Source organism: Larimichthys crocea, chromosome XI (assembly GCF_000972845.2).
Source record: "Larimichthys crocea isolate SSNF chromosome XI, L_crocea_2.0, whole genome shotgun sequence".
NCBI lineage: Eukaryota > Metazoa > Chordata > Actinopteri > Sciaenidae > Larimichthys > Larimichthys crocea.
In genome coordinates, this window is record NC_040021.1 from 20,076,307 (window position 1) to 20,185,346 (window position 109,040).

The window sequence follows — 109,040 nt, forward strand, 5'->3', positions numbered from 1 at the left end:
TCTGTCTGTCTGTCTGTCTGTCTGTCTGTCTGTCTGTCACTCCACCTGTCTTGCAGGGTTCCACCAGCAGTGTCACGTTCCTCCTGTAGAGGGCAGCATCAGTCTCAGTCCCTGGTTCTGTCGACGCTGTGTCTTCGCTTTGGCTGTCAGGGTACGACCCGTCTCTCTCTCTCTGACCACCTGTCTCCTTCTCTGACCACCTGTCTCTCTCTCTCTGACCACCTGTCCCTCTCTCTGACTACCTGTCTCTCTCTCTCTCTCTGACCACCTGTATCTCTGTCCTGCCACAGAAAGGGGGCGCTCTGAAGAAGGGTCCGATAGCCAAAGCTCTGTCTGCGATGAAGCAGGTGTTGCCGTATGACCTGGACTCTCTGGACTGGGACTCGCAGCATCGGACCAATCAGCAACAGTGTTACTGTTACTGCAGTGGCCCTGGAGAGTAAGACGGACCAATGACAGACAGACAGGCTGTGGCGTGTTCCTTTGATGATGGTCTGACACGTGTTCTTGTCGTGTAGGTGGTACCTGAAGATGCTGCAGTGTTTCCGGTGTCAGCAGTGTTCCATGAAGCCTGTACCCAGTGTCTGCCGGAGTCCATGATGTTTGGAGACAGGTGATCAGAACCTCCTCCAGTACCTCCTCTCTCTCTTTGTTCCATGTTCTGAGACATGTTTCTGGTCCTCCTCCAGGTTCTACCTCTTCCTGTGTTCAGCCTGTAATAAAGGATCAGAGTACGTCCGCCGTCTGTCCCTCAGGTGGGTCGACCTGGTTCACCTGGTTCTGTACATCTGTCAGTCAGCAGCAAGAAGAAGTACTTTGAGCTGGATGAGATCCTCGCTTCGTCTCTGCTACTGGGAACTACCGCTCGGAAGGTACTAGACCATTAACCTGAACCAGAACCAGACCATTTACCTGAACCAGAACTAGACCGAGTCAGCCACGATTAATACTGAACTAAACCATCCTGATCCTTCAGCTGGACCCTGGTTGTGGCTTTAACCTTTCTGTCTGTCTGTCTAGCTGTCTAAACACTCCTCCAAAGAGAGGGGGCGACCTGCTGACGCTCTGAACAAATACAAGAGCAGTAGACCTCGTCGTTACATCATCTGTCCTTGTCGGTGTGTTGGTATTGTTCAATGACACTGTGTGTCTTCAGGTTTCTGTGCGGGAAAGAGATCAAGAAGAGGAAGTGCATCTTCGTCTGAGGACCAGAGTCCCTCCAAACCCCCCATCCAAGCTCTTCCTGAGCGCACCCAGAATGACGGAGGCTCGGCCCGGAAGAAAGGCGTGGTCAAGAATAGGTAATTCTCACCATGTTGCTTGTCAGGTCATTTTGTAGTCGATGACGAGCAGGTAGTTTGTAGTCCTAAAAGCTGAAGGTTCTCTCGTCTGTAGTCCTAAAGCTGAAGGTCTCTAGTCTGTAGTCCTAAAAGCTGAAGGTTCTCTAGTCTGTAGTCCTAAAAGCTGAAAGTTCTCTAGTTTTGTAGTCCTAAAACTGAAAGTCTTTCGTATTCTTAGTGTCCTAAAAACTGAGGCTCTGGTTTGTAGTCTTAAAAGCTGAAGGTTCTCTAGTTTGTAGGCCTAAAAGCTGAAGGTTCTCTAGTTTGTAGTCCTACAAGCTGAAGTTCTCTCGTTTTAGTCCTATAAATGAGGTTCTCTAGTATGTAGCCGACTGAAAACCAGCTGAACACTTCCTGGAGAACGGTTGTCATAGAAACCATAAACCACACAGTCTGTTCCTACAGTGTTTCAACTGAGAGGAAGAAGAGGAAGTCCAAGTGGCTGCTTGAAGACGCCATTCCTAATGTAAGGCATCTGTTGTTTTCCCAATCGATCTCCAAATGTTCTTCTCAAGACTAACTGTTGTTATTTGTGTAGAACGGTATCCGCAGAGTGACGCCAACGATCACATGGCCAACATCTTTGACTTCACTCTGGATGAACTGCAGAGCCTGAAGAGTGAGACAACTTTCAGCTCAAGCATGACCAGTTCATTACATAATCAACAGATCCTACCTCGTTCTGCTTTCCCTTTCTCAGTAGTTTTCCAGCAGGACGGTCAGTATGATCAGGACTCCACTGATGCCTCCACCTGCTGGTTCTGCTACGACCAGCGCCTCCTATCACTTCAGGTAAGCGTCCTCTTTGTCACCTTTGTCTTGTCCTCGTCCTCAGCTCTCCCACAGCTCAGTCTCAGCAACGCAGTGTGAGACTTTTGTAAGATGGACATTGTTAGCCTCACAGACAGAACAATCAGACCTTTCAGACCTTTGAACACCAATCAAGGACCGGATAGCTCTAAAACATTGATTGTCCTCTTATTGTCACACGTCGTCTGACTATTGCGTGCAAAGTAAATCTATGTAAAAACTTAGAAGGTTTTCATTCTCCATGACCCAGCTGAGGAAACACTTAACAATGACCTGCCAGATTCCGTGGACGTGATTGTGGTTACCACACAGACAAATATAATCTGATGGACAGAACACAGCTTAACGTTGGTCTGCCAGGTGTCAAGAGTCGCTCTGAGGACTGACTGTCAGAGATGACAGCACCATCACCAAAGGTCAAACTCTCTGATGACTGAAACCAGAGTTTAAACTGAAGGTTTGTCTACTGTCAACAGATGAGCTCGCTCTGCTGGGAACTGTTTGATGAGTCGATCAGAACAACTGTTTATCTGAATGAGTCAGAGACTGAGACTGAAACCAGGGCAGGGACCAAAGGGGGTTAGAGTCTACTGTCATTTTTATGAGGCTTCAACACACGATAGAGGGCACCCCGACCAATCAGACCCCGTCGGTACCACAAAATTTTCGCCCGTACGTGACCCCGTCAGACCCCTCGTCAGCCTTCATGTCAGACCACATTCAGACCTCATCGGACCCCGTCAGACATCGCGGACTCCCACTCAGACCAATTCAGACCTCACGCCTAAGGAATACGTCAGACCTCGTCAGACCATGTCAGACCATGTCGGACCAATTCAGACCTCATCGGACCCCGCAGACCTCGTCGGACCCCGTCAGACCATGTCAACCATTCGAACCTATCGGACACTGTCAGACTCATCAGACACGTCAGACCTTGTCAAACCACGTCGGACCTTGTCAGACCACGTCCCTCCATCAGGTTCAGTGTAGTGACCTCACAACGAGGTGTCCTGGTTCAGAGGCTTTCGTAGGGAGCGAGGTAGGATTGTGCTCATGATGCTGCTGATTGTCTCCACCCCCCTCCTTCTGACCTTTGACACTCTGTTTTCAGGAGGAGGGTGGCAGCACAGGAAGAGGAAGTTGCTAGCAACAGCTACAGCCAGTGGCCAATCGCAGTGAGGCAGGGGAGGAGCTTGGAGGGGAGGAGCCTCTGGGCGTTGGAGGACAAAGATGGCACAGACCACGCCCACTTGACATCCGACTCCTCCCACTTCCTGTCAGACTCCTCCCAGACCCATCGCGACTCCTCCAACTCACCCACCTCTCATCTCTTCGTATTTCGGAGTGGCGGGCAGACTGACCAAGGGGAGAGGTACCAGCGTGTTAGTGCTTCGACTGTCACTTCTCGGGGGACGGTCCAGTACCTGCTGGAGTTCGTTGAGGGCGATCCCCCAACTCCCACCACCCCATATTAGCGGTATACACCAGTGTTCGTGTGTTCCCTTCAAGATTTTCTGTATTTACTATTCCGCCGTTTTTTCGCTTCCTCGCATCCCCCCCCGCTCCTATAATCCCTGTCCTTACAGTGGGTCCTGCGCGTGGTCCATTAATCTCTTGTTTACCAGATCAACTGCTACCCCCCCCCCCTTCCCCTTTTTTTCCCTTTCAGATCACCCTGTACTCTTCCTTTTCTCCCCCTTCCCCCCGTTATTTCCCACCTGACCCAGGACAGTAATACTCCGTTTCTGAAGTTCCATTTTCCCTGTTGTTTTTGTCATTAAAAGAACTTTTTTTCTTCTCACTCCGGAAAATTAGCTGTTAAGAACACGATCAAGATTATCATATCGCTCCTTTTTTGTATCCGGGTGTAACTTCCCCCTGTCTTGCCCCTTTTTTTTTTTTCCGCGGTCAGGTGAGTTTGGAGGTCGCAGGTATGCACAACCGCGGTTATGTCTATTTCTGTCTCATACTGTGCCACCCACATTTCCACCCCCCCTTCCCATTAATTTAGTAAAACAACCTTTAAATACAGCCAAGAGACACACACACACACACACACACAACACCCACACACACACAACACTCTCGTATATGTAGTGTGTATTTCAGATTGACGGTAGACATTTTGTGTTTCTTCTTCTCTGACATGTTAAACAGTCAGGGGCTGTCAACACCTCACCTCACCTGTCCTCCTGCTGCCCCACCTGTACATCATTCACCTAAACACAAAGCACTTATTTAAAGCCACCTGTTGTGACCTCACAGAGTGAGTGTGGCATGAAGTCCTAGTGAGTTAGCATCCTGCAGAGCCCCTCCCCTCACGCCCTATATGCCCCTCCCCTCACGCCGTATATGCCCCTCCCCCACGTTGTATATGCCCCTCCCCTAACGCCGTATATGCCCCTCCCCCACGTTGTATATGCCCCTCCCCTCACGCCGTATATGCCCCTCCCCCACGTCGTCGTCCTGTCAACCAAACTGAACCAATGAGTGTTTAAAAATGTACCATTGTGTTAATGGTTCGTCGTCTGCATCCAGGTCTGAGTATACAGCGCTCTCTAGTGTCCAGGTCCTTTATTTCCAGTTAACTCTTCGTCACATCTTTAAACCAGGACATGACCTCCCGGTCCCGGTCTCGGTCCTGGTCCTGCCATGAGGTTCAGTGGCTTTGAGTGTTTCGATCAGTTCACTTCTTTAAAAAACTACAAATCCCACTGCAGCTGAATACTATCTTTCCCGGAATTCCTTGTTGCTTGTTATTTCCTGTGATCAGCTGTTTCCCGCTCCGTCTCTGTATCTATGCAAACTGATAATCATTGATCCACATTAGCTCCAAGCTAACACAGCCCATTGGTTTGAATGAGGAATGCTAACGGTCTCGGCGACGTTAAACGGTCACTCTGTCACTTTAAACCTGCAGCTCCTCCTGCTGCCATGGTAACCACCCTCCACTCACATTGGCCCGTTGGATGGTTGTTTTGATCATGTGACTGTATGTTTGTCTGTTCAGCTGACCAATCAGCTGCCAGCTTCTGGAATAAAAAAAACTTTTTTGACCTCTGACCCCTGTGACTTTGTGTGTGTGTGTGTGTGTGTGTGTGTGTGTGTGTGTGTGTGTGTGTGTGTGTGTGTGTGTGTGTGTGTGTGTGTGCGCGCGCGCGACAGGTGATAATCCGTTAACTCCATTAAGGTGTTAAACAACACGCGAGAAACAAGCACACGTTAAGAGTCAGTCACTCAGACAGGTCATGATTGTCTGTCTCTGCTTGGGGTCCCTGCAGGTAGACAGGTGGTCAGACAGACAGATAAAGGTGTGAGAAAGACCCGACCTGATGTTCGGCTTCCTGTCTGTGAGTCTCTTTGTCTACCTGTCTCTGTGTTTACCTGTTTGTCTGTCCTGTTTATGTGTACCTGAAGCAACCTGTCGACATCTATATTTGTCTACCTGTCTCTCCCCACTTTGCTTACTTGTCTGTCTGTTCACCTGTCTTTCTGACTGTCCTCATACCTGTGTGTCTCCGTCTCTATCTACCTGTGTGTGTTTGTGTACCTGTCGCTGCTTCAGGTGTGTGTCGTGCTTAAAGACAGACAGGTGAGCGTTGCCAGTCTGTAGATTACTCAGAGGTCCGCTGGGTCCTGTTGCCATGGAAGAGTTGGTCAAACACCTGTCCAGGTGTCAGCACATGGGCTGGATGAATGTGATTGGTGAGTTAATGATTGACAGCCGGAGCACAACGAATCAGATCAGACAGGTGAAGAAGACACGGGTGAGACAGGTGCCATTTTGTCTTCACAGAGGAGTCAATAGATATTCTGATTGGTTCATCAACTTTTCACCTGACGTTTACCTGTTGAGTTTAGTTTAGTCCATCTTTACTTTAGTCCAGCTTTAGTTTAGTTTAGTCCAGCCTTACTTTAGTCCAGCTTTAGTTTAGTCCAGCTTTAGTTTAGTCCAGGTTTTGTTCTGTCGTTTGTACAAAAACACATTTCTGTCAGGTATAATATTAAATTCATATTAATGAATATTCATAATTTGTATTCCTTGATCTCAGTTTGTTAGTAATACTCGCGGTTATACTAATGTTACTAATAATTACTGCCAACACACTGATGTGATGATGTCACACAGAGTTGAAGAGCGCCTCCATTCATTGGCTGTCATGTGGTCGAAAGGCGGAGCCTGACGTCTGGACTAAAATGTTCTGCATCCTGTCTGATTCTCAGTTAGTGATGCTGAAAAACCTGGAGGTCAGAAAACATGAATAATAATAAATTGAATTAAGTTCAACTGAAACAAACAAATATATACATACTCCTCCTCCTCCAGGTTCATCCTCTGCTTCTGGCAGAGAGGGCGGAGATTTGTACTGTCTGGTTGCTAAGATACACTGTCCATGCAACCTCAGCACCGCCTTGCTCCGCTCACAAAGGTAAGAAGGACACGGCATGCAGACAGACAGGTACAGATGATGGAGTTTTATGCAGACTTTGAAGACTCACATGGTGAGAAGAAAAAAAGTTCATTCTGTGTGGATATATGTGTGTGTGTTCATCAGGATCAGCTGATCTCTTGAATCTTCATGTCACAATTATAATCTCATCATCTGATGTCTGAGGTCAGTTACCATGGCAACATGACCAGGAGCTCAGACATATGAAGATGCTGCAGGATCACCTGACCTGCCGACCCACAAGAGGGTCAAAGGTTACGGTCACATTTTCTCTTTTGTCATGCAAACATCACTTCCTCCAAGAGAAGAGCAGCTTTGTTTTTATCGTCTCTTTACGCCTTATCGCACTCGACCGTTGACAACACTTGTTGACGATTCTCAAGTTTATCAATGTTGACTGTTGGCATCGCGTAAAAATAAGAATATTTCTGCTTTTGTTATCTTAGAATGAGACTTCATATCTACAGTCCTCTTCCATGGATCCTCCATGTTACCAAGCCATGATGCGTTTTACAGGTTCTCCTACACGCTTTGACGAGGCAGGTGAGGTGAGGGGTATTCATGTGGTTGCAATCTGCAAACCTCACTGTTAGATGCCACTAAAACCAAAAAACTACATGAATTTAAATAATAGTGCTCAAACTATGACAGTGTGTTAGCACACAAACATGAAGATCAGTTCACCATGAGCTGAAATGAGATGGCTGATAGTAAGTGAAGGGAAACTAAAAGGAAGAGAAGTGTGTTGCAAGAGTAGATGCATAAATAACAGGCAGAGTCAGGCTGTGTCTCAGTTATGTGTATTCACCGGCTGTGCAACAATAACAGAACTGAGGCATGTTACTCGTAGCACGCACGTATACATACATGCCCCCAGGGGGAGCTGTTGGCTGCATAACATCACCCTACAACAAAGTGCGGATCATAAATACATGCGGTGTTCAGCTCTGGATCTTCATCAGCAGTCAGTCAGGATAAACCTTCCTGAACTGGGTCGGCCTGCTGTGTTTAACCTCTGATATACTGGGTGTACGTGGAGAGCTGAATATATTGTGAGGTGGAACATGCTGTAAACAGTTTGATTCAGTTCTGGAGTCAAACATAAAGATCTTTTCTTTTTGTCACCAACAATCTAATAAAGCAGCGAGTCTTTATTTTGGATTCTTCAGTTCCTGCAGGTGAATCTTCAGGGCGATGTTCAGATTCATTCACTCTGCAGTCAGACTGCTGAATACTCTGTACACCTCCATCACTGTTTACTGTAATAACAGCTGTTCTGATCACATGATGTCAGCTGCTGGTCACCACGGCAACCGCTGTGGAGCCAACATGGCCGACTACAAAACACTCCCATGATGCACTCTGTCTGTTCCAGATGTTCCAGAGAGAGGGGTCCGCCATCAGAGCATGCCCAGTAGCTCCACTGTGGAAACGGCCACCAGCAGAGTGACGGTGAAAACACACACACACACACACACAGCCAGCTGGGTTCAGCCTGCTGTTTCCATGGTAACAGGAGCTGAGCTCCTGTCAGCTGATGATCAGCTGAGCGGCTCCATCTACAGGTGATGAAATACACCCAGGTGATCCGCCGGCCTGATGTGGTCTGCAGGATCTGCTCCCCTTCTGTAAGAAGATGGAGGTGGTCTCCTGTGGATGAACACCACAGGCAGAACCAGAACAGGCAGAACCAGAACCCCAAACAGAACCCTGACCTACTGTTTCAGATCTGGGATCAGATCCCGGAAATGACGTAAAACTTGTCAGCTGTCAATCAAACAGCGACCATTAAATCACGATGACAGGTTTTCCTCTGTACAGTGCATTATGGGAAGTTTTTTTGATGACGTCAGCATGAAAGAAGTTTCTAACTGTTTGATAAATGTGTTGATGTGACAAGACCTACAGGAGGAATAAATAACTCAATCACTAATCATCAGATGTGGTCATCAGTTTTCAGAAGCCAGTTCTGTGAAGGTTCTCCTGGACTCACCTGGACTTACCTGGACTCATCAAATAGGCTTCAGTTCTGACTGACAGGTGGGGAGTTCTGTGGGTCCTTAAGGCCCTCTTGTGGTCTATCAGCTGGTTGTTAAAGTGGTTTTAGGACTGTGTTGAATGTGGTGGACAGTCTGTAACCAATCATCAACCTCGACCAACACAGGAAGTGTTCAGCCAACACAGGAAGTGCTAAGATGCTGTCACAGTCCATGACCTCCTGTGTTGAAGGACGGTCTTCCTTTACTCCTCAAACTCTTAGGTGACCCCAGCGACCCACACAGAGGCAAACCTGGGACTCCTCACTAGCCAGCCAGTCTCTTGGATCAGAGTCCAGTTGATCTGAGAACCGTCACAGACTTGCTGATGAAGATTTGTTGATGTCCTACAGTGAAAATTAAATTAATGATTGAAAATGATTAGAAATGAATTAGCCAATCACAGTCCTCCTCTTCTTCTTCAGGGGTTTCTGTCCCGGAGGTTCAAACAGTCTCTTCGAAGAACTCGATCTCAACCAAAGCTTTGCCGTCCGAGCAGCCTGAAGTCAGACCAGAACACCTCCGACAAAAGGTACACCTTCAGTTTCCGTACAGATATGCTTTCATTCACATCCCCTTTGGTGTTCAGTCTTTGTGATGTTGTAACTCTTCAGTTTCTTTTCTTGACAAAAGCGTCAGTGAATTGTTGGGCAGTCTTGTATGAACCGGACTTTTCAGAAAAGTCTTTATTTATATATAGATATATATATATAGGTAAGTTATAAAATCAGATCTAAGGTGTGAAAACAAACCTTTAATAAACATCTAACAAACATTTAAACCTGTTTAAACTTTTGATTGGTTGATTTCATCGCTGGTCATATTCTTGGTTCTCCTAGACCGTCGTACCTCATCCACTGCTTCCATCTGAGCCCCCCAACCACCAGCACAGTGGTCTGGGGTTCAGGTGGGCAGCAGGTCAAAGTGAAGACCTTACTCCATGTCCTTGGGTCAGGGGTCTGGAAACTGACTGGTTTGGGGGTCTCTGTGGTCCTGGTTTGTGGTCTGTGTGGCCCTGGTTTGTGGGTCTGTGTGGTCCTGGTTTGTGGGTCTCTGTGGCTCTGGTTTGTGGGTCTCTGTGGTCCTGGTTTGTGGGTCTGTGTGTCCTGGTTTGTGTGGTTCTGGTTTGTGGGTCTGTGTGTCCTGGTTTGTGTGGTTCTGGTTTGTGGGCCTGTGTGGTCCTGGTTTGTGGGTCTGTATGGTTCTGGTTTGTGGGTCTCTATGGTTCTAGTTTGTGGGTCTCTGTGGTCCAGTATGTGGGTCTGTGTGGTCCTGATTTGTGGTCTGTGTGGTCCTGGTTTGTGGGTCTGTGTGGTCCTGGTTTGTGGGGTCTCTGTGGTCCTGGTTTGTGGGTCTGTGTGGTCCTGGTTTGTGGGTCTGTATGGTTCTGGTTTGTGGGTCTCTATGGTTCTAGTTTGTGGGTCTCTGTGGTGCAGTATGTGGGTCTGTGTGGTCCTGATTTGTGGTCTGTGTGGTCCTGGTTTGTGGGTCTGTGTGGTCATGGTTTGTGGGGTCTCTGTGGTCCTGTATGTGGGTCTGTGTGGTCCTGGTTTGTCGGTCTGTGTGGTCCTGGTTTGTGGGTCTCTGTGGTTCTGGTTTGTGGGTCTCTGTGGTCCTGTATGTGGGTCTCCGTGGTTCTGGTTTGGAGGTTTGTGTGGTCCTGGTTTGTGGGGTCTCTGTAGTCTTGGTTTGTGGGGTCTCGGTGGCTCTGGTTTGTGGGGCCCTCTGTGGTTCTGGTTTGTGGTCTCTGTGGTTCTGGTTTGTGGTCTCTGTGGTCCTGGTTTCTGAGTCTCTGTGGTTGTGGTGTGGGGGTCTCTGTGGTCCTGGTTTATGGTCTCTGTGGTCCTGTATGTGGGTCTCTGTGGTTCTGGTTTGGGGGTCTGTGTGGTCCTGGTTTATGGTCTCTGTGGTCCTGTATGTGGGTCTCTGTGGTTCTGGTTTGGGGGTCTATGTGGTCCTGGTTTATGGTCTCTGTGGTCCTGTATGTGGGTCTCTGTGGTTCTGGTTTGGGGGTCTGTGTGGTCCTGGTTTATGGTCTCTGTGGTAGATTATTTACCAAGTCAGGAGGAGGTGGGGGAGCAGAAACGGGATCACACCACCAGTCGTGGAGGAGACCAGACCGAGGGGGGACAGACAAATTCTCCAGAGGGGAGAGAGGGATGGAGAGGAGGGAGGAGGAGGAGATGATGAAGAAGAGGAGGAGAGGGAGGAGGTGAGGAAGAGGAGGGGGGAGGAAGTAGGGCAGCCTCACTGCAGGGAGGGGCCACAGCTGAGCTGCTGGAGCGGTGTAGCATCAGAAGCTACGCTAACAGACAGACAGAGAGACAGACAGACAGAGAGACAGACGGGTCTTTCAACCAAACAGCATCAGTCGGTCGATTCTCCGTCGTTCTTTCCTCCCTCTGAAGGAGGACATGGATCCATAAACTCCTCCACCTCCTCCTCCTCCTCCTCAGCATTCACACAGGATGCTCGGTGAGTATCTGCACGCATTAACATCCTTTGTCCTCTGAGTCTGAATAGATAAGTGTGCTGCAGTGTGTGTCTGTGTCTGTGTGTGTGTGTCTGTGTCTGTGTGTGTGTGTGTGTGTGTGTGTGTGTGTCTGAGCGCGCTCAGTGGCGTCTTCCACCTGATTTGCATGACCATGCATGCTGTGTGTGTGTGTGTGTTAACCTGGCTCCAGTCTGCACACAGCTAATCTGGTATGTTAGCATGGTGCTATGCTAGTCACATATTGTTAGCCAACATGTTTAGCTAACAAGTCAAAGCTACAGCACACACACACACACACACACACACATACACACACACACATACACACGCACACACACACACACACACCATGCATGGTCATGCAAATCAGGTGGAAGACGCCACTGAGCGCGCTCAGACACACACACACACACAGACACACACACACACACACACACACACACACACACACACACACACTGTATAACAACAGAGCTGCAAGCATTAGCATAGGACAGATAAACAGTGGAAATACGACATGAATGAGATTCGTCTGTCTGCAGTGTCCCTGAACACAACACGAACCTGCTGAGAGCTGTGCTGCATTCAGGGACAACTGTAATGTGAGAAACACGAGTTCACGGGTCAAACTGATCCTCACACAGTGCGACACCCGGCCTGTTCACAATCCCTGAAACGTCCTCACGTGTCCTGACAGACTGTGATCCTGAAAAGTCCGAACCTGTCGGGCCGCGATCTGTTCCTGAACCGAACCGTGACATCACCTGAAACCAGAACAATTTATTTTGAAGTCACCTCGATGATAACTTGTCTGATGAGATACCATGTCATGTTTTAACAGCAATGTTCGATGTTAGTTGGACCCGTTAATTCTCGGGCAGTCTTGAATGAACTGGACCTCTGAGATCTTGCACAGTGATGTTGAGGTCCAAGGTCCAAAATGTCCAACAAAATGGATATTGGATTAAACCGGGTTACTTTGACGTCCAAACGTGCGGACGTCTCTTGACACTGGGACTGCCTCTGAAACCACAACAGTCTGAAAAAGTCTGACACCTTTGGACTGAGACGCCCCCCACTGATGTTGGAGGGTCAGAGGAAGACACATGAGACACTCTTCTATGTAGTACTGTGTAGCAGTCTGTGTACCTCCTGGTGTATTTCTCTGGTTTCAGCAAGGTGGTGTTGTTTGAGTAAGGCCGTTTGAACTTGACAACAGAAACATTTTACTGCTTCTTATTTTCCTCCAACATCTGTCCAGCTTATATTTGTATTTCGAGGTATTCACCTCCACCTCTTCACCTCCAGCAGCTTTATCTGCCGCCATTTTCTCGGTGGTCCCTACCCTTCAGCTACGGTGACAAAATGGCATCCACTGGGGACGAGAAGTGTCCAGAGTTCAACACTCTCCATCACAGTCAGCAGTCGTACATGTAAAAATAAGTAAGAGCACTCAGAGCACTTCTTGCCCACCTGAACAGGTACTGTTCCCGTCCACTGCTCAACATTGACACCTTCAGCATCTCAGGGCAAGTCTCATCCACACCTGGATCCTGACAGAGATATGAGTAAGGCTTCCCTCAACTCTTCAGTCTATGCTTCTTCCACAGAGGAGGTGTTGGACGGGTTCAGGAGCTCCTCAAAGTGCTCTTTCCACCATCCAACAATATCCCGGGTGAGCTGGGGGCTGAACACAGCCTGAGCCAAGCTATGCTTCCCCTTCCCGAGTTGTCGAATGGTTTGTCAGAACTTACTTGAGGCCAACTGAATGTCCAAAGGTGCAGCTCTTCTAAGACAACCAGTCCTGGACTCTTTTGCCCCTCTTAAGTTGCCACTACAACAGGCACAGATGACCCTAATCCCTACTGACCACAGCTTCTTCCAGCTGCCTCAACAATGGGGGTTTTGAAGATTGCCCACTCAGATTCCAGGTCACCAGCCTCCCTAGGAATCTCCTCCAGTTCCTCCAGAGATGTGAGGCAAAGACCTCATGGACAAGAGACATTCCCAGTTCACCCTCACTACACGTTTCGGTTTACAAGGTCCGTTCATCATCCACAGCCTCAGGTCTGTTGGCCTGGACAACACAGCTCCCAGGATCACCCCGGTCTGTCCTGGTCTGTCCTGGTCTGTGTTTCCTGATCCGGTCCGGTCGTCCTCTTCTTCTGATGTTTAATCAAAATAACCTGTCCTGTCTTACCTGTCCTTGCAGGTGTGTGATGCGACAGCTGCACTGTGGTAGCCAGGAGTCATTGCTAAGCACCGGCTGTGTGTCATCTCTGGAGCTCAGGATGGACCAATCAGTGATCATTAAACCGGTTCACTCCTCCCTCCTGGGACAGGACTACTGCTTCGAGGTAACGCACACACAACCTTACACTTGAGACCTATGCTGTTTTCACGGCGATGACCTCTGACCCTGTGTCTCATAGGTAACGACCTCGACGGGAACAAAGTGCTTCTCGTGTCGTTCAGCGGCAGAACGCGATAAATGGATGGAGAACCTGAGGAGAGCCGTTCACCCCAACAAGGACAACAGCCGGAGGCTGGAGAACGTCCTGACGCTGTGGGTGATCGAAGCCAAGGACCTGCCCGCCAAGAAGAGGTACTGCAGTACTACATGTACTCACAGGGGTATCTGTACTCTCTGTATTCACAGAGCTATCTGCACTCTGCGAGATGTGTCTGGACGACTGTATTAACAGTAGTACTTGTACTTCAGGTACTTCTGCGAGCTGTGTCTGGACGACAGTCTCTACGCTCGGACATCGTGTAAGCTGAAGACTGACAACATCTTCTGGGGCGAACGTTTCGACTTCAGCAGTCTGCCATCTGTCAGCGCCGTCACTCTTCATCTCTACAAAGACACCGACAGGAAGAGGAAGAAGGACAAGAGCAGCTACGTCGGATTGGTCAACATTCCTGTTGCCACGGTGACTGGCAGACAGCTGGTGGAGAAGTGGTACACAGTGAGCACGCCCAGCACCAGCAGGGGTAGGTCGACTGAAGTCAGCTGTTTCAAATTATTATCTTAGATATGCTACATGTTAGCTTAGATATGCTATGTGTTAGCGTGTGCTAAATAGAAAACATTTAACATTTAATGACTTGTTGACTCGTGTTTCAGACTTACTGACTCGAGTATCAGACTTGTTGACTCGGTGACTCGTGTGTTTCAGACTTCTTGAGTCATTGACTTGTGTGTTTCAGACTCATTGACTTGTGTGTATCAGACTTGTTGACTCGTGTTTCAGACTCATTGACTTGTGTGTTTCAGACTTGTTGACCCGTGTGTTCCAGGCGTGATGACTTGTTGACTCGTGTGTTTCAGACTTGTTGACTTGTGTGTTTCAGACTTGTTGACTCGTGTGTTTCAGACTTGTTGACTCGTGTATCAGACTTGTTGACTCGTTGACTCGTATGTTTCAGACTTGTTGACTCGTGTATCAGACTTGTTGACTCGTGTATCAGACTTGTTGACTCGTTGACTCGTGTGTATCAGACTTGTTGACTCGTGTTTCAGACTCATTGACTCGTGTGTTTCAGACTCATTGACTCGTGTGTATCAGACTTGTTGACTCGTGTGTTTCAGACTTGTTGACTCGTGTGTTTCAGACTTGTTGACTCGTGTTTCAGACTCATTGACTTGTGTGTTTCAGACTTGTTGACCCATGTGTTCCAGGCATGATGACTTGTTGACTCGTGTGTTTCAGACTTGTTGACTTGTGTGTTTCAGACTTGTTGACTCGTTGACTCGTGTGTTTCAGACTTGTTGACTCGTGTATCAGACTTGTTGACTTGTTGACTCGTATGTTTCAGACTTGTTGACTCGTGTATCAGACTTGTTGACTCGTGTGTTCCAGACTTGTTGACTCGTGTGTTTCTGACTCGTTGACTCGTATGTTTCAGACTTCTTGACTCATGTGTTTCAGACTTCTTGAATCGTGTGTTTCAGACTTCTTGACACATGTGTTTCAGACTTCTTGAATCGTGTGTTTCAGACTTCTTGACTCGTGTGTTTCAGACTTCTTGACTCGTATGTTTCAGACTTCTTGACTCATGTGTTTCAGACTTCTTGAATCGTGTGTTTCAGACTTCTTGACACATGTGTTTCAGACTTCTTGAATCGTGTGTTTCAGACTTCTTGAATCGTGTGTTTCAGACTTCTTGACTTGTGTGTTTCAGACTTCTTGAATCGTGTGTTTCAGACTTGTTGACTCGTGTGTTTCAGACTTGTTGACTCGTTGACTCGTGTGTTTCAGACTCGTTGACTCGTGTGTCTCTGACTCGTTGACTCGTATGTTTCAGACTTCTTGACTCATGTGTTTCAGACTTCTTGAATCGTGTGTTTCAGACTTCTTGACTCGTGTGTTTCTGACTTGTTGACTTGTGTGTTTCTGACTCGTTGACTTGTGTGTTTCAGACTTCTTGAATCGTGTGTTTCAGACTCGTTGACTTGTGTGTTTCAGACTCGTTGACTCGTGTGATTCAGACTCGTTGACTCGTGTGTTTCAGACGTGTTGACTCGTGTGTTTCAGACTCGTTGACTCGTGTGTTTCTGACTCGTTGACTCGTGTGTTTCAGGCTCGTTGACTCGTGTGTTTCAGACTCGTTGACTCGTGTGTTTCAGGCTTGTTGACTCGTGTGTTTCAGACGTGTTGACTTGTGTGTTTCAGACTCGTTGACTCGTGTGTTTCAGACTCGTTGACTTGTGTGATTCAGACTCGTTGACTCGTGTGTTTCAGACTCGTTGACTCGTGTGTTTCAGGCTTGTTGACTCATGTGTTTCAGACGTGTTGACTCGTGTGTTTCAGACTCGTGTGTTTCAGACTTGTTGACTTATTGACTCATCTGTTTCAGGAAAGTCGGCGGTGCCCACGGTGCGGATCAAGGCTCGATATCAGAGTATCGTCATCCTGCCAATGGAGCAGTACAAAGAGTTTGCTGAGTACATCAGCTCAAACTACCTGCTGCTGTGTAACACTTTGGAGGCGTCCATCAGTCTGAGAGCCAAAGAGGAGCTCGCCGCTGCGCTCGTCCACATTCTGCACAGCACCGGCAAGGCCAAGGTAACCACGCCCAAACATGTGGCCACACCCATTAATTTAACCACAACCAATGCATCTGACTCCCCACTATTTTCAAAATAAAAGCCCAAAACTGGACTGCCTGTTACCTTCTGCAGGACTTCCTGACGGACCTGATGATGTCAGAAGTGGACCGTTGCCGGGACAACGACCAGCTGATCTTCAGAGAGAACACGCTGGCGACGAAAAGCATTGAAGAATACCTGAAGCTGATTGGACAGAAGTACCTGCAGGACGCCCTTGGTATGCACAACTACACAACAACTACACAACTACACATTTATTATGATTTATCTGGAAATATTAACACCTCTGTGTGTGTGTGTGTGTGTGTGTGTGTTCAGGTGAATTCATCAAAGCTCTGTATGAGTCTGATGAGAACTGTGAGGTCGACCCGTCTCGCTGTTCGACGTCTGACCTCACAGAACATCAGGCCAACCTGAGGATGTGCTGCGAGCTCGCCTTCTGCAAGATCCTTGACTCCTACAGGTACATAACACGACTTCCCACTGCTACACAACTACAGGTACACAACACGACTTCCCACTGCTACACAACTACAGGTACATAACACAACTACACACTGCTACACAACACGACTACACACATGTAGTATGTTACATGTGTGTAGTGTCCGTCAGTCTATAACCCCCCCTCCCCCAGGGTGTTCCCACGGGAGCTGAAGGAGGTGTTTGCATCATGGCGACAGGAGTGCGGTAACCGGGGGCGACCGGACATCAGTGAGCGTTTGATCAGCGCGTCGTTGTTCCTGCGCTTCCTGTGTCCGGCTGTGATGTCACCATCGCTGTTTGACCTGATGCAGGAATTCCCCGACGAGCGCTCAGCGAGGACACTGACCCTCATCGCCAAGGTCATCCAGACGCTCGCCAACTTCAGCAAGTACGTCTGTGCTTTTTTTCTGAAGGAACTGAGGGCTTTTATTCTGAAAGGATCTCTCACCTCTCCTCACCTGCCCTCACCTGTCCTCAGGTTTGGCACTAAAGAAGAGTACATGTTGTTCATGAATGACTTCGTGGAGCGTCAGTGGAGCAGCATGCAGCGTTTCCTACAGGAGATCTCGAACCCGGACGGACTGAACCACACCGCCGGCTTTGACGGGTACATCGACCTCGGACGAGAGCTGTCCAGTCTGCACACGCTGCTGACCGAGCTCGACCAGGTAACACACCTGAACAGGTGCCAAGTCCATAGTGAGGCTAGCTGTTTTCCTTTGTTTCCACTCTTTATGCTGAGAGAGTACAAATCTTGTCCACTCCATGTCTGTCTCTACCTGTCTATCTCTCCGCAGTCCTGCTTGGCGAAGCTCGGTCCTCTTCCTCGGATCCTCAGAGACGTGTCAATGGCTCTGGCTAATCCGGGGGGCGTGTTTAACCCTGGAGGCGTGGCCGTCTCCTCTCCAGAGCCTCAGCGTGTTGTGTCTCCACCCCCTCTGTCCCCGCCCCCCTTGTCCCCACCCCTGTCACCCCCTCTGGCAGCATGTAATCCCTCCATCGGCCTGCAGGGTGGCGTCGGACTGGACGGAGGGTTAGCACCACATGTCCTGTTAGCATTAGCATCCAGCTCAGTTCTTTCACCCAACAGGAACTGACCAATCACAGCCGGTGTTTGAGGTGGTTGCTATGGGTTTACCTGACAGTTGCTATGGGTTAAAAAGTAAATTCCAGAGGAAATCAGCTACCTGGTGCCGGCCCTCACCTTCTCCTTGGTCCAAGTCGGGTCGGGTTGCTGCTGACACCTTATTATGTTATGTTAGCTAGCTAGCAATGAGCGGCTGAGAGGAGCTAACACTTCTGGAGAGCACCTTTGCCCCAAACTGACATTCTTGCTGATGAGTTCCTCAGGTGTTGGTTAGCTGTTCAGATGGTTCAGGGCTGAAGCGTTCTCTTTGCTGTTCAGGTCAGTTGAACAAGTATCTGGTCCAGATCAGATCATTTTAGCAGGTACAAGTATAATCACCAGCAGACAGCCGTTTGACCCGATCACCTGCTGTGCAGTGATGGTCAGTTCAGGGCCTGTGTCGTCAGCGTACAGGTGGATTTTCAGATGATGGAGCACTCTGAGTTTTTTATCGTGTTCTTGGTGTCTGTAAGTTCCTGAAAGGTGATGAAGCTGTAAAATGGATCAGTTTAGTTGTTGCTTCATGCCAGTGCTTCTCAATTATTTTCTGTTACGCCCCCCCTAGCAAGAAGAAAACAATTCGCGCCCCCCCACTCTCCGCCGCGCCGTGTTCACCTCAGAGCCAGCTGTAAGAGCCGCTTCGCTCGCTCGCGACCCATCACTACTCCATACAATCTGCGGGCCAGTTTTAATAGTAATTAATCATCTCACTGCCCTACACCATAGACCTAATACTCCCTGCCAATGACAATGAGAGCGCCACTGCCAACTACTGTAGTGGATGTGCAATTATACTTTATTCTAGTATGGCAAAAAAAAAAAAAACATTCCCCAGGGTCACACGCCCCCCCCCCACCGGGCACGCCCCACTATTTGAGAAGGACTGCTTCATGCTAACGTAGATCTCAGCTGGGCGAGTGTTAAAGGTTGTTTTCAGGATTTACTCATGCAATGTTTGAGGGAGGTCATAGTGCTCAGTTTATCGCAGAAAGTCATTAAGGTGGTTTAAGGTAGTTTCACGTGGTTTGGGTGGTGTCACGTGGTTTCAGGTGGTTTCGGGTGGTTCCGGTGGTTTCATGTGGTTCAGGTGGTTTCACGTGGTTTGGGTGGTATCACGTGGTTTGGGTGGTGTCACGTGGTTTGGGTGGTATCACGTGGTTCGGGTGGTTTCACGTGGTTTGGGTGGTATCACGTGGTTCGGGTGGTGTCACGTGGTTTGGGTGGTGCAGGTTTTTATAGGTGTGGTGGCTGTAAAATGGATTTTCTTGAAGCTGATGTTAAAACAAAATTTTTTATCAGAATGTTTTTTATTGTTACAGAAAGTTAAATTCAAATTTGACATTCTTTTCTCAAACAACTCGTTCTGGTTCTGGTTCTGGTTTTGACTTTCTACTTTGTTTGTAGTTTGGTAGATTTCACCAGACTTCCGTCTCCGACTCCAGAGAACAAAGACCTGTTCTTCGTCACTAAAGGATCCAGCCTGCAGCCGGCATCAGGTGACCTTTGACCTTTATCATGACCCCCTGACCTCTTTGACCTTTGACCTCTTAATCTGACCTTTGCTGATGTCACTTCCTGTAGGCCTGCAGGGCTCTCCGGCACCGAGCTCCTCCTACTCGGAGCCCAATGAGAACGAGGCGGGCTTTGAAATGACCAATGGGAGCCGGAGGGAGGGTCAAGATCTGACCAATGAGAGCCGCAGTCTGTCCCTGGTCGACCTGCAGGATTCCTCCCCTAGCGACGGCCTTGACGACAGCCAATGGCAGCGCAGGACGGGGCTCCTCCCCCTTTCCTTCCAGAACCCTGTCTATCACATGACCACCACGTCGCCCCGGCAGCAGACGGACGCCACACCTTCGGATGGATCGGCGGGGTCTCAGGGAAACGCTGATGACAGGAACGCCATGGCAACCAAACCGGCGTTTCTTACCCAGATGTCGGTGGGGCTGGGAGGGGGGGAGAGGGGGGAGAGGATGTCGGCCATGTCGAGCAGCAGCAGCGGAGAAGAATACTCGAGACGGGCGCTGTCGCTCACTGAGACAGGTAAGACACGTCCGGACTGAACAGAACCTCTGAACCAGCAGTGTCCAGTCTAACAGTGAACACAGCAACAGAACCTCTGAACCAGCAGTGTCCAGTCTAACAGTGAACACAGCACCCTACTGAGGTGGTTTTCATGCTGGGTTTGGCTCCTGGCATCCTGGGCTGAGTCATCATAAAGTCTGTAGATCTTGGTACTGTCACGTTACTCCTGCTGGTCCTGAAGGTTAAAGCTTTATGTTGCCCCTCCCCCTTCAGGTAACCCCACCCCTCCTCGTCAGAACTCGTCGGGTCCTCAGAGACGGATTGATCAGCCTCCTCCGCCCTCCTCCGCTCCACCTGGACCTCCTCGGGGTCGGACACCTCCCAGCATGCTCAGCGGTGGGGGAGGCCCCGCCTATCCTCCTCGCCCCGCCTCCGGCAGCATGATGTCATCCAGTCCTGATTGGCCGAGCAGTGGCCAGTCACGTCTCAGACAGACGTCATCGTCATCTAAAGGAGACAGCCCTGAGAAACAGCGGCCTGCCGCCAAGGTAACAGCCTGTTATCGTGGCAACAGAGTACAGGGCGGAGCCTAGATTTGGGTTCACATGTTGACCCAGTTGATGTGTGTATGTGTGTTCAGGCTCCGTCACCGTGTGCATTGGATCGGACCGCTGCCTGGCTGCTTAACATGAACTCCGCCTCCTCGTACGGTGAGACGGAGGACGATCGCCATGACGACGCCCTCATAGAGAAGGTAAGGACAGGTGTTGGGTCTGTCCCAGTTCTGGTTCTGACTGTGTGTCCTGCTCTGGTTCTGGTTCTGACTGTGTGTCCTGCTCTGGTTCTGGTCCAGTACCAGCAGGAGATTGCATTGCTGCAAGAGAAGTTGCGGGTTGCTGCGTTGCGTCAGGATGAGTGTGAAGCTCGACTGCTGATCCAGGATCAACAGAACCAGCGCATGCTGCAGGAGTACCAGGTGGGTCACGCACCTGATCACCTGGTGAAAGGCAGATGGTCACATGACTCTGCTGGACCAATAAGAGAGGACTGTGTGTTTCAGGTGCGGTTGGAGGACACAGAGAGCCGACTGAGGAGACTTCAGGACGACAAAGACCTGCAGATGAACAGCATCATCAGCAGGTCAGAACCTGTCTGTCCTCTCACCTGTCTGTCTGTCTGACCTGTCTGTGTGCTCACCTGTCTATCTATCCTCTCACCTGTCTGTCTGCAGGTTGATGGCAGTAGAGGAGGAGTTGAAGAAGGATCACTCTGACATGCAGGCAGTGATCGACTCCAAACAGAAGATCATCGAGGCACAGGTACCTGTCTGTCTGTCTCTCTGACTTCCTGTCTCTCTGACTTCCTGTCTGTCTCTCTGACTTCCTGTCTGTCTGTCTGTCTGTCTGTCTATCTCTCTGACTTCCTGTCTGTCTCTCAGGAGAAGAGGATTTCGAGTCTCGATGCAGCGAACTCTCGCCTGATGGCGGCATTGACGCAGCTGAAGGAGCGGTACGCTGTGACATCACAGAGGAACGGCCTGTCGCCTAGCAACACATCGTCACTGCAGATCACCGAGAACGGCGAGTTCCGTAACTCCGGCAACTGATAAGCTCTGATTGGCTGATGGAAAGAAGGCGATTGCATGAAGTGTGAGAGACAGCAGGAGGGGCTAACTATGCCACGCCCCTCTTCTACAAATCAACCAATCCTCGATCGTTACAGGCCTGTCAGTCACCTCCTGCAAACGGATCTGTTGCTAGGATACCGCTCACTTCCTGTTTTAGTTTTGCATGTTTCCTTTTTCAAGTCTGACATCATATCCTGCTTCCTTTGGCACTTCCTGTCCTGTGAGCAGGAAGTGCCCAATGACCAAACTGCACGTATTCAACTGGACCCGCCTGGTTCTGGTGACATTTTTAAAGGGACAGCCTGTGCTAACAGAGGGTTAGCCTAGCTTAGCACAAAGACTGGAAGCAGGTGGAAAACGTTAGCCGCCTTCATGTGATATTTTGTCCGCTCTGGGCTTCCGTAATTCTGAACATGGACCCGGTCCGGTCCGTTTCAGACTTTAGACGTTTGTGTCGTTTCAGAGAATTTTAACGTAAATTCAGAATTTATCGTAAAAGTTTAAAATGTGATGAGAAGTTTGTGAAAACTGAAAAAACACACACACAACCCAGTTGGACCCGGCTGTGGTTCTGTCTCCGTATTTATGAATCTTTCTGTTATTTATCCGTCAGTATTTATAAAGAGAAGCTCCAATAAACTATTACACCATCAAGCTGTTGCTACTATGTTTCTATAGCGTCTCACTGTTACAGCAACATGTCAAGCCACCACACTCAGAGAGACAGACAGGTGGTCAGACAGCTTTTATTGATCAGAGCAGTGAGACAGATCATTTATGTGTAAACAGGAAGTGATGTCACAGATCCTCCAGCGGGTCGGTGGTCCAGTACTCGTGGTTCCAGCCCAGGAACCAGCCCGTAAAGGTGGGCGGTTCGAATCCCTGTTTGACCATCACGATGGATGTCCCTGAGTCTCGGTCCGCCGGGTCACTCTCAATGTACCTGACAGCTGTACACAAACACACGCTGAACCACATGCACCAGAACCAGGTTCAATCTGAGCCCTGAAGCCCGCACCAGGAGCAGAGAGGTTCTCTGATCACTTCCTGTCTCTCACCTGAAGACACCGCCTCCTTCTTCTCCTCCTCGAGAGCCTCCTTTCCGATCCAAACAAACACCTGCAGGAGGACACAGGAAGAAAGGACACAAAGGGGGGGGTTGGGAAGTGCGTTACCATAGTGATGACAGGAGACTCACCTGGTCCCAGGTATCCAAGACCATGACATCATCAGGAGCGAGGTCAGCCTGCATCATCTCACCTGGAACCTCCTCCATCTGAACAGAGATACAGTTAGCTAGCGTTAGCATCATGTATTACGTTAGCCACCAAGCTAACGTTAGTCTGATACGTTAGCAGGCTAGCATTAGCCAGGTAACCCACAACATGCTAATATGTGACATGCTCTGCAGACTCACCAGGAAGTTCCCGGTCTTGTTGGAGCAGGCGAACAGGCGAGGAGGATGATCCTCCATCGTGGACTTGAGGCGAGGGGACCTCTTGTAGCCATCCTGCCCCCCCAACGTATCCCAGAATGCACCTGTAAGCACACAGAGACTCTCCAGTCAGATTTGATCCAGTTCACCTGGTTCAGACTAAACCTCGCCCCCCTCACCTTCCTCCACCCCCTCCTCCAGCATGGTCGGGGTCACCTGCAGGACTTCAGCCAGCCTCTCGGCCCCAGGGGCCTCAGCTGGACTGCTGCTGGCCCCTCTCCAGGTCCAGGATCCAGAAGGAGACACGAGGAGGAACACGTCGCTGGTGTTCAGGCTGGAGGAGGATGGGTCCACCTGAGGAGAACCAGGGGAGGTCAAACCAGATTAGCCTGATCACAAGGCGACCCGTAAAGGACCTGGTCTTCTGTCTCACCTCCACAGCTCTGCAGTCTCCCGCCGGATTGGCTTGAATCTGGAAGAGGCGCGTGTCCTCTGCCTGTGATTGGCTGCCGTCTCTGGATGTCCCACCCTTGTACACCACCATTGGTTGTCCTCCGAACAGGCTCATGAGGTGGGCGGGCTCTTTTCCCTGAACCACCCGCACCTGCAGACAGGAAGTCATCGGTTACCTGTCAACAAGGTTCAGTTCTGTCTGTCAGAGGAGAAATGAGTCAGCCTGGGTCCAGTACCTGAACAGGACCGCCTCCCAGTTCATCATCCAGCTGGACCGCCAAGATGGCCGACGCTCCGAGCTCATCCTGGCTGGACTCCGCCCCCTGCCTGCAAAGAGAAGAAGACCTCCTGAAGACCAGGGTCAGGCCTCCTGAAGACCAGGACCAGGGCCTCCTGAAGACCGGGTCCCGAACCTCCTGAAGACCAGGACCCGGTGCTCACCATATGTAGATGATGTGCCCATCTCGGTTGTCGTGGTGATACTCGTACAGGATGATGTAACTGTCTCCTCCAAAGAACTGACCGAACACAGATGGATCCACCAGAACCTTATCGGATCCTTCAACACGCCAGATCTATGAACAAACCAGATCTCCCATGAGTCTTAGCTCCATGTGGAGCCAGCAGAGCTGCGATTGGCTGGACAGGCCTGGCCCCACCCTCACCTGTTTGTCTCCGTCTCCCCGGTCGACCATCCCGCTCTGCGCAGCCATGGCTTCTGATTGGTGGAGCTCTGCCATGTCAAACGGGACCTGTCCAATCAGAAGAGCTAGACTTAGTTTACAGGAACCATCTGGACCCGATCCTGAATCTGATTGGTCGGCCGGTTTACCTTCTTGATCTTTGCGATCTGATTGGACACATAGGCCGTTCCCATGCCGATCGTGTCGTCGGGGTCCCTCCAGTCCTTAAAGAATTGTTTGAAGAGCGGCGTCTCCCCGTGCTGAGGAAGGACCTGGACCTAAGGGGGTGGGTTGGACAGGTATACCACATGATCAGTCTGCACAGGTGAGACCATCGACATGTGAGACAGTGACCCGCTAACCTGTGTGTGTGCTGGGTAGTTCATCTTGTCAATGAACTTCTCGGCAGTCTTCATGACGGCGAGCCGCTCGTCGACGCTCGCCTCCTTACCTGCAAACACAAACACGTCTCACTGACCAATCAGGTTAGAGCTGGTCTGAACTGGTCCTGGCCAGGCCAGACTGGTTCTGATCAGTCACAGTTGGGACCTTTCCAGATGTAGAGTTGTCCGTTGGCTCCGTTGTCGAGGATGAAACAGTCGCCGGGCAGCAAAGCATCCTGGCGGAATGGATTCTGCTCTGCTACCATGGTAACCTCTATGTCAGAGCCGGTGTTGGACACCTGACAGACAGACAGGTAAACACTTCCTGTTGCTACTTCACAATAAAAGCCTTCCAGTGGACATTCAGGAAGCACTGACATCATGAGTCGCTGCAGCGAGCTCATTGGACAAAGTCCGTTACCTTATAGAGCCGCGCCTGTTTCCTGTGGGAGGCGTCCCTCTTGGTGTCGTCATGGTGACTGTCAGGCAGGTCCGGCTTCTCCCCGAGAACCTAAGGTCAACAGGAAGAGGTCAGAGGTCAACAGGAAGAGGTCATGTGATCAACTCTGCTCGTGTCATCACCTCCAGCATCTTCTCTGGCTCCTCCCCTTCGTTACAGACCACCAAAGTGGCCCGCCCACACCGCTCGTCATCACGAATACCCTTAGACACCTGTCAATCAATCAGTCAGTCAGTCGTGATGTCAATGAATAGTGATGATGTCATCAGGTGATGTCACCACTCACCGTGGTGGCCTTCAGCTTCTCAAAGTGGTTACTATGGCAACCAGACCACTGGATGATTTCCTGTAACGAGAGAGAGACAGATTCAGAGGGAGACATGTCTCACCTCCCCCCCCTGCCCGTCTCACCTCTCCCAGGTCCAGGATGAAGCTGTCTCCCTGGTTGAAACTCTCCCAGCTGACAGGAACCTCCGTTGCCCTGACGACACGACGACCTTTGACTTGCAGCAGACGCTGAACGTCCACGTCATTGGTCACTACGTGTTGGAACCCTGAGGCCACGCCCCCTTTCTGTGTGAGAGGAAGTGATGTCATTTATGCAATCAGAATGACAGCTCAGGACGATTACATGAGTACTCTGATTACTCGCAGTGCTCACCATGTACTTGAGTCCGGTCTTGAAGTACCCAGTGAAGGTGCTGGACTCGTGGTTCTGGACTTCGCGGTACTGGATCGGCAGCCCTTCCAGGTAGTCATCCATCTTCACCGCAAAGATGGCCGCTGCCCCGCTCTCATCCTGAGAACACTCTGAACCTGCAACGGACCAATCAGAGAGCAGGCCAACGGACCAATCAGAGAGCAGTACTAATGTCACATGACACTGATCTGCTGTGGTTGTATTATTAGCACACGTATTGTACTGCAGTAGCAATATAAGTACACAGAGTCCTGCAGTACCTTTCCAGTAGTGCAGGTCATATAGCAGTATAAGTACACAGAGTACTGCAGTACCTATCCAGTAGTGCAGGTCGTACTGTGTGGGTCCGGTGCGACTCTTGGTGCTGTGGAGAATCAGGTACGCGTCGCCGCTGTAGAACCCTCCGTACAGACTCTCAGGAACAGGAACCAGGTCCATCTTCTCCACCCGCCACACCTGAAGCTCCGCCCCCTGACCTGCACGCTCAAACTCAGGATGGTACACCATGATGTCACCTGTAGGGGGCGGAGTTTAAAGGTCAGCTTGTTCTTTGTCCTCATCCCCACACACAAAACACCTGGGGGGCCTCGTACAAAGGTCGCGTACGCACAAAAAAGTGGCGTACGTCCTTTTCCACGCTCACGTTCAAATGTATCAAACGTGAAACAATCGTAGAAATGTGCGTGCCCCACGCCAACTTCATAGCTGTCGTACGCACGTTTCTACAGCTGTTGTTCCTTTGGCGACACTTAGAGGTGACGCTGGGAAACTGTTAATAATGTGAAAACAAGTAGTCATCAGAGTGATGTGCACATCAGAGACACACTGATGAACATTTAACACACCCATGTGTTTGCAGTTATATGGGTGAATATAAAAGCATGCGTGATGTGATTAAGAAAATGTATTAACAAAGGCAGCGTTAGCGTTGTTAGAGGACCTTGCAAATGGTGCAATCCGACGTGAGTGAGTATTTAAGGAACGCAAGGATTTACTTGCAAACCATGATAATTGGCTCATAAGACGATTTCGGTTACCAAGGCCAGTGTTACTGGAGTTGTGCGCAGATTTGCGGCCGGCCCGAGAGCGCAACGGGGGCCGGCGAGTAGCCCGGGGTTGTGCTGACCACGCTGGGGTTCCTGGCAACAGGGGCATTCCAGCGGGAGCTGGCCGATCGGTCAGGAGTGTGCCAGTCAACCCTGAGCCGAGCCATGCCAGCTGTATGGGACAGAATCATCTGAATGTCATCCTGGTACATCAGATTCCCGTACAGTGCTGTTCAACAGGCCGACATTAAAGCACAGTTTGCAGCGAGAGCCGGTTTCCCTAATGTAATCGGAGCTATTGACTGCACACACATTGCTATAAAACCACAGGATGAATTTGTTTATGTCAGTAGGAAACATTTTAATTCCATCAATGTTCAAATCATATGTGATGCACAAATGAAGCTCACTAACATCGTGGCAAGGTGGCCTGGTTCAACACACGCCTCATTCATTATGACTAACAGCATGGTTGGGAACAGGCTGGAGGCTGCACGGTGCGCGATGGGTGGCTTCTATTCGTTTAATTGTCCCGTAACGCTGGGTTACATGAATTCAGATATCATATTTTTGGTTTTTATTTTCTGCTGCTGAAATTAGAGCTACAGAGCTTTCTAACAAGCCCCTGATCATCTCTGTGTTCAGTAATTGTCAGTAAAAACGGGCGTAAAATGTCAGCCGCGGCGCCACACCTGTCCACACCTGTCCACACCTGTGTGCGCGCTGCTCGGATCCCACGGCATTTACAGCCTCACCCGTAAAATACACAGCATGCGGAACGGCTGCAGGACGGCTCCGCTCCGGAACGGCTGCGTACTCCGCCGTCCACCAACTCACACAGAACGCACGAGATCTCGTGACTTCACGTATAATCACGTGATATTTCCGGCTGTAGTCTCTCTGACTCCTGCGATGATGCATCTTTTTTCTGGTGTCCTTATAAAAAGGATGTGAGGTGTCATCAATGATTACACCTGAACACCCCTCACCTGTTGACTTCAGGTCGGCCCCGCCCATGATGACGTGTTCTTGTAATGAAACTCGATCCGCGGTGAACACGGAGTATTTTATTTTGAAAATCAACCGGAGTTTTATTTTGTATTTTGTAGCTGATTGTCTGCTCCGTGCTGAGTTTATGCTCCGTGAACAACAGAAGCTCTGTGTGTGTTGCGGAGCCGTGACGCAGCGTGGACGGAGACTGTGAGAGCTGACGCACTGACTGACATGGAAACGCATCGTCCCGCATGCAGCGTGTTTCAGCCTCACGTCTTTGGTATTTGTCCCTGTTGACAGAATCCACTTCATTCACTAGAATCTCGAGTTCAGACTCTGTGAAATTCATTTTCGGACAAAGAGGTGAATCTCAGGTCCAGAGAGGCACCTGGCTGCAGACCTCCACTGTCACGCACCTGCCTCCACTGTCACGCACCTGCCTCCACTGTCAGGCCCGGAAGTGATGACGTTTTTTGGGGGGTGGGGACGTGGAGAGGACATTTTGAGGGGGTCATTTTCATTTTCAGATGCCTCACTGAGCGGGTTGGTCTGCTGCTGCGTTACGTTAACGTGTCCGCCATATTGGATGTGGCAGGTCTGCCCGTAAACTAATAACAGGAAATGGACTGAACTTCATAAAGCGCCTTTCTACAAAGTTCTTTAAGTTAATGTCTCTTATACACCCATTCACACACACACTAATATATCTGGGAAACAAACAGGCACCAAAAACAACGTATGTAACTTTTAAAGTGATGATTATAAATGTTTACTCCTTATGTAAGCACCAAACCAACGTATGTATTTTTCTAATGCTGAGTGTTTACAGCTACTAATGTGTGTAACACTGTTACTGTGATGATAAATATTGAAATATTTATATTTAACATTTAATCTGTGTCTATAATAACCAGATCCTGAAATGTAGATGTGACATGAGGGTTTCTGAATAAAGAGCACTAACGTCTACATTTAACTGATTTTGATTAATCATTGATTTACATACATACTAGCTTAAGAGAAAATGTGCACTGACCAAAGAAAAGTTTACTATAAAAACAATATATACAATAGACTGGGAATTAAAACATTTTATGTCATTGTTTAATAATGAATTCATTTGTGAGGAAAACGATCCAACCGGAAGTGCATTCACGAATTCATGATTTTATTTTGAAATGTATCCCTTGCATTTCCGGGCCTGACAGTGGAGGTCTGCAGCCAGCATCTCTTGCAGGTCCAGGGCCTATTTAAATAGATTTGTAAATGAGGGCGTGGACAGGGAGGAGTTGCACGTGCGCTCAATTCCACGTTGACTGGGATGAACAAAAGAAACGTGCTGGGATCCATGCGAACGCACGCGACAGTTTCCGGGTTTTGGCGTACGCCAAGTTTCACGTGGAAATCCACGCAAGTATTCGTACATGAGGCCCCCGAGCTGCAGCTCAGAGGAACAGGAAGTGCCTCGCCCAGGTAGACAGACAGGTAGTTTCCAGTTGGAACAAAGAGGAAACTGAAAAACCCCGTAGTCAGTAAACGCCTCATGATTCTAACAGGTAACGAGAACGTGATGAAGCACTTCCTGTTTTCACCTGTTTCAGCAAACACATGAAGAATGTTTGATTTGTGAAAACTGGTTTCGGGTGTTTTACCTGTTTTCAGGTAGAGCTTAGCCACTCTCAGGTGTGTTTGACCTGTTTTCAGGTAGAGCTTAGCCACTCTCAGGTGTGTTTTTCCTGCTTTAGGTGGATCTAGCAGATAAAATCCTAAAAACAGACACAGACTCTGAGATAATACACACCTGTTTTCAGGTGTGTATTGATAATAAAGAGAGGAACTCACCTTGTCTGGGTTGGACGCTGCTGTCTGATGGATGAAATGAATCCGAGGTTGTCGCTCAGGCTCATGAGCTCCACCTGAGAACAGAGCAGGGCGGGGCCATGGGGGAGAGGCTGCAGGCAGGTAACTCTACCTGTCCACCAGACCACACCCACACCTGAAGCACAGCTGCTGACCATCAATAAATAATCAGCTGTTTGTTTACTGCAATACTATACACTACAAAAAACTCTGGTACACACAGGTACAAGTACTAATACACACTGTAAAATACTCTGACAGAGGTACAAGTACTAATAGACTGTAAAAATACACAGTTATTAGTACTAATAGAATAATTAGACCCCATCCCAACCAGGCTGCTCAAGGATGTTTTACCTGTAGTTAGTCATTCTTTATTGAATATGATTAATCTGTCTTTATTATCAGGATATGTACCACAGTCCTTTAAGGTAGCTGTAATTAAACCTCTTCTTAAAAAGCCCACTCTAGACCCAGAGGTCTTAGCCAACTACAGACCGATATCAAACCTTCCCTTTCTGTCTAAGATACTTGAGAAAGCTGTAGCTAATCAGCTGTGTGACTTTCTCCATAACAATAGTCTATTTGAGGATTTCCAGTCAGGATTTAGAGTGCATCATAGCACAGAGACCGCATTAGTCAAAGTTACAAATGACCTCCTAATGGCATCAGACAAAGGACTCATCTCTGTACTTGTCCTGTTCGATCTTAGTGCTGCATTTGACACCATTGACCATCAAATTCTTTTACAGAGACTGGCACTATAAACTGGCATCAAGGAACCGCCCTAAGCTGGTTTAAGTCGTATTTCTTAGATCGATCTCAGTTTGTTCACGTCAATGATGAATCCTCCATGCAGACCAAGTTTGTCATGGAGTCCCACAAGGTTCTGTACTTGGACCACTTCTATTCAGTTTATATATGCTTCATCAGGAGCATCTGTGTCTCTCTGTCTCTATCACAGTTCACTGCTCCTGTAATCATTTTATCATTCATTGTAATTCATTGTCATTTTATCAGTCATTGTAATTCATTGTCATTTTATCATTCATTGTAATTCATTGTCATTTTATCATTCATTGTAATTCATTGTCATTTTATCAGTCATTGTAATTCATTGTTATTTTATCAGTCATTGTAATTCATTGTCATTTTATCATTCATTGTAATTGTACAATATGTTTGTGTTGATTTGTTCTGTACACTGACATCTATTGCACGTCTGTCCGTCCTGGGAGAGGGATCCCTCCTCTGTGGCTCTTCCTGAGGTTTCTTCCACCTTTTTTCCCTGTTAAAGGTTTTTGTGGGCAAGTTTTTCCTCACTGGAACCGAGGGTCTAAGGACAGAGGGTGTCACTCCCTGTACAGATTGGAAAGCCTCAGAGGAAAATGGACTTTGTGACTTTGGGCTGTACAAATAAAATCTGATTGGATCTTATTTGATTTAATACACACTGTAAAAATACTCTGACACAAATATTAGTACTAATACACACTGTAAAAAGCTTTTATTTTGGAATTTCCCAACCGGATGCACTAAGATTCGTTCGAGTTGTGTTTTATTGTGAAACTCCTCCCCGGAAGTGTCAGCTGTCAGTTTAGGTGACAACATGTCGCAGTAAACCGGCAGATAACCGGGAATAAACCGGGTCGAACCGGGCAAACGGACGGGCCGCACGGCCCAGTTTTGGCGGGAGAATGGAGACGTTTAACAAGCTGACCAACATGCTGCTGCACGCGCTGGAGACGGTGAGGGAGCGCGAGCTCGGCTACCTGCTGCTACCTGCTGTTAGCTCAGAGTTTACAAAGTTACAGACAGACAGACAGGCAGGCTGACAGACAGGCAGGCTGACAGACAGACAGACAGCCAGGCAGACAGACAGGCAGCCAGACAGGCAGGCAGGCAGACAGACAGACAGACAGACAGGCTGACACACAGGCTGACAGACAGACAGACAGACAGACAGCCAGACAGGCAGGCAGGCAGACAGACAGACAGACAGACAGGCTGACACACAGACTGACAGACAGGCTGACAGACAGACAGGCAGACTGACAGACAGGCTGACACACAGATTGACAGACAGGCAGACTGTCTGTGTGTCAGCCTGTCTGTCTGTCTGTGTGTCAGCCTGTCTCACCCTCAGAGAGACAGACAGGTCTGTGAACTTGTTTATCTGAGTTAACAATAGTAACGTGACCGTGAAGCTAACAGCTTTACCTGTCGACGTGGAGGAATGTGGCTCAGGTGACTGCAGACAGGTGAGGACAGAGACAGACAGGTGAGGACAGAGACAGACAGGGGAGGGGTAGGGGCGGGGGTTCTGTTGATGTGATCAGCTGTGAGGAGGTCACGTGAGCCCTGTCGTCATGACAACAGGACACGGTTCCTGTCACATGACTTCACTGATGATGACGTTGAATAATAATGATCTGTTTACCTGTCTGTCTCTCACCTGTCTGTCTCTCAGAGGGAGCCCTCTGTCGACCTGTTGGACTCGTTTATCGATCATTGGAAAGCGATCACTAATTATTACATCCAGACGACAGGTGAGGAGCTGCAGACACTCTGTTACCTGAGAACACCTGATCAGCCAATCACAGTCATCTGTGTGTGTGTGTGTGTATGTGTGTGTGTGTAGATGAAAGTCGTCCTGTCAGACAGACAGACATCCCGTGGCGTCTCAAACAGATGTTGGACATCCTGGTGTATGAGGAGAAGCAACAGGTAACACACCTGAACACACCTGAACACACCTGAACCGTGCATCATGGGAAGCCACAAAGCCTAGGAAGACTCACCTGATCAGGTGTAGTCATGATTTAAGGAGGTCTGGATAGAGAAAGATTCATCATGTTTAAGTTACATTGTAATTAAGTTACATTGTAATTAAGTTACATTATAACATTGTAATTTAGTTACATTGTAATTTAGTTACATTGTATGAACACGTGAAGGCAAACAAAGAAAACGGATTCAACATTATGTTCAGCAGCCCCGGTTCTAGGCAGGCAGATATGAGGGGGCAGTCAGAAATGTTAAGGGGGCATCATGTGTACAGACCATACTCCAGCACTTTTTGTGCTTATAGTAATGGCGTTTTCTTCATTGAATCTCTCCAAACTGAACATGCCTAGGCCAGTCAATTCAAACACTTTGCTAATTATGCAATTAATTATGAAATTTCAGGTTGCTATCACAGATTTTCCTAAGGGGCCTATTCTCCCATCTGCGCGCAATTCTTTTTACGCACAATTACGCGCTTTTACGCGTATTCTGCACTGTGGTCTTCCAACACGCCCCAACGCTTAACTTCAGAATTAAGGCGGACTCTCAAAAGAGGTGCCATTTATTCAAAACACAGGGAAATTTTGATCACGCCCTCATTTGATGTGGTTAATCCTGAGCCCATGATGCTACGAATTTGATGCTAGTAGAAGTCACAATAACTAGACTGTACTCCTATGTGAAATGAGTTCAGATTCGATCAAAATAATATTTATTGATACTGTCGTGTTAACTAGTGCCACGGCGGGCCTATGTTAAAGAAAACCCGCTGTCCTACCTTAAGTTGGTGCAGCTATGATGAAGAAGCGGATGAGAGGGAGGAGGTGAGGAAGAGGAGGGGGGAGCGAAGTAGGGCAGGCCTCACTGCAGGGAGGTGCCACAGCTGAGTGCTGGAGCGGTGTAGCATCAGAGCTCCGCTAACAGACAGACAGAGAGACAGACAGAAAACAGAGAGACAAGACGGGTCTTTCAACCAAACAGCATCCAGTCGGTCGATTCTCCAGTCGTTCTTTCTCCCCTCTGAAGAGGGACTGGATCCATAAACTCCTCCCACCTCCTCCTCCTCCTCCTCAGCATTCACACCCCAAGGATGCTCGGTGAGTATTCTGCACGCATTAACATCCTTTGTCCTCTGAGTCTGAAATAGATAAGTGTGCTTCAGTGTGTGTCGTGTCTGTGTGTGTGTGTGTGTGTCTGAGCGCGCTCCGTGGCGCTCTTCCAACATGATTTGCATGGACCATGCATGCTGTGTGTGTGTGTGTGGTGTGTGTGTGTGGTGTGTTGTGTGTGTTTGTGTGTTAACCTGTCTCCAGTCTGCCACAGCTAATCTGGTATGTTAGCATGGTGCTATGCTAGTCCACATATTGTTCAAGCAACATGTTAGCTAACAAGTCACAAGCGATACAGCACACACACACACCACCCACACAATACACCACACACATTACACACGCCACACCACACACCCACACAGCATGCATGGTCATGCAAATTTCAGGTGGAAGCACGCCCACTGAGCGCGCTCAGACACCACACACACACCACCGACACCGTACACACACACCACACACACACACCACACACACTGTATAACAACGCGCTGCACGGCATAGCATAGGACGGATACACAGTGCGAAATACGACATGAATGAGATTCGTCTGTCTGCAGTGTCCCTGAACACACACGAACCCTGCTGAGAGCTTGTGCCTGCATCAGGGACAACTGTAATGTGAGACAACACGAGTTCACGGGTCAAAACTGATTCCTCCACACCAGTTCGGACACCCGGCCTGTTCACAATCCCTGAACGTCCTCACGTGTCCTGACAGACTGTTGATCCTGAAAAGTCGAAACCTGTCGGGCCGCCGATCTGTCCTGAACCGAACCGTGACATCAACCTGAAACCAGAACAATTTATTTGAAGTCACCTCGATGATAACTTGTCTGATGAGATACCATGTCATGTTTTAACACAATTGTTCGATGTTAGTTTGCCGTTAATCGGGCCGTCTTGAATGAAACTGGACCCTGAGACTCTTGCACAGTGATGTTGAGGTCAAGTCCAAAATGGTCAACAAAATGGATATGGATTAACACCGGGTACTTTGACGTCCAAACGTTGTCGGGACGTCTCTTGACACTGGGACTGCCTCTGAACCACAAACATCTGAAAAAGTCTGACCCCCTTTGGGACTGAGACGCCCCCACTGATGTTGGAGGGTCAGAGGAAGAACATGAGACACTCTTTCTATGTAGTACTGTTGTAGCAGTCTGTGTACCTTTCCTGGTGTATTTCTCTGTTCAGCCAGGTGGTGTTGTTTGAGTAGGCCGTTTGAACTTGACAACAGAAACATTTTACTGCCTTTATTTTCCCCCAAATCTGTCCAGTATATTTGTATTTCTAGTATTCACCTCCACCTCTTCACCCCCAGCAGCTTATCTGCCGCCATTTTCTCGGTGGTCCCTACACTTCAGCTACTGTGAACAAAATGGCATCCATGGGGACGAGAAAGTGTCCAGAGTTCAAACACTCCCCATCACAGTTAGCAGTCGTACATGTAAAAATAAGTAAGAGCCTCAGCGCACTTCTTGCCCACCTGAACAGGTAACTGTCCCGTCCACTGCTCAACTGACACCTTCCAGCCCTCTCAGGGCCAAGCTCACCACACCTGGATCCTGACAGAGATATGAGTAAGGCTTTCCCTCAACTCTCAGTCATGTTCTTCCACAGAGGAGGTGTGGCCGGGTTCAGGACGCTCCTCACAAGTGCTCCTTTCCACCACCAAACAATATCCCGGGTGAGCTGGGGCTTGAACACAGCCTGAAGCCAAGTATGCTCCCCTTCCCGAGTTGTCGACTGGTTTGTCAGAAACTTACTTGAGGCCATATGAATGTCCAAAAGGTGCAGGCTCTTCTAAGGACAACAGGTCCGGAACTCTTTTGCCCCTCTTAAGTTGCCACTACAACAGGCACAGATGACCCTAATCCTACTGCCCACAGCTTCTTCCAAGCTGCCTCAACAATGGGGGTTTTGAGATTGCCCACTCCGATTCCAGGTCACCAGCCCTCCCTAGGGAATTCCTTCCAGTTCCTCCAGAGATGTGAGGCAACGAACTCATCGGGGACAAGAGGACATTCCCAGTTCACCCTCACTTACACGTTTCGGTTACAAGGTCCGTTCATCTTCCACAGCCTCGGTCTGTTGGCATGAGACAAAACAGCTCCCACGGCTCACCCCGGTCTGTCCTGTCTGTCCTGGTCTGTGTTTCCTGATCCGGTCCGGTCGTCCTCTTCTTCTGATGTTTATCCAAAATAACCTGTCCTGTCTTACCTGTCCTTGAGGTGTGTGATGCGACAGCTTGCACTGTGGTAGTCAGGAGTCATTGCTAGCACCGGCTGTGTGTTCCTCTCTGGAGCTCAGGAGGGACCAATCAGTGATCATTAAACCGGTTCACTTCCTCCCTCCTGGGGACAGGACTACTGCCTTCGATGTACGCACCACACAATCTTACACTTGAGACCTATGCTGTTTTCACGGCGATGACCTCTGACCCTGTGTCTCCTAGGTAACGACCTCGACGGGAACAAAGTGCTTCTCGTGTCGTCCGCGGCAGAACGCGATAAATGGATGGAGAACCTGGGAGAGCCGTTCACCCCAACAAGGAAACAGCCGGAGGCCGCGAGAACGTTCCTGACGCTGTGGGTGATCGAAGCCAAGGACCTGCCCGCCCAAGGAAGAGGGTACTGCATGTACTAATGTACTCACCACGGGTATCTGTAACCTCTCTGTATTCACAGAGCTATCTGCACTCTGCGAGATGTGTCTGGACGACTGTATTAAACAGTAGTACTTGTACTTCAGGTACTTCTGCGAGCTGTGTTCTGGACTGACAGTCTCTCCGCTCGGGACATCGTGTAAGCTGAAGACTGACAACATCTTTGGGGCGACTTTCGCCTCAGCAGTCTGCCATTCTGTCATCGCCGTCACTCCTTCATCTCTACAAAGACACCGCAGGAAGAGGAAGAAGGACAAGATGGCCAAGCTACGTCGGATTGGTCCAACACATTCCTGTTGCCACGGTGACTGGGCAGACAAGGGGGTGAGAAGTGCGTACACAGGAGGCACGCCCAGCACCAGCAGGGGTAGGTCGACTTGAGTCAAGCTGTTTCAAATATTATCTTAGATATGCTTCCATGTGGGCTAGCTTAGATCTGATGTGTTAGCGGTGTGCCTAAATAGAAAACATTAACATTTAAGACTTTGTTGATCGTGTTTTCAGATTACTGACTCGAGTCTCAGACTTGTGACTCGGGACTCGTGTGTTTCATGACTTCTTGAGTCATTGACTTGTGTGTTTCAGACTCATTTGAACTTGTGTGTATCGACTTGTTGTCGTGTTTCAGACTCATTGACTGTGTGTTCAGACTCATTGATCGGGGGTCTTCAGACTTGTTTGACTCGTGTGTTTCAGAATTGTTGACTCGTTGTTTCAGGACTCATTGACTCGTGTTTTCAGGACCTCATTGACTCGTGTGTTTTCAGACTTGTTGATCGTGATTGTTCAGACTGTTGCACTCGTGTATCATACTTGTTGACTCGTGTTCAGGAATCATTGAATTGTGTGTTTCAGACTTGTTGACAGTGTGTTCCAGGCGTGATGACTTGTTGACTCGTCGCCACGTTTCAGATGTTGACTTGTGTGTTTCAGACTTGTTGACTCGTTGACTCGTGTTTTTCAGACTTGTTGACTCTGCTATCCGACTTGGTTGACTCGTTGACTCGTATTGTTTTCAGACTTGTTGGACCGTGTATCAGGACTTGTTGACGTGTATCAGACTTGTGACTCGTTTGACTCGTGTTCTCAGACTTGTTGACTCGTGTTCAGAACTCATGACTCGTGTGTTTCAGACTTCATTGACCGCTTGTTGTTTCAGACTCATTGACTGCTTGGGTTAGTCAGACTTGTTGCTCGTGTGTTTTCCAGACTTGTGACTCGGTGTTGTCAGACTCATTGACTCGTGTGTTTCAGACTCATTGACTCGTGTGTATCAGACTTGTTGACTCTGTGTTTCAGACTTGTTGACTCGTGTGGTTCTCAGACTTGTGTTGACTCGTGTTTCAGACTCAATTTGACTTGTGTGTTTCAGGTACTTGTTTGTGACCCATGGTTCCATGCGTGATGACTTGTTGCGAACTCTGTGTTTCAGACTTGTTGATTTGTGTGTTTCAGACTTGTGTGACTCGTTTGACTCGTGGTTTCAGACTGTGTTGACTCGTAGTAGTCAAGATTGTGAACATTGTGAATCGTTGCGTGAAATTTCAGACATTGTTCAACTCGTGTATCAGACTTGTTGACTCGTGTGTTCCGACTTGTTGACTCGTTGTGTTTCTGTCTGCGACTGTGTATCGTGCGTTACTCAGTATTAGCAGCGAATCCTACTATCTTTAAGACTCTCTTGCACTGTGTGTCAGACTTCTTTGAATCTGAGTGTGTGTTTCAGATTCTCTGACAATGTGTTTCCGACTTCTGAATGTTGTGGTTTCAGGACTTCTTGAATCGTTTAGTTCAGACTATTGACTGGTTGTTTCAGACGGTTACAATCGTTGAAATCGTGTGTTTCAGGAGCTTGTGATCTTTTGGACTGTGACTTCATGGACCGTTTGTTCGACTTTTGACTCGTGGGGTATCACTTTTAGCGAGTCAGACTTGTTGACTCGTTGACTCGTGGTTGCAACTCGTTGACCGTGTGATTCTTGACTCGTTGACTCGTTGTTTCAGACTTCTGACTCGTGTGTTTGCAGACTCTTGAATCGTGGTGTTCAGTAACTTATTGAATCGTGTGTTTTCAGACTTCTTGAATCGTGTGTTCAGATTCTTGACTCGTGTGTTTCTGACTTGTTTTGACTGTGTGTTTCTGACTCGTTGATTTGTGTAGTCTTATTTGTTTCAGACTCGTTGACTTGGGTTGTGATTTCGCGCACTTGCGGTGGTTAGACCGTGACGTGTAGATCAGGGACTCGTTGGACGTCGGATGTTCAGACAGGTATGTTGACTTGTGTGTGTTCTAGACTCGTTGATCTTGGGGTATTCTGACTACTACTGTGTGTTCAGCACATGCCTCGTGTGTTTTTCAGCGCGCGTGACTCGTGTGTTTCGGACTACGGCGTTTGGTTTCACTCTGTGTGTTTCAGGTTGTTGACTCAGTGTTGATCAGACGTGTTGGACTCAGTGTGATTCAGACTCGTTGACTAGGCAGTGTGTTTTCAGGACACTGGTTGGAATCGTGGTGTTTCGAGGACTCGTGTTACTAGGAAAGAAAGGGTCACTGGTGTTTCAGACTCGTTGACAGGCGGTGTTTCAGGCTAAGGCGTTGACTGAGCGTTATGTTTACAGACTCGTTGGACATCGGGTGTGTTTCAGCATTGTTTTGAATCGTGTGTGTTCATGCACGTGTGGACTGTGAGTGTATGTTTCAAGATCTATGCGGGGTGACTGCTGTGTGTTCAAACCGATGCACAGACCGGCTAGTGTTCAGACTCGTTGACTCGGTCTGTTGACTCGTGTTGTTCCAGGCTTGTCTGACATCATGTGTTGTCAGGAACGTGTTGGACATCGTGTGTTCAGACTCATGTGTATTCAGACTTGTAAGTGACATTAGGTTGACTCACGTCGCTTGTCAAGGATAAGTTGGCAGGCAGTGAGTGCCCACGGTGCAGGTCAAGGGCTCGATATCAGAGTATCGTCATCCTGCAGCATGGAGCAGTACAAAAGTTTGCTGAGTACATCACTCAAACTACCTGCTGCTGTGTAAGACTTTGGAGGGGCGTCCCATCAGTCTGAGAGCCAACGAGGGAGCCCGCCGCGGCGCCGTCCACATTCTGCACAGCAACGGCAAGGCCAGGTAAACCCACCCCAAACTGTGCACACCCATAATTTCACCACAACCAATGCATCTGACTCCTCCCCACTATTTTCAGAAATAAAAGGACCAAAACTGGACGCCTTTACCTTCTGCGGCCTTCCTGGACGGACCTGATGATGTCAAAGTGGAGGACCGTTGTCCGGGACCGACCACTGATCTTCCGAGAGCAACAACGCTGGCGCGAAAAGCATTGAAGATACCTGAAGCTGATTGGACAGAAGTAACCTGGCAGGCCGCTACCTTGGTATGCAAACTACAACAACTACGACAACTCAAACGCACTTATATGTATGATTAATCTGAAATACTTACACCGGAAATTGTGTGTGTGTCGTGGTTTGTGTAGTGTGTTCAGCGTGAATATGCATCAAAGCTCTGGTATAGTCTTGAGAACTAGTAGGGAACCGTACTCCGCTGTTGCGAAGACGTCATGACCCGCAAGAACAGTCAGCGACCACACCTGAGGGATTGGTGCTGTCGAGCTCAGCCTTCTGGCAGATCCGGGGACTCCTAAAACGGTACAATCAACACGACCGCCCACTGGGCTAGGACACAACTACAGTCACGGGAACAACGGCACTTCCCACTGCTACAACAACACACAGGTACATAACACAACTAACGAACAATGCTACACAACACGACTACACCACTTATATATTACATGTGTGTTAGTGGTCCGTGCAGTCTATACACGAACGAAACAACCCCCGGACTATCCGACCCCCCCGGGTGTTCCACGTGGAGCGAAGACGAGGTATATTGATCATGGGCGACAGGAGTGCGGTAAAGCGGGGGCGACCGCCAGTCAGTGACGTTTGAATCACGCGTGCGTGTTCTGTCCTGAGCGTTCCTGTGTACGGCTGTGATGTCACCATGCGTTTGACCTGATGTCAGGACTTCCCCCCACGAGGACTCAGCGAGGACAACGACCCCTCAATCGCCAAGGTCACCAGAACGCTCGCCAACTTCAGCAGTACGTCTGTGCTTTTTTTCTGAAGAACTGAGGGCTTTTTATGCTGAAAGGATCTCGCTCACCCTCTCCCACTGCGCCCTCACACTGGTCCTCAGTTTCGGCCACTAAAGAAGAGTACAAATGTTGTTCCGGAATGACTTCGTGGAGCGTCGTGGACGAGCCCAAAAAAAAAATTGCCCACGTTTCCTACAGGGATCTCGAACCGGACGGCACTGACCCCCAACCGCCGTGCTTTGACGTACATCGACCTCTGACGGTAGAGCGCTCCGTCGCCACACGCTGCTGACCGAGCTCGACCAGTTAACACCACCTGAACAGGTGCCAAGTCCATAGTGAGGCTACTGTTTTCCTTTGTTTCCACTCTTTATGTCTAGCGAGTACAAATCTTGTCCACCCAATGTCTGTCCCCAACCGTCTATCTTCTCCGCAGTCCTGCTTGGCGAAGCTCGGTCCTCTTCCTCGGCCGATCCTCAGAGACGTGTCAATGGATCGCTGCTAATCCGGGGGCGTGTTAAACCCGGAGGCGTGGGCCGTCTCCTCTCCAGAGCCCAGACGTGTGTGTCTCCACCCCCGTCGTGTCCACCGAAGCACGCACCCCCCTGTCCCCCAACTCGTCACCCCCTCCCTGGCAGCATGTTAATCCCTCATTCGCCTGCGGGTTGCGTCCGATGGACGGATGGTAGCACCCATGGCCTGTTACATTAGCATCCAGCTCATTCTTTCACCCAACAGGAACGACCAATCACAGCCGGTGTTGAGGGGTTTGCTCATGGGTTTACCTGACCAGTTGCTATGGGTTAAAAGTAAATTCCAGAGGAATCACTACCTGGTGTCCGGCCCTACACCGTCTCCTTGGTCCAAGTCGGGTTCGGGTATGCTGCTGACACCTTATTAGTATGTGCTAGCTAGCAGAGCGGCTGAAGGAGCTAACACTTTCTGGATGAGCACCTTTGCCCCAAACTGACATTCTTGCTGATGTGTTTCCTCAGTGTGTTGTTAGTGTTCAGATGGTTCAGGCTGAAGCGTTCTCTTTGTCTGTTTAAAGAAAAAGAGTCATTGAACATATTGCGGTCCAGATTCAGATCATTTTAGCAGTACAAAGTTAATCACCAGCAGACGAGCGTTGACCCGATCCCTGCTGGGTGATGGCAGTTCAGCGGCAGATTACAAAATGGGTTCGTACGTCGGTGGATTTGTCAGATGATGGACCTCTAGGTTTTTGTATCGTGTTCTTTGGTGTCTGTAAGTCTGAAAGGTGGATGAAGCGTAAAGGATCCGTTTAGTGTTTGCTTCATCCAGTGTCTTCTCAATTATTTCTCGTTCGCCCCCCCTGCAAGAAGAAAACAATTCGCGCCCCCCCACTCTCCGCCGCGCCGTGTCACCTCAGAGACCAGCTGTAAGAGCCGCTTCGGCCGCGTCGCGACCCATCACTACCCATAACAACTGCGGGCCAGCTTTTAATATAATTAATCATCTCACTGCCTAACACATAGACTCAATACTCCTGCCAATACAAATGAGGCGCCACTGCCCACTGACTTAGTGGAGGTGCAATTATACTTTATTCTAGTAGGCAAAAAAAAAAAAAACACATTCCCCAGGTCACACGCCCCCCCCCCCACCGGGCGACGCCCCACTATTGAGAAGGACTTGCTTACATGCTAACGTAGTATCTGATGTGCGAGTGTAAAAAGGTTGTTTTCAGGATTTACTCATGCAAGTTTGAGGGAGTCATAGTGTCATTTCCAGAAAGTCCATTAAGGTTGTTTAAGGTTAGTTTGCACGTGGTTTGGGTGTTGCACGTGGTTTCAGGTGTTCGTGTGTTCACGGTGGTTTGCATGTGGTTTCAGGTGGTTTCACGTGGTTTGGGGTATTCCACGTGGTTTGGGTGGTGTCACGTGGTTTGGGTGGTACACTTTGGTGGTTTCGTGGTTGGTGGTTCACTGTTTTTTGTTATTGGGTGTGTGTCACGTGGTTTGGTGGTGCAGGTTTTATAGGTGTGGTGGTGTAAAAGTGATTTGTCCTTTGAAGCTGATTTAAAACAAAATTTTTTCAAATGTTTTTATTGTTACAGCGAAAGTTAAATTCAAAATTTGAATTCTTTTCTCAAACACAACTCTTCTGGTTGGTTCTGGTTTTGACTTTCTATCTTTGTTTGTAGTTTGGTAGATTCACCAGACTTTCCGTCCGACTCAGAGAAACAAAACTGTTCTTCTTCACTAAAGGAATCGCCTGCAGCCGGCATCAGGGTGAACCTTTGACCTTTATCATGACCCCTGACCTCTTTGACTTTGCCCTTTAATCTGACCTTTGCTGAGTCCACTTTGCTGTAGGCCTGCAGGCTCTCCGGGCACCGAGCTCCCCTCTCGGAGCCCAATGAGAACGAGGGGGCTGTTGAAATACCAATGGGAGCCGGAGGGAGGGTCAAGATCTGACCAATGAGAGCCGCAGTCTGTCCCTGGGTCGACCTGCAGGATCCTCCCCCTAGAGCCGGCCTTGACGACAGCCAATGGCCAGCGCAGGAGAGCGGGCTTCCTCCCCCTTCCTCCTTCCAGAACCCCGTCATCACATGACCACCACGTCGCCCCGGCAGCGACGGAGCCACCCTTCGATGGATCGGCGGGGCTCAGGGAAACGCTGATGACAGGAACGCCTGGCACCAAACCGGGCGTTTCTTACCCAGATGTCGGTGGGGCTGGGAGGGGGGGAGGGGGGAGGGATTCGGCCAGTAGAGCAGCAGCAGTCGGAGAAGAAATACTCGAGACGGGCGCTGTCGCTCACTGAGACAGGTAAGACACCGTCTCACTGAACGAACCCTCTGAACCCAGCAGTGTACAAGTCTAACACGTGAACACAGGCAACAGAACCTCTGAACCGGCCATGTCCAGTCTAACAGTGACACACGACAGAACCGCTGAACCGCATGTCCAGTCTAACAGAACCAGTACAGAACCTCTGAACCGGCAGTGTCCAGTCTAACAGTGAACACAGTGACAGAACCTCTGAACCGGCAGTTGTCCGTCTAACAGTGAAACACAGCGACAGAACCTCTGAACCCGGCAGTGTCCAGTCTAACAGTGAACCACAGCGACAGAACCTCTGAACCGGCAGTTTCAGTCTAACGTGAACACAGCGACAGAAACCTCTGAACCGGCAGTGTCCCGTCTAACAGTGAACACAGCGACAGAACCTCTGAACCGGCAGTGTCGTCTAACAGTGAACACGTAGTAACAGAACCTCTGAACCGGCCGTGTCCAGTCTAACAGTGAACACAGTAAACGAACCTCTGAACCAGCAGTGTCCAGTCTAACAGTGAAACCAGTAACAGAACCTCTGAACCAGCAGTGTCCGTCTAACAGTGACACACAGCGACAGAACCCTCTTGAACAGCCGTGTTCAGATCTAACCGTGAACACACGCGACAGAAACCTCTGAACCCAGGGTCCAGTCTAACAGTGACACGCGACAGAACCTCTGAACCAGCAGAGTCCAGTCTAACAGTGAAACCAGCAGCAGAACCTCTGAACCAGCAGTGTCCAGTCTCAACAGTGAACACAGCACCCTACTGAGGTGGTTTTCATGCTGGGTTTTGCTCCCTGGCCATCCTGGGCTGAGTCATCATAAGTCTGTGATCTATGGTACTGTCACGTTATCTTGCTGGTCTGAGGTTAAGCTTTATGTTGCCCCTCCCCCTTCAGGTAACCCACCCCCTCCTCGTCAGAACTCGTCGGGTCCTCAGAGACGGATTGATCAGCCCCTTCCGCCCTCCTCCGCTCCACCTGGACCTCCTCGGGTCGGACAACCTCCCAGCATGCTCAGCGGTGGGGGAGGCCCCGCCTATCCTCCTCGCCCCGGCCTCCGGCAGCCTGATTCATCCAGTCCTGATTGGCCGAGCGTGGCCAGTCACGTCTCAGACAGACGTCATCGTCATCTAAAGGGGACAGCCCCTGAGAAACAGCGGCTCCTGCCGCCAAGGTAACAGCCTGTTATCGTGGCAACAGAGTACAGGGCGGAGCCTGATTTGGGTTCACATTGTTACCCAGTTGAGTGTGTATTGTTGTTCAGCCTCCGTCACCGTGTGCATTGGATCGACGCTGCCTGGCTGCTTAACATGAACTCGCCTCCTCGTACGGTAGACGGAGGACGATCGCCATGACGACGCCCTCATAGAGAAGGTAAGGACAGGTGTTGGGTCTGTCCCAGTCTGGTTCTGACTGTGTGTCCTGCCTGCTCTGGTTCTGTTTCTGACTGTGTGTCCTGCTCTGGTCTGGTCCCATACCAGCAGGAGATGCATTGCTGCAAGAGAAGTGCGGGTTGCTTCGTTGCGTCAGGATGATTTGAAGCACGACTGCTGATCCAGGATCAACAGAACCAGCGCATGCTGCAGGAGTACCAGGTGGGTCACCCACCTGATCACCTGTGGAAGGCAGATGGACATGACTCTGCTGGACCAATAAGAGAGGACTGTGTGTTTCAGGTGCGGTTGGAGGAACAGCGAGCCGACTGAGAGGACTTCAGGACGACAAAGACCTGCAGAGAACAGCATCATCAGCAGGTCAGAACCTGTCTGTCCTCTCACCGTCTGTCTGTCTGACCTTTCTGTGTCTCACCTGTTATCTATCCTCTCACCGTCTGTCTGCAGGTTGATGGCAGTAGAGGAGATTGAAGAAGGATCACTCTGACATGCAGGAGTGATCGACTCCAAACAGAAGATCATCGAGACAGGTACCTGTCTGTCTGTCTCTCTGACTTCTGTCTGCTCTCTGACTTCCTGTCTGTCTGTCTTTCTGTCTGTCTATCTCTCTGACTTCCTGTCTGTCTCTCAGGGAAGAGGGGATTTCGAGTCTCGATGCACGAAACTCTCGCTGATGGCGGCATTGACGCAGCTGAAGGAGCGGTACGCTGTGACATCACAGAGAACGGCCTGTCGCCTAGCAACACATCGTCACTGCAGAATCACCGAGAACGGCGAGTTCCGCTAACTCCGGCAACTGATAAGCTCTGATTGGCTGATGGAAAGAAGGCGATTGCATGAAGTGTGAGAGACAGCAGGGGGGCTAACTTGCCACGCCCCTCTTCTACAAATCAACCAATCCTCGATCGTTACAGGCCTGTCAGTCCACCTCCTGCAAACGGATCTGTTGCTAGGAACCGCTCACTTCTGTTTTGTTTTGCATGTTTCCTTTTCAAAGTCTGACATCTCATATCCTGCTTCCTTTGGTCACTCCTGTCTGTGGAAGAGGAGTGCCCAATGACCAACACTGCACGTATTCACACTGGACCCGCCTGTTCTGGTGACATTTTTAAAGGGACAGCTGTGCTAACAGAGGGTTAGCCTAGCTTAGCACAAACGACTGGAGCAGGTAGGAAAAACGTTAGCCGCCTTATGTGACTATTTTGTCCGGCTCTGGGCTTCCGTCAATTCTGAACATGGACCCGGTCCGGTCCGTTCAGACTTTAGACGTGTGTCGTTTCAGAGCATTTAAGTAAATTCAGAATTATCGTAAAAGTTTAAAAATGTGATGAGAAGTTTGTGAAAACTGAAAAACACACACACAACCAGTTGGACCCGGCTGTGGTTTCTGTCTCCGTATTTATGAATCTTTCTTTATTTATCCGTCAGTATTTATAAAGCGAAGCTCCAATAAACTATTACCCCATCAAGCTGTTGCTACTATGTTTCTATAGGCGTCTCACTGTTACAGCACATGTCAAGCCACCACACTCGAGAGACAGACAGGTGGTCAGACAGCTTTTATTGATCAGAAGTGAGACAGTCATTTATGTGTAAACAGAAGTGATGTCACAGATCCTCCAGCGGGTCGGTGGTCCAGTACTCGTGGTTCCAGCCCAGAACCAGCCCGTAAAGGTGGGCGGTTCGAATCCCTGTTTGACATCCCGATGGATGTCCCTGAGTCTCGGTCCGCCGGGTCACTCTCAATGTTCCCTGACAGCTGTACACAAACACACGCTGAACCACATGACACCAGAACCAGGTTCAATCTGAGCCCTGAAGGCCGCACCAGGAGCAGAGAGGGTTCTCTGATACTTCCTGTCTCTCACCTGAGACAACCGCCTCCTTTTCTCTCCTCCCAAGAGCCTCCTTTCCGATCCAACAAACCCTGCAGGAGGACACAGGAAGAAAGGACACAAAGGGGGGGGTTGGGACGTGCGTTACACCTAGTGATGACAGGAGACTCACCTGGTCCCAGGTACCAAGACCATGACTCATCAGAGCGAGTCAGCCTGCATCATCTCACCTGGAACCTCCTCCATCTGAACAGGATACAGTTAGCTAGCGTTAGCCTCATGTATTACGTTTTGCCCACCAAGGCTACGTTAGTCTGATACGTTAGCAGGCTACATTTGCCAGGTAACCCACCAACATGCTATATGTGACACGCTCTGCAGACTCACCAGGAAGTTCCCGGTCTTGTTGGAGCAGGCGAACAGGCGAGGAGGATGATCCTCCATTGTGGATTGCGGCGAGGGACCTCTTGTAGCCATCCTGCCCCCCAAACGTATCCCAGAAGCACCTGTAAGCAACACAGAACTCTCCAGTCAGATTTGATCAGTTCACTGTTTAGACTAAACCTCGCCCCCCTCACTTCCTCCACCCCCTCCTCCAGCATGGTCGGGGTCACCTGCAGGACTTCAGCCAGCCTCTCGCCCCAGGGGCCTCAGCTGGACTGCTGCTGGCCCCTCTCCAGGTCCAGGATCCAGAAGGAGACACGAGGAGGAACACGGCTGGTGTTCAGGCTGGAGGAGGATGGGTCCCGACGGAGAAACCAGGGAGGTCAAACCAGTTAGCCTGATCACCAGGCGACCCGTAAAGGACCTGTCTTCTGTCTCACCTCCACAGCTCTGCAGTCTCCCGCCGGATTGGCTCGAATCTGAAGGGCGCGTGTCCTCTGCTCTTGATTGGCTGCCGTCTCTGGATGTCCCACCCTTTGACACCACCATGGTTGTCCTCCAACCAGGCTCATGAGGTGGCGGGCTCTTTTCCCTAAACCACCCGCACCTGCAGACAGGAAGTCATCGGTTACCTGTCAACAATGTTCAGTTCGTTTCTGTCTGTCAGGGAGAAATGAGTCAGCCTGGGTCACATACCTGAACCGGACCGCCTCCCAGTTCATCATCCAGCTGGACCGCCAGATGGCCGACGCTCCGAGCTCATCCTGGCTGGACTCCGCCCCCTGCCTGCAAAAGAAGAGACCCCTGAAGACCAGGGTCAGGCCTCCTGAAGACCAGGACCAGGGCCTCTGAAACCGGGTCCCGAACTCCTGAGACCAGGACCCGGTGCTCACCATATGTAGATGATGTGCCCATCTCGGTTGTCGTGGTGATACTCTACAGGATGATGTAACTGTTCCTCCAAAGAACTGACCGAACACAGATGGATCCACCAGAACCTTATCGGATCTTCAACACGCCAGATCTAGAACAAACCAGATCTCCCATGGTCTTAGCTCCATGTGGAGCCAGCAGAGCTGCGATTGGCTGGACGGCCTGGCCCCCCCCTCACCTGTGTTGTCTCCGCTCCCGGTCGACCATCCTGCTCTGCGCAGCCATGGCTTCTGATTGGTGGAGCTCTGCCATGTCAAACGGGACCTGTCCAATCAGAAGGCTAGACTTAGTTTACAGGAACCATCTGGACCCGATCCTGAATCTGATTGGTCGGCGGTTACCTTCTTGATCTTTGCGATCTGATGGACACATAGGCCGTTCCCATGCCGATCGTGTCGTCGGGGGTCCCTCCAGTCCTTAAGATGTTTGAAGAGCGGCGTCTCCCCGTGCTGAGGAAGGCCTGGACCTAAGGGGTGTGGTTGGACAGGTATACCACATGATCAGTTCTGCACAGGTGAGACCATCGACATGTGACAGTGGACCCGCTAACCTTGTGGTGCTGGGTAGTCATCTTGTCAATGAACTTCTGGCAGTCTTCATGACGGCGAGCCGCTCGTCGACGCTCGCCTCCTTACTGTAAACACAAACAGTCTCACTGACCAATCAGGTTGAGGCTGGTCTGAACTGGTCCTGGCCAGGCCAGACTGGTCTGATCCGTCCAATTGGGACCTTTCCAGATGTAGAGTTGTCCGTTGGCTCCGTTGTCGAGGATGAAACAGTCGCGCGGGCAGCAAAGCCTCCTGGCGGAATGGATTGCTCTGCTACCATGGTAACCTCTTATGTCAGAGCCGGTGTTGGACACCTGACAGACAGACAGTGTAAACACTTCCTGTTGCACTCACAATAAAAGCCTCCAGTGGACATTCAGGAAGCACTGACATCTCGAGTCGCTGAGCCCGCGAGTCCATTGGACAAAGTCCGTTACCTATAGAGCCGCGCCTGTTTCCTGTGGGAGGCGTCCCTCTGGTGTCGTCATGGTGACTGTCGGCAGGTCCGGCTTCTCCCCGAGAAAACCTAAGGTCAACAGGAAGAGGTCCGAGGTCAACAGGAAGAGGTCTGTGATCAACTCTGCTCGTGTCATCACCTCCAGCATCTTCTCTGGCTCCTCCCTTCGTTACAGACCCACCAAAGTGGCCCGCCCCACACCGCTCGTCATCACGAATACCCTTTGACACCTGTCAATCAATAGTCAGTCAGTCAGTCGTGATGTCAATGATGTGATGATTCATCAGGTGATGTCACCACTCACCGTGGTGGCCTTCAGCTTCTCAAAGTGGTTACTATGGCACCAGACCACTGGATGATTTCTGTAACGAGAGAGACAGTTCAGAGGGAGACATGTCTCACCCCCCCCTGCCCGTCTCACTCTCCCAGGTCCAGGATGAAGCTGTCTCCCTGGTTGATGAAACTCCCCGCTGACAGGAACCTCCGTTGCCCTGACGACACGACGACCTTTGACTTGCAGCAGACGCTGAACGTCCACGTCATTGGTCACTACGTGTTGGAACCCTGAGGCCACGCCCCTTTCTGTGTGAGAGGAAATGATGTCATTTATGCAATCAGATGACAGCTCAGGACGATTACATGAGTACTCTGATTACTCGCAGTGCTCACCATGTACTTGAGTCCGGTCTTGAATACCCAGTGAAGGTGCTGACTCGTGGTTCTGGAATTCGCGGTACTGGATCGGCAGCCCTTCCAGGTAGTCATCCATCTTCACCGCAAAGATGGCCGCTGCCCCGCTCTCCTCCTGAGAACACTCTTGAACCTGCAACGGACCAATTCAGAAGCAGGCCAACGGACCAATCAGAGAGCAGTACTAATGTCACATGACACTGATTGCTGTGTGGTTTATTTTAGCACACGTATTGTACTGCAGTAGCAATATAAGTACACAGAGTCCTGCAGTACCTTTCCAGTAGTGCAGGTCATATAGCAGTATAGTACAAGAGTACTGCAGTACCTATCCAGTGTGCAGTCTACTGTGTGGGTCCGGTGCGGCTCTTGTGCTGTGGAGAGAATCAGGTACGCGTCGCCGCTGTAGAAACCTCCGTACAGACTCTCAGGAACAGGAACCCGGTCCATCTTCTCCACCCCCACACCTGAAGCTCGCCCCCTGACCTGGACGCTCAAACTCAGGATGGTACACCATGATGTCACCTGTAGGGGGCGGAGTTTTAAAGGTCAGCTTGTTCTTTGTCTCTCATCCCCCACACACAAAAACCCCTGGGGGGCCTCGTACAAAGGTCGCGTACGCACAAAAAGTGGCGTACGTCCTTTTCCACGCTCACGTTCAAATGTATCAAACGTGAAAACAATCGTAGAAATGTGCGTGCCCCACGCCAACTTCATAGCTGTCGTACGCACGTTCTACAGCTGTTGTTCCTTTGGCGACACTTAGAGGTGACGCTGGGGGAAACTGTTAATAATGTGAAAACAAGTAGTCATCAGAGTGATGTGCACATCAGAGACACACTGATGAACATTAACACACCCATGTGTTTGCAGTTATATGGTGGATATAAAAGCATGCGTGATGTGATTAAGAAAATGTATTAACAAAGGCAGCGTTGCGTTGTTAGAGGACCTTGCAAATGGTGCAATCCGACGTGAGTGAGTATTTAAGGAACGCAAGGATTTACTTGCAAACCATGATAATTGCTCATAAGACGATTTCGGTTACCAAGGCCCGTGTTACTGGAGTTGTGCGCAGATTTGCGGCCGGCCCGAGAGCGCAACGGGGGCCGGCGAGTAGCTCGGGGTTGTGCTGACCACGCTGGGGTTCCTGGTAACAGGGGCATTCCAGCGGGAGCTGGCCGATCGGTCAGGAGTGTGCCAGTTAACCCTGGCCGAGCCATGCCAGCTGTGTGGGACGGAATCATCTGAATGTCTTCTGGTACATCAGATTCCCGTACAGTGCTGTGAACAGGCCGACATTAAAGCACAGTTTGCAGCGAGAGCCGTTTCCTGATGTAATCGGAGCTACTGACTGCACACACTTGCTATAAACCACAGGATGAATTTGTTTTTGTCAGTAGGAAACATTTTCATTCCATCATGTTCAAATCATATGTGATGCACAAATGAAGCTCACTAACTCATGGCAAGGTGGCCTGGTTCAACGCACGACTCATTCATTATGACTAACAGCATGGTGGGAACAGGCTGGAGGCTGCACGGTGTGCAGATGGGTGGCTTCTATTCGTTTAATTGTCCCGTAAGCTGGGTTACATGAATTAGATATCATATTTTTGGTTTTCTTTATTTTCTGCTGCTGAAATTAGAGCTACAGAGCTTTCTAACAAGCCCCTGATCATCTCTGTGTTCAGTAATTGTCAGTAAAAACGGGGGTTAAAATGTTCAGCCGCGGCGCCACACTGTCCACACCTGTCCACACCTGTGTGCGCGCTGCTCGATCCCACGGCATTTACGCCTCACCCGTAAAATACACCAGCATGCGGAACGGCTGCAGGACGGCTCCGCTCCGGAACGGCTGCGTACTCCGCCGTCACCAACTCACACAGAACGCACGAGATCTCGTGACTTCACAGTATAATCCGTGATATTTCCGGCTGTAGTCTCTCGACTCCTGCGATGATGCATCTTTTTCTGGTGTCCTATAAAAAGGATGTGAAGTGTCATCAATGATTACACCTGAACACCCCTCACCTGTTGACTTCAGGTCGGCCCCCGCCATGATGACGTGTTCTTGTAATGAAACTCGTCCGCGGTGAACACGGAGTATTTTATTTTGAAAATCAACCGGAGGTTTTATTTTGTATTTTGTGCTGATTGTCTGCTCCGTGCTGAGTTTATGCTCCGTGAACAACAGAAGCTCTGCTGTGTGTGTTGCGGAGCCGTGACGCACGTGGACGGGACTGTGAGAGCTGATGCACTGACTGACATGGAAACGCATCGTCCCGCATGCAGCGTTGTTCAGCCTCACGTCTTTGGTATTTGTCCCTGTTGACAGAATCCACTTCATTCACTAGAATCTCGAGTTCAGACTCTGTGAAATTCATTTTCGGACAAGAGGTGATCTCAGGTCCAGAGGCACCTGGCTGCAGACCTCCATGTCACGCACTGCCTCCACTGTCACGCACCTGCCTCCACTGTCAGGCCCGGAAGTGATGACGTTTTTTTTGGGGGTGGGACGTGGAGAGGACATTTTGAGGGGGTCATTTTCATTTTCAGATGCTCACTGAGCGGGTTGGTCTGCTGCTGCGTTACGCTTAACGTGTCCGCCATATGGATGTGGCAGGTCTGCCCGTAAACTAATAACAGGAAATGGACTGAACTTCATAAACGCCTTTCTACAAAGTTCTTTAAGTTAATGTCTCTTTACACCCATTCACACACACACTAATATATCTGGGAAACAACAGGCACCAGAAACAACGTATGTAACTTCTAAGTGATGATTATAATGTTTACTCCTTATGTAGCACCAACAACGTATGTATTTTTCTAATGCTGAGTGTTTACAGCTACTAATGTGTGTAACACTGTTACTGTGATGATAAATATTGAAATATTTATATTTACATTTAATCTGTGTTCTATAATAACCAGATCCTGAAATGTAGATGTGGACTGAGGGTTTCTGAATAAAGAGCACTAACGTGTACATTTAACTGATTTTGATTAAATCATTGATTACATACATACTAGCTTAAGAGAAAATGTGCACTGACCAAAGAAAAGTTTACTATAAAAACAATATATACAATAGACTGGGAATTAAACATTTTATGTCATTGTTTAATAATGAATTCATTTGTGAGGAAACGATCCAACCGGAAGTGCATTCACGAATTCATGATTTTATTTTGAAATGTATCCCTTGCATTTCCGGGCCTGACAGTGGAGGTCTGCAGCCAGCATATCTTGCAGGTCCAGGGCCTATTTAAATAGATTTGTAAATAGGGCGTGGACAGGGAGGAGTTGCACGTGCGCTCAATTCCACGTTGACTGGGATGAACAAAAGAAACGTGCTGGATCCATGCGAACGCACGCGACAGTTTCCGGGTTTTGGCGTACGCCAAGTTTCACGTGGAATCCACGCAGAATTTCGTACATGAGGCCCCGAGCTGCAGCTCAGAGGAACAGGAAGTGCCTCGCCCAGGTAGACAGACAGGTAGTTTCCAGTTGGAACAAAGAGGAAACTGAAAAACCCCGTAGTCAGTAACGCCTCATGATTCTAACAGGTAAAGAGAACGTGATGAAGCACTTCCTGTTTTCACCTGTTTAGCCAAACACATAGAAGAATGTTTGATTTGTGAAAACTGTTTCGGGTGTTTTACCTGTTTTCAGGTAGAGCTTGCCACTCTCAGGTGTTTTGACTGTTTTCAGGTAGAAGCTTAGCCACTCTCAGGTGTGTTTTTCCTGCTTTAGGTGGATCTAGCAGATAAAATCCTAAAACAGACACAGACTCTGAGATAATACACACCTGTTTTCAGGTGTGTATTGATATAAAGAGAGGAACTCACCTTGTCTGGTTGGACGCTGCTGTCGGATGGATGAAATGAACCCGAGGTTGTCGCTCAGGCTCATGAGCTCCACCTGAGAACAGAGCAGGGCGGGGCCATGGGGGAGAGGCTGCAGGCAGGTAACTCTACCTGTCCACCAGTGTTCCTTATCAGACCACACCCACACCTGAAGCACAGCTGCTGACCATCAATAAATAATCAGCTGTTTGTTTACTGCAATACTTACACTACAAAAAAACTCTGGTACACCACAGGTACAAGTCTAATACACACTGTAAATACTCTGACAGAGGTACAAGTACTAATAGACTGTAAAAATACCAGTTTTAGTACTAATAGAATAATTAGACCCCTCCCCAACCAGGCTGCTCAAGGATGTTTTAACCTGTAGTTAGTCATTCTTTATTGAATATGTTAATCTGTCTTTATTATCAGGATATGTACCACAGTCCTTTAAGGTAGCAGTAATTAAACCTCTTCTTAAAAGCCCACTCTAGACCCAGGAGGTCTTAGCCAACTACAGACCGATATCAAACCTTCCCTTTCTGCTTCTAAGATACTGAGAAAGCTGTAGCTATCAGCTGTGTGACTTTCTCCATAACAATAGTCTTTTGAGGATTTCCAGTCCGGATTTAGAGTGCATCATAGCACAGAGACCGCATTAGTCAAAGTTACAAATGACCTCCTAATGGCATCAGACAAAGGACTCATTCTGTACTTGTCCTGTTCGATCTTAGTGCTGCATTTGACACCATTGACCCATCAATTCTTTTACAGAGACTGGCACATCAAACTGGCATCAAAGAACCGCCCTAAGCTGGTTTAAGTCGTATTTCTTAGATCGATCTCAGTTTGTTCACGTCATGATGAATCCTCCATGCAGACCAAAGTTTGTCATGGAGTCCACAAGGTTCTGTACTTGGACCACTTCTATTCAGTTTATATATGCTTCATCAGGAGCATCTGTGTCTCTCTGTCTCTATCACAGGTTCCACTGCTCCTGTAATCATTTTATCATTCATTGTAATTCATTGTCATTTTATCATTCATTGTAATTCATTGTCATTTTATCATTCATTGTAATTCATTGTCATTTTATCATTTCATTGTAATTCATTGTCATTTTATTCATTGTCATTGTATTCATGTCATTTTATTCATTCATTTGTAATCATTGTCTTTTATCATTCCTTGTAATTCATTGTCTTTTATCAGTTATTGTAATTGTACAAATGTTTGTGTTGATTTGTTCTGTACAATGACATCTATTGCCCGTCTGTCCGTCCTGGGAGAGGGGATCCCTCCTCTGTGGCTCTTCCTGAGGTTTTTCCACCTTTTTTCCCTTTAAGGTTTTTGTGGGCAAGTTTTTCCTCACTGGAACCGAGGGTCTAAGGACAGAGGGTGTCACTCCCTGTACAGATTGGAAAGCCTCAGGGAAAAATGACTGTGTGACTTTGGGCTGTACAATAAAATCTGATTGGATCTTATTTGATTTAATACACACTGTAAAAAATCTCTGACACAATATTAGTACTAATACACACTGTAAAAAGCTTTTATTTTGGAATTTCCAACCGGATGCACTAAGATTCGTTCGAGTTGTGTTTTATGAACTCCTCCCCGGAAGTGTCAGCTGTCAGTTTAGGTGACACAAATGTCGCACTAAACCGGCAGATAACCGGGAATAAACCGGGTCGAACGGGCAAACGGACGGGCCGCCACGGCCCAGTTTTGGCGGGAGAGAATGGAGACGTTTAACAGCTGACCACATGCTGTGCACCGCTGGAGACGGTGAGGGAGCGCGAGCTCGGCTACTGCTGCTCCTGCTGTTAGCTCAGAGTTACAAAGTTACAGCAGACGACAGGCAGGCTGCAGACAGGGCAGACAGACAGGCAGGCTGACAGACAGACAGGACAGGCGGCAGGCAGGCAGACAGACAGACAGACAGCCAGGCAGGCTGACAGACCGGCAGACAGACAGGCCGACTGACAGACAGGCTGACACACAGACTGACAGACAGGCTGACAGACAGACAGGCAGGACTGACAACAGGCTGACACACAGACTGACAGACAGGCTGACAGAAGACAGGCAGACTGACAGACAGGCTGACACACAGATTGACAGACAGGCAGACAGACAGGCTGACACACAGATTGACAGACAGGCAGACTGTCTGTGTTCAGCCTGTCTGTCTGTCTGTGTGTCAGCCTGTCTCACCCTCAGAGAGACAGACAGGTCTGTGAACTTGTTATCTGAGTTACAATGTAACGTGCACGTGAAGCTAACAGCTTTACCTGTACGTGGAGGATAGTGGCTCAGGTGACTGCCAGACAGGGTGAGGACAGAGACAGACAGGTGAGGACAGAGACAGACAGGGGAGGGTAGGGGCGGGGTTCTGTTGATGTGATCAGTCGTGAGGTAGGTCACGTGAGCCCTGTCGTCATGACAAACGACACGGTTCCTGTCACATGACTTCACTGATGATAACGTTGAATAATATGATCTGTTTACCTCGTCTCGTCACTCCGTTCCACCTCGTCTGTCTCTCAGAGGGAGCCCTTGCGACCTGTTGGACTCGTTTATCGATCATTGGAAAGCGATACTAACTATTCACTAACGAGACAGGTGAGGAGCTGCAGACACTCTGTTACCTGAGACACCTGATCAGCCAATCACAGTCATCTGTGTGTGTGTGTGTGTGTGTGTATGGTGTGTGTGTGTAGATGAAAGTGTCCCCGTCGACAGACAGACATCCCGTGGCGTCTCAAACAGATGTGGACATCCTGGTGTATGAGGAGAAGCAACAGGTAACACACCTGAACACACCTGAACACACCTGAACCGTGCATCATGGGAAGCAACAGCCTGGAAGACTCACCTGATAGGTGTAGTCATGATTTAGGAGGTCTGGATAGAGAAAGATTCATCATGTTTAAGTTACATTGTAATTAAGTTACATTGTAATTAGTTACATTATAACATTGTAAATTATGTTACATTGTAATTTAGTACATTGTATGAACACGTGAAGGCAAACAAAGAAACGATTCAACATTATGTTCAGCCGCCCCCGTTCTAGGCAGGAAGTTTGAGGGGGCAGTCAATGTTGGCATCATGTGTACAGACCATACTCCAGCACTTTTTGTGCTTATAGTATGGCGTTTTCTTCATTGAATCTCTCCAAACTGAACTGCCTAGGCCAGTCAATTCCAACACTTTGCTAATTATGCAATTAATTATGAAATTTCAGGTTGCTTATCACAGATATTTCCTAAGGGGCCGTTTCTCCCATCTGCTGGCAATTCTTTTTCGCACCATTACGCGCTTTTACGCGCATTTGCACTGTGGTCTTCCAACACGCCCCAACGCTTAACTTCAGAATTAAGGCGGCTCTCAAGATGCCATCTCTAATCAAATAGTTGACACAGGGATTGTGATATCACTTCTCACAGAATGATTAGAGCCACGCCTCATTGATGATGGTAACCGAGGTCCCATGACGCTACAACACGGATTGATGCTAGTATGGAGTCACCCTACAGACGTAGTACACTGAGATGCATTCGATAACTTACTATGTGAGACTTGATCGTGATCAAATATACTAGTTGCCACGACGGCGGTAACGTGGCCCTCGATGGGGTTGAAGAGAAACCCGCAGTGTCCTACCTTAAGTGGTTGCAGCTTTGATGCATTTTGTGTTCCTGCTAGTCCATACTGACGTGACGTCTTATTATTTCACGATTGCAATTGCACTTTAATTGCTTTAACCTTTTCTTTTCTTTTCTGCCATCAGGAAGGCAAAGCATGTTGGTATTATTCTGGATGCGAGCAGTCCTCGCTATTTGAGTAACCTGGCCTCGGGACTTATCAGTCCTGCATTTTTACTAGTTGCCTGCCATGGAATTCTTGACTGATGTATCATTTTTTTCGTGAGAGTGGGGGAGGGTAGCCACCGAAAGCATACTGTCAATGTTTTTTGTAAAACTCGGTGCTTTTACAAGTCAATTGTGATTGGCCGGACATTGGTGTCAACAAACACAGAACACAGTGGGTCTTAGCAGTTAGTGAAAGACTTGATGCTGCTTACTCCGTTCCCTCTGAAGAGACTGACAGTCCGTACTGCCACGTCTGCCCAGTCTATTTCTTTGGACCCTAACATTCGTCGTTAACCTCTTCTTATGGGCTGTGCATAGAATGGCACAATAGTCAAGGCACGCGTGTCTGTCTTTCGTCAGCTCCGTCAAATACTCATGCTGAAACCTGACAGTACACAGTCAGGCTACGTCTTGCCTCATTTGCATACTGCAACAGTGATTGGGTGTTTACTGGGCCGCTTGAGAGGAGGGGTGTGTGTGCTGCGCAGCCTGTGAATATCCGTACAGTGGAGTGATTAGAGAAAGCTAATACTGTACCGTGTGTCTCTTTTCGGCGTTTTCCGCTACTACAAATAATTTTGTCAACTCGTAGCAGCCAGCGTATAAATTTATGTGAGCATATGAAATTTGCTTTCTCACTTCTAAATTTGATTTGAGGGGGCAAGACATTATTTAAGGGGGCACTGCCCCCTCTTGCCCTGCCTAGAACCGGCCCTGATGTTCAGTTGTAATATATCAAAAGCAGAAGAGCAGACATGCAATGTCTGATATATTGTTGTATTAATCCTTAATACTAATATATTAATATATTAGTATATTAATATATTGATGTATTGTTGCATTAATATATTAGTATATTGATGTATTTTTATATTAATATATTAGTATATTAATATATTGATATATTGTTGTATTAATATATTGTTGTATTAATATATTGTCATCAGGCTGTGGACACCTCTGCATCGTGTCTGGATTATCTGCTGCAGCACAAACTGTTGGAGACGCTGTGCACTCTGGGGAAGGCTCAGGTAACAACAGCCGACCTGGACACAACTTTTAGGGAGCAGTCCAATATCAAGTATATACCTCCTTTGTCCTTTCCTAAAGGATGGTCCAGTGTCTCCTCTGAAGGAGATAATAAAGGAAGCACTGACACTTTAATTTCACTCAGTGAGGAACCTTCATGAGATAAACTGAGTATTCAACCACAGCCTGACTCGGACCTGCACTCACTGCACTTAGGGTTTAATCCTCCTCCTCCTCCTCCTCCTCCTCCTCCTCCTCTCTTTCTTCTTCCTACTCCTCCTCCTCCTTCTTCCTCTTCTTCCTCCTCCTCCTCCTCTTCCTCCTCTTCCTCCTCCTCTTCCTCCTCCTCAGTATCCTCCAGGTATGGTCCAGCAGGTGTTGGTGTTCTTCTCTAAGTTCTTGTCTCAGATGCAGAAGCCTCTCCTCCACCTGGTTAATGTCTACAGACCTGTTGAGGTAAACTCTGATAAATGGGAATGAACGGGTATGAACAGGTATAAACGGGTAGGAATGGTTATAAACAGGTACGAACGGTTATAAACAGGTGTGAACAGGTATGAACTGAACGGGTAGGAATGGTTATAAACAGGTGTGAACAGGTATGAACAGGTATTAACAGGTATGAATGGGTATGAACAGGTATGAATGGGTATGAACAGGTATGAACGGGTATGAACAGGTATGAACGGGTATGAACAGGTATAAATGGGTAGGAATGGTTATAAACAGGTGTAAACAGGTATGAACAGGTATTAACAGGTGTGAACAGGTATGAATGGGTATGAACAGGTATGGACGGGTATGAACAGGTATAATCAGAATCAGAAGTACTTTATTAATCCCTGTAGGGAAATTGTTTGTGTTTGTAAACAGGTATGAATGGGTATGAACGGGTATGAGTGGGTATAAACGGGTATGAGTGGGTATGAACGGGTATGAATGGGTATGAACGGGTATAAACGGGTATGAATGGGTATGAACGGGTATGAATGGGTATGAACGGGTATAAACGGGTATGAATGGGTATGAACGGGTATGAATGGGTATGAACGGGTATAAACGGGTATGAATGGGTATGAACGGGTATGAATGGGTATGAACGGGTATAAACGGGTATGAATGGGTATAAACGGGTATGAATGGGTATAAACGGGTATGAACGGGTATGAACGGGTATAAACGGGTATGAACGGGTATGAACGGGTATGAACAGGTATGAATGGGCACGAACAGGTATGAACATGTATGATGTGTCATATACAGTGTTGTATCGGGTCATGTGACTGTGCTGATGATGTCACTGTCTGACATCACCTCTGCTCACCTCAGAAGCTGATTCGTCTCTGTGCACTTCCTGGTTCTCTCACTGAGAAGGAGGAAGCTCAGTTCTTATTGGTCGTCTGCTCCAGAGTCAAACAGGATCCGCACACGCTCAGACACGTCTTAGAGGTCAGCTGATCATGCTCTGATAACAGGTCAATAAACAGGAAGTGACTGTGTCTGTGACTTCCTGTTGGAAACAACTGCAGCAGTTAATCTCTGTTCATGTTTTTAGATTATGGACCAACCAGCAACCAGGACACCCACCTCTGACCAATCAGAGCTCTGCACACAAGCCTCCAATCATGGGGCAGAGCCACGACTGCCCTCCAGCCAATTAGATTCATCTACCTCCAGCCTCGTCCAATCAGAGCCCGGTCTGCTGTCGGTTCTGCTGCAGCTCACCAAGAGTCAGGTAACTGAGCAGCTTCAGGCCAGACGGATCACGTTTATTCAGGCTGACGTGTTCATGGTCACGCTATCATCACGCTATGGTCATGGTATGATCATGGTATGGTCATGGTATGATCATGTTATCATCATGGTATGGTCATGGTATGATCATGTTATCATCATGGTATCATCATGGTATGGTCATGATATGATCATGTTATCATCATGGTATGGTCATGGTATGGTCATGTTATCATCATGGTATGGTCATGGTTTGGTCATGGTATGGTCATGTTATCATCATGGTATGGTCATGGCTCCTCACGCTCTACGTGTGTCTCCACAGAGACCCTCAGTGTGTCTGAAGGCCTATGAAAGCCTCCTGCTGCTGTCCTCGGTCCAGTCCGGATCTTCAGGGGAGATTCTCTGTGATCACACCCAGCTGGGAGAGCTGCTGGCTGGGAGGCTGCTGGAGCTTCACTCCCTGCTGCCTCTGGAGAGTCTGGATCCTGGAGAGGTTCAGAGCTGGCCTCACACACCATGGAGGTACACACACAGTGAATACACACATGAAGTACTGCAGTACTAACGTGTACTCTGTGTTCTCTGTACTGCAGTACTAACGTGTACTCTGTGTTCTCTGTACTGTAGTACTAACGTGTACTCTGTACTGCAGTACTAACGTGTACTCTGTGTTCTTTGTACTGCAGTATTAACGTGTACTCTGTGTTCTCTGTACTGCAGTACTAACGTGTACTCTGTACTGCAGTACTAACGTGTACTCTGTGTTCTCTGCAGTACTAACGTGTTCTCTGTACTGCAGTACTAACGTGTACTCTGTGTTTTCTGTACTGCAGTACTAACGTGTACTCTGTGTACTCTGTACTGCAGTACTAACGTGTACTCTGTGTACTCCAGCTCACAGTTCTCGCGCTGCAGCTCTGATCTCAGGTCAGCGTCTCCTGCTTCTGATCACATGACTAACTTCTTCTCATGGTTTGACTTCCTGGATCACCTGACGAGAGAAGCACCTGAGGTACACGCACCTGTCTGTCCTCCTGTGTGCTGATAGCCCCGCCCCCTCACCTGTGTGTGTGTGTGGTCACCTGACTGTGTGTGTTCGCAGGTATTAGCGGTGAAGCTGGCCCGGTGTGTCCACCAGCTGTGGTTGTCAGACGTGGTCCAGCCTCAGCTGCAGCACACGTGAGTCCACCTGTCCTCCACTCTGAGTCCTGTTCAGGTAAACGTCCTGTCTCTGACGTCCAGGTGTGTCTGTGTGGTCCAGGTGTGAACAGGTAGTCCTGTTCTCCACCTCGCTCCTCTGTGCTGCCGTCAGACTGGTCCAGTCCCCCTTCCTGCTGGATCAGCTGGTCCACTTCCTGCTGAAGACGGACACGCTGACACACCTGCTGCTGCAGCGCTGTGACCACATCTCAGACCAGGTGAGTCCAGGTAAACAGCTACAGGTGAGTCCAGGTAAACAGTTACAGGTGAGTCCAGGTAAACAGTTACAGGTGAGTCCAGGTAAACAGCTACAGGTGAGTCCAGGTAAACAGCTACAGCTGAGTCCAGGTAAACAGCTACAGGTGAGTCCAGGTAAACAGCTACAGCTGAGTCCAGGTAAACAGTTACAGGTGAGTCCAGATAAACAGCTACAGGAGCCCTGCAGGGACAAAGACACTGCAGATCACCTGTCTGTCTGTCTGTCCTCAGACCTGTCTGTCTCTCTGTCCTCAGATCTGTCTCTCTGTCTTCAGACCTGTCTGTCTTTCTGTCCTCAGACCTGTCTGTCTGTCTGTCTGTCCTCAGACCTGTCTGTCTGTCTGTCTCTCTGTCCTCAGACCTGTCTCTCTGTCCTCAGACCTGTCTGTCTGTCCTCAGACCTACCTGTCTGTCTGTCTGTCTGTCTGTCTGTCCTCAGACCTGTCTGTCTGTCCTCAGACCTGTCTGTCTGTCCTCAGATCAGCATGCTGTCTCTCTCTCTGGTGGAAGAGTTACTACAGAAGCCTCACAGGGACATTTTGGACGTGCTGGTTTTGAGTTTCCTGCAGAGTCGGAGTTACCTGTCTCCACCTGCAGCAGGACAGGACGACAGGCCCACCGAGATCGTTGAGACCACAGAGGACAGCGAGTGAGTCCGAGCCCGAGAACCTGTCTGCAGGACGGACAGGAAGTGGGTCAGTAATCATGTGTTTGTGTTTGGTCCAATCAGTGACCTGGAGGAGGACCCGTTCTTCTTCTCTGACGGCGTGATGTCAGACAGTGAGCTGCTTCCTCCTCCCTCCTTCTCGGCTCCGCCTCCTCCCTCTGGACAGGGATCAGCTGCTGACGTCGTCAACAGGTAACTCACCTGTATGACCCCGCCCACACCACTGACCCCGCCCACACCTCTGACCCCTCCCTGTGTGTGTGTGTGTGCAGCTTCCTATGCTTGGTTCCGGTTCAGGTCCGGTCTGCTCAGCTGCTTCAGGAGGGCGGATACGAGTCGTACGTCCACGACGCTCACACACTGGTCAGAACTCACACTTTTATTTTGAAATGACTTTATGTTTGAGGACCTGTTGCCATGGTACCAGTCCTGTACCTGACGTGTCCTCCTGTCGTCCAGGTGACAGAGTGTCAGTCTCTCTCTCTGTCGTGGGATTGGCCGGTCTCTCTTCCTCCTCCCTCCTCCTCACCTGAACACTTCTTTGAAGGTCACCTGTTCAAGGTTCTCTTCGACCGGCTGGGCCGGGTCCTGGAGCAGGTATGCCACTCTGACCTTTCTGTTTCTCATCTACCTGTCTGTCTATCTCTCACCTACCTGTCTATCTGTCTGTCTTTCACCTGTCTGCCTCTCACCTGCCTGTCTCTCACCTGCCGACCTGTCTGTCTGTCAGCCGTATGAGTTGAACCTCCAGCTGACAGCCGTTCTGTCGAGGCTGTCGTCCTTCAATCATCCTCTGCTCAACGAGTACCTGCTCAACCCTTACATCCACCTGTCTCACTGCTCCAGGTCACTCTTCTCTGTACTCATCAGGGTAAGGCACACAGACACCTGTCTCACTGCTCTGAGTCAGTACAGTACTCCATCATCCTGTCTGTCTCTCTGCCTGTCTGTCTCTCAGTTGATGGGGGAGTTGATGCAGAGGATCCAGCTGGTCTCTAATCTGACAGACAGACTGTTGAACGCCAGGAGACACCTGCTGGGACTGGACCACAATGCAGGGTAACTACCTGTCTGTCTGCCTGTCTGTGTCTCTGCCTGTCTGTGTTCACCTGTGTGTGTTCACCTGTGTGTGTTCACCTGTGTGTGTTCACCTGTGTGTGTGTCTTCAGACTGGAGCACCTGACCCTGTTGAGAGGACTGATCGTCCTCGAGGAGTTCTGTAAAGAGCTCGCTGCCATCGCCTTCGTCAAGCTGCCCCTGGACCAGCAATGACTCACCTGAACCACCACACACAGACAGGTACACCTTTACAGGTCTATCTGAGGACACACAGACAGGTACACCTTTACAGGTCCACCTGAGGACACACAGACAGGTACACCTTTACAGGTCCACCTGAGGACACACAGACAGGTACACCTTTACTGGAACTACACCTGGACTCTCAGAACTTTTTTACCTGTTGTTGAGAACCTGATTGAAGCCTGTGTGTGGCGACCCTGAACGCATCTTCGTCTCTGCCTTAATGAACTTTAAAGTGCTTCATCAGAAAGTGACATCACAGTGACATCACAGTGACATCAGAGTTTTAGACTTTATTGATTCAATCAGGACAAATGTTATTTAATTAAATAATTAACATCAAAATATCGTAAGAAGACAGCGAGAAGATAATGATTGGACGACAGGAGAGATTCCACTGAACTGATTGGATAATGAAGTGGAGTGGGTGGAGCCTCAACTGTATGGGAGGAGCTTCATGTGTTGGTGGGAGGGGCTTTGTGAATTAAACGTTAAAAACTTTTTAATCAAAGAAAAGTGACGTCACTGATGATGTCATGAAGTTTGTTAAATCAAACTTTATTAGTTACAGCTGACGTGAATAAAGTTTTTATTGTATTTATAGAACGTTAATATAAAGTTTATTTAACGTTAATATAAGGTTTGTTTAACGTTTATATGAAGTGAAAATATGAAAAAATGAATGATGTTCCTTTAATGTTTTTTGAATGTTTCTTTAATGTTTCTTTAATGTAAAGGTGCCACAGAGACTTTAAAGACTGAGTGATAAAACGGTGGACATGTTTTTAAAGTTTATTTTTATTATTTGTCTTTTTGTTCAAACTGAAAAAAACTTTATTTAAAATATTATGTTTGTTTTTTTGAGTTTGAAAAAAAAAATAAATTAAAGAAAATATTTGTGTGATGTCATCAGTTCATTCAGACATTTTATTTAAACCATTCAGACTTTAAGTCATCATGTAACTATGTTCAGCTGTACTCGAGTATTTACTCTGATTACATTACTTCTGATCAAACAGCCAATCATCATCCAGGTCCACAGCAGCAGCTGATATCACTGCCTAGTCCAGCAGCAGTCAGCCCAGAACCAGAACCAGACCCAGCAGCAGCTGATATCACTGCCTAGTCCAGCAGCAGTCAGCCCAGAACCAGACCCAGCAGCAGCTGATATCACTGCCTAGTCCAGCAGCAGTCAGCCCAGAACCAGAACCAGCAGCAGCTGATATCACTGCCTAGTCCAGCAGCAGTCAGCCCAGAACCAGAACCAGACCCAGCAGCAGCTGATATCACTGCCTAGTCCAGCAGCAGTCAGCCCAGAACCAGAACCAGACCCAGCAGCAGCTGATATCACTGCCTAGTCCAGCAGCAGTCAGCCCAGAACCAGAACCAGACCCAGCAGCAGCTGATATCACTGCCTAGTCCAGCAGCAGTCAGCCCAGAACCAGAACCAGACCCAGCAGCAGCTGATATCACTGCCTAGTCCAGCAGCAGTCAGCCCAGAACCAGACCCAGCAGCAGCTGATATCACTGCCTAGTCCAGCAGCAGTCAGCCCAGAACCAGAACCAGACCCAGCAGCAGCTGATATCACTGCCTAGTCCAGCAGCAGTCAGCCCAGAACCAGAACCAGACCCAGCAGCAGCTGATATCACTGCCTAGTCCAGCAGCAGTCAGCCCAGCTCGGCGTCTGTCTTTCAGCCTTTTATTTCACCAAGCTCTCACCAACCACTAAAAGTCAGTCCCACATTTACTCTTGTCCGGCGGCTTCTTGCTCGCTCAGTCTCTCCTTTTCTCTTCTTAGCTTCCTCCGTCAGCGTCCTCTTCACTCTCTCCTTTTCTCTGAGCCCGGTTCCACTGCCCACTAGCCCGGTTCACCAGCTCTGTTGTCCTTTACCTCAGTTTGTTAGCTGAGCTAGCAGCAACTACAGCTCTGTGGGGGTCTTCTGCAGATGTTTTTTCTTTTAGTTATTTAACCAGGAAAGGTCCCGTTGAGACAGACAGACAGATAGACAGACAGCACAAACTAATAATAAAAATAATGAAAGTACAGTACGGGCTGTGAATTTAACATCAGTTAAAACAACATCCCCATGATTCATCTCCAGGTCTTTATTATGGATTTAAAGGGGGGACAATAGCTTGGCTCAGAGGTGTTGAAGATGTCTGTGAGGACGTCTGTGAGCTCCACTGCACAGTCCTTCAGTGCACGACCAGGTATGTTGTCTGGTCCCACAGCTTTACAAGTGTAAATCCTCAAAGGCTTGACCTCAACGACCTACAGGTGACCTTAACGACCTACAGGTGACCTTAATGACCCCAGGTGACCTCAACGACCCACAGGTGACCTTAATGACCCACAGGTCATATCCAGAATAACTGAACGACCTCTGCGTCATATCTCTTTGATATATTATTGCACCCTCCAGTAGGTGGCAGGCTGAGCTGCCTGTGGCATCTAACAACAAGAGAGGAAGTTCGTGTTGTTCCGTCTGTTGTGTCTGTGCTCGGTGCTGCAGTACTGACAGCTTGTTTGTAAAAGTAACTAATGCTGTTTGCAGTCTGAACATGTGACATGTACATCACAGAGGAGGGACTAATGATAAACATAAACAGGTCAGACCAGAAATACCCTCCTACCTGCTCTAACTCATTCCAGGATACAGCTCGCCTGTGTTGTCTTTCCTTCTTCTACACTTTGGACTGTTGAACAAACTGTAAGTTGACTTTGTTTCATAGTCTTGACTCACTTTAGGGTTTGTTTCTTGCTGTGTAATCAGGGACGGACTGGCAATCTGGCATACCGTGTCTTTGCCCGGTGGGCCGACGTGCTATTTGCGCCGACAAGTCCCGATATATATATTTAACGAGTAGATCACACACCTGAAACACACTCTGGGGCTTAGCGATGAGCAATGTGGGCCGCGCGGGGGGGGGCTGGTTCGGCTAGGGCGCACGGCGCGTCTATAGCGCACGAGAAAAAAGTTCGCTTCGGGGGGGGGCAGGGGTCAGGTTGTTGTGGGCTGCTCTGGTCCAAAATGCCAGGGCCGATTTTTTTGTCCCAGTCCGCCCATGTGTGTAATGTTTGCAGTCGTTCAAACTTCTTTGTTGTTTTCAAACTGTCCTCTCCTCCAGCGTAGTCACACACACCAGCATACTAACATTTCCTGTGAAGCCTTTCAAAATGAAATGCAGTGGTGGAGGTGCTGTTTACTTCCTGTTGTAGTGACTTGTAATGAAGCTGTGGAGGAGGCTGAGATGTGTCTCTACATCAGTCCCTGCAGTCAGCAGCTTCTTCATGTTTGTGTCCTACATTTCCTTTAGACCTGAGGCGTTCAAAGTCCCACTGTTTCAAACAAGTTGTTGTCTTTATGTTATGAGTGTGAATGGAAACGGTCCATCTGCAGCTTCATGACGCCATCTAGGGGACTGATAGTAGAAGAGGTGATGACAGCTTCCTCTGTCTCACACTGCTGTTTGACTGCATTCAGCTGACACTGATATGAAAAAAGAGCCTATCAGTGGAGGAGCAGCTGATTCTAGTACAGGACAAATGATGACAGGATGATCTGAGTCCATGTGCACATGAATGATTTGTGTTTCCTCTCCAGATCAAAGTGTGTGTGAGCTGATGTGAGTTGAGCAGCATGAATCAGAGTGAGGACAGAGAGGAGGGAGTCCCTCCCTCTAAAAGCTCTCTGTGTGGGGAACATGACAGCCAGACCAAAGCTCAGAGGTGAGATGAGGAACTGTCCACGACTCTTCTCCATGTCACAGCTCAGCACTCACATCACTCCACCATCATTATTCACACTCAAAGCTCTGTGTGTGTTCTGTTGAAGCCCACAACACACTCTGAGACCAGACTCTGCTGGACCTGGACCTGGACCTGAACCCAGCTGTGTTTTTATTTTCAAGTATTTTCTGGAAGAAGATTTTTACTAAACATGAACTTCAATTGTTTTCCTGTCAGGATCCATCAGAGACCAGACCCTGCTGGACATGGACCTGGACTAGAACCCAGTCACTCTTCAGTGTCCATGAAGAGTGACTGGTCTATGGTTCTTCCTATATCCTTCAAAGATGGATGTCAGTCTGTTGATCAAAGGTGAGGACTGAAAAGTGATGAGACAAACTAAACAATGTGTTCACACACTGACCGCAGGAGCTGCTCAGTACAAAACACATGATTATATCAGTTCAGACATTTTCTTCTACACAGGGTACCTGATTACTTCTGTAAAACCCACAGACTTACCCAGCCACAACCTACAGTTTACCCATACTTCACCTCTCATAGCATCACTTTCTAAGAAACTGATGTTGAGGATTACCTGAAGCCACCAAAACTCTATGTGGCCTTCCTGAATTCCTCTCACATCCATGTTTTTGCTTCAGTCATCACCAAAGCAAAGCTGCTTCAGAAGACCATCCAAGCTCAACAGTTTCTTCAACTCGATGGCCTCCTTAATAACACATGTGGATTCTCAGGTTGTCTCCATGACAGACACCAACCACCTTCTGACCTGAATGGAGGCTTTGAGCATGGCCCGCTTGGATTCCAGATGTTCCCAGTTAACCCTCTCTATATATTTGGGTTTACTAGCTCTGTCCAGCTGTCTGCTCCACCACCAGGTGGTGATTCAGCTTAACTTCTTTCTTCAAGACATGCAGTCACAAATCTGAATGTACAAACATTAAGCCATTCATCAATCCAATCGTTGTTCAAGGTCCTCGGGTAACAAATCCACTAATGAATCACCCTATACCACAGTGTTTGCTCTGGACTTTCCATGACAATGATAGGAGTCCAATAACAAAGCACCACTCGGGCTCATATTGGACAAGTCATTCCTCCCACATCATCACACCCACCAGGTATCTCTGTAATAGTCAATGTAAACGTTGAAGACCCAAAGCAGAACCATAGTCCATTGTCCTTTTTGTTTCCTTGACTTCAGGTCTTAATGCAAATGCCCCCCTGCATTTTATCTACCCTACACTACCTTTTTACATATTCTTTGATCACGGTTGTCTTTCTGTATAGAAGTCATCTCACTGGGGGGGTCATGTGATGCACCGAGGAGGATAGATGCACCGCTGTTGGTCTCCTCACTGGATTTAATTAAAACAATTTTTCTCAGTTTACCAGTTGCTAAAATTGTGGTAAAAATTATTGCTAAACCTACAGAGATGTTGGACATGTCGCTGGACAACTTTTTCACTATGCCTAAAAACAGAGATACTCGGGAAAAAAACAACAAGTTGGCGGCTAGTGAACCGCTAGCTAACCCAAAAAAAAGAAGGCCGAGTCTGATATTCTGTTTAAATATTTGAATTTTGAAATAAACCAAATAAGTTCTTAGCCCGTCTTGCAAGAAACTCTCCCCAAAAAGCTTTTATTTCTGCAATATCTGTTGAGGGTCAAATCTGTCAAACAAATTATAAAAAGATTAATGAATGTTTTCAAAAATTTTATGAAACGCTGTATACCTCAGAACTAGACAATGATACTTGACTTACAGATACCTCAGCTAACAGATGAACTAGCTAAACTACAGCAAGGACCTGTTACAATAACAGAAATTGATAAAGCAATCTCCCTCCGTCTCGCCCCATTAGCCTACTTGGATTGGATGTAAAAATACTTTCAAAAATAGTGACTAGAAAGAGTGGTGACTGATATAGTTAATGCAGACCAAACAGGGTTTATAGGAGGACGTACTTCATCAAACAACACAAGACGTTTAATTAACATTATTCACTATCTTAACTTTCATCAAACTCCAAACTCTAAAGTTTCAACTTAAATCAAAATCAAATCAAATCAATTTTATTTGTACAGCCCAAAGTCACAAAGTCCATTTTCCTCTGAGGCTTTACAATCTGTACAGGGAGTGACACCCTCTGTCCTTAGACCCTCGGTTCCAGTGAGGAAAAACTTGCCCACAAAAACCCTTTAACAGGGAAAAAATGTGGAAGAAACCTCAGGAAGAGCCACAGAGGAGGGATCCCTCTCCCAGGACGGACAGACGTGCAATGGATGTCACGTGTACAGGACAAATCAACACAAACATATTGTACAATGACTGATAAAATGACAATGAATTATAATGAATGATAAAAATGATTACAGTAATAGATATGGTAGTAATAATGACAGTAATAATATATGTAGTGGGCGTCATGCAGGATCACAGCAGCAGCCACGATCCACGAGAACCTGCTGGACGACAGAGCACAGAAACTCCGGGGAAGTTTGGTTAGTAACATGCATTAATGAGACATGTCCACAGATGGAGAGATGGAGAGAGAGAGAGAGAGAGAGAGAGAGAGAGAGAGAGAGAGAGAGGGTTTTCGGTAAGGGAGATGTGACTGCATCTTCAACCAATACCGTGCCTGGCTAGGCATAACCCTGGGTGGGGGGGGGAGTCCCCCTGCAGTCTAATCCTATGGCAGCATAACTAAGGGATGACCTGAGCCAGCACTAACTATAGGCTCTATCAAAGAGGAAAGTCTTCAGTCTACTCTTAAAGGTGTTGACCGTGTCTGCCTCCTGAACCCAGAATGGTAGTTTGTTCCACAGAAGAGGAGCCTGATAGCTGAAAGCTCTGGCTCCCAATCTACTTTTGGAAACTATAGGAACCACAAGGAACCCAGCATCCTGAGAGCGCAGTGTTCTAGAGGGGTAGTAAGGTATTATGAGCTCTTTTAGATATGATGGTGCCTGACCATGAAGAGCTTTGTAAGTAAGGAGAAGAATTTAAATTCTATTCTAGATTTAACAGGGAGCCAATGCAAGGAAGCCAGAATGGGAGAGATGTGATCTCTGATCTTGGTTCCTGTCAGAACACGTGCAGCAGCATTCTGAATTAACTGCAAAGTCCTCAGAGACTTATTAGAGCAGCCTGATAACAAAGAGTTACAATAGTCCAGCCTAGAAGTAACAAATGTGTGGACTAACTTAACAGAGGCACAGCTCAAGGGTCACCACTATCACCTCTGTTGTTTTCTTTAGCTATAGAGCCATTAGCAATTGCTGTCCGGCAAACCTCCAATATCAAAGGAACGGTGATGGGAACTACATAACACAAAATTCTGCTGTACGTGGATGATATCCTCCTGACATTAACAGACCCACAAAACTCGATACCTGCGCTAATCAATTGTGTGAAAGAGTTCGGTCAAATTTCTGGATACAAGGTTAATTTTACAAAATCTGAAATCATGCCTCTCGGTTTTTCATATGAGTATGAACCTGACTTTTTAAACCCTTTTTGCTGGGAACCAGCTCTTCATATCTTTGAAGAGAAACAACATTAAAGTTATAAATACAGCTCTCTCTGACTTTATATGGGCTGGCAGAAAGCCTAAAATTAAATTAGATATTTTACAATTACCAGAAGAACAAGGAGGATGGGGCCTCCCCAACATTACAAACTATACAACCTCAGTGCAAACCAGAATTATCTCAATATGGGCAACTGCTAAACCGAAGCCACCATGGTTTGAAATTGAAGCAACTTTCTCCAAACCGTACTGTACTGTCAACTTACTTGATAAGCGCAGGAGCGAATTACCAATTATAACGAAAGACAATTTTTTAATTACTAATGTTTGTAGTACTTGGAATTCTTTACGGAAATTATTTGGGACTAAACATAAATTGAGTTGTTTAACAACATTGACTGATAACCCTGGGTTAACCAGGGGGGGGCACTGGACCTAACTTTCAGAACTGGTATGAAGCAGGAATTTACCATATTCATGACCTTTGGGATAAGGGAAAATTAAAACATTCGAAATCATCACAGGCTACATACAAACTACAAACAAAAGAATTTGACAAATACCTCCAGGTCAGACACTGTGTGTATATTAAAATGGATGCTCAATCTTCCAGATGACTTTAACTCATTAGAAAAGACTCTTTCAGATAGTCTTAAACAAGATCACTTTGTTTCCAAATTTTATTTCAGATTGCAATGTCTGAAAACAGACTCAGCTGGAAACAACGATAGACAGTGAAACATGGGAGGAATTTTTTCTTTTACCTCCGAAAATATCCATATGTAACAGATTCAGAGAAATGCAATATAATATTTTACAAAATGTTTATATATCTCCATATATGTGTAGTAAATATACAGCAGGGGCCTCTCCAAACTGCCCAAAATGCAAGACTTATGTTGGGCCGAAAGGCTGTTATGAACAAATGGGTAGGAGATTAATCTTCTTCAATACATCTGTGGAAGTCTTTGATATCAGACTATAGTGTAACTACCTAACAAGGACATGTGAGATCATTGTGGTGGATGTATTCTGGATTTGCCACATATCTCATATAATCTGTACGCACTGTACTGGACTGTTAATAATAATTTGGTAAATGTTCAATAAAAAGAATGTTAAAAAAAAAAAGTCAACTTACTGGCTCAGATACATTCTGTCACTGTCAGATCACCAGTGTACCGGCATGCTTTTTAATAAACACACACCACCACAGCAAACATCTGAACTTGATGATCGATTATGATGATTTCTTCAACAACAGTAAAGTGGAAGCTGCACAGAAATGCAAACTGGACTGTTGATTCCCAGTGGGATCAGCAGTACGACCAACACTTTAATGTCAGGGGAAAGCATCTGATTCAATGTTGGAATCAACACTTGAACTCAAAGGACCTTTACCTTGTGTTTGTCTCTGTGTGGACAGACATAATGTGAGCTCATTCTTCATGATTCCTCCACAGAGTGGACCAGGAGAGCTCAGAGGTTCCCAGTGGTCAGTCTGCCCAGCAGCATCAAACACACCTGGACTCCATATTTATGGTCTGTACATGGACAACAACTACTTTTACATCTATTCTGTTCACAATCATCTCCATGCTGCACTCTTTAGACCAGTGGACTGTCAGTCTGTCCAACATGGATCTGATGTTTGGTTCCATGATTTGACTTTGATTGTGTCATTCATATAATATTCTGTTCCAGCTGTTGGAGGAGAACATTGTCACTTTTGTGAAGAACGAGCTGAAGAGGATCCAGAAGGGTCTGAGTTCAGATGACCCACAATGCTTAGAGAGTCAGAGGGAGGATGAGGAGGTGTTGGACGGTGAGGATGAAGAGCAGAGGAGGAGCAGCAGAGAGTCATTTCTGAAGATCACACTACACTTCCTGAGGAGAATGAAGCAGGAGGAGCTGGCTGACTGTCTGCAGAGCAGTAAGAGGATTTCTCTAAAGATTTAACATGATGGATGAATGAGACGTTTACTGATGTCTCAACAGATGGACACAAATATGTTTACATGGATTCTTTAGGGGAATTACATTGTCATATTTTCTTCATGAATCACTGAATGATCTTATTTGTTGTGTCTTCATTCAGGAAGTTATTCTGGAGTTTGTCAGCGTGAACTTAAATCTAACCTGAAGAAGAAGTTCCAGTGTGTGTTTGAGGGGATTGCTAAAACAGGAAACCCAACCCTTCTGAACCAGATCTACACAGAGCTCTACATCACAGAGGGAGGGACTGCAGAGGTCAATGATGAACATGAGGTCAGACAGATTGAAACAGCATCCAGGAAACCAGACAGACCAGAAACAACAATCAGACAAGAAGACATCTTTAAAGCCTCACCTGGAAGAGATGAACCAATCAGAACAGTGATGACAAAGGGAGTGGCTGGCATTGGGAAAACAGTCTTAACACAGAAGTTCACTCTGGACTGGGCTGAAGACAAAGCCAACCAGGACATACAGTTCATGTTTCCATTCACTTTCAGAGAGCTGAATGTGCTGAAAGAGAAACAGTTCAGCTTGGTGGAACTTGTTCATCACTTCTTCACTGAAACCAAAGAAGCAGGAATCTGCAGGTTTCAAGACTTCCAGGTTGTGTTCATCTTTGACGGTCTGGATGAGTGTCGACTTCCTCTGGACTTCCACAACACTGAGATCCTGACTGATGTTACAGAGTCCACCTCAGTGGATGTGCTGCTGACAAACCTCATCAGGGGGAAACTGCTTCCCTCTGCTCGCCTCTGGATAACCACAAGACCTGCAGCAGCCAATCAGATCCCTCCTGACTGTGTTGACATGGTGACAGAGGTCAGAGGGTTCACTGACCCACAGAAGGACGAGTACTTCAAGAAGAGATTCAGAGATGAGGAGCAGGCCAGCAGAATCATCTCCCACATCAAGACATCACGAAGCCTCCACATCATGTGCCACATCCCAGTCTTCTGCTGGATCTCTGCTACAGTTCTGGAGGATCTGTTGAAGACCAGAGAGGGAGGAGAGCTGCCCAAGACCCTGACTGAGATGTACATCCACTTCCTGGTGGTTCAGTGCAAAGTGAAGAACATCAAGTATGATGGAGGAGCTGAGACAGATCCACACTGGAGTCCAGAGAGCAGGAAGATGATTGAGTCTCTGGGAAAACTGGCTTTTGAGCAGCTGCAGAAAGGAAACCTGATCTTCTATGAATCAGACCTGACAGAGTGTGGCATCGATATCAGAGCAGCCTCAGTGTACTCAGGAGTGTTCACACAGATCTTTAAAGAGGAGAGAGGACTGTACCAGGACAAGGTGTTCTGCTTCGTCCATCTGAGTGTTCAGGAGTTTCTGGCTGCTCTTCATGTCCATCTGACCTTCATCAACTCTGGAGTCAATCTGCTGTCAGAAGAACAACCAACATCCAGGTGGTCTAAAGTCTTCAGAGACAAACCTGAACTAACACATCTCTACCAGAGTGCTGTGGACAAGTCCTTACAGAGTCCAAATGGACACCTGGACTTGTTCCTCCGCTTCCTCCTGGGACTTTCACTGCAGACCAATCAGACTCTCCTACGAGGTCTGCTGACACAGACAGGAAGTGACTCAAAAACCAATCAGGAAACAGTCGAGTACATCAAGAAGAAGATTGAAGAGACTCCCTCTGCAGAGAGAAGCATCAACCTGTTCCACTGTCTGAATGAACTGAATGATCGTTCTCTAGTGGAGCAGATCCAACAGTCCCTGAGTTCAGGAAGTCTCTCCACAGAGAAACTCTCTCCTGCTCAGTGGTCAGCTCTGGTCTTCATCTTACTGTCATCAGACAAAGATCTGGACGTGTTTGACCTGAAGAAATTCTCTGCTTCAGAGGAGGCTCTTCTGAGGCTGCTGCCAGTGATCAAAGCCTCCAAGAAAGCTCTGTAAGTGTGATTTATTCATCAATAAATACTCTGATATCTTTCAACTGGAGAAAAAATAAACCTTTCCTTTCTGTTGTTTCTCCAGACTGAGTGACTGTAACCTCTCAGAGAGAAGCTGTGAAGCTCTGTCCTCAGTTCTCAGCTCCCAGTCCTCTAGTCTGAAAGATCTGGACCTGAGTAACAACGACCTGCAGGATTCAGGAGTGAAGCTGCTGTCTGCTGGACTGGAGAGTCCACACTGTACACTGGAAAGTCTCAGGTCAGGATCCATGAACCCATTCAGCTGATGAGCATTTAAAGACAGTAGACAGTTTCTTCTTTATTTGACTGACGCAGCAGGACCCTCAGATGATCTTCCATGTGTGTTGTTTTGTGTGTTTTCAGGCTGTCAGGCTGTCTGATCACAGAGGAAGGCTGTACTTCTCTGGCCTCAGCTCTGAGCTCCAACCCCTCCCATCTGAGAGAGCTGGACCTGAGCTACAATCATCCAGGAGACTCAGGAGTGAAGCTGCTGTCTGCTGGACTGGAGGATCCACACTGGAGACTGGACACTCTCAGGTATGAAGAGGCCTGCTGCAGCCACAGACAATCAGTGTGATAGAGGAGGAAGAGCTGGAAACATTTTCTGTGTCAAAGCTGGTGACAGATCTCCACTCAATCTTTGTCTGCGGTCCAATAGTCAAAAAAAAGATTCCTCTGTCCTTTCCTAAACATTTTTCCTCGACCTCCATGGAAAACGTCATGAGGTCAAGGAAAGATGTGAAGGATCATTCATAAGACTTAGGAAAAGATAAGAACAGTGCTCAGAGAGTCTGACTGCACTTTCACTAGGCTACGTAATTATGTGACGTGGATGTTGTTGACGTGGTCTGTGTGAAAACTACAAAGTCCAGAAGATGGACTACAAAAAGCTCCATCTTAGATACTTCTCCCTGTGCGTTCTGACCGTGTTGTTTCATGCAGGATATATAAACGTGGACGAGCCGGTGAACAATCTGACTCATTATCAACGTCAGAACTGAACACACTGTCACATTTGATTTCACCTGCCTCGGAAACTTCTCTGATCACATTATCGGGACTCTTACCCCCGACGTTATCGTGAGAAGGCGCTCATACTGCGACTGGTTGGAGTTGAATATTATTATTATTTTCCCGGACTACACCAGATGTGGTGCAGCAAGTTCAGCGAGGTGTTGAGCAGATTGCAGGAGCTGAAGGTGGAGCATAGTCTCCTCTTTCCAGTGAAGCTCCACATCAAACACATCAAACACAAGGGCCGCTCCAGGTTTCCACTACGCCGGATGAGGCAACGTCATTTCTGAACACTGACTTAAAGAACATATCCCAAAAAGTGTGATGCCACTCTGTGTGTTCAAACAGAGGCTGGTCATGGTCCATGTTCATCTCTTTGTAGTTCAGAGAACTCAGCTGGTCTGTATGAGACTGTTGTTCTGGATATCACGGCTCTAACTGGAGCCACAAACCACCAGGAAACACATGTTGCTTTTTAAAGGCAGACATGGATGCAGTATAATGAGGGGCTTGGACAGGGGAAGAGGGTACGGCCTGGGCAGACACATGGGGAATGGACAACGCTGCAGCTTGAGCGGTAGCTACAGAGGTAGCCTGAACAGGGGCTAAGCTTTGCTGTCTTGGTGAGGCAGGGGAAGGGTTTGGGAGGCCCGAGGTCGTCCTCTGGGGAAGCTGAGTTAAGAAAGCTGAATGAGAATGGACATATATCAAGTTTGGGGGGCAGGAGTAAATCTGGTGGAGGGAGGCAGGTCGTAAAAGGAGTTGTCTCCTTTTTCATGAAGAGATCAGGGAGGAGGAGCAGAGGCTCCATCAGGGTGATTATCTGAGGAGAGATTCTGTGGAATAAAAGCAGAAACAAGCTGGGCTGACTCCAGCTCTCTTTCTTTAATGCAGATACATCTGTTCATGTCAGCCTCTTTGGTCATTCTCTCTCTCTCCTTGTGTCCATCTGCTTGCCTGTGCTGAGCAGCTCTGGCCTCTTGGTCAGTTCATCTCCATCGTTCATGAAGCTCCTTCTCCTCCTGTTGTTGTCTCCTCCAGCTCATCCCTCCTTTCCTTTTCCTCAAGAATACTGGCTTGGAGATGACTCCGATTAGAAGCATGGCTGCTGCTGGAATGCCGACTAATCTGAGAGCTTGTAGTGCAGTGAGTCCTCTTGATGGGAGAACTACGTGAGCCATGGGATCATGTATGTGTCTTCAGCATATGAATCCCATAGTAGGAGGCTGCCTCTGTCTGCCACTTCTGACTACTGTCTGTGTGAGGGGTTGCCAACGCTTCAAAGTACTGATGGCCCTGGTTTGATCCTCTGTGAGAGGTAGAGATGCAATGGTTTATGGAAAGGCCAGGCTCTGTTTGGTGAGGAGGTGTAGATGGCCTCGGTGCTGGGGTGGACTCATCCTGTTGAGCTCTTCAGTCTCTTCCACCTTGGGATCCATCCATATACTCAGTAGAGGAGCCTGACCTTCATTAGTGCGCTCATCAACGGTGAATGGCATCAGTCACTCAGTCAGCCATGTTAGGTCACTGTGTGGATGGTGGCTCAATCTCTGGCTCCAAGGGACAGACACAGGAGACAGACAGACAGGACAGACAGACAGACAGGCAGCTTTGGTTGACAGACACAGACAGTGAATGAGATGAGCGAGCGCGGCCTCGATAAAGTTGTATTTGTATAAGAGAAATAAAAAAAAGCTCTCTCCTGATTGGTCCACAGAGGTTCGTTCAACACAAACAGACAAACTCCCAGAAGCCACCTTTTCCTGCAGCGCCTCCTCCTGTCTGAACGCTGGGTTACTTTCTTGTTGCTGCCACAAGGAATTGTGGGATTGGGGGCTTTCTGTTGGTCCCTACACATTTTCAGCTCCAGACTGCTTCTATCCTTTATAACGACTTCCCTTCCAATTCCTCAACCAGTACAAGACGGCTAACGTCCAGGCGAGACAAAGCCAGAGCATGCATGCCTAGCACCTCGTGACCGGGTGTTAGTAATGGAATTAATTTGCGAACAGTCAGGGAAGTATAACCATACTTACTGGGGGGCCGCTGGCATTTCTATTAGTCCATTCGTATTTTTTTTGGGAAGACTATCCGTGACACTACTGTCACTTCATGCAGGGGCTAAGGATCATTCAGGAAAGATCAGAATTGCTGGAAGCCTATAGCTATCTTTCCTCCTTCCTCTCTCCCATTAAACAAGTTATGTTCCTTTTTGGTTTCTTCCATCCCCACCTAGGGAAGATCACTGAGATTCGGTGAGGATAGCAATAGGTGCGATTGTAGAGCCTTACAGAGACGGAGAGCTCATCAGAAGAGGAAGTCGCGAAAAGACGCATAGAACCGCATGAGTTGGCGGAGCAAAGAAGCAGCACCTCTCAGGTAGACCTCGAGGTGAAACCCGCGTATCCCCACCGCTGTGGTCAGCCGGCCAGCAAGCGCACTTAGCGGCGATTACTTACCTTTCCGAATTCTCCGCCTGAGCTACGCTGGATCTGATGAGGGCTGGGCGTCGCCGTGTCAGCAATCTAAGAGGACTTTCTCCCTGGTCTATTCCTTTCTTCTGCCTAGTGTCTCCTCAATTGCTTAATTATGGCCTACCGCAGTCAAGAAAGCGGAAGCTATCCCTCACCTTGTGAATTCGCTTCCTACTTTTTTCCCCTTCTCTTCGCAGCAGACATTTCCCAAACAGGTTCGCTATCTCATGGCTATGCATCACATTATCACGTTTTAATCTAACACTCATCTCTCTGGCTCATTTCACTCAGTGAGGAACCTTCCTGAACACAAAGACTATTGGGACCGGAGCCTTTGACTTTGGTTCTTTCTAAATTTAGTTCCCTGCAAATGTTGAAAGTGAACCTGATTAGATTCAATAAAGGATTCAAAAGGAATCAGATGGTGGATTGGCTGAATCAGTGAATCAATCCCAACCCTCCATGTGAACAAAAAACAAACTGTGTCTGAGAGTGATGTAATGTCCATGTTTGCATGCTGAAAGAGGATGTGCTGGTCTGACCCCCCTCCTCCTTTCAGGGTGGAGCCTGCTGGAGTCCGATGGTTGAGTCCAGGTCTGAGGAAGTGTAAGTGTGTTTTTAATTTGATTCATGAAAACAAACCATCTTCAAACTGTGACATCACTCCTTCAAATCTCTGATGTCATCATCAATAAATGAACAGATGATAGATTAATAACTGTCTTGTTCTCTCCATCAGATTCCTGTGAACTCACAGTCGACACAAACACAGTAAACGATAGGATAGAACTGTCTGACAACAACAGGAAGATGACATGCTTGAAGGAGGTTCAGTCATATCCTGATCATCCAGACAGATTTGACGGGAATCTTCAGCTGCTGTGTAGAACTGGTCTGACTGGTCGCTGTTACTGGGAGGTCGAGTGGAGAGGAAGAGTTGATGTATCAGTGAGTTACAGAAGAATCAGAAGGAAAGGAGCCAGTGAATACGATGAGTTTGGAAGGAATGATCATTCCTGGAGTCTGATCTGCTCTTATGGTAGTTACTCTGTCTGGCACAATAACAGAGAAACAGTCCTCCCCTCCCTCTGCTCTGCCTCTGGTAGAGTAGCAGTGTATGTGGACTGTCCTGCTGGCTCTCTGTCCTTCTACAGAGTCTCCTCTGACACACTGATCCACCTCCACACCTTCAACACCACATTCACTGAACCTCTTTATCCTGGGTTTGGGTTTGGGTACTGGTGGTTCAATTTGCCTGGTTCTGGTTTTTCAGTGTCTCTGTGTGATCTGTAGGACGGAGAGTCTCCTCCTGTTGGACAAACATTGTCTCTGCTGAACAGATCAGTTGAGTGTGTCCAGGATCACACAGCTGATGTTCTTTCTGTCCCACACCATGTGTCCCTGGTTAGATTCTCTCTCTACCCCCATGTTTCCTGTCTGCGTCTCCTACATGTCCGTAAAGACAAAATGTCCAAAACAAAGACAGAAAAGCTGAAATAAAATGTGTCATGAGCACAGAGCATGATGGGATACAGAGTCAGTTAACATTAGTTCAAGTCATGGACAACATTACTGTGGACTTTGTGTCACCGACAGTAAACTGCCCAATCACACAACTTTGATTTGTATATAATCATGAGATGTATGTTTAAATACTATAATACTATACTTTGGTACTTTTAAATAATTTGAGTCATCGTGAATCATCAGAAGTTACTCAGGAATATTTGTGATGCTTTGATAAAGATGTTGATGATGAAGATGGAAACAATACTACAAGTTGTTCAGAGCTACAGAGAGAGGTCAAAGGTCACGGGTTCACCACTGATTCCTTTATGACCATGAACTAACCCCCACCTTTAAGTCTTCACATGACTGAACCCACATCCTCAGAACTTATGATCGGCCTTCAAACACCCTGACCTGTCTGATCTGATCCTGAGCTTTTCACTCTTTCTTTCGACATTCAAACTTCAAACTTCACAGAATGAGGATTGAACCCGCTTCATCCAAATATTCAAACAAACCTTCCACATCCTGAGATATTTCCTCAGGCAGTCTGTACTGATTCTAAGGATTGTACCTGTGACCTTAAAAACCTCTGAGCACTGCCTGATCAACCTGTGTTATGATTTCTGACATGATGAATACTTTTACTTTTGAAAGCACCGTGTTTGTTATGAGTTGTCGTATAATCAAGTTTAACATCTTGAAATTATCTGACATAATTAATGTAACTGAGATAATTAAGAAATGGATTATAATGTAAAGAAGGAATATTTAAGAGAAATAAAAACAGTGAATCTGATGTTGAATCAGTGTTTTTCTCACCGGACTGCTGGTGATGTTTCTGTTGTTGTAAGATGGACCCAGGTGAGTGCAGGTGGAGTTCTGAAGGTTTATTGGAAGGTGTTGGGGAATGGAGCTGAAGTGGAGATGGAATGATGGATGACTGAAAGTGTGCAGGGACAGAAAGCAGCCGGTCAGGCAGGCAGATGTGAGGAGATCCACAGTATCTAATAAAAAGATCTGGCACTGAAGGAGTCTGAAGCTGTGGTCCAGTATTTATGTTCCTTAAATTATTTCTTTATTTCCACACTTTTGTAAATTTGTATCCGTCTTGGTATGAATAGTTTTTTCATCTTAATGCAGAAAAAATGTCTTTGTACAAATTTAGAGACAGGAAGTGGATCTGAATCCACAAACCAGCTGCTCCATCAGCTGCTCCATCAGGAGCTCCATCAGCTGCTCCATCAGCTGCTCCATCAGGAGCTCCATCAGCTGCTCCATCAGGAGCTCCATTGGCTGAGCTCCATCAGCTGCTCCATCAGGAGCTCCATCAGCTCCATCAGATTGAGGCTGAGTAGAAATGCAGCAGGGATCAGATGTGACTCCTCTTCGGCGCCCCCTGCTGCTCTGATGACGCACTGCAGCTTTGCGTCATCTCTCTACTGCACGGACCGGTGGTAAGACGTCGACCTTTCAGAATAAGAGCACAGTGTTTTAATTAATCGGAACAGATAAAGATGAAGATATGAAAATATAAATATTCACACAGCTGAGTAATAGATTACTGTAATGAAGACTGGGTAAGTAATGTAATAGATTACTGTAATAAAGACTGGGTAAGTAATGTAATAGATTACTTTATTTCTGTGTAGATTCATGAAAAAATGTTTCCTCAGCCTGACCAGGACAAACAAACTGATCAATAAAATAATAAAATGTTTCAATCAGAGCCGATTTCAACATTAAAGCATCAAACTTTATTTTGACGATTTATTCATTGAGTTTACACTGTCGTGCTTTTATTGTGAAGGTACGTACAGGAAGTGTGTGTGTGTGTGTGTGTGTGTGTGTGTGTGTGTGTGTGTGTGTGTGTGTTGGTCCCTGCAGAGGAGGAGAGCGGAACTGAAGGTCACAGCATCATCATCATCATCATCATCATCATCATAAACATCGATATTAAAAGCTGATCGATCATCTGATCGAGGAGAGACGTGAGACAGCTACTGCATCCCGCCTGTCTCACCGCTGCCTGTCTGTCTGTCAGCCTCCAGCTCCTCCACCCACCCATCCGCCTGCCTGCCTGTGCCTCCGCCCGCCTGTCGTCATGGGGAACCGGGGGATGGAGGAGCTCATCCCGCTGGTGAACAAGCTCCAGGACGCGTTCGCCTCCATCGGACAGAACTCGAACTTCGACCTGCCGCAGATCGCGGTGGTGGGCGGGCAGAGCGCGGGGAAGAGCTCGGTGCTGGAGAACTTCGTGGGCAAGTGAGTCCTCCTGTCTGTCTGTCTGTCCTCCTGTCTGTCCACCTGTCTGTCCTCCTGTCTGTCCACCTGTCTGTCCTCCTGTCTGCCTGTCCTCCTGTCTGTCCACCTGTCTGTCTTCCTGTCTGTCTGTCTGTCTGTCTGTCTGTCTGTCCACCTGTCTGTCCTCCTGTCTGTCTGTCCACCTGTCTGTCATCCTGTCTGCCTGTCCTCCTGTTTGTCTGTCCACCTGTCTGTCCTCCTGTCTGTCTGTCCTCCTGTTTGTCTGTCCACCTGCCTGTCCTCCTGTCTGTCTGTCCACCTGTCTGTCCTCCTGTCTGTCTGTCTGTCCACCTGGCTGTCCTCCTGTCTGCCTGTCCTCCTGTCTGTCTGTCTGTCCACCTGTCTGTCCTCCTGTTTGTCTGTTCAGGCCGAACAGCCGGACCGTGGGTTGGGGTTAGAGTGTCAGAGGGAGCTGCCCTGCTGACCCGTTGCATGAATCAGACCCGGTTCTGTGGTTCTGTTCTGTTTGTCAGATTCATGACGTCACCTGGACAGGTTTAATAAACAGGTGTGCTCATTAAGGTAATGAGTGAAGGAGACTGAGGGAGAACAACAAACACAAGAAGAGACCTGCTGGAGGAATTAAAGCAGTGGACATCTGCACTCAGAACTGGATCAGACCAGGATCAAACCGGGTCTCGTGGACCTGGTATTTGGTTTTTGGTTTTCAGGAACAGGAAGTCCAGCTGAGCTCTGACCATGAGTGACGGTCGACTGCATGGACAGAGCTCGGAGCCCTGAGGAGCTCCACACATGATGTTGGTCCAGGACCTGAGAGTGGCCTTTGTGTTCAACCTGGAAGTCTCTCTTGAACCGTTTTCTAGTCCTGAACCAGATTCTGAACCAGGTCCTGAACCAGATCCTGAACCAGATCCTGAGCCAGATCCTGAGCCAGATCCTGAACCAGATCCTGAGCCAGATCCTGAGCCAGATCCTAAACCAGATCTTGAACCAGATCTTGAACCAGATCCTGAGCCAGATCCTGAACCAGGTCCTGAACCAGATCCTGAACCAGATCCTGAGCCAGATCCTGAACCAGATCCTGAACCAGGTCCTGAACCAGATCCTGAGCCAGATCCTGAACCAGATCCTGGTTCCTGGTGAAACTGAGGGCAGAAACACAGAGTGATGTCAGATTGGTCATCGATACAGGTGATCGATCATCAATGACACTATGATCAGTGATCGATGATCGATACTGTGATCTCATCTCGACCAATCAGCTGAATCTTCCTCCTGACGATGACGAGGGTCTCTCTGTTCCAGTCATCTGATTGGTCACTGTCGGTCACATGACTCAGCGGTGTGTGAAGCTGCAGTGTCTCCTGCAGTCAGCGCACACACACACACACACACACACACACACACACACACAGATGATGTTGTGACGAGTTGAAACAAACTGTCATGAATAATTAAATATGCAAATGTTTGCAGATCAACACAATATACATAATACAGGAGTAACAGATTAAAATATATAAAGTAATCTAATTACAACCTGTACTTTACTCCTCCTCTCAGAGACTTCCTCCCTCGTGGTTCTGGTATCGTCACTCGTCGTCCTCTCGTGCTGCAGCTCATCACCTGTCCAACAGGTGAGATCATCTGATCATGTGACTGATGACTGACTGCTGATTGGTTGTTGATTGGTTACTGACTTCTGATTGGTCGCTCAGAGTTCGCAGAGTTCCTGCACTGTAAGGGGAAGAAGTTCACCGACTTCGATGAAGTCCGTCAGGAGATTGAAGCTGAGACGGACCGGGTCACCGGGCAGAACAAAGGGATCAGTCCGGTCCCCATCAACCTGCGGGTCTACTCTCCTAACGGTAACACACTCAGACGGGCCTGGGTCCTACAGAACAGACAGACGGGCCTGGGTCCAACAGAACAGCCAGACGGGCCCTGGTCTAACTGAACCTGACACTTACCTGCTCTGTGTTTGGTTCTGCAGTATTGAACCTGACTCTGGTGGACCTGCCCGGGATGACGAAGGTTCCGGTGGGCGACCAGCCAGCCGACATCGAGCATCAGATCAGAGACATGCTCATGCAGTTTGTCACCAAGGACAACTGCCTCCTATTGGCCGTTTCTCCTGCCAACTCTGATCTCGCCAACTCCGACGCTCTGAAGATTGCCAAGGAGGTCGACCCGCAAGGTCAGTGTCACCTTCACTGCCTCAGGTGCAGCAGGTCCAGGGGGACCACATGGGGGCTGTAGAGCGTTCAGGTGTGTGTGGTCCAGGTGTGAACCTGGTCTAATGAAGTACTCTGTGTTCAGGTCTGAGGACCATTGGTGTGATCACCAAACTTGACCTGATGGACGAAGGAACCGACGCCAGAGATATTCTGGAGAACAAACTGCTGCCGCTACGCAGAGGTACAGACACCATAGCATCAAGAATCCTGCTCTCGGATTGGCTATCAGCCAATCCGAGAGCAGGACTCTAACCTGAGTCTATTGCCTTATAACCTGAGTGTCTGAGGGGGCCAGGTAGACCACACACCAGGACACAATGATGAATATGTTCTGAAAGAAAGTTCTAGACCAGACCAAACCAAACCAACCAGACCAGAACTTCAGGTTCGTTGTGACGTAACTGTAGGAAACAATGAATTAATAATAGGAGATAAGACCAGGAATGATGTGGAGCGGTCCTGGTCTCTGAGGGGTCCTGGTCTCAGTGTGGTCCCTCAGAGACCCTAACAGACCCTGATCTGTGTCAGGTTACATCGGCGTGGTGAACCGCAGTCAGAAGGACATCGACGGGAGGAAAGACATCACAGCGGCTCTGCAGGCCGAGAGGAAGTTCTTCCTGTCGCACCCGTCATACCGACACCTGGCTGACCGCATGGGCACCGCCTACCTGCAGAAAGTCCTGAACCAGGTGAGCAAACACATACACACACACAGGTTTCCACAAGTTTACAGTGCAATCATAGTAACAGAGCATTTCTCTGTTACCCCTAGCAACTGACCAACCACATCCGGGACACGTTGCCAGGGTTACGCAGCAAGCTTCAGAGCCAGCTGCTGTCCATCGAGAAGGAGGTAGAGGAGTACAAGAACTTCAGACCAGATGACCCGGGACGCAAGACCAAGGCACTGCTGCAGTCAGTACAAATACACACTGATACTACTAGTTCACACCAATACTACACACTGATATACTTTATGCAGAAACACACCAAGACCAAGACCACCAACCAATTTAGACTGAACTCTTACTGAGTACAGAGTCCTCATGCTTCTGGTTTCACCAAATCTTCTGTATACAGTACACCTGTCGGTCACTGGTCTTCTCCACATACAGATACCACATCAGGAACAACCACATGTGGTTGAGGTCACCTGTGGGTCATTGATGACACCTGTAGGTCATTGATGACACCTGTGGGTCATTGATGACACCTGTGGGTCATTGATGACACCTGTGGGTCATTGATGACACCTGTGGGTCATTCATGACACCTGTGGGTCATTGAAGGTCATTCATGTAGTTTGTTTGGGTCTCATAGCTGTTGAGGGACGGTCTTTCCAGGTGAACAGCAATGCTTGTATTTTGACCTCAGCGACCCACAGGTGACCTTAGTGTGTGTTTGTGTGTGTGTCAGAATGGTGCAGCAGTTCGCTGTGGACTTTGAGAAGAGGATCGAAGGTTCTGGAGATCAGGTGGAAACATATGAGCTGTCAGGAGGAGCCAAGATCAACCGAATCTTCCATGAACGCTTCCCCTTCGAGCTTGTCAAGGTAACACACACCTGAGCATACACACACCTGAACACACACACACACACACCTGAGCATACACCTGAACACACACTCTGTGATGGTTGTACAGTTGGAGAGCGATGAGAAGACTCTTCGAAAAGAGATCAGCTACGCCATCAAGAACATCCACGGCATCAGGTGAGTGTGACGTCATCATGCTGCCTTCAGGTAACACAGGACGTCTGACACCTCATACGACTCACCTGTCTCACCTGTTTGTCCTCTGTAGGACAGGTCTGTTCACACCTGACATGGCGTTTGAGACGATCGTGAAGCGTCTGATCGCTCAGATCAAAGAACCGTGTCAGAAATGTGTCGACATGGTGATCAGCGAGCTTGTCAACACCGTCAGGCAGTGCACGCAGAAGGTATGACCTGTCTGTCTGACTTCTGTCCAGTCTGTCTGACCTCTGACCTGTCTCTCTCTCTGTCTGTCTGTCTGTAGCTGGCTCAGTACCCGATGCTCAGAGAGGAGATGGAAAGAATTGTCACTCAACACATCAGAGACCGAGAAAGTCGCACCAAAGACCAGGTTTGACCTACCTGTCTGTCTGTCTGTCTGTGTGTTTACAGGACTTTATAAAGTGTTGAAGTCCTCATTCAGGTCCTGGGACAGCTACTGGACATGGCCTGTCTCTCTCTCTCTGCCTGTCTGTCTCTTTCAGGTGATGCTGCTGATTGACATTGAGTTGGCGTACATGAACACAAACCATGAAGATTTCATCGGCTTTGCAAAGTAAGAAACAGGAAGTGATATCTTTCAAAACAAAACAGAAAAAGACAGGAAGGAGCTATGTTTCACAATAAAACAGACCTGAAACTCTGTCTCTTTGCCTGTCTGTCTGCCTGTCTCTCTGTCAGTGCTCAGCAGAAGAGTAGTCAGATGAACAAGAAGAAAGCAGCTGGAAACCAGGTGAGTCTGAACTGAGACAAGTCATGTTAGGTGAAGGTTATCTTAATGTTAGTTTGTTCCATGTAATCTGATTACATCAGATTGTCACATGTAATCTGATTACTGTCTGAATCAAGCATGGAGGAACTCTTTGTTCACGTCTTCCTTTTTTCTTCTTGCTCTGCATTTGTTACCACGGCAACCAGGACGAGATCATGGTAAGTAAGTAATTGTGTGTGTGTGTGTTTGTGTGTATGTGTATGTATAATATTTGTGTATGTATAATGTGTGTGTGTGTGTGTGGGTGTGTATGTGTATGTATAATATTTGTGTATGTATAATGTGTGTGTGTGTGTGTGTGTGTGTATGTATAATGTATATGTATAATATTTGTGTATGTATAATGTGTGTGTGTGTGTGTGTGTGTGTGTGTGTGTGTGTGTGTGTGTGTGTGTTGTGTGTGTGTGTGTGTGTGTGTGTAGGTGATCCGTAAAGGTTGGCTGACCATCAACAACATCAGCATCATGAAGGGCGGAGCTAAGGAGTACTGGTTCGTCCTGACGGCCGAGACTCTGTCCTGGTACAAAGACGATGAGGTGACACACACACACACAGACACACACACACACACACACACTCACTGGTGTGTGTTATTTCACCTATGTGTTGTTGACATCGCCCCCTGCAGGAGAAAGAGAAGAAGTACATGCTGCCTGTCGACAACCTGAAACTCAAAGACATCGAGAAGAGCTTCATGTCGAGTAAACACATCTTCGCCCTGTTCAACACAGAGCACAGGTCAGTGTGTGTGAGTGAGTGTTCAGGTGTGTGTCTACATGTGTTCAGGTGTGTGTATGTGTGTCCAGGTGTGTCAGACTGTGTTTGTTGACTGAACGTTAGAGTAACATTACATCAAAACGTTTCAGGAACGTTTACAAAGATTACCGTCAGCTGGAGTTGGCCAGTGAGTCTCAGGAAGAAGTCGACAGCTGGAAGGCTTCTTTCCTACGAGCTGGAGTGTACCCTGAACGCACCGTGGTACAATTCATTACTTACTATAATAGTATACTAATAAGTATATAAGTATATATATACTATGTATACTTACTATAGCATTATCACTGTAGTATTTTTGTAATATTACTGTAGTGTTACTGTAGTGTTATTGTAATATTGTAACTGAAGTATTATTGTAGTATTACTGTGGTGTTACTGAAGTATTATTGTAGTATTATTGTAGTATTACTGTGGTGTTACTGAAGTATTATTGTAGTATTACTGTGGTGTTACTGAAGTATTATTGTAGTGTAAGTGTAGTATTACTGTGGTGTTACTGAAGTATTATTGTAGTATTACTGTGGTGTTACTGAAGTATTATTGTAGTATTACTGTGGTGTTACTGAAGTATTATTGTAGTATAAGTGTAGTATTACTGTGGTGTTACTGAAGTATTATTGTAGTATTACTGTGGTGTTACTGAAGTATTATTGTAGTATTACTGTGGTGTTACTGAAGTATTATTGTAGTATAAGTGTAGTATTACTGTGGTGTTACTGAAGTATTATTGTAGTATTACTGTGGTGTTACTGAAGTATTATTGTAGTATTACTGTGGTGTTACTGAAGTATTATTGTAGTATAAGTGTAGTATTACTGTGGTGTTACTGAAGTATTATTGTAGTATTACTGTGGTGTTACTGAAGTATTATTGTAGTATTACTGTGGTGTTACTGAAGTATTATTGTAGTATAAGTGTAGTATTACTGTGGTGTTACTGAAGTATTATTGTAGTATTACTGTGGTGTTACTGAAGTATTATTGTAGTATTACTGTGGTGTTACTGAAGTATTATTGTAGTATAAGTGTAGTATTACTGTGGTGTTACTGAAGTATCATTGTAGTATTACTGTGGTGTTACTGAAGTATTATTGTAGTATTACTGTGGTGTTACTGAAGTATTATTGTAGTATAAGTGTAGTATTACTGTGGTGTTACTGAAGTATTATTGTAGTATTACTGTGGTGTTACTGAAGTATTATTGTAGTATTACTGTAGTGTTACAGAGTGTCAGTACTCAGAGTTCATTGTTGTGACGTTGACTCTCTTTTGTTTCCTCTCCGTCGTCCGTCAGGATAAAGAGAAGGTGAGCTCATTAAAGTGTCTCTATTATTCTGTCCACCACCTTCATATTTAAACATGTCTATACAGGTGGAGGTGTGTGTGCGTGTGTGTAGTTAACAAGTGGCCATGTTTATACAGGTGGAGGTGTGTGTGTGTGTGTGTAGTTAACAAGTGGCCGTGTTTATACAGGTGGAGGTGTGTGTGCGTGTGTGTAGTTAACAAGTGGCCATGTCTATACAGGTGGAGGTGTGTGTGCGTGTGTATAGTTAACAAGTGGCCGTGTTTATACAGGTGGAGGTGTGTGTGCGTGTGTGTAGTTAACAAGTGGCCATGTCTATACAGGTGGAGGTGTGTGTGCGTGTGTATAGTTAACAAGTGGCCATGTTTATACAGGTGGAGGTGTGTGTGTAGTTAACAAGTGGCCATGTTTATACAGGTGGAGGTGTGTGTGTGTGTGTAGTTAACAAGTGGCCATGTTTATACAGGTGGAGGTGTGTGTGTAGTTAACAAGTGGCCATGTTTATACAGGTGGAGGTGGAGGAGGCGAGCGGGGATGGACACATTCACAGTCTGGACCCTCAGCTGGAGCGACAGGTGGAGATCGTCAGGAACCTGGTGGACTCGTACCTGTCCATCATCCACCGCACCGTCAGAGACCTGATCCCCAAGACCATCATGCACCTGATGGTCAACAATGTACTGCACACACACCTGAACACACACCTGAACACACACCTGAACAAACAGGAAGTGATGTAACGCGTGATGTGACCTCTCTCTTGCAGACAAAGGAGTTCATCCACGCTGACCTGCTCGCTCAGCTTTACTCATGTGGAGACCAGAACACCCTGATGGAGGAGTCCCAGGAACAGGTGAGACAGGTGGACTGAGAGACAGACAGGTTACTCAGGGAGACAAACAGGTAGATAGAAATATATAATTAAAGGGGTGTCTGTCTCTGACACGTGTCTGTCTCAATCTCTCTGTCTCTCTGACACCTGTCTGTCTGCCTGCCTGCCTGACACCCATCTCCATCCCATCTGTCTGTCTCTGTCTCTCTATCTCTCTGACACCTGTCTCCCTCCCACCTGTCTGTCTCTCAGGCTCAGCACCGGGATGAGATGTTGAGGATGTACCACGCCCTTCGTGAAGGCCTCAGCATCATCGGTGACATCAGCACATCGACCATCACCACGGCGATGCCACCTCCTGTCGATGACTCGTGGCTGCAGGTGACAGGGATGCCGTCAGGACGCAGGTAACCTAGCAATGGCTCAGCTGTGACCTCAATGTGTTCTGATCAGCGTCACAAGTCCCTCTGCTGGTCTCTGCAGGTCCCCCATGTCCAGTCCGACCCCTCAGCGCCGGGCCCCTCCAGGACCTCCTCGTCCAGGGGGTCGCGCAGCACCTGGGCCTCCATCCCGTCCAGCGGTGTCACCTGACCCTGGACCCCCGCCCTCCGTTCCCTCCCGACCCAACAGAGCGCCCCCACCTGGAGTCCCCAGGTACCTACACAGTCTTTACCCACCACAGGAGACCAGCAGCAGACTGCTGACTGGAGACTAGCTGCAGACTGGAGACCAGCTGCAGACTGGAGACCAGCTGCAGACTGGAGACCAAGTGCAGACTGGAGACCAGCTGCAGACTGAGAGCTGGTCTCCAGTCTGCTGTCTCTTGTGTTTTTTGAGCAGACCAGGGTTGGTGCATAATAAAGTGTGTTCTGTGGTCAGTTTCTTCTTCGTTGGTGCTGTAGAACCGAAGCAGAGATCCACAAACATCCTGAACAGACATGAGAAGAAAGACGCTCACTCGCTCTTTCTTCTTTTCCTCTTCATCCTCGACTTCTTTTCCTCCATCTTTAAACACCCACCTGGAGCCATGTCTGTCTGTCTGTCTGTCTGTCTGTCTGTCTGTCTGTCTGTCCTTCTAGCTACCTGTCTGTCTGTCTGTCTCTCTAGCTACCTGTCTGTCTGTTTGTGTGATCCTGTTCTCACAGTACCATATAAGGCTAAACAGGAAGCTCTCAGGTGTGTCACTGTCAGAGCAGGTAGCCCTGCCCCCTCACATTGACCATATATGGTTATTCTTTCAGAATCTCTATCAGTGACCAGTGAGGAATCCACCAATGGTACGTCAGCTGTCTGTGTGATGTCACTGTTTCTCACCATGTGTGTGTGCGTGTGTCATTGTCCAATCAGATCGCTGTCCTCGTCATGTGACCCCGCCCACCCCCCCAGCATCATAGTTAGCTGGACAGCTCCATCAACCTGTTACTGACTGTCTCTTCTTGTCTGTCTGTCTGTCTGTCTGTCTGTCTGTCTGTCTCCAGTCAGAGGGCTCCTGCATCTCCATCCCGACCCTCCAGACCTGACTCCTCCCTCTGACTTATAAGCACACAGGTCACGTGAACAACCAGTATCCAGCTGGACTGAACATGTTTCATGAGCACAAACAGACAAACACACGTCAGAACCGGGCCCTGCTGGTTTGACCCAGTTCTCCCTGATTCCAGAAGGTTTCACTGCCCGCTGCTGACGGCTGGGTTCAACATGTCCAGCCAGCCGGTCCCTACTGGTTTTATCTGGATACAGATTGTTGATGGTGGTTTTAGCTTGGTCCATACTGGTTTCTCATATCTACAGGTTCCAACTGATTTGGCTTGTTCCAGTTGTTCCAGTAGCTTCTTCTGGTCCCAGCTGGTTCCACTAGGCTTCCACTGGTTAGTTCCACTGGTCCTAACATATGTCTACTGATACCAGCTGGTTCCAAGACCAGTTATGACTGCCTCTAATTAGTTCTTGCTTGTTCCAGTTGGATCCAGCAAATTCTGACTGACACTGGTTTCAGTAGGCTTCGACTGGTTAGTTCTAGCTGGTACCAACAGGTTTTTACTGATTTCAAATGTCCCTACTTGGTTCTGTTAGTTCCTCCTGGTATCAACAGGCTTCAGCTTGTTTTTACTGGTAAACTGGCTCCTAAAGCTCAAACACAAGTTCATGTTTGCTGAGGTTGTAGTTTTCTGTTGACACTTTTTCATCCCACATATGTTCTTCATGTGACACTGAACTATAACTGTACTCTCTGATCCTAGTGGTACTTTAAACATCTAAAACCTGGCAGAAAATATAAGAAGACAAGGATACAAGGTTTGAAAAGAACCGTCCCATACTTTAGCAGAACCAGCTCTTCACGTACATGGTCGTTTATAGTCATCAACGTAAAGATCAGTATCTGATCCAGTTCTGACTGGTTGTAACTGGTTCTAACAGTTGTAATTAATGTGAACTTTGGCCCTGAAATCATCCTGCCCTTTTTAGTTGTTGTCTCTGACTGGTTCCCACTGGTTTGTACTGGTTCCTGAAGGTTCCTGCAGAGTATCGTTGGTATTGACATGACCTTTGACTCTTGAAGTCTCCTACCTGTTTAGGTTTCTCTTGATTAACTCTTCTTTCTTTTCTCTGTCTTCATGTTTGTTTTTTGTCATTTTATCCCCAGTCGTTCCAGTAAAGGTAGCCCTGCCCATGGAGAGAGCCCCCAGTCTTCTATTGAGGGTTAACCTGAACCTGAACCAAGTGTGTTGATGTGAACTGTTCTGGTATCAACTGATGCTGTGTTACTGTGAACCTTACTATGATGATAAGAAGTATCAGCACATTATGACTATATAGCAAAATACTACTGCAATATTGAGTGTATAGATGTGTCGTCCAGCTGTCTGTCTGCCCAGGAGAGTGAGACTGGTGTTCTGCCTGTCTGTCTGTTTCCTCACACTGTTTTACATCAGGTTTCTGAAGTACTGTAAACTCCTCTCTGGATAGGTAGCTAGCCAGATAGCTAACAAGCTAGCTAGTTGCATCGACTCCTGGAACAAAATATTTAATTTTTATTTTCTGTCTCGTTTGAAGCTGATGAGATGATTTTGTTTAAGAACTTTTCTTTACAGTGTAAAGTTTACATATTGTTTAACTTATTTATTTATGCATCTATTTATTGATATCCATCTTAAAGACAACAGTACTGATGTTAGCTGTCACCCCATTGTTTAGCATTGTTTTAGCATCAATGAATCTCGCCTGTCTTCTTGTCCTTCTGTTTTCTTCTAATGAGATCTGGTTCAAACTAGTTCCAGCTGCTTCTTACTAGTTTTGAAGTCGTTTGACTTGCAAACTGCCAACAGCAGCTGGTCTCCAGTGTGGGAGTGTCGCTAACGTCCAGGAAATGATCCGTTCATCAACATTATGACAGATATGAAATAAAAACAGGGTTTGTAGCAATAGAAATTCATCATATCAACGTCTTTACTGTAGTTTAATGTGTTCTGTTGTTGATTTGATGGATGAATGCAGTACTTCACAGTACTTTCTGAGTTTTACTGCAGTATTCATGTTTAAACTATACCTGCTGATCTATTTATCGTGTGTTGTCCGTCATGTCATGGTGATTCTGTCGAGTTTGTGGAGCTCTGAGCTGCGTTCAACACCTGGCGCTTAGCCGAACGTTAGCAGAGTGTTAGCACAACGTGTTTGTAGCTGTGAAGTGTCAGATTAACATCAGCATGAACGTTTTTTAAACGTTGTTTTATGATTTTGAATGTCAGTTGATGATCCATAATGTGTTGCTAAACATGTCACTCTGCAGCGGCGTGTTGAACGCAGCTCGGCCTCCCACACACACCTGTGATCGTGGATAGTTTGGTAGAAACATAAATATAACGTTTACAGAACATATGGAGATAATAATAATGTACGGTATACATGTGAAAAACGTATTTATAGAAATTTATGAAATATGAGGCCCAACTGTATTGTATGTTAGTGTGTGTGTTTGTGTGTTTGTGTGTGTGTGTGTAGTTTTGTTGTGTATATATTAGTGTCATGTGATCAGGGCCAACAGAGACATGTTGACGTGAATAAAGTTTGTGTGAATGAAGACGACGAGCGTCCACTCTGTTTTATTTTAACAAACTGTGATCAACCGAGTATGACTGAAGCAACGTGTCCTCTCTGACACCGACAGAAAGTCTTTACTCCTCAGTTAACTTCAGGTAAAGGTCACGGTAGGATCAGGTAAAGGTCGCGGTAGGTTCAGGTAAAGGTCGTGGTAGGTTCAGGTAAAGGTCGCAGTAGGTTCAGGTAAAGGTCGCGATAGTTTCAGGTAAAGGTTGCGGTATGTTCAGGTAAAGGTTGCAGTATGTTCAGGTAAAGGTTGTGGTAGGTTCAGGTAAAGGTCGCGGTGGGTTCAGGTAAAGGTCGCAGTATGTTCAGGTAAAGGTTGCGGTAGGTTCAGGTAAAGGTTGTGGTAGGTTCAGGTAAAGGTCGCAGTATGTTCAGGTCGCGGTAGGTTCAGGTAAAGGTCGCGGTAGGTTCAGGTAAAGGTTGTGGTAGGTTCAGGTAGGTCGCGGTAGGTTCAGGTAAAGGTCGTGATAGTTTCAGGTAAAGGTTGCGGTATGTTCAGGTAAAGGTTGTGGTAGATTCAGGTAAAGGTCATGGTAGGATCAGGTAAAGGTCGTGGTAGGTTCAGGTAAAGGTCGCGGTAGATTCAGGTAAAGGTCGTGGTAGGTTTAGGTAGGTCGCGGTAGGTTCAGGTAAAGGTCGTGGTAGGTTCAGGTAAAGGTTGCGGTATGTTCAGGTAAAGGTAGTGGTAGATTTAGGTAAAGGTCGCGGTAGGTTCAGGTAAAGGTCGCGATAGGTTCAGGTAAAGGTTGCGGTATGTTCAGGTAAAGGTCGTGGTAGATTCAGGTAAAGGTCATGGTAGGTTCAGGTAAAGGTCGCGATAGGTTCAGGTAAAGGTCGTGGTAGGAAGTCTTTCTGGTAGGTATGGACCAATAATTGAGTACTTCAGTGAGTTACTTAGGATCATGTTCCTCATGTAGTTTATTTATATTTTTCTAATATGTGACGTCTGTTTGTCATCAATAATCAGCTAGTGGATATCTAATCTAAGCTTTAATATGAATATTGATGAATATTTAATATTTACAATATATTATAGATTTCTATCAACCTGTCAAAGAACAGTTTGACCCTTGTTTGTTGCTGAATAATTTATTTTCATAAACATGATGTTATATTATTCAAATGTTTTTTTAATGACACTTCTTTAATTAACTCTCTACTGCTATCATTGAAACATTATCATAAAAACTACAAACATCCTCCTGCTCATGGAGGAAACACAAAAAATTACTTTCTAAACCTTTAAAGAGGCAGTGACCTCATAATGACAAAATGTTTCATATCATTTTGAAAATAATTAAAACAAAATAATTATTTTATCAAAGAACTTCTTTTAAATTTGTTCAGTTATAGAAGTCAGCAGAGCAGCATGTGACTAGAATCAACCAATCAGAGAGACTCATTGTGCTGATGTGTGGAAATGTTATGATGAATCTGAGACATGATTTATTTGGTTTTAGTGTTGTAGTGTATTTTCGGTGGTGATGCTGATGTTTGAAGAGAAGTTCCGCCGACACCGTCTTAGTTGTATAACAAGTTTATTACAACAAGTTCAGTATCGTAACAAGTAGAAACTACTTGGAGAGCTCCTGGCCGAATGATGAGAGACTCTCCCGACCTATGCCGGAGAAGCCTTTATATAGGTTATTTTGTGCCCCCCCATGACATGCAGTAACAAGAGCCCCTGGCAAACATACAATGAAGTTACTTAAGACCAAAAAACAGAAAGATAATAAACAGTCCTTTCCCAGGAAAAAACCCCTATAGGCTTGACCTTTGACCCGACTCCTCATCAATGCATCTAAAGAGATCTACGAGGCTCCGGCCTGTCTGACCTCTCGGTCAGATAGCCTCTGCCCCAGGAGTGGACAGGACATCAGCCTGTGACTACACAGGTATTGTAGAATAACCCCCCAGTTGAAATAGTCTCTGGCTCCAGGAGTGGTCTAAAGAAGTCTAACCCCCCAGTTGATTAGTCTCTGGCTCCAGGAGTGGTCTTAAAGAAGTCTTTCCGTCAGGGCTCCGGACTGGCTGGGTCATATGACCCCTAGGTCAATAGCCTTGGTTTGTGACCAAACAGGTATCTTACAATAAAGCACATGTCTACACAAGCCTCAGCATTAATATAAGACTATGCTAAGACTATGCATCTATGTTCAGACACCACAGTGTTTCTGCTGTGAATACCCCTCCCCTCACGCTCTCTTTAGTGTAAAAGTCTCAATGTAGTTCCAGAGTTTAGTTTGTCTGTAGAAACATGGAAGTTCAACATGGATCGGCTCAGCAATGAAGGTTATTATTGTGATGTGACATGGAGACTTTGTGATCAAACCTGTGATGTCTGCCTCCATTCAGCAGGTGGTGCTGCAGCACAACACACTTACCTATGGTCTGTTTCTAACCCTGACAGCATCCTCTTCCTCTTCGGGGTGAGGACTGACAGACAGACAGAAAGAGGAAGAAGAGAAGGAGGAAGAAAAACAGAGAGAGAGACAGGACAGATAGAGACGGGACAAAGAGAGAGAGACAGGAGAAAGAGACTGACAGAACAGAGAGAGTGACAGGACAGAGAGAGAGAGAGACAGGACAAAGAGAGAGAGAGAGACATGACAGAGAGAGAGACAGGACAGATAGAGAGACAGGACAGATAGAGACAAGACAAAGAGAGAAAGACAGGACCAAGAGAGCGACAGAACAGAGAGAGAGACACAGGACAAAGAGAGAGAGACAGGACAAAGAGAGAGACACTAAACCGAAACATTTAAAGACAGCAAGAAAGAGATAAAGAGACAGGAAGAGAGAGAGACAGCTGAATAACATGAGTTCACATCAAACTGTCTCTCTGCTCGCCTGATTCTCAACCAGCTGTCTGTGTGTGTGTGTGTGTGTGTCCACCTGCAGACATGTCCTCCCGGGCTGACAGTAAGACAGGTAAGCTCCTCTTCTTTCTCTCCTCTGTCTGTCTCAGATGCTAACTGTTAACCACCAGATGCTAAAAACAACCATTTCCTGTCAGTTTGAATTTGAACTGAGATGCTTTTATTTTATAGTTTTTGATGATGATGATGATGGTGTTGATGTGATGATTGTTCTGGAGTTTTCTGTCCTGAGGTAACACGAGGTCCCGTGTGGGCCTCGAGGTCCCGTGTGCGCCTCGAGGTCCCGTGTGGCCCTTGAGGTCCTCAGCAGTATTAGTTGTTTGGCTTTGGTTGGGAACAGTAGGTGCCAGTCTATCTCAACACTGTGGTGTCCAGGGTCACAGAGACCTGTTTCTGCCTTCATAGACATAATAGATAGCTTGTTGTTGACGGTCCAATCTGCGTAAACAGACATCTGTGTCTCCAGACTAGAACATGCTGACAATAACACCTCCATGGGTAAAGACATTCTCTGTGACTCATTCTGGGCGTGTAGTATTTGTGCTGTTATCTTGGGGTTTAAAGTCGATCCACCAGGATGAGTTGGGCAGAATGTGAGACCGACTCAGGCACTTCTGATGAACTTTGAGAGTGTCTCTAATTCTCCTTGATCAAGTGTCAATAAATAATACAGCATAAGACATCAGAGGCTCCTGAACACTTTCTGAACTCCTGACCTTTGACTTCAGCAACTTCTCCACAACAGTGATGATGATGATGATGTTTGAACTTTAGTTTCATCAGGCTTCATTGATAAATATATAATTTATAAATATAATTGGGTATCATCAGCATAATGATGACAGTTAATGGAGTGGTTCTAATAATGTTGCCTGAAGGAAGTGTATGTAAGCAGAATGGAACTGGTCCTAGCATTCATCGTTAACATGAACCGGACCAGTCCGGTTCCTGACTGATGCTGTCCTCTTCCCGTCCAGCCTCTCAGTTTGCGTCTCTGACCCTGAAGCTGAAGGACAAACTCCACTCGCAGAAGACGAGACGCTTTGATCGAATCAAACACACCCAGTCACAGAGGCTCAAACCACCCGACCTGAACCTGCAGGAGGACAAGGTACACAAACAAACACACCCCTAATGTATTTTTACAGAGATAGGGAGCGCTGTTCACCGTCAGTCTCTCTACTCGTCTCACTGACTCATTCAGTCACTTCCTTTAAACTCTGACCCGAGGGCTCAGGTCAGGTTCTGTGTTGCTGTTAGCTGCTAGTTTATTGGTCAGGCAGGTTCCAGAATCACCTGGATTAGACGCTCTGCCATGTTGTGAGTTTAATTACCAACAAGAATAATTAAGTTAATATTACAAGATAGTGTGCAGACCAAGCTGCAGTTCCTCTTATCATCCACTGGAGGCTTGCTTCAGAAGTGAGTCAGTCTCCAAAGGTCCCCATGTTCAAATGTCCAACTGAGGGTGAATTTTTATAGAACTCACCTGTTCAAATTATAATAAGGCTCACCTGAATCACCTGATTGACAGGTGAATGTTGTTACAGATGGCTTGTTTGACTTAACCAGGTGTCATCCGTCTCATGAGAACCAGATTAAGAACTGAACTCCAACAACACTGTAGCCTACATTTCCCATAATACCTCTGTCACCTCCAGTCTGTAACATGTATGTTAGCTGTCTGATGACATCATGATGACCTCACAGCAGTCAGAGTGCTCATGGGAAATGTTGTTGTGTCAGTCGGTGTGTGTGTTAGCAGAACAGCAGCGGGCTGTCGTCAGCTCTCTGCAGTACTTCAAAGCTCTGGTGGATCGGCTCGGTCTGGACCGACCCGGCGTGGACAAACCGGTGCTGAACCAGTCTGTGGTGGGCGGGCTGCTGGGCGGGGCCTCCAGCGGCATCCTGGAGGCGGTCCAGACTCTGGTCCAGCTGGAGCCTCACCTGCACAGCAGGTAGGTGACACCTGTTTGGACCCTGAGCAGAACCAGACCCCACCTCCTGTCTCCTGACCTGTACCTGTCTGTCCTCTCTGCAGTAAGACCATCACTTCCTGTCTCACCCGTCTCTACCAGTCTGTGGCTCAGCTGATTCAATGGGTCGATCAGGTGATGCTGCAAGGCGTCACCCATGACGACAAAGTGTCCACAGCCAGCGTTACCACGGTGATCAGGGCAGTGCTGGACGGGGTCAAGGTGAGGACATGAGGACAGGGTCTCCTGTCTGTCTTCTCTTGTCTGTCTTCTCCTGTCTGTCCTCACCTATTTGTCCTTACCTGTCTGTCCTCTCCTGTTTGTCCTCACCTGTCTGTCTGTCCTTCAGGAACTGGTCCGATTGGCTGCAGAGAGACAAAATAGCCCTGCCCCCGTGTCTCCTGTCCAATCACAGCCTACCGTGGGACAGTCAGGAGGACCTGACAACCAGGACAGAACCTGTCGGAGATCAGGAGCCTCTGCAGAGGAGGAGGTGAAGGAGGTGAAGGATGTGAAGGTGGAGACAGTTTCAGCTCCTCCTAAACCTCCAATGCCGTTCACAGAGCCCCTCCCACAGCTGTCCTCTCCAGGTGGGCTGAGGTGAGTCAGAACCAGAACAGAGGTCTCAGAGGCTGTGCTCAAAGCTGGTCCACTCTGGCTGCTGAGCCCGGTTCTGTTAGCATGCTAACGGCAGATTCAGATAGCAACAGTTAATTAGCAGTTAGCTACTTTAGCAAGTGGTTATGCTAAAGCTATGTGTCCATCATAAAGTGTGTAAATCACAGAGAGGACATGAGAGGACATGAGAGGACATCAGAAGACCTCAGAGGACAATAGAGGACATTAGAGGACACATGAGAAGACATGAGAGAACATGAGAGAGGACATTAGAGGACATGAGAAGACATGAGAGGACATTAGAGAACACATGAGAATACATGAGAGGACATGAGAGAGGACATTAGAGGACATGGGAAGACATGAGAGGACATTAGAGGACACATGAGAAGACATGGGAGATCATGAGAGAGGACATTAGAGGACATCAGAGGACATTAGAGGACGGGAAGACATCAAAGGACATCAGTGGACATGAGAGGGAAAAGCGGCAAATAAATTGTTTATAAAATCTGATCCAGTTTCATCAAAATCACTGAATAAAGTTCTAAAGTTGCTTTTGGACTTTAATCAGTGAGGCCCGGTCCACATTGAGGCCCGGTCCACAGTGAGGCCTGTGCTGCAGCTCAGAGCTTGTTGGCATCAAACAGGCGACAGTTTCAGTCTGAACAGAAACAGATCTGTGGACGAAACAGGAAGTAGAACGACTGAAGACACCACACGCACACACATCCTCCTCTCTACCTCCATCTGTACACTTCCTGTCTGCGTTGAACGACAGAAAGAAGAAGAAGAAGTGAGACAGACAGTTTCAGATCCAGCAGGTCATGTGACCGCCCAACAAAGATGGAGGCTGAGAGCTTCAGACAGTTAGCTTCATGTTAGGAAGCAGAGGGTGAGGCGACCTTCAGAGGACACACTGGACCGTCCTGAGTTCAGAGTGTGTGGATATGAACATACAAACGTGTAAACGTTGTATATAATAATAATAATAATAATAATAATAATAATAATAATGTAAAACATAAATGTGACATTCAGTTGTGATGTCAAGCGTCTGTAACTGTGACGGACGTCCAGCGTCCGCAGATCATCATGAAATCAGCTGATCATGATTTACGGTGTGTGTGTTGTGTGTGTGTGTTGGTTGTGTGTGTGTGTGTGTGTGTGTGTGTGTGTGGTGTGTGTGTGTGTGTGTGTGTTGGACAGGAGTCTCAGCGACTCTCACTGTGACACTTTGTTTACATCGTCTTATAAATCCTGCAAACAACACAGAGAGCAACAACATGGAGCTGTTTGTAGTCCATCAACCAACTTTGTAATTAACAACACAGATCACCATCTGACAGTCTAAACACTTCTCCTAACTCCTCGTCACCCTCTCTCCTTACAACCTTTCCCTCCCTCCTCCCTCGTCACACTCTCCTACAAACTTCTCGTCCCTTTCGTTACAACCTTTCCTCGTCACTTTCGTTTACAACCTTTCCTCGTCACCTCTCCTTACAAACCTTTCCTCGTCACCTTTCGTTACAACCTTCCTCGCATCTCTCCTTACAACCTTTCCTCATCACCTCTCCTTACAACCTTTCCTCGTCACCTCTCTTACAACCTTCCTCGTCACCTCTTCTTACACCTTTACTCACTCTCCTTACACCTTTCCTCCTCCATCACCTCTCCTTACACCCTTCCTCGTCACCTCGTCTTACAACCTTTCCATCCGCACCTCTCCTTACAACCTTTCCTCGTCACCTGTCGTACACCTTCCCTACTCGTTAACCTTTCCTCCTCGTAACCTCTCCTTACAACCTTTCCTCGTCACCTTTCGTTACAACCTTTCCTCGTCATCTCTCCTTACAACCTTTCCTCATCACCTCTCCTTACAACCTTTCCTCGTCACCTCTTCTTACAACCTTTCCTCGTCATCTCTCCTTACAACCTTTCCTCATCACCTCTCCTTACACCCTTTCCTCGTCACCTCTCCTTACAACCTTTCCCTTCACCTCCTCTCTACACCTTTCCTCGTCACTCTCCTACAATCTTTACTCGTCACCTTTCGTTACAACCTTTCCGTCACCTCCTCTTACAACCTTCCTCGTCACCTCTCCTTACAACCTTTTCCTCGTCACCTCTCCTTCAATCTTTACTCGCACTTTCCGTTACACCTTCCTCGTCACCTCTCTACAACCTTTTCCTCGTCACCTCTCCTTACAACCTTTCCTCGTCACCTCTCCTTACAATCTTTACTCGTCACCTTCGTTACAACCTTTCCTCGTCACCTCTCCTTACAACCTTTCCTCTCGACCTCCCTTACAAACCTTTCTTCTCCTTCTTCTTCGTTACCTCTCTCTTACAACCTTTCCCTCGTTACCTTCTCCTACAACCGTTCCTTCGGCACCGCTCCTTACAACCTTTCCTCGTCACCTCTCCTTACAACCTTTCCTCGTCACCTTTCGTTACAACCTTTCCTCGTCACCTCTCCTTACAACCTTTCCTCGTCACCTCTCCTTACAACCTTTCCTCATCATCTCTCCTTACAACCTTTCCTCGTTATTTCACAAACAGGAAGTTGAGTCTTCAGCTGCAGAAAGTGATTAGAGTTCTTTCAAGATAAAACTGTCTCTCTCTCTCTCTGCCTGTCTCTCTCTCAGTCCTCCAGCTCTGCCGCCTAAAAAACGTAACTCATCGTCAGGCCCCGCCCCCTGCAGGGTTGCCATAGTAGCGCCAATGAAACGAGAGCCTGATGCTGACGGACAGGTGGAACAGGTAACAGTGACACTTCACACACTGGACCAGTACTTATACTCTGAGTGAAAGTACTCAGTTACTTTCTGTGTTTCAGGACGATGACTGGTCGAAGCGCTTCTCGTCTTCTTCTGCAGAGTCTGAGAGCACACACTGTGGTAACACACACACACACACACTTACATTTCCAGTCAGCAGCGGGTTAGGGGTGACATCACTTCCTGTCAGTTGACAGAAACAGGAAGTAGTGTGTTGTCTCTTCCTGTGTGCTTTGCAGTGACTCTCCGCTGCCCCCTGGTGTCAGCTGACCAACATGAACATGTGACACGCGTGTGTTTATTCTGTTTGACGTGTTGGTCTGACGTCAATCTGTGTTTGTCTCTCAGAGGACGATCCAGACTACGACTTCCTCCATACCGACCTGTCCTCCTCTGAGACTCTTCCTCCTCTTCCTCCTCACTCCTCCTCACTGCCGCCCACCCTGCCGGAGAAGAGGCGCCGCAGCGCGACAGGTGAGGACACACCCGAAGACCTAGTCTCTGTGATGACCCACAGACTGTCTTAAACCTGGACGTAGACTCTCTGCCTGTCTGTCTCTCTGCCTGTCTGTCTCTCTGTCTGTCTGTCTCTCTGCCTATCTGTCTCTGTCTCTCTCTCTGCCTGTCTGTCTCTCTGCCTGTCTGTCTCTGTCTCTCTGTCTGTCTCTCTGCCTGTCTGTCTCTGTCTCTCTGCCTGTCTGTCTCTGACTCTGATGTTCTGACCTACAGGAGTAACAAACTCTGAGGCCTCCCCTTCATTTGGATTTGACTCCACCCTTCAGGGAGAGAGCTCCACCCACTGTGATGATGTCACTGGCCTTGACCAATCACTGTCTCCATTGTCACCGAGCAAGACACCCCCTCCCCTCCCCGAGAAGAAACGACACAGTGAGTAAAAACATGGAGGCCGACACCCAGAAATATCATGTACCTGTCTGTCTGTCTGTCTGTCTGTCTGTCTGTCTGTCTGTCTGTCTCACCTGTCAGTCTTACCTGTCTGTCTGTCTCACCTGCCTGTCTCACCTGTCTGTCTTCAGTCCATCAGTACCTTCAGTTCTGCTCGTCGTACAGCGCTCCCTCGGCAGCCATGTTCTACTCACGACCTTTGACCTCCAGTCAGCGCCACAGCAGCAGGCAGCGGCAGGTTGAGACCACGTACCAGCTCAAACACACTCACCTGGAAACATACCTGGACTCAGACCTGGACCCGCCCTCTTCACCTGAGCTGCTTCCTGTTCCAGTTCTACCACCAAAGAAGAGACAACAGGTACAGACCCGAGACACAGACAGGTGATGTCATCTGAGCGCTAAGCTAGGCCAGCAGACAGGATGTGTCGGTACACCTGATACTGATCTTTACCTGAACCCGACCTGAGGAGTTCAGGCTGAGAGCCGGGCCAGCTGGCAACAGAACCAGGACCAGCTAACAGGACTGTTAGCTTCACAGCTAACTGAGCTAACAGCAGCTCTCACCTGTTCTCACCTGTTTGTGTTGTCTTCAGGATCCAGGTGAACCCGACAGTCAGTCTGAAGAGAACCATCCAACAGACAGGTGAGACACACCAACACACACCAACACACACCAACACACACACCAACACACACCAACACACACCGACACACACACTGACACACACTGACACAGACCAACACACACCAACACACATCAACACAGACTAACACACACCAACACACACCAAAACACACATAACACACACTAACACATACATCAACACACACCAACACACACATCAACAAATATTAATTATCACAGTCAGTGACATGGTCTGGTCTGGTCTGTTCTGGTCTGGTCTGGTCTGCAGGTCTCAGGATCTCCAGCAGGAGGCAGACCAGGACCAGGACCATGTGGAGCAGCAAGAGCAGCAGGTGGAGCATGAGGAGCAAGAGGAGGTGTTACTGACCTACCAGCAGGAGATCCTCCACAGAATCACAATGAAAACTGAGGTAGGTCCTGATTCTGATCTCTGACCTCTGACCGTGTTCCAACCTTGTTCAGGTCATGAGGACTTCTTGATTTTAAGGTTAAACGAGAAGGTTCTAAAGGTCTTCCTGCCTGTCTCTCTGTCTGTCTGTCTGTCTCTGTCCTCTGTTTGTTTATCTGTCTGTCTGTCTGTTTGTGACCTCCGTCTGTCTCAGGAGGAGGACGGTCCGGACGTGAAAGCAGCGTCTCCTGAGATCTTATTGGTCTACGCCACAGAGAGCGACAGCGGTGAGTCCACACACAGATACAGAGCTCAGGTTCTGAAGTTCTGCTGGTGGTTATGTTGGATCCTGATGGTCTCTACATGTGTGTGTGTCCAACAGAACAGGGTCTGTACCGTGAAGCCTTCCTCTCGACCTACAGGACCTTCATCAGCCCCAATGATGTCATCAGTAAACTCCAGCACAGATATCCTCTGAGAGACGTGACATCACATGACATCATGTTACATCACGTCATCAAAAGCTTCTCGTATCAGCTGCACTTTTTAGTTTGCTAAGTTTGAGGTGACCTCAATGACCCACAGGTGACCTCAATGACCCACAGGTGTCCTTAATGACCCACAGGTGTCCTTGACCCACAGGTGACCACAATGACCCACAAGTGTCCTTAATAACCCACAGGTGTCCTTAATGATCCACAAGTGACCGCAATGACCCACAGGTGACCTTAATGATCCACAAGTGACCTCAATGACCCACAGGTGTCCTTAATGACCCACAGGTGACCTCAATGACCCACAGGTGTCCTTAATGACCCGCAGGGGACCTCAATGACCCACAGGTGTCCTTGATGACCCACAAGTGACCTCAATGACCCACAGGTGTCCTTAATGACCCACAGGGGACCTCAATGACCCACAGGTGTCCTTGATGACCCACAGGTGTCCTTGATGATCCACAAGTGACCTCAATGACCCACAGGTGTCCTTAATGACCCACAGGTGACCTCAATGACCCACAGGGGACCTCAATTACCCACAGGTGTCCTTGACGACCCACAGGTGCGTCTCGCAGAAACATCTTCAACAAAGAAGTCCAGTTGATACGAGAACCTTCAACAGAACCTCTGACATGAAGACTTAAGATGTGTCCGGGTACTCTCTATCTCATTTGTTCCTCTCACCTGTTCTCAGACCTGTTTGTTTCACATGAACTCTTTAACATGCACACGTACAGACACCTGTGTGAAGGGCATGACCCTGCACACCTCACAGCTGCCAAGAAGACATTTCACCTGTTGGTCACGGTGGTAGATGAGCTATGGTGAGACACACACACTCACCTGAGCCATTCAGAGGCTTTGTTTTGAACCTTTGGTTGTTGATGCTGAATGTTCAGGTGTCCTGCAGCACAGGTGTGATGATGATATTGTCATATGTGTGCAGTGCGATTGAGCTGGACTCTGATTTGCTGCTGCTGCTGATGGACCTGGTGTTCAGCCTTCTGATTGGTGGAGAGCTCGGACCGGCCCACCAGTTGCGCTCAAACATCCTGTCCAAGATGGAGCAAAGGTGGAAGCTGGTTGTCTCTCCTCAGTCACTCCGCCCCCTCGCAGCCAGGGGTGTGGCTGCCAGGTAAGCTCTGACCTGTGACCTCTGACCTCTTGATGATTGACAGTTCTCTCGTTAACTCAGACATCTCTTTCAGACCTGGAACTCTGCTAGACTTCAGAAGCCAGGACTTAGCAGAACAACTGACCCTACTGGACTCTGAGCTCTTCTACAAGATTGAGGTACACCTGTCTGTCTGTCTGTCTGTCTGTCTGTCTGTCTCACCTGTCTGTGTGTCTTAACTGTCTGTCTGTCTCACCTGTCTAGCTTCCAGAGGTCTTGCTGTGGTCTAAAGAGCAGAATGAGGAAAAGAGTCCAAACCTGACTCAGTTCACTCAGCACTTCAACAACGTCTCTTTCTGGTAAACTCAACACACTCAACGTCACACTTTGTCTTCATGGTGACAATAAACGATGATGTCAGAGTTTTGTAGGTCAGGTTAGCATCACTGCAAGAAAACGCAAACTAAAGCATGCTAGGCTAGCTAAGTAAACTGATTTTCAGATCCAGGGAGCGAGGACTAGAGCTGGTGTTGTGCCAGAACTGGAGCTGGGAGAGCAGGCAATGTAACCGGGCTCAGAGTTTAGTGTGATGACATTTCAACAACCTCATGTTAGTGACAGCCTCTTTTAAGACACATAAAACATTTATTAACATGTTTTATGTGGTATCAAACAAACATTCAAACAACTTGCTGACCGCCGACAGAACCTGAAATCACCTGGTCTGATGCAGACTGAGGTCTGACAGGAGTCGATAACACCTGTGTGTGATTTCAGGGTTCGCTCTGTCATCATTCTTCAGGATAAACCTCAGGACAGAGAGAAACTACTGCTCAAGTTCCTGAAGACCATGAAGGTAACACACAGATGGAGGGTGGGGCATGTCATTAACATGGTATTAACATGAGCAGTAGTACACTCACCTGTCTGTAACACACTGTTTTCCTGCAGCACCTGCGGAAGCTGAACAACTTTAACTCGTACCTGTCCATCCTGTCAGCGCTGGACTCTGCCCCCCTGCGACGCCTCGACTGGCAGAGAAGCACCTCTGAGGTCAGTGTGTCTGATTAATTAATTGTCTTTAATGGATATGTAATAATTAATTAATATATTAATGAGCTGTTTCTATTTTTAGGCTCTGGAGGAGTACAGCTCTTTGATTGACAGCTCATCGTCTTTCAGAGCTTACAGAGCAGCTCTGGCTGAAGTGGAACCTCCCTGTATACCCTACCTGTATGTTAATACCCCTGTACCCCGCTCTGTATACCCTACCTGTATGTTAATACCCCTGTACCCCGCTCTGTATACCCTACCTGTATGTTAATACCCCTGTACCCCTCTCTGTATACCCTACCTGTATGTTAATACCCCTGTACCCCGCTCCGTATACCCTACCTGTATGGTAATACCCCTGTACCCCGCTCCGTATACCCTACCTGTATGGTAATACCCCTGTACCCCGCTCCGTATACCCTACCTGTATGTTAATACCCCTGTACCCCTCTCTGTATACCCTACCTGTGTCTTAATACCCCTATACCCCACTCCTTTTAACCCTACCTGTCTCCCTCACTCCTGAATCTGTCTGTCTATCAGGGGTTTGATCCTTCAGGACCTGACCTTCGTCCACCTGGGGAATCCTGACACGTTGATGACATCACAAGGTTCAAAAGTCAACTTCTCTAAACGCTGGCAGCAGTTCAACATCCTGGACACACTGAGGAGCTACCAGCAAGTGTCAGTTACCTGTAGTTACCTTTAGTTACCTGTATTTACCTGTAGTTACCTGTAGTTACCTTTAGTAACCCGTAGTTACCTTTATTTACCTATAGTCAGTTACCTGTATTTACCTGTAGTTACCTGTAGTTACATTTAGTTACCTGTAGTTACCTTTAGTAACCCGTAGTTACCTTTATTTACCTATAGTCAGTTACCTGTATTTACCTGTAGTTACCTGTAGTTACATGTAGTTACATTTAGTTACCTGTAGTTACCTTTAGTAACCCGTAGTTACCTTTATTTACCTATAGTCAGTTACCTCTACTTACCTGTAGTTACCATAGTATTAGTAGTACCCATGTAGTAGTACTGCAGTACTCTCTGAAGTAATATGTGTCTCTGTCTCTCTTTGCAGTCATTACTCTCTGCAGCCTAATGATGACATCACTTCCTTCTTTAATGACTTCAGCGATCACCTGGCAGAGGAGGCGCTGTGGGAACTCTCTCTCAGGCTCCGCCCACGAAATGCCCCACGAGCCATTCAGAGATGATGGGCCGAACCAGGCCAAACCAGGCCAGAACTAAGTGAACCTGTGCTAGTTCAATGCTAACAGGTTGAACTGGGCTACACTGGTGCTAATGAGTTAGAGGTAGCTCACACACTGGGCTAAACACAGCTAATAGTGTGCTAACATGCTCATCTGGACTGTTCCTATGTTCCATTTTGTACAGAGGTTAGCCTTGGGCTAGCGGAGGCTAGCTGAGGTTAGCCAGGTGTGTGTGTAGTCCAGGTGTGTGTGTAGTCCAGGTGTGTATGTCCCAACACTGTTCCAATAAACATCAGTGCTCAGTGCTTTGTTTTTCCTGTCATCTGATTGGTCAATGGTCTCTGTCATAAATATTTAAATACATTTTATGTAAATCATGTTTGATCATTGACACACGTGACTGTGAGGTCATGTACGTCAAGTACGGCACACTGAACACAAAAAGCACCATAGACATATATACGTTGCATTGAGCGCTGAATCGTACGTCGACGTCGCCGCCATTTTGGATGTGGCAAAGTAGAGCGCAACCCTTAAGTTGTGGCAACAAACGGAAAAAGCTGTGCAAAAGTATTCTTTACCAAGGTTTTTAACTTGGAAACACACACACAGACTGCAATTGTATAGCTGTATAGATATGTATGTTCATCAATGCCCCCCATGTATATATGTTCATCAATGTGCACCCCCCTCCGTGTGTATTTTTGATATATTCACACTGTTTATACTGCTATATCTACACTGTGAATATCTTTTTTTATTTATACTGTTTATATTAGCTGTATTTCCTTTTAGATTTTAGATTTCCTTTTAGTATTTCCTTTTCTGTGCTTATTGCTGTCTGTAGCAGGGATATATATATATATACGATTGATCAAAATCAGTTAAATGTAAAAGTTAAATGTAAACGTTAGTGCTCTTTATTCAGAAAACCCTCATGTCACATCTACATTTCAGGATCTGGTTATTATAGACACATATTAAATGTTAAATATAAATATTTCAATATTTATCATCACAGTAATATACACAGACATATAACACATAGACAATATATTACACAGACATATAACTATAACACATAGACATAATACACACAGACATATATACACAGACATATACACATAGACATATATACACAGACATACACATATACATAATACACAGACATATACACATAGACATAAACACAGACAATATACATAGACGCCTCATTGAGCAGGTTGGTCCGTTGCTTGTGACGTTACGCGTCCGCCATATTGGATGTGGCAGATCTGCCCCTAAAACTAATAAAAGGAAATGGACTGAACTTCATAAAAAAGCGCCTTTCTACAAAGTTCTTTAAGTTAATGTCTCTTATACACCATTCACACACACACTAAATACTGGGAAACAAACAGGCACAAAACAACGTATGTAACTTTTAAAGTGATGATTATAAATGTTTACTATTAGTAAGCACCAAACCAACGTATGTATTTTTCTAATGCTGAGTGTTTACAGCTACTAATGTGTGTAAAACTGTTACTGTGAT

General features: G+C 47.6%; 6 protein-coding genes and 1 long non-coding RNA gene across 11 annotated transcripts; 5 read left to right on the plus strand and 2 right to left on the minus strand.

The window, feature by feature from the left end:
* The first annotated feature begins 5,409 nt into the window (after positions 1-5,409).
* dab2ipa (DAB2 interacting protein a) lies at positions 5,410-22,175 on the plus strand. Of its 3 annotated transcripts, XM_027284373.1 has the most exons (23): positions 5,410-5,503; positions 5,719-5,858; positions 6,283-6,401; positions 6,481-6,583; positions 7,980-8,056; positions 9,066-9,172; positions 13,347-13,491; positions 13,567-13,739; positions 13,857-14,128; positions 15,995-16,203; positions 16,320-16,464; positions 16,566-16,710; positions 16,885-17,121; positions 17,212-17,401; positions 17,531-17,766; positions 19,264-19,355; positions 19,441-19,902; positions 20,158-20,432; positions 20,525-20,638; positions 20,738-20,860; positions 20,945-21,024; positions 21,116-21,203; positions 21,323-22,142. In XM_027284373.1, the coding sequence occupies exons 2-23, from the start codon at positions 5,798-5,800 to the stop codon at positions 21,488-21,490; spliced, it is 3,621 nt and encodes a 1,206-aa protein (XP_027140174.1). In that variant the 5' UTR covers positions 5,410-5,503; positions 5,719-5,797; the 3' UTR covers positions 21,491-22,142. The 3 variants fall into 3 exon arrangements, with proteins under 3 accessions (XP_027140174.1, XP_027140175.1, XP_027140177.1); XM_027284374.1 differs by lacking the exons at positions 5,410-5,503; positions 5,719-5,858; positions 6,283-6,401 and adding exons at positions 6,710-6,858; positions 7,051-7,147 and having other exon boundaries at positions 6,499-6,583; positions 21,323-22,175; XM_027284376.1 differs by lacking the exons at positions 5,410-5,503; positions 5,719-5,858; positions 6,283-6,401; ... (1 more) ...; positions 7,980-8,056; positions 9,066-9,172 and adding an exon at positions 10,719-11,115 and having other exon boundaries at positions 21,323-22,175.
* Positions 22,176-22,241: 66 nt separating this feature from the next.
* LOC104939059 (gelsolin) lies at positions 22,242-51,091 on the minus strand. Of its 2 annotated transcripts, none has more exons than XM_027284379.1 (19): positions 51,058-51,091; positions 25,940-26,140; positions 25,587-25,741; positions 25,337-25,498; positions 25,212-25,271; positions 25,048-25,137; positions 24,887-24,976; positions 24,632-24,764; positions 24,445-24,533; positions 24,232-24,360; positions 24,065-24,151; positions 23,841-23,974; positions 23,636-23,726; positions 23,380-23,550; positions 23,126-23,300; positions 22,929-23,050; positions 22,710-22,787; positions 22,570-22,630; positions 22,242-22,461 (listed from the first exon to the last, which is right to left on the minus strand). In XM_027284379.1, the coding sequence occupies exons 1-19, from the start codon at positions 51,074-51,076 to the stop codon at positions 22,310-22,312; spliced, it is 2,199 nt and encodes a 732-aa protein (XP_027140180.1). In that variant the 5' UTR covers positions 51,077-51,091; the 3' UTR covers positions 22,242-22,309. The 2 variants fall into 2 exon arrangements, with proteins under 2 accessions (XP_027140180.1, XP_019133744.1); XM_019278199.2 differs by lacking the exon at positions 51,058-51,091 and adding an exon at positions 29,507-29,634.
* Positions 31,088-63,204, plus strand: fhip2b (FHF complex subunit HOOK interacting protein 2B). The gene is made up of 18 exons (XM_010750478.3): positions 31,088-31,272; positions 31,995-32,073; positions 32,166-32,251; positions 57,937-58,020; positions 58,370-58,474; positions 59,348-59,467; positions 59,574-59,753; positions 60,078-60,277; positions 60,650-60,767; positions 60,858-60,934; positions 61,017-61,173; positions 61,693-61,862; positions 61,944-62,072; positions 62,153-62,243; positions 62,340-62,477; positions 62,611-62,751; positions 62,839-62,939; positions 63,050-63,204. Exons 1-18 carry the CDS (start codon positions 31,222-31,224, stop codon positions 63,150-63,152), a joined length of 2,130 nt encoding a protein of 709 aa, XP_010748780.1. The 5' UTR covers positions 31,088-31,221; the 3' UTR covers positions 63,153-63,204.
* A 3,528-nt stretch (positions 63,205-66,732) lies between these two features.
* On the plus strand, positions 66,733-80,186 carry LOC109143007 (NLR family CARD domain-containing protein 3). The gene is given in 9 exon segments (XM_027284377.1): positions 66,733-66,913; positions 67,151-67,285; positions 71,931-72,009; positions 72,172-72,400; positions 72,566-74,369; positions 74,455-74,642; positions 74,645-74,927; positions 78,438-78,484; positions 78,618-80,186. Coding segments are annotated over 9 exon segments (3,408 nt in total). The 5' UTR covers positions 66,733-66,824; the 3' UTR covers positions 79,172-80,186.
* Positions 80,187-81,236: 1,050 nt separating this feature from the next.
* LOC104934749 (dynamin-1-like) lies at positions 81,237-93,406 on the plus strand. The gene is made up of 23 exons (XM_019278206.2): positions 81,237-81,652; positions 83,216-83,289; positions 83,371-83,520; positions 83,646-83,849; positions 83,972-84,070; positions 84,418-84,578; positions 84,662-84,804; positions 85,306-85,441; positions 85,533-85,600; positions 85,692-85,830; positions 85,908-85,994; positions 86,128-86,198; positions 86,324-86,375; positions 86,561-86,572; positions 86,837-86,950; positions 87,043-87,152; positions 87,281-87,392; positions 88,485-88,496; positions 89,003-89,170; positions 89,260-89,346; positions 89,578-89,732; positions 89,809-89,979; positions 91,970-93,406. The coding sequence occupies exons 1-23, from the start codon at positions 81,492-81,494 to the stop codon at positions 92,028-92,030; spliced, it is 2,547 nt and encodes an 848-aa protein (XP_019133751.2). The 5' UTR covers positions 81,237-81,491; the 3' UTR covers positions 92,031-93,406.
* Positions 93,407-96,115: 2,709 nt separating this feature from the next.
* LOC104934753 (rap guanine nucleotide exchange factor 1-like) lies at positions 96,116-107,818 on the plus strand. The gene is made up of 23 exons (XM_027284378.1): positions 96,116-96,360; positions 97,286-97,419; positions 98,055-98,266; positions 98,350-98,506; positions 98,634-98,884; positions 101,551-101,665; positions 101,742-101,802; positions 102,031-102,156; positions 102,412-102,570; positions 102,720-102,949; positions 103,185-103,234; positions 103,506-103,647; positions 103,840-103,912; positions 104,008-104,092; positions 104,857-104,949; positions 105,072-105,260; positions 105,334-105,418; positions 105,504-105,598; positions 106,017-106,095; positions 106,191-106,292; positions 106,375-106,472; positions 106,836-106,976; positions 107,374-107,818. The coding sequence occupies exons 1-23, from the start codon at positions 96,333-96,335 to the stop codon at positions 107,507-107,509; spliced, it is 2,841 nt and encodes a 946-aa protein (XP_027140179.1). The 5' UTR covers positions 96,116-96,332; the 3' UTR covers positions 107,510-107,818.
* LOC113746911 (uncharacterized) lies at positions 100,408-101,191 on the minus strand. Of its 2 annotated transcripts, XR_003463213.1 has the most exons (4): positions 101,166-101,191; positions 100,696-100,890; positions 100,639-100,651; positions 100,408-100,436 (listed from the first exon to the last, which is right to left on the minus strand). It is a non-coding gene; the product is annotated as an uncharacterized LOC113746911 (long non-coding RNA). The 2 variants fall into 2 exon arrangements; XR_003463214.1 differs by lacking the exons at positions 100,408-100,436; positions 100,639-100,651 and adding an exon at positions 100,445-100,499.
* Positions 107,819-109,040: the final 1,222 nt, after the last annotated feature.

Excerpts from the sequence above, each read along its gene's own strand:
- LOC104939059 (XM_027284379.1), bottom strand. Across the intron at positions 25,499-25,586 it reads AGACCGGACTCAAGTACATG|AAAGGGGGCGTGGCCTCAGG; the intron begins GTGAGCACTGCG and ends CCTCTCACACAG. Across the intron at positions 24,152-24,231 it reads AGATCGCAAAGATCAAGAAG|GTCCCGTTTGACATGGCAGA; the intron begins GTAAACCGGCCG and ends CTGATTGGACAG.
- fhip2b (XM_010750478.3), top strand. The coding sequence starts at position 31,222 with ATGGAGACGTTTAACAAGCTGACCAACATGCTGCTGCACGCGCTGGAG. Across the intron at positions 62,073-62,152 it reads GCTGCTGACGTCGTCAACAG|CTTCCTATGCTTGGTTCCGG; the intron begins GTAACTCACCTG and ends GTGTGTGTGCAG. Across the intron at positions 62,752-62,838 it reads TCTTCTCTGTACTCATCAGG|TTGATGGGGGAGTTGATGCA; the intron begins GTAAGGCACACA and ends TCTGTCTCTCAG.
- LOC104934749 (XM_019278206.2), top strand. The coding sequence starts at position 81,492 with ATGGGGAACCGGGGGATGGAGGAGCTCATCCCGCTGGTGAACAAGCTC. Across the intron at positions 84,071-84,417 it reads ACTGCTGCCGCTACGCAGAG|GTTACATCGGCGTGGTGAAC; the intron begins GTACAGACACCA and ends GATCTGTGTCAG. Across the intron at positions 85,601-85,691 it reads AAGAACATCCACGGCATCAG|GACAGGTCTGTTCACACCTG; the intron begins GTGAGTGTGACG and ends TGTCCTCTGTAG.
- LOC104934753 (XM_027284378.1), top strand. The coding sequence starts at position 96,333 with ATGTCCTCCCGGGCTGACAGTAAGACAG. Across the intron at positions 103,235-103,505 it reads GAGAACCATCCAACAGACAG|GTCTCAGGATCTCCAGCAGG; the intron begins GTGAGACACACC and ends TCTGGTCTGCAG. Across the intron at positions 103,913-104,007 it reads CGCCACAGAGAGCGACAGCG|AACAGGGTCTGTACCGTGAA; the intron begins GTGAGTCCACAC and ends TGTGTCCAACAG.
- dab2ipa (XM_027284373.1), top strand. The coding sequence starts at position 5,798 with ATGGAAGAGTTGGTCAAACACCTGTCCAGGTGTCAGCACATGGGCTGG. Across the intron at positions 17,402-17,530 it reads TGCTGACCGAGCTCGACCAG|TCCTGCTTGGCGAAGCTCGG; the intron begins GTAACACACCTG and ends ATCTCTCCGCAG. Across the intron at positions 20,639-20,737 it reads ACGACGCCCTCATAGAGAAG|TACCAGCAGGAGATTGCATT; the intron begins GTAAGGACAGGT and ends GTTCTGGTCCAG.